The sequence below is a fragment of the Gymnoscopelus braueri genome (genome assembly GCF_963280865.1).
Source record: "Gymnoscopelus braueri genome assembly, chromosome: 1".
Classification (NCBI taxonomy): domain Eukaryota; kingdom Metazoa; phylum Chordata; class Actinopteri; order Myctophiformes; family Myctophidae; genus Gymnoscopelus; species Gymnoscopelus braueri.
This window is the reverse complement of record NC_137603.1, coordinates 10,001,242-10,132,957: the sequence shown is the minus strand read 5'-3', so window position 1 is coordinate 10,132,957 and position 131,716 is coordinate 10,001,242. Positions and strand designations below refer to the sequence as shown.

Here is a 131,716-nt window from a genome sequence, read left to right as displayed (position 1 = left end):
AAAGGATCGTAATCGTGAGCAAAAGGAAATGTGAAAAGAAAGGGAAATAGTAATAATAATCGACTTACACACCTACCCTACCGTACTGTCTCATATGAGGGTGATTCCCTGTATAGCTGCAAAGAGACACTGGCTTCACACCATTAAAGCCACGGTGTATAATTTAGGTAACATATCCTTGTCGCGAAATGCTGATATAGCTACAATTCCAAGACATTCTCCCTTCAAACGAGCACATTTAGCGGCCACCAGAACTTACAAAATTTTGCAGTGGTTTAAAATTAAAACACTAAAAACGAAAGGAGCCCTTATATTGTAGCAAACAGGTCCAGTTATAATACTACGGCAGGGTATTGATTCACAACTCACCATTGTAGCAACGGATGCTCCTGTTAAAAACCCACAGAAAGTACCTACCACCCAAACATACAATACAAATAAATGAAAATGTAAAAAAAGGCATAATATATCTTGCTCCAACACAAAACACAGCTCAGGCGGTTTGCTTCCACTGTACTCTTGAATGGAAGAGCCTTTTATAGGAGAGATGCCCCCGCTATCTATTTCTGGATCACGATCCAACCCACGTTTCTATTTTTAACTCGCAGCGTGATAAAAAAAAAAAAAAAAAAAAAAAAAAAACTCCCAGAGGTTCCTCGGGAGGAATGTCGAGCGTACGTGCACGAGCATACCGCATGCGCAAGCACGTCTCTCTCTCTCTCTCTCTCTCTGCACGGTAGGTAGGTAGGTAGGCAATGGTGTAAAGTAACTAAGTACATTTACTCAAGTACTATACTTAAGTACAATTTTGAGGTGTTTTTTACTCTACTGGAATATTTCATTTTTCAGTACTTTTACTTCTACTCCATTACATCTCAGAGGCAAATATTGTACTTTTTACTCCACTACAATTATTTGAAAACTTTAGTTACTTTGTAGATTTGAATTATTATTAGAAAACATAGGCCTACATTAAGCACTTCAGCCCTATACAGCCTACATTTCGGCCATTTGAAAATAGCAGATCTAAAAGCTCACAATGCGTTGGGATGCGACCCATTGTGAGCTTGTAGATATGCTATTTTCAAAAGATTTTTATACAATTTATTCATTTGAAAACTTGTGAAATGGGACATTCTGCACACTACTAATACTTTAAGTATATTTTGATGCAGATACTGTTGTACTTTTACTCAAGTACATTCTGAATACAGGAATACATGTGAGTACTTTTTCCACACCACTGCTTGCTCTCTCCCAAAGAAGGTTTATTATTGAAGCCCCCTTTATTCTCTCTTTATATGCATGTGTTCAGGCTGCTGTTCCATTCTGTAACAAATATATATATACACACATATATATATATATATATTTATAATATATATATATATATATATATATATATATATATATATATATATATATATATATATATATATATATATATATGCATGTTCAGGCTGCTGTTCTATTCTGTAACACACACACATATACATACATACATACATACATACATACATACATACATACATACATACATACATACATACATACATACATACATACATACATACATACATACATATATACATATATGCTACTGTTCTATTCTGTAAACATATTGAACATAATAAAAGCCTCAGACGCCATTTCATTCAGTCTATAGTGTGTTTTGTGTGGATTCATATTCAGGAGGAAAAAAAACATGGGAGAAATCTAGGATCTCTGCAGCTTCTCCTCCTGAGGGGCGGGGCTGCCTCGCATTGACGTCATGGGAAGAATCTCCCACTTTAAAGCTGCAGTCCGCAAGTTCTAAGCTGCCTATGTACAGAGAGAGGGAGAGAGGGAGAGGGAGAGGAGAGAGATAGAGATAGAGATAGAGATAGAGATAGAGATAGAGATAGAGAGAGAGGGACAGAGAGGGAGAGAGAGGCAGAGAGAGAGAGAGAGAGAGAGAGAGAGAGAGAGAGAGAGAGAGAGAGAGAGAGAGAGAGAGAGAGAGAGAGAGAGAGAGAGAGAGAGAGGGATAGGGATAGAGATAGAGACAGAGATAGAGAGAGATAGAATTAGAGATAGAGATAGCGAGGCAGAGAGAGATAGAGAGGCAGAGAGAGAGAGAGAGAGAGAGAGAGAGAGAGAGAGAGAGAGAGAGAGAGAGAGAGAGAGAGGAGAGAGAGAGAGAGAGAGAGAGAGAGAGAGAGAGAGAGAGAATAATTGCATAGGTCGCATCAAGTGTCCAATCCGCTTCAAATAACTTTATTGACACGGCAGTCAGTGTGAACTGCAGTGAGGTGAACATTGAGGTGCTGCTATTGAAAGAACCAGTTTACACCCAAATACATAACCTGTTTGAAAATAGCAGCCACTATATTTATTTGAAAACTTCAGTTACTTTGTAGATTTGGATTATTATTACAAAACATGCATTCAGCCTATATACATTTCGGCCATTTGAAAATAGCCGATCTACAAGCTCAACATGATACGACGCATTGTGAGCTTGTAGATTTTATTTCCAGCATGCAACCAAGTGTAAAATCAGCCATTACGACGCCATCAAGGCCCCGCAAAAAATACATTTTAGTCGACAAAATCATATATATATTTTTTTTAATCTTATGATATTCTGTCGACTAAAACTAGACAAAAACTAAAACATTTCAGATGACTAAAATATAATCAAAACTTGCTGTCAAATCAACACTGGTTTGCTTGTTGGAGCATAGTACGCCATCAACTTGTTTTTCTTAATGACAAAGAAGCCACTCCCAGCTGAGCTTCACTTCAATTGCTTAATCCTTGCAGGATTATGCAAAGGCTAAAATGTAACTTAGATAGCATGTTATGTAGACAGATGCCAGGGCATTGTTGACCTGGCATCCTATAGTGTGTATAATTTCAATGTACTGGCTGATGATAGGTTCTTGGTTTACGGATGTATTAGTTATGATTCGATTATTGGTTTACTTATGTTTTACTTTATTATTAGATACTATTTCTATGCATTTGATGCATTATTGATGTATTATGATGTATTATCTTGTGTCTTTGCTTCCTGTAAATCGCTCTGGATTAAGAGCGTCTGCTAAATGCTTAAACTTTAAACTGTAATGTCATGAATGATCACATATTTGATGAAGAGATATTGTTATTGTAGGTAATTTAGAACCAGTGGTTCTGAAAGTTTTCATGTCAAGGACCCCCATATTGATTTGTATTTGGCCGCGGACCACCCATCTAAAAAACAAAAACAAACAGTGGTGTAAAGTAACTAAGCTATGTTTACTCATGTACAGTGCTTGACCCATTTAGACCTGAGGCCAATTTAAAAAGAACATTTGTTTTAATCGTTCATTCAAATCATTTTTTATTAGTATTTTAAAAACGATTTAAATATTGAAAATAGCCGATCTGCAAGCGCTGGCTGAGAGGGGGGCAGATAGCTATAATCAAGGGGTCATCGCCATGCTGGCTTGTAGTTGACATTTTTGTCAAATTCATTGCCATGGACATACAAAATGAGTAGACAAACATAGGGCCACATTTTTGCCGGTGCCTTACCCATTATTCCTTAACTTCTTTGCCATTTTTTACTATTTTTAAAAACATTTTCAAAGGGTCAAGGAGGGAGGAGGGGGACTGAACTTTCCTTTTCTACCCCGGATTTGAACGTGGTTTCCAGTGCAAGTGCTGAAATGTTACCATTGTGATGATAGAGTCTGCCTGCTTGATCAGGGGATGCATTGAATGTGTGTCAGATCCTGTGTCTAGGTGAGACATGGCCTTTGACACTTCTATGTACTGTTTCTCATGTCTTACTAAATAAAGTACATCAATCAATAAATAGAAGAGCAGAGAGACAAAATACAATCGGCCCGATTGTATAAGTCAGGGATCCCAAAGTTGGGTGCGTGCCGTGCACCCCTTGGGCTGCTTGAGCTGCCTCTATGGGGTGCACGAGGAGAAAACAGGTGGTTTAATGGATGTAACAATAATTACACCATTAAACCACCAAATGGGATTTTTAATTATGTAAAAGCATGCAATTAAAACATTTCCTTTGTAAACTTTGGTTAAAGTTTAATAATAAAAAACTTGCATTTAATTAATGTACCCAAAATGCACTTCAGCTGCTATTTCAGTCATTTTTATAATTTAATTTAATGGGGCTTAATTATGGCAGCATTTATATTTTAATAAATGCAAATTGTGAAAAAATGCTCATTACATCTTTACATATCATTAATTAGAGTTATGACTTGTTTGGGACTCGAAACAAAAGGTTTATGACTTGTTTGGGACTCAAAACAAAAAGCTTAGGACTTGGACTTGACCTGGGACTTGAGAGCAAAGACTTGAGACTCGACCTGGACTTGCAACATATAGGGACTTTGTCCCACCTCTGTTATAAGATGGTAAAACTACAAATCTACTGGGTCTGTGTCTCATAGGTCTGTGTGGACACTTCAGAAACCCACCTAGTGCAGTGGTTTTCAACCCTATTCATATCAAGGCCCTTATTTATTCAGCATTTGAGCCACGGAACCACCATTTGTTGAGATTTAGCCTCTCAGACCCAAGACTTAGAATAGTTTGTTATCGCTGGATACAATTTTGTCCACAATTCCATCCATGCTGTATTGACGTTGGTACCAATAGGAGAGATAACAGGTAAACGTTCTTCAAAATAACAATTATTTAATTAAGTAATGATGATGTTTAACAATAATTTAACTCTTGAGAGCGTAAAATGAAACCAAATGGACCCGTAAGGGTCCATTTGGTTTCATTTTACGCTCTCAAGAGTTAAAGATCTATATAAGGGTCCATTTGGTTTACCAACTCTCCATCATTTAGCTGGGGACCACCTGGAACCTCCTCGAGGACCACTGGTGGTCCCCGGACCACTGGTTGAGAACCACTGACCTAGTGACATCAGAGTTGAGCAGGTTTTTTTTTCTCCAAAAGCGATTAAAGTTTTTTTATATAGACTTGTATTAACGCGAGAACAATGGCTTCCATTATAGCATGCTAACTTTCCAGGAATAGAAAGCCTGCAGTTTCTATTAGCCTGGATTCCCCATCGATGATGTCACTGGTAGGCAGGTTTCTGAACTGTCCACAGTCCTCCTCTGAGACACAGACCAAGTAGACAAAAAAATGCACCATTATATATCATGAGCATTAGTGAGGACCAATTATATGAGGATAGGTTGAAAATGGATGAAGTTGTCCTTTAAGTAAAATGTTTTGGTACATTTACTTTACTTGATCAAATGGACCCTTCCATTTCACTGAGAGTGTAAAATGGACACTTCCATTTCACTGAGAGTGTAAAATGGACCCTTACATTTAACTGAGAGTGTAAAATGGACCCTTCCATTTCACTGAGAGTGTAAAATGGACCCTTCCATTTCACTGAGTGTAAAATGGACCCTTCCATTTCACTGAGAGTGTAAAATGGACCCTTCCATTTCACTGAGAGAGTGTAAACTGGACCCTTCCATTTCACTGAGAGAGTGTAAACTGGACCCTTCCATTGAGGATTTCCAAACCTACTCAATGAATGCTAAACCTCTCTCACGCGCGCACGCACGCGCACGCACGCACGCACGCACGCACGCACGCACGCACGCACGCACGCACATCACACAAGTTTGTATTACTACACTTGTGAGGACATTCACATTTTAGGACAACAATTTTTACGAGTGCCATTATTCTTTTTTTTGGGGGCATTTTTAAGTTTTGGGGCATTTTTAACTGTAAGCCAAGAGCCGAAAAATAGAAGATCTATGCATCACAACGCATCGATCGGCTATCGGCTATTTTTCGGTGCATGACAGTAGCACACAACTATATGTATAAATCATGTTTACTCTAATTCCAACCCCTTAAACCTAAAATAACCATTTCTCTTGTGAGGAGCAGGAAAACTGTCCTCACAATGTTGTTTTCTTAAATTCTACTATATACTTGTGGGAGCATTTGACACACACACACACACACACACACACACACACACACACACACACAACACACAACACACAACACACAACACACACACACACACACACACACACACACACACACACACACACACACACACACACACACACACACACACACACACACACAATGCAGTGGTGTGCTCACTCACATGTCTATTACATAACAGCTCTCTCTCTCTCTCTCTCTCTCTCTCTCTCACACACACACACACACACTCCTAGCGCCTCTGACAAATCCATGCACGCTTTGCTGCACATGATCTATTTATACACACACACTGTACCCAAGACATCATGGCTGCATGCTCAGAAATACCACCGGAGTCAATTATTCATTGAGAAACATTCCCAAACAGAGTGGCTGCAGTCAGAGCCAGTACAGCCAGGAATAGACTGAATGTCTAAGAATGATCACTGAGTCCATTAACCATGCAGCAGCAGCACTATAGCCTTCTGCTCAATGGAACACAATGTGGAACTATATAGCAGGCTAAACGCAGTGGTGGAAAGTAACTAAGTAGATTTACTGTATTTAAGTACAATTTGGAGGTATTTGTACTTTACTTGAGTATTTCCAATTTCCAATACTTTTACTCCCACTACACCTCAGAGGCAAATATTGTACTTTTGCTCTATTACATTTATTTGAACACTTTAGTTTCTAGTCACTTTGTGGATTTTGATTATTATTACAACTTCAGCTTCAACTTCAGCCCTATATACATTCCGGCCATTTGAAAATAGCCGATCTACATTGTGAGCTATTCTACTATTTTTAAAAGATTTTTGTACATTTGAAAACTTGAAATGAGACATTCTGCATAATGAGTACTTTTACTTTTGGTACTTTAAGGACATTTTGATGCCAATACTTTTGTACTTTTACTCAAGTACATTTTGAATTCCCGGACTTTTACTTGTAACAGAGTATTTCTATATTGCAGTATTGCTACTTTTACTTAAGTAAAAAAAGTGAGTACTTTTTCCACCACTGCCTTTGTGCTAGGGATGGAACGATTATCGTTATTATCGTTTATCGTGATTAAAACATTTATCGTGGAATTGTCCTCCGTCATACGCTATATGGATGAATTAGCTTTAGTTGAGCTGCAAATTTGAGCTTGTATATCGGCTATTTTTGGAAAACGTTCCCCCAAGAATAGGGGGTCTAAAGTGGTTTAACTAAAGTGCCATTTTAAGTTTTAAGCATATTTTGATTATCGCGATAATAGCGTTAATCGCAATTATTTTTGCCACAATAATCGTGACTTTTCATTTTCATCGTCCCATCTCTACTTTGTGCAAATATGCAAACTTGTGCAAACTTCTCTCTCGTAGGGGAGCAGCGGTTAATCCAACTAATCCATTTTAATCAATAAACCATTTCATCAAACAATAAATGTGTAAGATCCAAAAATAGCTCAAATAGCAGATCTACAAGCTCGCGATGTGATACACTGCGAGCTTGTAGATCGACATTTAAAACGACACCGGCAAAAGTATATAATAAGGATTAAGTGGTTTCAATCAGACTAATTGATTTAGTTGATTATTAAAAAAAGAAATCTAAGGTTTTACACGTCACGTTTTGTCTCGTCAATTTGTCGACATATTAAAATTAGATCTTTTAAAAACGTGCTTCTCAATTACGCAAATAGTTTAATCGATAGAATGAACTGCTAAGAACATACTGTAATTGATGCGGTGGTTTGCAGCCCTGATGCGTGAGCTGGTATTTATAGAAAGCCATGCATGCATGCACAGCAGCCCTCTCTGCAGCTGCGCTGTTGCCTTGCAGGATTCTATAAATAGCACAGCTGCTGCACTGTGTGCTCGCACGGCGCCTCAGATACGTGGTGGATGCATTTCTTTTTCTTTTTTTTCAATGCTCTATCCCAGTGGTGTGTTCTATAGGAAGCCTTACAATAATCATTCTCTGCACGAGCGGCGGTCAATGGATGAAATGGTTAGCACTAGCATTGGCGGTAAAAGTACTCAAGTTTTTTACTTGAGTAAAAGAATCAAAATGCTGCAATGTAGAAATACTCTGTTTGGAGTAAAAGTCCAGAATAAAAAAATGTACTTGAGTAATAAAGTACAAAAGTATTGGTATCAAAATGTTCTTAAAGTCAAAGTACCAAAAGTAAGAGAACTCATTGTGCAGAATGGCCGATCTACGAGCTCGTAGATCTGCTATATTCAAATAGCGAAATATGTAATAGGGCTGAGGTGATTTGTGTGTTTTGTAATAATAATCAAAATCTACAAAGTAACTAGTAACTGAAGTTTTCAAATAATTGTAGTGGAGTACAAAAAGTGTAATATTTGCCTCTGAGATGTAGTGGAGTAGAGGTAAAAGTATTGCAAATTGGAAATACTCCAATAAAGTAAAAAAATACCTCAAAATTGTACTTAAGTACAGTACTTGAGTACATTTACTTTACACCACTAATGGTTAGTAGAGGGCTATGTTTTTTTTCTAAAACAATCTGCACGTCATGCTATGTATATAGCGTAAACTGTAGAACACACCACTCTACCCGTTTTTAATTAACGCTGGCCGATGTTTATCTTATTTGATTGATTGTGTACCGTTGTTGGCGAAACATTGTTGTGAATGTGTTGCGCTTCATTGTGTCACTCAGTGGTGGTAAGTACATTTACTCAAGTACTGTACTTAAGTACAATTTTGAGGTATTTTTTACTTATTTACGTATTTCCAATTTTCAATTGTATTGATACTTTTACTTAAGTAAAAAAAATTAGTGCTTTTTCCACCAGTGGTGTCACTGTAGATTCTCGCTCCCTTGCCAACGCTGTGCCTCCAACCATTTCATTCATGTAGAATGATCCAAGATTCATTTATCAACCATTTCATTCATGTAGAATGATCCAAGATTCATTTATCAAGTAGCTTTTTCTTTCTTGAGACTGTGTGTTTACTGTTTACACAGTCAAAAATGCAGATCTACAAGCTCAAGACGAGTCTAAAACTATGCCTAAACCTAACCTTATTCCTAAATGTAATCTCAGTAAAACTATGACTAAACCTAACCTTATACCTAAACGTAAACTCATTAAAACTATGACTAAACCTAACCTTATACCTAAACGTAAACTCATTAAAACTATGACTAAACCTAACCTTATACCTAAACGTAAACTCATTAAAACTATGCCTAAACCTAACCTTATTCCTAAATGTAATCTCAGTAAAACTATGCCTAAACCTAACCTTATTCCTAAATGTAATCTCAGTAAAACTATGCCTAAACCTAACCTTATACCTAAACTCATTCAAACTATGCCTAAACCTAGCCTTAATTATTCCTAAATGTAACCTCAGTAAAACTATGACTAAACCTAACCTTATCCTCAGTAAAACGAATACAAGAACCGCTGGGGGCAAGCGGTCTGCGGAAAAAAAATGGGGGCGAGTGTTCCGGTTACCTGTGTGTGTGGGGCGAGTGTTCCGGTTACCTGTGTGTGTGTGTGTGTGTGTGTGTGGGGCGAGTGTTCCGGTTACGTGTGTGTGGGGCGAGTGTTCCGGTTACGTGTGTGTGGGGCGAGTGTTCCGGTTACGTGTGTGTGGGGCGAGTGTTCCGGTTACGTGTGTGTGTGTGTGTGTGAGTTAATTTAGCCGTCACATATTCTCAGACCAGATATATTTTCCTGAGATATGAGCCAAATCTGAACTTCTGATCAAATTATATATTTTAGATATATTCCGTCTCGTGACAATTCACCGTATGACAGTTTTGCACCGACAAAATAGACAATCTACAAGCATGAAAACATGTCACATCTGCGATGCATTGTGAGCTTGTATGTCTGCTTTTTACGGCACGCACCACCAAGCATAAATTAGGCATAACTGTCTGGATCACAACGTTCTTAGCAGAATTCTATTCAGAAATCTATTCTACTGAATGTTGAAAGCCATGCTCACGGAGAATATCAGGAAGATATGTTTTCACCTCCTGTTCCTTAATTCAAGGTATATGAAACATTTGTTGAACTAAATAAAATGTTTTGTTTGCATTTAGATGTATTGGGTGATCTATGCATTACGACCCATGTATTGCTTTTGATAAAAAGCTGTAGCTAAAACAATAGAAAGCAAGACACTGACACCTGCAGGCCATGTTTGAAAAATGCAAGGCTGAGATGAGTTTTTGTCTCATATGTTCAAAACTTTTCAGGATTCAAATTAAACAGTAGCAGATCCACAAGCTCAAAGCCAAGCGTTTCGAGCGTGTGGACCTGCTACTTTTGATGCTTTTGTGTGACACTGTAGTAGGAAAGGGAGTTAATTTACGAAAACACAAACAAAGTTTAAATATGGAGATACAAGGATACTCCCCCCCGACAGATAGTCGGGGGGGAGTTTTCGATTAAGGTCGATTCATCATGTGTTATTGTACATTTCTAAGTAAAAGAAAAGAAGATATGGGCAACGTTTATTACTCAACTTAAGCATCAAAGGAGCCAAAAAAAAAGCCCCTTGGTTTTATTTCCCAAAGAGACAATGAATGGATGCATTGTAATGAGATTAGACAGATGAAATAATATTCACACGCTGCCTTTGAACACTTCTGTACACTGAATTACTTAAGATCTCACTTTAGACATTTCTTTTCTTTTTTAAAGATGGTCCAATGATAATAAACGATATCCTCGGCCAGATTACTTACATAAAGTAGCAAAAACGCAGTACTTAAAACTCAATTCACCACTTTCTTTTCGCTCTTTTCTTTTTTTTAAATGTAATCAAATTTGCTTGGAGCAAAAAAATCAAAAAGGTTTATTATTAGGTCCCACATAAATAGGAATGATGTAAAATTAGGACAAAGTGCAAATAAAACTGAGAAGCGATTCCTTTTTATGAACCAGACATACTGTGGGCATACAGTATATAAATTATATCATTCAACACAACCAGACAATTAACCTTCGAATTACTGAATGTAGCAACACTTACATTTACACCCGATTCATACTCGGCTGCGCGCCGCGTCTCGGGCCGAAAATTGCAGATCTACAAGCTCACAACGCGACGCGTTGCGAGCTTGTAGATCTGCAATTTTCGGTGCAAGACACGATGCACCACCAGGCATATCAATAGGCTTTCCTACCTCCTCAAGGCAGAAAGAAAAAACCCCTCAACATAACATTACGTCTCGATTAAAAATAAAGTCTGTTTTTAAGTTAAATTAAAATATGGCGCCATCTCCAGGCCACATTTGAGCATAACCACGGCAGTATCCATCCTAGAGAAGTATAACGTTATAATATCATAACAAGTATTTCCTTTGGTGCGGATGTGAGATCCCAAAAACAAAAAAATCGTAAAAACGCGAATAAGACTGGAGTATAATCCTTCCAACTATTTAGCTTGAATTAAAACAGGTTCTCTTTAACTAGGCCGTTATGGGTAAACTGCTTGTTTGCAGGGGGGGGGGGGGGGAAGCACAATAAATAAAATGAGGGGGTGGTGGGGGGAGGGGGGATTAATTACAATCTTTTACCAAGTTATTCCCTTATGTTTTTTTGTTCTCATCAACTGAACTCTAAGTAAAACTAGGATTTTCTTCTGAGTTATAACTTTTTTTGCATTGCATGACAAAAGACATCCGATATAACAAAATGGGGGGGGGGGGGGGGGTGACATTGTCTACAGCTTTTACTTTGCAGCGACTTTTGAAGCCAATTTTTTTTTTAGGAGTTTCGGGTCTTCATGAAAGTGTAAATAATTAAAAAAAATTGGAAATTCGTATTTCTTTACCAGATTCAGTCGGATATTAAACATATGAATTCCCATCTGAAACCGTTTCTTTACACTCATTTTTGTGCACGAGTAAATTGTTGTCTACACATCCGTGTGTGTGTGAGGAGTCTGTGTGTGTGTGTGTGTGCGCACATGTATGGGGGGGCTACAACCGCCTATTCTCTACTCTGTCTCTGTCGCACGGTGGCGTTGCGCACCGAAAACAATCCATTTCCAGTTTGAGCGACAGACACTACTGTCGCGCGGGTGGGCTGTGGGAGGAGCACACAGCTGCAGCGTTGTGATTGGGTGGATCAGGGCTGCTGCTGCTGCTGCGTGCGGCGCTCCCGCTTGGTGAGCAGGTAACACTGGATGGTGCGGAGGCGGTCCTTGGCGGGGGCGAACTCCGGCTGCAGCTTCAGGGTGGACTCGTACCAGCGCATGGCCTTCTCAAACTCCTCCTGGAACACAAGACATAAAACACACTGATCACTAACTGGACTTAAAGAACTCATTTGGACCGTCTGCCGGGAACGCATCTGTGTCATTTTAGATTTCTTTGGCTATTCAAAAATATAACGAAAAAAATATAACCATTTTAACAGCGATACGATACACATTACGATACGATACATGGACGATATTGGTTCATTCATGGCGATACTGTATCGATTTTAAATCATTGAATCGTAACTATTTAGCAAAGACATTAAATCTGTGTGAAACGTATGGATAGTGCAGGTTTTTTAAGGGAAACATTTATTATTATGGATATAAATAAGTAAACACAGTGATTCTCTGGCAAATACATGGACATTTTATTTTTGAACACCAAGTGTAGCGATATGTAATGGAAAAGTAATTAAACCCCTCTTTTTCGTTTTTTCTTCTTAACCCATTAACTGCCAGAGGTATTTTCATATTTTTTTAGCCAGTGCCAGAGTTTTTCATTGAAAAAAAAAAAAGTACTCAGGAGCCGAGATACAGAATTTTTAAGTTTTAAGTTAACTCATTCACTGCCACAATTATTGCTGGCCGCGTTTGCCCACTGCCAGAGATTTTTCATCGAAAAAAAAAGTACTCAGGAGCCGAGATACAGAATTTTTAAGTTTTAAGTTAACAAGGAAGTGGATGGGAGTCTAGATCTTTAAACAATCATATCTCCTTGGTCTTTGGGTCAAATTTGAAAGAAAAACTAAAAAAAAAAAAAAGAAAACGTCAGTGGCAGGATTGGTAAACGGGAGAAATTACGTTTTTTACGTCAGTGGCAGTGAATGAGTTAACAAGGAAGTGGATAGGAGTCTAGATTATTATTATTTTTTTTTTTTTTCACATAGATCTACGCGATTGGCACGTGGCGGCTTTAAATAGGTTCGCGTAGATCTACGTGATTGGCAGTGAATCAGTTAAAATTCCTAAATACAACACACAAGTACTTAGTATCAATACAATGGATTATTTGCATTGCAAAACAATAACGATACAAAGTCAACCGATACGATATGTTGCCGTTTACATATCGATACACTTCCATTGTTGAAATTAAAATCTGTATGGTTACACCCCTGTGTCTTTACCATGGCGATGTAGACGTTGGCCAGGGTGAAGTGGTTGACCACAAAGTGAGGAGCGATCTCCACGGCCATGCGGGCCACGGTCAGAGCGTCCTCCCACAGCCGGGCGTTCTGGAAGATGTTGGCCAGGCTGATCAGTGGCACGTCCTGCATGGTGAACCAAAGGATATGACAATTATTAAAGATTATCATTAAAAAGATACACCAGAGACGATGTACTCTTCCAGTAGGCCACTCCCATGTACCTCCAACCAATTATTTTCCCACATAGCGTTTCTTTAAAGAATATATTTAATTTAAATTTAAATGGAATTGAACGAATGCAAAACATTAACAAGAGCTTGTGACTAAATAATAACTACATTGGATCACAAATCATTTCTTCCCCACTTCCTGCAAAAGAACAATTTTAGACATCCTCTCTGTCGGGTGGAAAACCTCATATGTCCAAAACTGTTACTTTTCAGGATTCAAATTCAAAAACTAGCAAAAGTAGCAGATCTACAAGATCAAAACACGCCACTTCGCGCCGCGTTTCGAGCTTGCAGATCTGCTACTTTTGAGTGACGCTGTAGTGTGATCAAGTAGGGTGTTAATTTACCAAAAAATATCACAAAAAGTTAGAATGTGGAGATAAAAGCTTTCCGCCCCGACGGTGATGATATGCTGTAGGAACACTAGATGACATCAAATGAAAAGGTGAAGGTTTCCATCTAGTGGCTGGAGTGAAGTGTGTGTGACTTGCCTTCATGTGATGAGGAGCATAATTTAAACCCTGGTGAGAGTGTGTGTGTGTGTGTGTGACTTGCCTTCATGTGATGAGGAGCATAATTTAAACTCTGGAGTGAGTGAGTGAGTGAGTGAGTGAGTGAGTGAGTGAGTGAGTGAGTGTGTGTGTGACTTGCCTTCATGTGATGAGGAGCATAATTTAAACTCTGGAGTGAGTGAGTGAGTGAGTGAGTGTGTGTGTGTGTGTGTGTGTGTGTGTGTGTGTGACTTGCCTTCATGTGATGAGGAGCATAATTTAAACCCTGACGCAGGCAGTCGATGGCTCTCTTGCCCTGACCTTTGACCCTCCAGTACAGTGCAGCCATGCTGGACAGAACCCACGACGTCTGGTTCTGAAACCGGTCCAAGATTGGGGGGAAAAACTCAGGTCATTTTGTGGTATCAATTTAATAAACCACAGAGCAGCAATAGAACTGGTGTTTAGTGCTTTATAAACCTTTATAAAACGACCATTTATTGTGTGATTATTGTGTGATTAATTTGCATTAATTCAAACCACTTGTGTCACGAGTGTGAATATAGAAAGTGTGTAAGGGCCTTTATAAACTGCCCACAAAAAGTTCGGAAACTTAACTTTGGTCAATTATTTCTCCCCTTCAATAAAACCAATTGGGTTTTATATCATTTTTTATCATTGATTAGTCACCTTCACAACGAGGTATAACTTGCTAGGATGAGCAACACAGCTAAACGTGTGGGTAGCGCCTCCAAAACCTTTGCCAAAATCCCCCAGAAATCCCTTCTGTTGGTAATCGCCCTTGTTTTGAGCGACCTGCCAGCACACACCTGCTGAGAGGTGTGTGTGTGTGTGCCAGTCACAGGTGTGCAAGTGGCACCTGAGCATGGGGTCTTGCAACTTTGTTGAGTTTGTGTATGCTCCAAGCAGCAACACCGCCCCCATGGAAAGATGCCATGTTTGTCCCTTCAGGATCAGGCCCAGGTGCAACAGGGCAAGTGAAGCTGGTGTTCCGTTAAGCAGATTGAGCATATTTGGTGTCAGCCCTGGTACCATTTGCAGGCAAGGTGTGTGACTGGCACCTCAGCATGGGTCCTGCAACTTTGACATCCGTCTTTGGGTGCAAATCTTGCCTGTATATCTCTGGAAGAAAACATATGGTTTCTCAGTGAAGCGAGGGTGAGGAACCGGTCTTCTTGGGTTGTTGTCTTCCTTCACCAGTCTCACAGAACTTGGTAAATGAGTTTGGAAATGGTACCAGGGCTGACACCAAATAATGCTGCCACTCTGCATAACGGAACACCAGCTTCCACTTGCCCTGTTGCACCACAGGCCTTATCCTGAAGGGACAAACGTGGCATCTTTCCATGGGGGCGGTGTTGCTGCTTGGAGCATATACACAAACTCAACAAAGTTGCAGAACCCATGCTCAGGTGCCAGTCACACACCTGTGATTGGCACACACCTGTGACACTGGCGGCAGGCCGCTCAAAACGAGAGCGATTACCAACAGAAGCATATTGGGAGATTTTGGCAGATTTTGGGGGGCGCTACCCACACGTTTAGCTGTGTTGCTCATTCCACGAATGCCCGATTCTTAAAAGCTGTACCTCGTTGTAAAGGTGACTAATCTATGATAAAAATGATATAAAACACAATACCAATTGATATTATTTAAGGGGAGAAATAATCGACCGAAGTTAAGTTTCCGAACTTTTAGTGGGCAGTTTAGTTCATCACAGGCCGGGCAACATTTTTCATTGCAAAGCAGGGCATTAATACCCACCATAAGCAGGTAAATTTCAATTGTGGAAATTGAATTCAATGTCTTTATCCACTAGCCTGGTAAATCCTGGGTTGTGTGAATTCACATCGGCAATGTGTCTTCTGCAGACCGGTCTGTCTGTCCCCCCCCCCCCCAAGCGCTGGGTGGGCATCGGGTGAGCCAGACTGGTCTGCAGAAGACGCACGACAATGTGAATTCACGTGACCAGGGATGGTTTACCTGGCTATTTATCCACCATATTAGTTAGGCCAGATATTTGATATTTCTAAAAGAGCCAGTACACGATTTCAAGATGTCCAACAACACAGCCGTTAAGATGGATGTCATTACCTTTTCTAAGACCTTGGCGATGCGCGTCCCCACCTGCTCAAAGGACTGAGGAGGGAACTTATCTTTACCGAGGTTCTGCAGCACCTGTGGGTGGAAGAGCAGAGGAGACCACAGGGATTAAGACCAGAAGGACACATACTGGATTATCGGATGAGCCGTTTGGTTTGGTGGTTAAACTTAACCCATTCAATCCGGGAACGCAGCCGTGTCATTTTAGATTTCTTTGGCTATTCAAAAACAGATAAATAGATATAGATAAACAAGCTCAGTATATATATTTTGGTTCCGGGGACATAGAGCGGCACTCGGTGCCACACTATGTCCCTGGAACAAAATATTTTGATATGGGGGTCTGTGGCCAAATACATGTCTAAAAATGTTTTCTTAAATCCTAACCGTATGTTGCTATATCAGTGGTGCTCCAACTTTTCCATGTCAAGGACCCCCAAAATCATATGTCTGGTCTCGACCCCCAGTTTGGGAACCACTGTCTTAACTCATTCAGTGCCAATGACATAAAAAAATAAATTTATACAGTGCCATTAATTTTTCAATTTTCTTACCTTTTTCAAGTAGTCACAGAATATTTATCTCCAGTATAATCGATCCCCTGATGGGTGCTAATCACTGAGGGTTGCACTGTGTGGTTTCACAAATGTCAACGAGGTCATCGCGACCTTGTTGACATCAATTGTCTGCCTTTGAAAATAACATGTCTGGGCCAAAAATACATAGTAAAAAAAATGCGCTCAGGAGCCGAGATACAGCCTTTTTCAGTAATAAGTTAAACAAGAAGTGAATGGAGAAGCAAATCAGATAATGATATCTTGGGTTCTGAACGTAAAGAAAAAAAATAAACGTGAAACCAGTCAATGGCACTCAATGAGTTAAGACCACTGTACGATATGAACTGATTTGTGTGAGGAAACTGAAATTAAATATTGGTCTTTCTAGAGTTACACTTCACATCTAATTGATTGTACTTCAGCCTATAGTAGTGTATATATCCTGTGTGGAGTGTGCCTACCTCCCGGAGTTGGCTCTCTCCAGTGTAGTGGATGGCAGCACGGTTGGCCACCCCTGCCAGGTGGTCTAAGGTGTGCATGCTGGCGGCCAGGTTGGCGTTGCATAAAGGCTCCACCGCCGGCTCCTGGAGCGGAGTGGCAAAGTCTATGTGTTCAGTGATACTGGAACACAAGAGGGGGGGGGTTGGGACAGTCGAGCACAAATCAATTAATAGAACATAATTCTTCATGATTAATCCATTAAGACCGGCGAAAGCATCTGTGTCCCTTTTAGATTTCTTTGGCTATTCAAAAATAGCAGATCTACAAGCTCATAGCGCGGCACCGAGTGCCGCGCTATGAGCTTGTAGATCTGCTATTTTGGAGAAATCGTGATATGTTATTTTTTTTTAAGCGAACATTTTTAACTCAAATCTTTGCTTCTGGAGATTCTAAAGAATGTCTTATAAATCCTTTAAAAATAAAAAAATAAACGTATGTTGCTATACTATCAGTGGTTCTCAAACTTTTTTCATGTCAAAGACCCCCCAAATTGATATGCATTTGTCCACAGACTTCACTTTCTATTAACATAATGACATGAGGATCTTATGAGAAATCCAGCCGAGCAATTTTGCACATTGTAATTTGAATTTTATCACAGTAATGTAATACGTATATGACACAGTAAATCATACACGCGTCAACTATAATGAATGGTGGATAGAACTTACTCTATATTTTTGGCAGACACAGCCAGCCAGGTGCTGGCAACGGTGGTGAGGTCTACCCTTCGAGTCCGTTGGCACTCCTCTGGTCCTGGCCATCCCAGGCTGGTGTAGTCCCTCCACCGGCCTGCTCACAGGACAAACACATCAGTCAGTGCTGATGCATAGAAATACAAATATACAGTAGCTGTGTGCAGGGTTCCACTCAGTGTTGATTTCGTCGACTAAAACTATGACGAAAAATGTTCGTCGACTACCTTTTTCCACTGACAAAAAACTAAATAAAAACTAAGCTATGATGACTAAAACTAAGACTAAATATATTGACAATTTCGTCAACAAATAAAAACTAGACTAAAATGTTAGTGAGGGACTAGTGGAGAAGAGATCCAGTAGAACTTAAAGACAAGTTATTTTATGTTTGGTGGGCTCGGGTGTTGCGCTCTGAAATTATTAGATCTAAAAGCTCAGAACGCGTCACGACGCGTTGTTCGCTTGTAGATGCATGCAACCAAGTGTAAAATCAGCCATTACGACGCCATCAAGGCACCGCCAAAATACATTTTAGTCGACTAAATCAACTGTAGATTTAGTTGACTATAATCTTATGATATTTAGTCAACTAAAACTAGACAAAAACTAAGACATTACAGATGTCTAAAATATGACTAAAACTAAATGGAATTTTATTCAAAAGACTGACTAAAACTAAATCAAAATATGCTGTCAAAATCAACACTGGTTTGCTGGGGGGGGGATTTGTGACGGGACCCGTCGCATTTCAAGGCGCTGTGAGCTTGTATATCAGCTATTTTTGCCGTTTGTCATAGGAAGTACATATACAGGGATAAGTGGTTAAGAAAATGTCCCACCCCCTCCTCTATTTTTACTAATCTAATCTCTCAGCAGCACTGCCTTAAACAGTGTTGTTGTTTGTAGGAATAAACACAGAAGCACCCAGGAGGAAGTGGACTAAGATTAGTGTGTGTGTGCGTGTGCGTGTGCGTGTGCGTGTGCGTGTGTGTGTGTGTGTGTGTGTGTGCGCGCGAGCGACCGAGCGAGCGTGTGAGTGTGAACTTGTGTTACCTGAAGGGCCAGGGGAGGGGATGGTAGGCCCACTGATCTCCAGGATGGAGTGTCCTCCTCCAGACAGAGGCTGCTGGGTCTCGTCAGAGCCGATACCCTCGCCTCCATCCACCTTGTTCTTCCTGACCCTCTTCACTTGGAATGTTATCTAATGGCCAACGACACAGAGCACCGTTTCCTGGCATTTCATGCAACACGACAACAACCATCGGGGATGAGACGATCGAATGATACATTAGTCCAATGGACAGAAAACTGTGCTATATACAACTATTTGTTATGAAAGGAAAAGTTTTAATCTCCATTTAGACCTGGAACGCATCTGTGTCATTTTAAGATTTCTTTGGCTATTCAAAAATAGCAGATCTACAAGCTCATAGCGCCACTATGAGCTTGTAGATTGCAATTTTTTGAAAAATCTTGGAAAATGTGTGCAAATCTTTGAATATATATGTGTTTTAAAGCGAACATTTTTAACTACGATCTGTGCTTCTGGGGGTCCCTGGAACAACATATTTTGAGATGGGGGTCCCCGGCCAAATACATATCATTTTGGGGGTCCTCGAGATGGAAAAGATATGTTTTTACATATTACATTACTTTTCTTAGATATGTATCTGGCCGCGGACCCCCTTCTCAAAATGTTTTGTTCCAGGGACCACCCCGAGAAGCAAAGCTTTGAGCTACAAATGTTCGCTTTAAAAATATAAATATTCAAAGATTTGCAAAAATGTCAAGCTCACTCAGTGCCGTGCTATGAGCTTGTAGATCTTCTATTTTTGAATAGCCAAAGAAATCTTAAAATGACACAGATGCGTTCCCGGTCTTAATGGGTTTCTAACAGATACATACCCATTCTGCCCCTTCGTCGTCTTCACAGTTACCAAAGCAGGGCCCCCCGCCGCCCGCCCGGGCCCCCATGACGCGGTCGTTCTTCAGCACGCGGATGCCCCGCAGGTCCCCCCGCTTGCCGCCGACGTCCAGCGCCCCCTCGAAGGCCCCCATCAGGTCCTCCTTCAGCTGCCACTCCTCCTCCCCCCCGTCCGCCGCCGCCGCCCGCTCCCCCACCACGGCGCCGTAGGTTTTGGCAGCCCCGCCCCCCTGGGCAGAGGGAGGGTCCCGCTGCTGTCCGGCCGCCTCCCCTGAACCGTTGCTGTCCAGGACCACCTCTGTGAGGGGGCAGACAGACACATTATAAGACTGATATCCATTTAATTATAATTTAAAAAATATATAAGTCATAGGTTTTTATTGGGTTTTTTTAACACATTGACCGCCAGAGGTTAATCTCATAATGTACTCACCAGTGCCAACGTTTTATTGTTGTTTTGTTTTTTTCACGTCGCCATAGATCTTGTTAAAATCCTTAAGATTGAGCTCTGCACTGTCTGTTTACATCGGCGACATCTCCCTGCGTGTACCAGTCCAAATCACGTGTCAAACGGAGCCGCCATGTTTGAGTTCTGACCGTTTAAGTTAACATGGGAAATGCGAGGATGAAAAACTACATTTCATGGTTTCAGGTTTACAGGGGTTTTTGTGTACGACTTAGAATGGAGGCAGATGGGAAACAAAAAACGAGATCGCACTTCCGGTCGACATCGGTCGAAAATGGTCCCCCTAGAAAATTGAAAAAAAAAAAAAATTCGAAAAAAAGGAAAAAGCACCACAGCCCGTAGGCTACGGGATCGGCGCTTAACCGTTGGATTTAACGGCCCGTAGAACTACGGGCCCGGCGGTCAATGTGTTAACAGCCAATTTATTACTTATTTTTTTGGGCCCTAAATGCCCAAATTAGTGATTTTGCCAGGTTGAACATGCTTTTTAAAAAAAGTGTGAACGCCGCATCGAAATAATAGAGAATATGACACTTATTCTGTTAATTTCATCAAGCAGGTTTTATACACATTAACTCTTTGACTGCCAACTATGGAACAGATCGATCATACTGGAGTTAAATATTCTATGATTTTTCAAAGGGAGTAAAAACCCTTGAAAATCGTCATTGTCATAATGACTCATAATGAGCTTCCTTCCTATCGGCTTGATAACCGTCTCTGCCAGGACTTCCCATTCAGCCTTATTCATAACAATGACTCCTGCATAGCATTCACTTGAGAATGCTTAATAGCTCAAAACACTGCATTGGGACCATTTGGCATACGGCTGTAGTTATGAAATAATTGTGACAGTCCTGTGAGGTATTGGTATTCTTACTCTCAAAGAGGAGGGACTCTTCCAGGGTGGAGACGGAAGGTGTGTTAGCCCCGCCCCCTACAGAGTCCTGTTTGGTATCACCGTTCGGCTCCCATTCCTCCAACTGGATGCCCAGCTCATCTTCTGCCACGCAGGCGCCCCCTTCTGGACAAACGCACACAGTGCACTCAGTCACTAAAGGTCTGATAGTTATTCCACACACACCACTGGTTCTCAATGTGGGGACCCCCAGAGGTCCTTGAGGGGGTGACAGTTAGGAACCAAATGGGCACTTACAGGTGGTCTATAACTCAAGAGTGTGTATAATTATTTTGAGGTATAAAATATGTGAAAAACTAAAACAAATGTGCCGTTACTACTGGCAGTATGCCGGACACACACACACACACACACCCTCAAATAGATGGCTAACCCAGTGTTGATTTCGTCGACTAAAACTATGACAAAAAATGTTTGTCGACTAAGCTATGATGACTAAAACTAAGACTAAATATATTGACAATTTCGTCAACAAATAAAAGCTAAACTAAAAAGGTCAGGGAGGGACGAGTGGAGAAGAGATCCAGTAGAACTAAAAGACAAGTCATTTTATGTTCGGTTGCGCTCAGGTGTTGCGCTCTGAAAATAGCAGATCTACAAGCTCACAACGTGTCGTTGTGAGCTTGTAGATCGGCTATTTTCAGCATGAGACCAAGAGTAAAATCAGCCATTACGACGTCATCAAGCCACCGCCAAAACACATTTTAGCCGACTAAATCAACTGTAGATTTAGTCGACTAAAATCTTATGATATTTAGTCGACTAAAACTAGACAAAAACTAAAACATTTCAGATGTCTAAAATATGACTAAAACTAAATGGAATTGGATTCAAAAGACTATGACTAAAACTATATCGAAATTACTCTAGTAAAGTAAAAATACCTCAATATTGTACTTAAGAACAGTACTTCAGTAAATGTACTTAGTTACTGGTAGACATGGTGACTCACGTGGGCACGTCTGCCTGTGTGACAGGTTGTAGAGGAAGGGGTAGAACTGGATGCAGCGCATCAGCGGGAGGAGGGCGCGGCATTGAGTGCAGGCCGCCAGCACCGAGGCGGCGGAGGGGGAGGACAGCGCCGCCTGCAGGACGTCACGGAACACGGCCACCGCGCCCGACACGTTGCCCTGGGACAGCTCCACGCTGACCAGGCTGAACAGAGAGTGGGGCTGAAACACACACACACACACACATACCACAAAGAGAGACACATTGGTTAAACGATTAAGACCTGAGGCTGATTAAATATTTTTTTCTTGTAATTCCTAACGCTTAAAAAAAATATATATTCAATGATTTGCACACATTTTCACAATTTTTCAAAAAGAGTGCCGCGCTACGAGCTTGTAGATCTGCTATTTTTGAATAGCCTAAAGAAATCTAAAAATGACACAGACGCGTTCCCAATGGGTTAAGACCAAACACATTGACTGCCAGAATTATTTCATATTTTTTTAGCCAGTGCCAGAGTTTTTCATTGGAAAAGAAAAGGTACTCAGGAGCCGAAATACAGCATTTTTAAGTTTTAAGTTAACAAGGAAGTGGATAGGAGTCTAGATCTTCAACTAATCATATCTTTTTTTTTTTTTTTTTTCACTTCACGTAGATCTACGCGATTGGCACGTGGCGGCTTTTAAGCGGTTCGCGTAGATCTACGTGATTGGCAGTCAATGTGTTAAGACCGGGAAAGCATCTGTGTAATCACTTTGACCATTATTTTATATACTTTGACTATTCAAGAATAGCAGATATACAAGTTAATATGAGCTTGTAGATCTGCTATTTTTGAAAAGAAATTGTGAAAACGTGTGCAAATCTTTGAATATACATTTTTAACTCTAATCTTTGCTTCTGGGGGTCCCTGGAACAAAATATTTTGAGGTGTGTGTGGGGGGGGGGGGGGGCGGGGGGTCCGTGGACAAAATACGTATCGTTTTGGGGAGTCCTTGACATGAAAAAGGTTTGAGAAACACTGACTTAATAGCAACATAAGTTAAAAAAAATTAAAAAAGCTGTTAGGATTTAGAAGACATTTGTAGAATCCCCCAGAAGCAACGATTTGAGTTACAAAATGTTCGCTTTAAAAAAAGATTTGCACACATTTTCCAGCGTTCCAATTCTGGGCATGTCATGATAGGCGAACATTCTGTGTGAAATTAGGCAAACATTTGATGAAAATGAGTCAAAGTATGTAGTAGAGAAGTGCAGTGGTTCTCAAACTTTTTTTTGTGTCAAAGACCCCCAAATTAGCTCAAAAGCTTATGTGCCAAGGACCCCCAGAAGAGAAGTAATATATATCAAGAAAAAAATCTAAATTATTCAATATTCTTCCAAAAATGTCAAAACTCTCAATCTACCAGCTTGTAGATCTGCTATTTTTGAATAGCCAATGCAAAGAAAATATGGTCTAAGTCAGTGGTTTTCAACCAGTGGTCCTTGAGGGAGTACCAGGGGGTCCCCAGCAAAATTAGTTAATAGCGTCACAATCATTTTTAACCACTTAGCTTTGGCTATTCAAAAATAGCAGATATACAAGCTCATAGCGCGGCACCGAGTGCCGCGCTATGAGCTTGTATATCTGCTATTTTTGAAAAACCTTGAAAAAGTGTGCATATCTTTGAATATTTATATATATTTTTAAAGCGAAAATGAACTGATTATCTTTGCTTCTGGGGGTCCCTGGCACAAAACATTTTCAAACGGTGGTCCGCGGCCAAATGTATATCAATTTAGGGGTCCTTGGCATGAAAAAAGGTTGAAAACCACTGGTCTAAGTGGTTAAAAACGATTGTGATAACTTATTTCGCAAGGGACCCCCCAGGAACTCCCTCGAGGACCCCCTGTGCAGATGATTTACCTCGGAGGCGTTCAGTGCCAGAGCGTGCTCCAGCAGGGTGTGAGCGTGTTTGGCGGCGCCGTGATGCAACAGCAGGTTGGCGGCGTTGCAGAGGACCAGGTGGTGCTGGGGGGGCGGGGCTAAGGCCAGCGCTGGGCGCAGGCACTGCAGGGCGCGGCTAGCGTTGCCTTTGGCCCGCCAGAACAGAGCCGCCTCGTTCTGCAACAGCCAGAGGGGGGCGATGTTGTCCTACAGGCACAAATGTGTTTTTTTTTTTAGGCACGGTATGTTTATTTGTACTGCACAATTCATAATAAACAGGGGGGGGGGGAGGGGGTAAGAGCGGCCGCTTGGGAAACGGGAAGGTTCCTAGTTCGATCCCGGGCTCCCCCCACAGTCGTGTCCTTGAGCAAGACTGTCTCACGTAGCCAGACAACTATATTACCATTACTAACATTTTAACAAGGCAATTCAAAGTGCTTTACATTTAAAAAAAGCATTTTTAGACATTAACCCATTAAGACCTGAGACCATTCTTAAAAATGTTTTCTAAATCCTAACAGTTTTTTGAAAAAAAATCTAAAAATATTTTTTTCAAGATTTTTCAAAAATAGCAGATCTACAAGCTCATAGCGCGGCACTCGGTGCCGCGCTATGAGCTTGTATATCTGCTATTTTTGAATAGCCTAAATAAATCTAAAAGTGACACAGATGCGTTCCAGGTATTAATGGGTTAAGACAGTAAAACAGAAAAATACGAGAAAAAACACGTCCTAAACAGACGCGTTGTGAGCTTGTAAATCGGCTATTTTGGAAAAGGTTCAACAAAATTGTGAGAACTCTTTAAGCATTTAAAAATCTGGACACATCGGATGCATAATTACCGATACTGAGGTAGTCGAAAAAATTTACACATGAAACCAAAACGTCAAGAGACTCATTGACAGGGCTAAGAGAATTAAAGGTTGTGGAGAGTCTCTCTCTCTCTTACTTGTTTCAAAGCTTCCGCTATTCTGGAGCCAATCTGCTCCATGGGCAGACCCCCACTGCGGGACTGAAGCACCTGGAAACAACACAGGTCACGTATGTACACTTTTGATCAGCACCTTGAAATGAAAAAGGTCTGAGAACCACTGATGTAAAGGAAAGAACCGACAGATTAACCCATTAACTCTTAGACTGCGAACGACGCGATAACGCGTCAAGTGCTACTTTGTCCAGTTGGCCGTCGACGCGTTCGACGCGCGTTCATTGTTTAATCTCTGATTGCGCTATGCTGCTTAATATTCAATGTTATTTTCGAGTTCCACTTACTTCACCCACATCTGCATCCGGTTTCATGACCTGGATTCCGTTTCCGGTTTTTGATTTTTTTCCCCGGTCATTTTCGTCCAAAATAGGTAAACAAACGGTTTTTCACACGGTATAACAGACAAACGGACAGGTTCTCTTCTATAATCTATGGTCTGGGTGACGATCAGTCATCGCCGTCGTGTATCACATCGTAATTTTGGCCGATCAAACAGTCTGGGACTACGTCACATCCGTTTTCATGTTTTTCCCTGTCTAATCTCCCAAGAAGGGTGACAGTGACCCAACGACCTGATCAAGCTGTCATGTGCTGCTCTCTAGTGGCGGATTTGTGCTGCGCCTTTAAATTATGTGTCTTTAAATTATTTTCATGAAAAAAATTCAAAAAATAAAAAAACACGAAAATTGCTGGCACTGGGGGAGTACTTTATGAAAATACTCTGGCAGTCAAAGAGTTAAGACCTAACAGTTTTTTGAAAAAAAATCTAAAGTTTTTTTTTTTTCAAGATTTTTCAAAAATAGCAGATCTACAAGCTCATAGCTATGAGCTTGTATATCTGCTATTTTTGAATAGCCAAAGAAATCTAAAGTGACACAGATGCATTCCAGGTCTTAAAGGGTTAATACATTATGAAAATCCTTTGTTAGTTGCATCCGTTGTACCTGATTAGCCATTATGTCTGGTATGTCTGGCATGCCCTCCAGAAGCCAGTCCAGCGAGGCAGGCAGGAGGGCTGGGGGTGGTTCTGCCGTCGGGCCGCAGTCTGGCACCGAGACGGACTGGGGAGGGCTGCTGCTGCTGCTGCTGCTCCTCCCATACAGGACAGATGCAACCGGGCTGAAAACACACACACACACAAACACAAATAATATACTTCAGCACAATGCCACATGTTCAAGTAAATTAACCCATTAACACATCCACCGCCAGAGGTTAATCTCATAATGTACTCACCAGTGCCAAGGTGTTTTTGTTGTTTTTTTGTTTTTTTCATGTCGCCATAGATCTTGTTAAAATCCTTAAGATTGAGCCGTACACGGTCTGTTTACATCCGCGACATCCCACTGTATCTCCCAGTGAAAACCACGTGTCAAACGGAGCCGCCATGTTTGAGTTCTGACCGTTTATGTTAACATGGGAAATGCGAGGATGAAAAACTACATAGGTTTACAGGGCTTTTTGTGTACGACTTAGAATGGAGGCCGACGGGAAACAAAAAACGGGATTGCACTTCCGGTCGACTTCGGGTGGTGTTACACTGAAAATGGTCCCCCTAGAAAATTGAAAAAAAAAAAAGAATTCGAAAAAAAGGAAAAAACACCCGGACCGTAGGACTACGGTTTCGGCGCTTAACAGTTGGATTTAACGGACCGTAGGACTACGTTCTTGGCGGTGGATGTGTTAAGACCCGAAGCCATTTCTACAAATGTCTTCTAATTCCCGACAGTATTCTGAAAAAAAAACGTAAGTTTCTATATCAGTGGTACTCAAACTTTTTCATGTCAAGGACCCCCAAAATGATATGCGTTTGGTCGCGGACCCCCATCTTGTTCCAGGGACCCCCCAGAAGCAAAGATTTGAGTTAAAAATGTTTGCTTTAAAACAATATATATTCAAAGATTTTCACACATTTTCACGATTTTTCTGAAATAGCAGATCTACAAGCTCGTAGCGCGGCACCGAGTGCCGCGTTACGAGCTTGTGTGACATGGTACGTGTGACATGGTTTTCATGGTGTGTTGACATGGCGTGACATGGTTTTCATTTGATAATTAGTGAGTATACGTTTAGGTGAAGCAGTGAGGCTGACCTGAGGCCCTGGGTTTCAGGCGGGATGTAAAAAGTTGGCAGCAGGTGGACAGCGGGCACGCTGGCATACACCATGGCACAGTCCGTCCTCTGAGGCCACATCCAGCTCTGAATGGCCTGGCACAAATAAAAAAATATATACATATATATATATCAATACATGCTTTCTTTGTGATACCAATAAATAGGAAGTATATATTGTTCGCCAACGGAATCGAAGCCATGGCTGAAGATGTGTTAATCTGACAAATTAACCTTTCAGGAAGAAATAACAGAGAAATACAGTATAATAATAATAATAATAATAATGAAATTAAGTGTGAGGTAGGGCTGTGACAATTAAAAAAAATCTGTTGACGATTAATTACCATACGAAATAATAATTTAATTGTGTTGGCATTGAACATTGGAACATATGAATATTTGTTTCTGTTTGGTCTTTTAGGCTTCGTAATCAAAAATTGCACAGGGCTAGATATGACAAATAACTTAAATATACAAAGAAATGAATTGTATACTTCTGTCCCAGAGGATGTCAGCAGTGTAACCTCACCTCTGTGTGCACTGTGTGTCTGTCCCAGAGGATGTCAGCAGTGTAACCTCTCACCTCTGTGTGCACTGTGTGTCTGTCCCAGAGGATGTCAGCAGTGTAACCTCACCTCTGTGTGCACTGTGTGTCTGTCCCAGAGAATGTCAGCAGTGTAACCTCACCTCTGTGTGCACTGTGTGTCTGTCCCAGAGAATGTCAGCAGGGTCCAGGTCTCCAGACACAGAGCGGTGGAGCAGGGGGCTGTCTGCTGATTGGTTGGAGCTGTGCTCTGACACCAGAGCCACGCTAGACGCCACGGACACCTCCTCACCAAACTGACACACACACACACACACACACGACAGGCAGGGAGGACAGGAAAAAGACAGATTAGCTGTCATCACAACTGTACAATACTTGAGTGAATGTACTTTAGATAAAGGGACCTTCTATAATTGGACCTGTAAAGAACGTACTTGATACGTCTTTTTTTCACTCTCTACCAAAATCTCTTTGCCAAAAATTGCAGATCTACAAGGTCACAACACGTCGAGCTTGTAGATCGGCAATGTTTGGCAAACTTTCCCCCCCAGAACATGGATGCTGGGGTTCAAGTTATTAACAAAAGTGGCACATTTTGATTATCACGATAATATCGTAAATTGCTAATTATTTTGGTCACAATAATTTATCGTAACATTGAAATTTTCATATGGTCCCATATCCCTATTTAGATACCTTCCACCACAGCTTGCCCACAGGCGGCTGGCTACTCATCTTCATCTAAATCATACATGGGCAACTGGCGTCCCGGGGGGCCACATGCGGCCCCCAACTTCACTTAACACATCCACCGCCAAGGGCTAATCTCATAATGTACTCACCAGTGCCAAGGTTTTATTGTTGTTTTTTTCAGGTCGCCATAGGCCCCGTTAAAATCCTTTAGATTGCGCGATCCACTGTTTGTAAACAACGTGCACATGTCCTGGTGTCTACTCGTCGAGACCGCGTGTCAAACGGAGCCGCCATGTTTGAGTTCTGACCGTTTATGTTAACATGGGAAATGCGAGGATGAAAAACTACATAGGTTTTACAGGGCTTTTTGTGTACGACTTAGAATGGAGGCCGACGGGAAAAAAAAAACGGGATCGCACTTCCGGTCGACTTCGGGTGGTGTTACACTGAAAATGGTCCCCCTAGAAAATTGAAAAAAAAAAAAAAAATCGAAAAAAAAGGAAAAAACACCCGGACCGTAGGACTACGGTTTCGGCGCTTAAAGGGTAAGACCACTTTGGTAGAGGTTTGGGTTGTGTAGTTACCTTGCGATGATGTAACTCCAAAGGTGGGCAAGAAATAAAAAAAAATTGCTCCATTGATTAGAAATTGATAATTCAAAAATATGCTCCTCATTGACTTACATTGTACGGTAAAACAGCTCTCAAAGTCACTCTTTTAGCACATAAATGAACACAAACAAAGCTGATTCAGACAATATAGAGCATCACCAAACCCAGTACTGTTTTTTTTTTTAATAAAAATGTCAAATTCCTGTTGATTTTACTATTTGAAGATCTGGATCCGGATCCGTGGATCCAGTCCAGGTTTTCTACTTATTAAAAATGGCACAAACAACAGGAAGTTGACATTTTTATAAATAAAAAAAACAGTACTGGGTTTGGTGATGTTCTATATTGTCTGAATCAACTTTGTTTGCGTTCGTTTACATGCTAAAATAGTGACTTTGAGAGCTGTTTTACCATACAATGTAAGTCAATGGGGAGCATATTTTGAATTATCAATTTCTAATCAATGGAGCAATTATTTTTTATTTCTTGCCCACCTTTGGAGTTACATCATGGCAAGGTAACTACACAACCCAAACCTCTACCAAAGTGGTCTTGCCCTTTAACAGTTGGATTTAACGGACCGTAGGACTACGTTCTTGGCGGTGGATGTGTTAATGCGGCCCACAGGTTAATATCAGAATACTGATATATTATTGATTTCAGCTGTTACAATTCCAAACATGCAAACATGACCCGCTTTAATTACTTCAGTCTATATTAGTAGCTTAATGACTAGTATTAAAATTATATTGTCTTTTTTATGTTCAATGTATTTGTATTTAAGTTAATAAAGTTAAGATAAGTATAACTAAATGCATTTGAAATTAAATAAAAAATGTTACTTTTCAGGATTCTAATTCAAAAATATTCTAAGCTATTTTCCCTACTTTGGTGTGACATAGAATGGCGAAGTATGGCATTAATTTACGAAAAAAAGTTAAAATACGGAGATAACAGTTGTCTGCCCGACAGTACCGTATATGCAATGTGGCCCTCTGGAGTGAGTGTGGAAATATAGTGGCCCTCTCCATCATCAAAGTTTCATCACCCCTGATCTAAATGAATGACTCATGTGTGTGTCAGACTGACCTGGACATAGTGCACGTGTTCAAACAGGTCACCACGGTGATAGCGCACAGGCAGGTCGAAGGGACAGAAGAGGCTGCGCTGCTGTTGTCCCAGACGACACATCTGGTGGTTACCTGGACAGACACACACACGTTTGCGTTACTATACTTGTGAGGTCAACATTTTCGGACGGTGATTTTATGGATTGCCATAATTCAAATTTTAGGCAACTCTCCTACCGGATTATTTTTTGCCTTTGCTGCCCCAACCCTGTGGAATAGACTCTCCAATACTCTCATAGGAGCCCCCAACCTCCAAAACTCCTCTCAAAACCCACCTCTTCGATATGGCTTTCCACAGTTTATACTGATTATATTCCTTAGTCTTAACTCATTCAGTGCCAGACTTATTTCTGTCTGTGTTTGCCCAGTGCCAGAGTTTCTTCGATTTTTCTTACCTTTTTCAAGTAGTCACAGAATATTTATCTCCAGTATGATCGATCCCCTGATGGTTGCTAATCACTGAGGGCTTCACTGTGTGGTTTCACGAATGTCAACGAGGTCATCGCGATTCGCGACCTCCTTGACATTATTTGTCTGCCTTTGAAAATAACATGTCTGGGCCAAACTTTATTTTTTTTTCAAAAACACGTCAAACACGTCATTGGCACGTTGCGCCATTGCGGTAAAACACGCCAATGGCACCATTTGAGTTAAGGTGACTCTCCACCAAACAGACTGCTTCAGACTGGCAGTCTGTTGGCAAAAGTTGGCATTTAGTTCAGCACAAACTGTACGCCGATGCGCACATTGTTGTGCTAATGTCTTAAGAGATGGCAGCACTGGCCTGCAAGATCTTGCCAGTGTTGCCAGGTCTGCTTATTATAACCGACTTTGGGCTTGTTTTCCTGTAAAGTCGCTTGTAAATATTCATAGTTGCAGGTTGCTTTTGTTTGGGCTGGTTTCTGAAGTGTAGATGCTTATTTTGGCTTGCTTTTTGAAGATTCTTTTTGAAAATAGCTGATATAATAGTGCTCAAGTGGCGAAACCGGTCGCTTCTTTTGGGCTCGTTTTCATAGACCTGGTCGCTTGTTTCACTCACGGAATCTGGCAACACTAGAGCCAGCTCGGACTGCAACTCGGAGCAAACCTTTACCCCCCCTCTCTCTCCCCCCCTATTCACTACCCCATGGCTATCGACGGCTCTACCGGGCGGCCCAAAGACTGAACCTGCTCGGTTTCATCATCGGCGATGATAATGTGAACGGCGCGCGGTTGAACTCTCTCTCTCTCTCTCTCACCCAGCTGCGCCTCCTTGGCCATCTGTGTCTCGTGGATGATGTTGCGTAGGATCTGCTCCTCCTGGAGCAGCTTGTGTTTGTCCAGCGCCTCCTGCTGCCGTAGGTAGTGGTCATGTTGCTTCTGGTACTCCTTCAGCTCGTTTAGCGTGCGCTGCAGTGACCTGTGTGAGCCAGGAGCGGACGAGAAGAAGAAGGGAAAAGCAACAGTTCATTTGTCAATCTATTTTTTTTAAATTCACCAGCGCTGTGAGGAGCAAACACCTGACACAGGTTCAAATCAACACTTACTTTTATACAGAAAGCCTCTGCCGCCAAAATGTGGAATGCCCCGACACCATCCACTAAATCCATTCAATCCAGGAACGCATCCGTGTCATTTTAAGATTTCTTTGGCTATTCAAAAATAGCAGATCTACAAGCTCATAGCACTCGGTGCCACGCTATGAGCCTCTATATCTGCTATTTTTTTTAAATTGTGAAAATGTGTGCAAATCTTTGAATATATATATATATTTTTTTAAAGCGATTTTTTTTAACTCAAATCTTTGCTTCTGGGGGTCCCTGGAACTAAATATTTTGAGATGGGGGTCCGTGACCAGATGCATATAATTTTGGGGGTCCTTGACATGAAAACGTTTGAGAACCACTGATATTATAGCAACTATTATAGGGGAAAAATAGGATTTAGAAGACATTTGTGTAGATGCGTTCCCGGATTGAATGGGTTAAAGGATGTGCATCACTGATTTCTTTCAAAATTGCCCTCAACAAACACAGGTAAATGTAAATTCCCAAACATTTCGGAAATTGCAGAAATAGCAGATCGACAAGCGTGTAGATGTGTCCATTTCAACAATTTATTAGATTTTTTGAAGTATAATATTATTAACTACATTTATTGTGATTATTGGTATCAGACAGTCATTTCTTTGCATATTTAAGCTATTTGTCATATCCGCCCTGTGTGCATGTTTAGTTTACAGAGCCTAAAAGGCAACAGAAACTTCAAAAATAAAAATCGTTGCGGTCGGGCAGAAACCTCTCAGCTCCATATTTTAACTTTGTGTTTTTTCGTGCGTTTTCCCCGACAGACAATTTATATTTTCCAATGTTCAATGCCAAAAATACAATAAAGTCACTAAACCACAATTGCTCGTATGTCAATTAATCGATGATTAAAATGCCATGATCGTGACAGCACTCTAGTCACGCCGCTGTCCCTCTCTCCCGCCCAGCGGGTGTCTGTCTGTCTGTCTGTCTGTCCTCTTTTACACAGACGACGTCAATTGGTCTGGGCGCTGACGACTTAACATGGTTACAACAATGAGTCAAAGAGCGCCCGCCCCTCCGTTCCATGTCCGTAGCTTCTAACGCAGAGCAACCAGCGTGACGACCAGGCTGTGTGTAAAAGGCCTTATGACTCACTGTCACTTTGTCGTGATAGAACATGGGAAGTGAGATTAGAAAAGCGTGTCACGTCCCTGTGTGCCTCCCCCCCCTCCCTTCCTCCCTCCCCTAGGGCCAATAGGGAAGACCTCTCTCAGACTCTAAACTGACCTTGACTACTGTGTTGTACTATGGACTATGTGTCGCTGTCGGGTGGAAACCTTGTATCTTGCATGTCCAAAAAATTGGTTACTTTTAAAGGAAATGGATCCAATATAGTTATTTGGTCACAAGCTTGTTATAATGTCCCTGGTACAAATCTACGTACTATGGGTGACCGGGCCTTCTGCTCGGCAGCGCCGCGCCTGTGGAACAGCCTTCCTATTGACCTGAGAGCACCACAGACCCTGGACTCTTTTAAAATAGGCCTGAAAACGTTTTTGTTTCAGAGGGCATTTTCGTGTTGAATTGTTGTTTAGTCACATCTGTTTTTAAATCCTGCTTTTTAACTTTATATGATTGATGATGTTTTACCATGTGGCACTCTGAGATTCCTTGTGAATGAAAAGTGCATTACAAATAAAATGTATTATTATTATTATTATTATAATTACTTAATTGGATACATATCGTCTGTCAAAACTGTTACCTCTTCAGGATTCAAATTCAAAAATAGCAAAAGTAGCAGATCTACAAGTTCAAAAGCTTGTAGATCTGCTACTTCTGACGCTTTTGTGTGACGCTGTAGGGTGATCGAGTAGGGCGTTAATTTACGAAGAAACGCACAAAAGTTAGAACATGGAGATAAGAGGTTCCTGCCGGTCACAATCTACTTTTGCACGCCACTCTTATACGACGTTAAGCATGAAATGTGGAGATACAAGGTTTCCGTCTCCGACATTAACCATTATATTGACTGTCTCAGGGATATTGATTGGGATATTTGGCATGTTTTCATGCTCAGTGATTTCTTTCAATCGTTTTAATCAATAAATGTAGCCCTTTGAATGGCTGTGCCTAATAAAGTACAACAGTCATCTGAACTCAAAACAGGCATATAGAAATATCTTAAAATATTTGTCCAGCTGTCAAAAACGTAACTTTTTATTTTTGAAAAATCGTGAACATGAGTGCAAATCTCTGAATATATACTGTATAATATATATTTTTAACTCAAATCTTTGCTTTTGCATTTTTGAGGTGATGGGGGTCCGCAGCCAAATTCATATCAGCTTGGGGGTCCTTGACATGAATTAAGTTTGAGAACCACCGTCTCCCTACGGTACCTGTGCTGGGCCTCCAGGCGTTGCTCCAGCTTCTGCTGACAGAGCACAGCGTGCTTCCTCCTGAGGGCCTGCTCCAAGCCTGGCTGGGCCTGCAGCGCCTGCTCATAGCACAGCACCGAGTGGTTGTACTCACCCAGCATCTGCAGGAAGGAGCACACACAACCCAGTTGTTAAGACACTTTAACCCATTAAGACCTGAGGCGATTCTTAAAAACATTCTAAATCCTAACAGTTTTTGAAAAAAATCTAAAAAATGTTTTTTCAAGATTTTTCATAAATAGCAGATCTACAAGCTTGATCTATGAGCTTGTATATCTGCTACTTTTGAATAGCCAAAGAAATCTAAAGTGACACAGATGCGTTCCAGGTCTTTTAAGACACACAGAAACGCAGCACGTGGTACAGTAGAACTTGTTTATTTTTTAACCCCTTCAACCCAGGAACGCATCTGTCCTTTTAGATTTCTTTGGCTATTAAAAAATGGCAGATATACATACAAGCTCATAGCGTGCTATGAGCACAGAGTGCCGCGCTATGGGCTTGTAGATCTGCTATTTCTTTTGAAAATGTGTGCAAATCTTTGAATAGATATTCTGCAAGCTCAAGTGCCGCGCTATGAGCTTGTATATCTGTGGGGTTGGCGAAAGGGCCTTTCTGTGTGGAGTTTGCATGTTCTCCCTGTGTCTCCTAGGGTAGGTAGTAGGTACCCTCACAAAAAACATGCAGTAATCCTGGTCTCTATACTGCCTCCCCCTGGTCAGCCGGGGCGTCTGATGGAGGGTAAAGGAACTGGTTGGAATAACGTGTTCCTTCCACACGCTACGTCCTACCGGGGCCACTCCCCCGTCAGGTGAGAAACGGGCCTGCTCACTCCTCATGCGTTGAATGAAGCATGAGCTCAGTTCGGGGCTCTCCCCAGGCTGGCAGAGGGAGAGTAGCACCCAGGATTACAGCTTAGGCAATTGGCACCGAGTGAAAAATGGGTTACAAAAATCGTGGGATAAAAATGTATAAGGCAGCTTGTATATCTGCCATTTTTAAATAGCCAAAGAAATCTAAAGAGACACAGATGCTTTCCCTGATTTGAATGGGTTAAGCCTGGGGGGGAAATAATATTATCACTGTTTGACAGACACAAGTCACAGGACCTTGCTGACGCGAAACCGGAAGAACCTAGCGCTGTGCAAAGGTTTGAGCCCCGAGCGATATTTGTGGCGAGTCTGGAGGCAACTTAACTGGTTTGCAGTCCAAACACACATACAAACAGTAGCTTCACCATTATATAGGATAGGACGGCAGACAATTGAAACCATGTATAGTATACCAGAAACGTGTCTAATGCTAGTCAGAGAAACGCAAGGTCAGCAAGTTGAGATGGTGAAATGACAGTAAGTAAATGTGGAAAAGTGCTGAATTATTTAAACTGAATGTGTCAATGCGACTGATGGATGAGGATGTATTAAAAATAGGAACAGTCCAGAACACTGCAGGCCACGTGGACACACACCGTCACTATAGCAGAAAGACATGTGACGCTCTGGGGCTGTGTAGTCTATAGCCCGTGGCACCCTAGGGTGCTGTGACGCAAGTCCAGGGGTGCCACAGAAAACTTTGCTAATATTACAATTCATTCATATCACTTCAGTTTAACCACTTAGACCCTCTACACTTGAACTCACAAGCTTGTAGATCAGCTATTTTTGGCGAGTGTGTTTAAATGTCACATATAACGTTATTTTCTATAATAATATACATAAATAATATTTTGTGACGATTTTAACGATTAAAAAAATCGTTACAAACGCTGCCACTGGCTGTACCCTGTTTTAAAAAACCTCTGGCACTCAACGTGTTAAGTCTACTTACAGCATAAATGTTATCCAGAGTGTGATAGAACCAATTTCCCTCTATGGTTGTGAGATCTGGGGACCATTAGCAAACCATGACCTTGAAAAATGGGATAAACACCAAACCGAGACCCTACACACAGAATTCTGCAAATCCATTCTCCGTACCCAGCGAAAAACACCAAATAATGCATGCAGGGCAGAATTAGGACGATACCCACTCATAATCAAAATAAAAAAGAGAGCACTTAAGTTCTACAACCACCTAAAAGAAAGCGACCTAGATGCACTCCATAACAAGGCACTCACACACAGCGAAACTCTAGAGAGATGCCCCCTCAGCCAGCTGGCCCTGGAACTCCGGGCACAAACACAAACAGAGCCACGTGATAGAAAACCCATTGGACTAAACCAAATTATAAAACAGCAAAAGGAAAACTACCTGACACACTGGAAAGAAGCAACACAAAAGCAGAGTAAACTAGAATGCTATCTGGCCCTAAACAGAGAATACGCAGTGGCAGAATACCTGAGCACCGTGACCGACCCAAAACAAAGAAAAATCTTAACCAGGTACAGACTCGTCGTCACAGGCAGACCTGTATCCCGAGAGAAGACAGACTATGCACCCACTGCACACAAAATGAAGTGGAAACCGAGCTACACTTCCTAACCGTCTGTCCATTGTACCAAGACATCAGAGACACAGATTACTTCCCACAGATTACAACCACACACGGAGATTTTGAAAACATGACCAATGACAAAAAACTCCCATATCTGCTGGGCGAAGTACAACAATGTGCAAACACAGCAGCAAGATTCGTGAGTTGCTGTGATAGGAGAAGGATATCAAACGTAACACAACCACCCTAAAGACTAATCATTGTGTATATTCCCGCACTATACCTGCACCCAGTGATCTTGGTACATAGAAATTGATCTATTGAAGATTCTGACTTTCAAATGTACATATTTTTTGTTTTGATTGTATTTCTGTATTGTTGTATTGTGCTTTCTGCTTTGGCAATGTAAACGTATGTTTTCTCATGCCAATAAGGCCCTTTGAATTGAATTGAATTGACTAGTTAAACAGATCTGAGGCCTGTTAAGTCTACTTACAGCATAAATGTTAGCCAGTGTGTAGTGGCTGGTGAACAGATCTGAGGTCAGGTCCAAGGCAGCGTGGGCCAGGATGGCGGCGTCCGCCGAGAAGTGGGCGCGGTGCAGGATGTTGGCCATGTTGACCAGGGCCACGTCCTTGTGCTGTCTGCGTTGGACACACACACACACACACACACAGGTTTGTATTACTAAACTTGTGAGGACATCAACATTTTAGGACAGTGATTTCATGAATGCCATTTCATATACATTTTTCCATATTAACCATAAGCCGAAAAGCAGCCGATCTACAAGCCCACAACAGCTATTTTTCGAAGCACCATAAGCGTGCAACTAAGTGTAAATCAGGCATAACTATCTATAATCCCTAAAGCTAATTTCTAAATGTCTAATCTTAAACTGAATCTTTTTCCAATTATAAACATCTAAAAAAAAAAGATTTTTAAGCATAAATTTTTTTTTCTATCCAATTCTCAAATTCTGCTATATGGATGGATTTTGGATGTCCCCACACATATAGTCACATACACGTTAACCACTTTCAACCTGGCACCCCCATTTTGAGCATGACACACACACACACACACTTTGGGCATGGCATTATAGGCATTATAGGTACGCGTATATGAGGGGTTAAAGCTGCAATCAGCCGATTAAACGTTTAACTAAATGTATTGCACAATGGGGATATTTGATATTGTTGTCCTGTTATTTCCTACATTGATTTAATTCAGGCCTTGCATATGATAATTCATTTTCTGTAGCCAGTGCATGCTGAACTTAAAGTTCCATTTCAAATTCACACGTCCCATGGTTTTGCACTATGGCTTGCAATTCGCTGTCAACAGCTTTTTGTAGTTTGTTTTAGGAATGGGTACATTTCCACCATCGAATGGTGGCCAGGTGTAAGTGTGGCAACCTCTGCTTCACATAAATATGACGTTTTATTGACCAAAATATGTTATGTATTGCAGGTTGTTAAGTGGTTAAAGACACTAGGGAACACAAAGTGTGGTCTGGTCTCACAGCAAGACAAAGTATTCCAGTGCATTGTGGTACCTGGGGGAGAAATGCAGGGCTCGAACCACACAGTCCACCGCCTTGCGTGGCTCATTCTTCATCCGCCAGTAGAACGAGGCCAGGTTGTAGAGAACCCAGGACGTAGAGTTCTGGAACACACACACAGTCACACACACACACTAACTATTACGATTTGTTAAGAAGACTAATCAGGCTGTCACTGAGCATTGAGCAAATAGCCTTGTTTTCCAAATGTATCCTGGATTCGAGTCGCTACATTTTCTGTACAGTTTTATATTTTTTATCAGTAATCTCAACACCAGTATAATAATCATGTACACTAAAAGGGAGAACAGATGCAAGGTTTGTATAAATTGTTAGATATAGTGAATACAGACACATTTGTATCATAAATGTGTCAAAAGTTTTCTAGCTTGCCAAAAGAAATGACCCCAGTTTTTTTTTCCTGTAAATATACTTTTACCGCTTCTAGATAGGGCTGTGAATCTTCTGACTTCTCACGATTCGATTCCGATTCTTGGGGTCCCGATTCTGATTCTTTCAAACAAACGATTCTCGATTCAATTCCCCCCCCCCGATTCCTTTTTTTTTTTTTCGATTCAAAACGATTGTCCATTCAAAACAATTGTCCATTCAAAACGATTCTCCATTCAAAACGATTCTCCATTCAAAACGATTCTCCATTCAAAACATCCATTTCAGGATCTACTCCAGTCTGCTGGCATGAGAGCAGAGTACATTTACGTAGCTTTTATAATTATTAAAGGTTTTATCAACTAAACACACAAAGGTAAATCCAAGATAAAAAATATATAATTTGAAAACAAAAGATTTTTTGAAAACGAGAATCGATTCTGAATTGTCCAACAGTAGAATCGCGATTCGTATCGTTTTTTTCTGACACCCCTACTTCTAGTATTGATGATCCCTTGTATGTCTTTATATGGCTTGATGAATTGAATACACAGGATCACGAGGGAAACAAACCTTTTTGTGTTATCCTACTATTAAAACAATGTCATCAAATACCGCCGTCTCAGAAATGTATGTTGGAAAGGGACAGGACTGAATGAGCTGTCCATCCTTTGAAAATAATAAAGTGCTCTTAGCCCAGTTCTAAAGTGCAAAATGCAATAATCAGTCTAATGCTCAATGTTATCAACGTTTCAGTTCAGCCAGGACAACTCACATACCGCTGCTGTCAAACAGAAAGCTCTTATCTACTTGATCATACTACAGTGTCACCAAAAAGTAGCAGAAATAGCCAATCTACAAGCTAAAAACGCGTCGCCTTGCGGTGCGTTTTGAGCTTGTAGATCGGCTATTTTTACATTTGAATTCTGAAAAGTTTTGGACAGAAGGTTTCCAGGACAGCAACGATATATGTCCAAAACTGTTACCTTTCAGGATTCAAATTCAAAAATAGCAAAAGCAGCAGATCTACAAGCTTGAAACGCGTCGCTTCGCGCCGCGTTTCGAGCTTGTAGATCTGCTACTTTTACTGCTTGTGTGTGACGCTGTAGTGTGATCAAGTAGGGCGTTCATTTACAAAAAAACACAAAAAGTTTCAATATGGAGATAAGAGGTTTCTGCCCGACAGCGACGATATACTATAATAGGTATATTGATGGTTATGACGTGGCAACCATCTAGACTCTAGAATCTTTAGATCTGCATTTATGGCTCGATGCCGCATAGACCTTTGGTCAGGAGATCATTGTTCCGCAATACCAGAACGTCTGGTTTCTTTTTCAGTGTGCAGATTCAAGTTCCACTTCTCAGAGGAAGTAGCCTCACATCCACTTCTGGTTTTCAGGAAAACATATCGATGACGGGGGATTTTCTCTCAGGAGCACAATTCTATTCAACAACTTTATCATTCCCACTAGGTGCAATTAAGTGCCCAACAGCGTTTACAGATAAACATAAAACACACATTTAAACAAACAAGTACTCAAGGAGACAATATGGAGTAACGTACTTGTAGATCTGTTATTTTTGGCAAGCGACAAAAGTCACGTTTCAGTCACACGATGGGAGTATAAATTAAGCTTTTGTTTGTTTATACCAGTGGTTCTCAAAGTGGGGTTCCAGGGGGTGTTCTTAGCAAAAATGTGTTAATACAGCATCACAATCACACTATCCATTTTGAAGTTGGCTATTCAAAAATAGCAGATCTACAAGCTCGAACTTGCACATCTGCTATTTTTGAACATTTTCAAAACACCTTGGAAGAAATAATTTCTATTTCTTTTAACACAAATCCTCTCAGATGGGGGTCTGCGGCCAAATATATATCAATTTGGGGGTCCTCGGCACGAAAAGGTTTGAGAACTACCGATTTATACAACTCTGGGAAGCCATTAAGCGTAAAAGGAGGAGTCCAAAAAGTCCAAAAGCAGAAATGGACCCCATTATGTCTACAAATATGAACACAAAGATGTTTTTTAGGTGAAAACCTGTGGATGCTTGTAGAAGACAGTTTCTCCTTACCCTGAGTAGCGCCTGGTGTATGCGGTGGCCCACCTCGTCCATGCTGCGGCCCAGCTTGTGTGACAGCGAGCTGAAGATGGGGTCCTCTTTAGAGAGCAGTGGGGAGGTAAGGTTCACCCTCTCCTGCACACCCTGCACAACACAGCACAGGGGACCCATCACACACAGGCCTGGCACAGTACAGTCATCTCCTGATCACAATTATTTGAGATGATTGCAGTTATTTTTTGCATATTCGTCAGAGCGTTTCCATTCGTCCGTGTAAGTCGTAAACTTGCTAAAATGATTAAATGCATGGCCTATTTTTGCCATAGTACATTATTTTCATAATTGGTACCGGGCACTAGTGTCCGTGATTTCTGTGTATAGTATATGCAAGTTATTTGTCATAATATCTGCCCTGTTCTATTTAAAAAGGGATAGTTCACCCCCAAAAGATTAGTCACCCCATGGAGACTTGAATTCATGGATATGTTTTTGTTTTTGTCACATTCCTAAGCCTATAATTTGATGACCAGCAGTGGTTCCGGTAGGAGACAAAAAGCAGACAAGTCATCAACTTATGGGCTTAGGAATGCGACAAAAACAAAACAATATCCATGAATTCAAGTCTCCATGAGGTGACTAATAGATAGAAAAATAGTGTTTTTTTGGGTGAACCATCCCTTTAAAGGAGTAGTTCACTCAAAAAATTACTTATTTTCTATCAATTACACACCCCATGAAGTCTTGAATTCAGGGAAATGTTTTTTTTATTTTTGACGCATTCCTAAGCCAATAATTTGATGACCGGGTGTATTCTTTGAGTCTCCTACCGGATACATTAGCATCTTTCCGCCGGTAATGAAATTATTGGCTCAGGAATGCGACAAAAACAAAAAAAAACTCCATGAATTCAATAATAATGAATTGCATTTTTATAGCGCTTTTCCAAGTGCTCAAAGCGCTTTACAATGGTTCATTCATTCATACATTCAATGCCTCATGGGGTGTGTAATTGATAGAAAATAAGGGTGAAATACTCCTTTAAGTTCACTAAGCCTTTGAGATGCCTGAAGAAGGTCTATTGACCAAACGATGTTGCCTGAATAAAGTTGTCCTTATTGTGCAAGTGAAGACGGTGTGTGGGTTACTTTATTCTATACGTCTGATCCCTGCCTACGCACCAGTCTTTTGAGCTAAACAGGTGTGCATAAGACCTTGCTTTTGCCAGGTTCACAAAAGCCCAAAAGATGACCATAAATCTTGATTCATAATATGTTCCATATAACGTTCAATGCCAAAAACACAAGTACACAGTACAAAGTTTCATGATCATGACAACCCTAATCACAGACACAAACAAGCGGAAAGAAAATGGAGTAAGACAAGACGACTATAACCTCTCCTTTGAAATTAATGACGGTTAAACTAACTGCAATACTGGGTGACTCACCAACCACAATGTGTGTATTAAACAGCTCATTAGCTACTGGATGAGCCACACCTGGGAGAATTATTATACCCTATGAAATGTCTTCTTTCCAGCATTTGACTGAACTTGCTCGACAGGTCGATCTGTCCACATTATTTAGCAAATATTAGTATATCATTGTGTATCTGTGTGTGTGGGGGGGGGACAGTTGCCTGAGGCAACTAATTTCTAAAAAACTAATTCTAACCTCCGCCCTACTCAGAAAATAGCAGCAATCTGGCTCCCCCTACCTCTTCGACCTCCTCAACCTCCTTGGGGTCCCCAGGACCAAGTACCGTACCTGGGGCGACTGCCCCAACCCTGTGGAATGCACTCCCCCAATACTCTCAGAGGACCCCCCACCCTTCAAACCTTCAAAAAACGCTCTCAAAACCCACCTCTTCAACATGGCATTCCCCAGCTAACTGCACATTTTTCTCACCATTCATCAGTTTTTATTTACTTTATTTTATGCCTTAGTCTTACTTTTTTCTTAATGTTTTTTACTAATAAAGTTGATTTTCTTTTGTCATTTTCTTCTCGCCTCCATGTAAAGCGTCTTTAGGTACTTAGAAAAGTGCTGTATACATTTGAGATATTATTATTTGTATCCAACAACAACAACAACAACATATACATGAGGCTAGAGGCTGTCCTCTACTCACCCGGAGATGCTGGAAGGCGTGGATGCTGTAGGGCAGTTCCAACACTTTGGAACAGTCAGGACGTTCCAGATCTGGGGGGAGGGGCGACCGGAAATCCACGTACTCTTCAGGACTACAGTAAAAAAAACAATGACATACCGTAAATTAACGCCCTACTTGATCATACTACAGTGTCACACAATAGCATCAAAAGTAGCAGATCTGCAAGCTCGAGGTCAGAGCTTGTAGATCTGCTACTTTTGCCATTTTTTTTTTCTGGACATGGGCATATTTCCACCCGACAGAGACGATTTGCTTTCATGAAGGTCACCACCATAGCAGTAAAACAATCCGAAAACCAATCGGGAGTATCCGAGTCAGAAGAAAAACTGAATTACAAAGTTCTACGTTGTTGTATAGAATCATAGCCGTACGAAGTCAGTATTCACTCAGTACTTGAAACGGTCGTTCATGTTTATCCAATTAATTTGTTAAAATGATTGCATGACTGATATAATATCATCATTTTTTTTTTGAGCTAAAAAGCATTATTTTACACTTTGGCCATTCAAAAATAGCAGATCTACAAGCTCATAGCGCGGCACCGAGTGCCGCGCTACGAGCTTGTAGATCTGCTATTTTTGAAAAATCGTGAAAATGTGTCTAAATCTTTGAATGTATATTCTTTTAAAGCGAACATTTTTTACTGAAATCTTTGCTTCTGGGGGTCCATGGAGCAACATATTTCAAGATGGGGGTCGGCGGCCAAAAGCATATCATTTCAGGGGTCCTTGACATGAAAAAGTTTGAGAACCGCTGACATAGAAACATACGTTTTTTTCCGAATATTTTTGGGATTTAGAAGACATTTGTAGAATCGGTTTCAGGTCTTAATGGGTTAAGGTCTGTTATGGAATTTGTTCACCCATCAAACTTTACTGGCATATCAAATCGCCCGATTACTACAAACACGAAGGTCTTGCGGGTGAAGAGGACTTTGAAGTCAAGGAAATGGAGAGATAGAAAGAGAGATAACAGTCAGACAGATTTGGTAGGCCAGCTAGGTGTGATGCTGACCTGATGTCTTTGCTCTCCAGGGAGATGTAGGTGCCATCGTACAGGTCCAGGTCCCCCAGGGGGACCTTGGCCATGATGCAGTCGGCATCCTCTTTGTAGTGTCTCTGCTCCAGTCCGGTGTCCCTGTCCTCGTTCTCCTCGATGTGGATCTTCTGAGCCACCAGCTGCTTCTACACAACGGGCACACGGCAACATACTTTTACTCTCAGAGACGGAACCAGAAATGGACCTGTAATTCTGAGCGTGTACTAAAGCAGTGTTTCCCAACATTTTTTGGTACCAAGGCACACCTGGCATAGCCATAAGATCCCAGGGCACACCTAGATATACGGTGTGTGTGTGTATGTATGTATGTTCTAAATTTTAACACCTAGGGCTGTCATGATTAGAAATTTAAGTTGACGATTAATTATCACTCAAATAATTGCGTTTAACGATTTAATTACGATTCTGTCGTTGAAAATGTATGGAATATTATGAATAAAAATTACATTTCTGTTTGGCTTTTAGCTTTCGTAAACAAAAGTTGCACAGGTCAGATATGACAAATAACACATTTAATTACTTTATGCTTAAAATTTTCAAAAATAGCCAATCTATAAGCTCAAAACGCGTCGATGCGACGCGTTTTGAGCTTATAGATCGGCTATTTCGACTATTTTTGACATAAAATATATTTTTTTACACGGAATTGATTATGACGATTATGCAAAAATAATTGCGATTATATAAAATAATTGTGATTAGACGATTATGTAATAATTGTGACAGGCCTAGGAACACCAAGGCATCTCGGACTGCATGCTAAAAGGGCCGCGGAACGGCGTTGGGAAACGCTATACTAAAGGACGTCCATTTAGTTCCATTTGTACATGCTCAAGAGATAAATTAACACTTCGGTTTTTAGAGTAGCCAGAGATAAAGAATCAGAGTAGATTGATTTGTAACAAATCCATACATTAAATGTGTGTAACATTTGTGTCAATTTGTCAAAAATGTGTTACAGAGACCGGTCTGACTGTCTATCATGTAGCTTACATTGTTAGTTTTTTAGTATTGTTTTATTTAATTTAAATATCACTTAAAAGCAGTCTTCTCCAACCTGAAAAAGCATCATGATTCATACTGTTATGCAATGAATCTGATGTTTTCCAACAAGTCTTTGAATCTTGAATAAGTACAAATTGTGATATTGGTGAAAGGAGGAAATGTTGATGCCATGAAACATACGTACAAAAACTCATTGTGCGAGAGGAATATTTCGCTCTTTTCAACATAATAGTTATGTGCAATATTTGAACTCAAAGTGTTTGGCATTCAAGGTCAAAACGACCTCGTGGTGAATGACATCTGTGTGGTATGATGCAAGAAGTCAAATTAACATTTCTCTGGTTCCTACCCCCCAAACACTGCAGTAATGCTCTGCATAGTTCATGTGATAACACACACATAATGGAACTAAGTTCCTAGTCCAATGGCTCCCAAAACGTTTTAGCTCAAGACCCAAAAGTGAAATCAGATGTTGGCCCGCGACCCACACTAATGAAAATAGCAGATCTACAAGCTCAAAACGCGTTGTGAGCTTGCAGATCTGATATTTTCACTACTTCTTAAAACATTCGTTTTCTAATTTAGGGAGTTCCTTTGTTTATTTTACTTCTTTCGAAGAATGCTATCATTTTGTTTTCGCCTTTTGGGAATGTGTGTGGAAATCTTTAGACAATCTTTTTAAAATAATAATTAATGACAAAATTTAGGAAACCAAAAATAAAAGGGATATTCACTCGCGACCCATGGATACGGATCTGCGACCCACAAATGGGTCCCGAACAACTGTTTGGGGAAACAGTGTCCTAGAGTCCATTTATTGATAGTTGTGACAGACACACACACCTCTAGTTTCTTGAGGTAGTTGACACGTGTCTCCTGTCTCATGAAAATGACGACATCATGAGGGTGTTTGAGGTTCAAAGGAGAGTCCACCTGCAACCAACCACAAACAACACGTCATCATCATCAGAGATCAGAGCACAAGCTTCCAAAAATAAACTACTTGTTCCGTTCCCTTGCTGATGCAGATGAGTGCCAAGGACATTTACACAACCACACATAAAATGCACATTGCTTAATATCATATCATGCTTTTCCAGACAGAAATAACTGACACGTTTAGTTGTGTGGTGTGCTTTTTCGTTTCGACTAGGACTGAGGCGATATCATGCACAAAATATGATATGTTTTTTTTACATTGTTTCACTTTGAAACAGTAATGAGTCATCAATCTCTCTCAAGTGTGTCCAACAGAATTGTATCTGGTACAATTGAGGTATTTATCAGAGCAAGTCGTAGCTGTGAGGCAGAAACCTCTTGTTTCAACTTTTCTCTCTCTTTTAACCCTTTAAGACCTGAAGCCAATTCTACTTATATCCCAACAGTTCTCTGAAAAACGTATGTTTCTATATCAGTGGTTCTCAAACTTTTTCATGTCAAGGACCCCCAAAATGATATGTATTTTGCCGCGGACCCCCATCTCAAAATATTTTGTTCCAGGGACCCCCATGAAGCAACGATTTGAGTTACAAATGTTTGCTTTAAAAGAATATAAATATTAATTTTCACAAATTTTCTCGATTTTTCAAAACTAGCAGATCTACAAGCTCGTAGCGCGGCTCGTAGCGCGGCACCCGCGCTAAGAGCTTGTATATCTGCTATTTTTGAATAGTCAAAGTGTAAAATAATGCGTCCCAGGTCTTAATGGGTTAAAAAAAGCCCTACTTTGTCATACTACAGTCACAGAATAGCAAATACGAGCTCAAAACGCTCTGAAAAGTCACAGTTTTGGACACAGCAACGACGTGTGTGAGATCAGAGTAGTGTCATGAACCCTTGTCCTTGTCAACAAACAGGGTAAATGGACACGTAGAATGTAAAGAACGGGGGAAAAAATCAATTAGGTCTAGGTCAGGTCAGTCAACGTTTTCAGGCCAAGAAACCCCTAGCTGAGAGAGATATGAAGCAGGGACCCCCTCTATATTGTATACAATTATGTTGCAGGTGACACTATTTTTCTTTTTACTTGGTTTGCTCTTTTTTTCCCATCTACACCAAACCTCTTTACCAAGGTCTACAAGCTCACAACGCTGCGAGGCGTTGTGAGCTTGTAGAGCTGCTATTTTTGAGTAAAGTTCTCCTCGGGAAAAAAGGATGCTAGGGTTCAGAAATATCATACAGTATCACACAAATATTGACCACCTAGGGATCCCGGACCCCCTGTTGAAGACCCCTGGCCTAGGTGCTACAAAGTAACTAGGATACCTGGTACACATCAGACCTAGCGTCTGTCTACACAGCCTGATATCTAATTTAGATACCAGACAGACAGGTACATACTATTTACATCATCTGGTTCTCAAACATTATCATGTGATGTCACAGACCCCCAAATGAAAAGGCATTTAGCGGGGACCCCAATCTGACCGGCAGGAACTCTCATAAGAGAAGATTTGTGTTTAACCCTTGAAGACCTGAGGCGATTCTTTAAAATGTTTTCTGAAAACAGTTTTTAGAAAAAAAATTAACTTTTTTTTTTCAAGATTTTTCAAAAATAGCAGATCTACAAGCTCATAGCGTGGCACCGAGTGCCGCGCTATGAGCTTGTATATCTGCTATTTTTGAATAGTCAAAGAAATCTAAAGTGACACAGGTGCGTTCCAGGTCTAAATGGGTTAAAACAAATCTAAATTATTTCAAATTTGTCGCAAGATATGTCAACAATTTTCAAAAATAGAAGATTGAGCTTAAGGTTGACGTGGTAAAAATGTTTTTTTTTACTGCTATATTAACACATTTTGCTGGGAAGCCCCTGGGGGGTCCTCCTCGGACCCCCTTTGAGAACCACTGGTCTTAATAACATGCTTAGCATCTGTGGTCAAACAAACACTATTATATAACAAGTGACCTAATTGGGACGCTTATTTATTTTAGTTTTGTCATATCAATTCAAAAGTGCTGATTGTCACTTCATTCTAGTTTAAACTTGTATTATGTAATATTTTGGTATATTTATACGCATCTTTGCTTTTGCCTTGCCACCATGAATATTTATATAATAAGAATTCAATAAAGTGGAAGCATGTTATACGTTTAGAGTAGTTATCCTCGGTATAGATAGATGACAGACTCAGACAGAGATTGATAAATAGATAGACAGACAGACAGATAGACAGATAATACACAGATAGACAGATAATAGATAGATAATAGATAGACAGATAGATAATAGATAGACTGTGATAGACAGACAGATAATAGATAGACAGATTATATAGATAGACAGACAGACAGACAGACAGAGAGATAATAGATCTATAATAGATGGACAGACAGAAAGATATATAATAGATAGAAAGATAATAAGATAGACAGATACAGATAATAAGTAGACAGACAGACACTGTAGATAGATAATAGATAGATATATAATAGATAGATAATAGACAGACAGACAGATAAGACAGAATATTTGTCCTATGTATTTTACTAGAATAAATGTTCATCAAAAGGGAGTCAATGAATCCTCTCTACCTAGAGATAAACATAACATATGTTACCCTACTTACTAATATATATAATAAGCTGCTGGCGTTCTATTGACTGCTTTAATTATCTTATTATGGGTTTAATAACTAAACACCAACACGAAGACACATCACGTGACACTGACAAACAATTCACATGTACGTTAATTAATCAATAACATAAAATAATCAATAATAATCAGCCAGGTAGGCTAGCCTTTAGCCTAGCTCCACCGTTAGCTGCTAACAGGCTAGCGAGGCTAAGGCTAGCATAAGTTATACATTCCGTAGTACTGCGGTGTCGAAGGGAAAAATAACAGATCTACAAGCCGTCGACGCGTCGTCGAAGCGAGGCGTTGACGGCTTGTAGGTCTGGTCTTTTTTTCTGCACGCGCGACGCCTAATCTCGCGAGATGATGTCGAAACCGAAGCCTTTAAATAATCTCGCGAGAGGTGGGGGAAAAAAGACCAGATCTTACAATCTATCAACGCCTCGCTTCGCGACGCGTTGATAGCTTGTAGATCTGGTCTTTTGCTGCACGCGCGATGGCGACTCTCGCGAGATGATGTCGAGACGAATGCCTTATTAGCATTACAGGTACATTACGGCTAACAGGTTAGCATGTGTGTGTGTTGTTTCTCTGTACTTGTTGTTGTATCTTGCCGTCCTCCGTCACCACCCAGTGCGTGGTGCATCCTCCGGGCCGGGGCTCCTGGGCCAGGAGGACCAGGAGCAGGAGGAACACCTTGTTGTTGTTGGGGTTAGAGGAGGAGAGGGAGAGGCCTCCTCCTCCTCCTGGAGGAGACCCAGCAGCAGAGTCCTGAGGACAGCTTCTCCTCCTGAGCTCCGCCATGTTTTACTTTACACTGTCTGACTGTCTCTGCGATGTGTTGCCATGTTTTGTGAGAGGAATAAGCGGCCAGGTCTACGAAAACAAGCCCAAAAGAAGCCACATCAAAAATCTATATTCTATTCTATAATCTATATTATATATAATATGTAATCTATATTATGTATTATTAAAATATATATTCTATATTATATGATTTATATTATATATATAATATGTAATCTATATTCTATATATTTTTTAAATATATATTCTATATTCTATAATCTATATTATGTAATCTATATTATATATTCTATAATCTATATTCTATTAAGCTATTAATCAGCTATTTGAAAATAGCAGATCTACAAGCTCGTTGTGAGCTTGTAGATCTGCTATTTAAGAAAAAGAAAAGATCTTTAAGAAATGTTTTAAACATGTTTAACAACGCAAATCTTGTATGGACTGGAGGTCCCTCCTGCTGGCATAACATATTTTCAGATGGGGGTCCTTGGACAAAATAGATATTCATGTGGGGGTTCCTGACTTGAAAATGTTTGTGAAACATTGGTTTAAAAACAACACTAGAAACAAGCCCAAACACGCAAACCGCAACTACAAGCAACTTTACAGAAAAACAAGCCCAAAGTCGCTTATAATATGAGGACATGGCAACTCTGGTCTCTACCTTTTTTTTCTTTTTTAACTCTTCTTCTGCTGCTTCCTCTCTGATCCTCTTACTGGTTCTTCTTTGGGGGATTTGTTATTGAACCGGGGTTAGAGGGGCATTACTGCAACCTACTGGATTGGAGCGAGGACTAGGAAATAAATATGATTTATAATAATAATAATAATAATAATAATAATAATGTATTTTCATAATAGTCAATAACAATTTTTCTTCTTTTTTTCCCTCCTTTATCTGAAGTACTGAAGTACATGGTATACATAAATGTATACCGCCAGGGGTCCTTGAGGGAGTTCCAGGGGGTCCCCAGCTAAATGATGGATAGTTAGGAACCAAATGGACCCTTATGGGTCTGTAACTTTGAGAGTTAAATTAACATTGATTTTACAATATAAATTGGGGTCCCAGAGATAGTAATGCCATTAAATGGGGGTCCGTAGCCGCCTAATGTATGTCAAACTGGGGGTCCTTGAAATTAAAATGGTTGAGAATTACTGTAAAAATCTTCTCTTATTATGGGGGTCACTGGCATATCTTTTCAGATGGGGTCTGCGGGCTAATAAGTGTCAATTTGGGGGTCCTTGACATGAAAAAGTTTGAGAACCACTGCCCTAGTGCACTAGACTAGAGTATATGAAGATATAATGATTGATTGATTGTACTTTATTTAGTAAGACATGAGAACATCAGTACATGGAAGTACAAATTCACAATACAAGCCGGTCTACTAAACTGGAAGACTCATTAAAGGGGTAGTTCACCCCCAAAATAACTTTTTTTCTATTGATTACTGACCATCTGGAGCCTTGAATTCATAGATATTTTTTTGTTTTTGTCACATTCCTAAGCCAATAATTTGATTATAATAAATGTGTCCCCATTGATTCCGGTAGGAGACACAAATGCATTTGTGTCTCCTACCGGAATCAATGGGGCTAAATTTATTATAATCAAATAATAAAGGAAGGAATGCGACAAAAACAAAAAAATATCCATGAATTCAAGGCTCCATGGGGTGAGTAATCAATAGAAAAAAAGTTATTTGGGGGGTGAACTACCCCTTTAAGCACTGAGCTTGTTTAAGATGAGATCATGCACGTGCACACATAGACATGAAAGGGGGCTTCAGCCCCTGCCCTTTTACCCGTCGGCAAAAAAGTGCCCTCTCCAGCAGACAATTCTTTTTTTTTTTTTTTTTTTTACCCAAAAATATATTTCAACTGCCCCTTGCGGCACATCTGTCAGTGGATGTGTTGGATGCAGCTCAAAGTGAACTTTCCTCAGGTATCTAGTTTGTCGCCGTACGACCTTCCTAGCCTGTGTTATTAAAGAAAAACGGGCGACAAATGACCAAAACTCAATCGAAAATCGCGATCGAAAACCGGCGAAAGTGGCAGTTTTCAAGTTGTTTTGGCCATTATCTCTGGAACATAAGGTCCAATCTGCTCAGTTCAAAGCTTGTTGAGTGCGTGACTTTGAGGACATTAAGCACGTTATGATACTGTTTCGGGTTTTTGGGCCTACAAGTATGGTAATTGTTCGTAAAGTCCAATAGGTGCCCTTGAGAAATTCCAGCCCCTGCCTCTCCAAATCCTTCTGCACGTCCCTGGATGAGATCCTCATGCACACAAATCATGATGACATATAAGAGACAGACATACACTAAAAGTTCATCGTCCCTGGGTGGGCTTGAACCACCAACCTTTCGGTTAACAGCCGAACGCGCTAACCAATTGCGCCACAGAGACTGTGTCCATGCACCAGTGTCCATAAGTCAAGTAGCCCTGAAACATGACTGTCATATCATAGCTTGTGACAGACGAGCGTCACGTGAACCATCGATACTATTAGTGCACTCGAGCATAGATAGTTATATGCACTAGGGTCCCCAGTGCAATAGTCCCCATGTGACAGGTTTCCACTTTCGGACAGGTCTCCGACCAGAAGAGGGCGCAAACGGCTGAACATTAATCCAAACCTAAAAGAAAAAGTTACCGGTGACGTCACGGCTGACGTATTGAAAGTGTTCCGTCAACAAAAAAAAAACACACATTGGTCAAGTTGGATTTTTAAATATTTGAGTTCCGGTACATTGATTTCAGAATAAGAGTAATTTTACTATCATAAAAAAAAGAAGCACTACTTATTGGCATTATTTCATAAACAATAATAATAATAATAATGTATTATTTTGTATTTTTTTTGTATCACGTATGTCATTTTGACGTCCACCTCCTTGAATTGAGTAGGCCTACGTGAAGAATAGCAAATACAATACAAATACAAATACAATATTTGCCTCTGAGATGTAGTGGAGACTGTGGAGTAGAAGTTAAAGTATAAGTATAAGGAGTGTAGTGCCCAGGATCACTTAGCAAATTGGCACCAGGTGAAAAAAAAGGGTTACAAAATCGAGGGATAAAAATTTTAAAAAATAAAAAAAGAAGTAAAAGTATTGGAAATTGGAAATACTCAAAAATTGAAATACTACAAATACCTCAAAATTGTACTTAAGTACAGTACTTAAGTAAATGTACTTAGTTACTTTCCACCACTGCCCATTTGAAACAAGCCATTGCGGCTTTTCTGGGCTTTTTAAATCCTAATTTAGTTGACCTTGTAATGTGAACTGTACTTCCATGTGCTTTTTTCTCTGCAAACTTCTAAATAAAGTATTCAGTCAATCAATCAATCAATCAATCAATCAATCAATCAATCAATCAAAACCTACAGGAAGTTACGTACGTATGAAGGAGCCCCTTGACGAGCCTGTTGAGACCTGACGGACTGAACACTGCGTTGCCATGTCTGCTTATTATAAGCGACTTTTGGCTTGTTTTCCTGTAAAGTTGTTATATTGGTAGTTGCGGGTTGCGTTTTTTTTGGGGGGGGGGCTTGTTTCTAGGTCTGTAACTTACGATTATGACATTTTGACATAATCTCACACTTGTCATCTACAAGCTCACAACGCGTCGCATCACGACGCGTTGTGAGCTTGTAGATCGGCTATTTTCAAATAGCCTGTGTATAAAATAGGGCTAAATTTGTTAAGGTATGTTTTATAATATCATAATTTATATCTGAAAACTAGTGACTAAAGTTTTCAAATAATTGTAGTGGAGTAATAGTATAATATGTGCCTCTGAGATGTAGTGGAGTAGAAGTAAAAGTATTGGAAACTGGAAATACTCAAGTAAAGTACAAATACCTCAAAATTGTACTTAAGTACAGTACTTGAGTAAATGTACTTAGTTACTTTCCACCACTGAAAAAGTGTGAGAACCACTGATCACAGAGCTTGCAGATCGTCTATTTTCAATATTAGTCGATAGTCGGTTTGATTGAAGACGAGTGAAAAAACGGTCGCTTCGTTTGGCCTTGATAATTATACTGTAATAATATCTGATTGATTGATTGAATAGTTTATTAACAGCTTGCAAAGACAAGCACAGACTTGATTGCATTGGAGTCCTTTGTACTCAATTCATCGAAAAAAATCTCAAATGTATGAAGCATTTTTCTAAATACCCAAACACGCTTTACACGGGGGGGAGGAGAAAACAACAAAAGAACAGCTTTATTCGAAAAAAAACATGAAAGGTTAGGACTAAGGGATAAAATCAATTAAAACAGTGGAATGGTATCTGGGAACCTCAATGTAAAATTGGCTATTTTGTCCAAAAAGTAAAAAAAAGTGGTCTTAAGTAATGTTAAGAATACATGATGTGAACATGCACGGTACATCATTATCAGACTTAATTTAATCCTTCAACTTCTTGTTTATGCCCCAAAATGACAGGACATACAGGTTTTGTAACAATTTGTAGCACTTGTAGAAATATTAGACCTTATTTTTCTAATGTTTAAACATATACTAATACTTTACATTACTTAAGACCATTTTCCAAATACTTAAAGGTAGGGTAAGTGATATTTCTGGGTTAAAACAAAAAGTATTTTGTTAAAAGGTTAAAGGCTTTAACCTTTTAACAAACTTTAACTTAAAGCACTATATTCTGATAGTAATCATTGCTATAGAGTGTTTGTTCAGTAACAGGAGTCTCCCTGTCTCTCCAGTTCTTTAATAAACAGAAAATACATTTTCCGGTAGGTGTCAAAATCTCAGCCAATCAGGAGAAAGTACCCTTTTTTAAGCTTCATTTTTATAGTGTTCCAGTTCCAATTTTACCTGCTCATTTCTTAGTGTCATCACTTCCAATTGCACATGTTTAATCTATATCCTGATTGAGTTCTCTATCCTGATTGGATAAAATTGGAAATGAAACTGAAACTGAAACCAAAATGCATTTTCTGTTTTATAAAGAGCTGGAGAGACAAGGAGACTCCTTTTACTGAACAAACACTCTATAGCAATGAGTACTATCAGAATATAGAGCTATTTAACACTTATTTTAACCAAAGAAAATCACTTACCCTACCTATATATTTTTAAAAACATCTTGGACAAAATAGCCAATTTTACATCGAGGTGCCCAGATGTCCCTACAGTGCCCACCTATTACCGTTCATAGAGCAGACCGCTTGATTCTCTCGCAAAACCTGGCAACCCTGACGGAACTACCGTAAGGGGGGGGGAATCCAGGAAATCCACCAGAAAAACTTCACGACATTTTTTTTTCAAGGCAAAAAAAGGTAAATGTTTATGAATAAATAAATAAACAAACACACGTTATTCACAGAACAAACTAACTGATAGAATGTCTGCAAGTTTCCGACACTGTCTGTGTGTCGCTGCTGTCGCGTTTCTTTACGTTAGTGTGTGTTAGTTAGTCATGATGAAGTGTTACTGTAGTGTAACTGTGTTTGTTACAGTTCCGCATGAGACGTTCACATGAGTGACCACACACACACACACACACACACACACACACACACACACACACACACACACACACACACACACACACACACACACACTGGGGGGACTTTTGGCTGAATGAGCTTACATCTGACGGCTGATCAGTTTATAGATGTGTTGTTGTTTATTATTAGTCACTGAATGAATGTGAGATCAATAATCAATATATATGTTGAGAGCTGCTGTGATTGGCTGTTCTGTCCTGTTGTGCTTGGGACAGATTTGAGGGTCTCTACAGCATGGGGTCTTCAACGTTTTCAGGCCAAGGACCCCCTAGCTGAGAGAGAGATGAAGCAGGGACCCCCTCTATATTGTATAAAAATTGTGTTTCAGATTCAGCTTTTTTTGTTTACTTGGTCTGCTCTTTTTCCCCCTCTACACCAAACACCTCTTTGCCAAAAAATAGCCGATCTACAAGCTCACAACGCCTCGCAGCGCGAGGCGTTGTGGGCTTGTAGATCGGCTATTTTTGGCTAAAGTTCTCCTCAGAAAAGGGATGCTAGGGTTCAAGTGGTTAAGGTAAAAAAAAACATCATATCACACAAAGATTTGGCGGACCCCCTGTAGTAACTGTGAGGACCCCCTAGGGGTCCCGGACCCCCTGTTGAAGACCCCTGCTCTACACAGTATGTAATGTTAACTGTAGGACTAAGTAGGTAGGTACCTACTAAGTACTTAACCTACCTGTACCTGCTACCTACCGCAGCCTTCAAAACTAGTCCTATGTTGCGCTGATAAGAGCAATGGTCACTAAAGTATGGCCATTTGAAGTGTTAAACACTGTGCTATAATAACACTGCTGGCAAGTGATGCACTTTGCAGCACCCAGGTCCACTGTCCTATACCTTTTTTTCTCCTAAAAAGGTATACAGGGTTCCGAAAGGGGCTGTGTCTTTGCTCAAGGACACTTCAACACTAAGCCAGGAGGAGCTGTGAATCGAACCATGAAGCTTTCGGTTCCCAAACCGCCACTCCCCCCCCCCCCCCCCCTTTTTTTTAAATTTAGAGTAGCCTATTATCTTTTACCGCCTTTTCCTCCCCAATGTAGTTGTTATGCCAATGAATTCCTCCCCACACACATGTCTGTGTTTACACTTAGTCCAGGGGCCAAGCCAGATTTTGGTACCACCTAAGGTGACCGTAAAGTTTTTGTATTTTTGTCTTCCTACATGTCTCTAGTTTATATTTTGGTATGATAACCCTTCCAATCTTGTAGCTTAATGGCAGTTATCACTACCTACGGCGCTACCCCTATAGGAAAATGTGATGTATGTGAATCATTTATATGACTTCTCTAGACAATACTTTTTGGAAAGCAATGATCTTATAAACAGTTGGCCCTAAGGTGATTGTATCAGTAGAATCCATTTCTCCTGAGAAAATTTTGGTATTGTGCATATTTAATGAGATAATTTGCATATTTGAACACATTTGTGGAAATAATTACATGTTAAATACAATTACAGCTAGACATTTAAAAAAGTGTGATATATATGTGAGAAAAAATAGTGGAGATACGTCTGTGACCTACTGGCAATGTGCAGCACAAGCAATTAGGTGCGGATCGGCCCAATGGTTTGCGAGATTAGCTAGGACAAACTGCTACAAGCTATAGTTGTAATAGCTGTGAGGGAATATGTAAAACATCATAAAGATTGTGCAATTAGTGACAAGTTTGAGATTTTTGGCATGGTGTTAGGTGAGGGTGTAAGGTTTTCAAAAAACACTGCATACAAGTTGGGCTGGCCCACTAGTGGCCGGTATGCAGAAACTTCAGTATTAGATGGGTCAGTATGGTTGAACCCCCAAATAATTGATACAAGCATCTTTTTTTCAATTGATTATGTTACTATTGGGCATGCTAAATAGCATACTAACAATCTAGGAAAATGTAAATTCCAGAAAGGCGTCATTTTCAGGATGCCGTCCACGATGGAGCTTATAATGGTTATATTACTATTCGAGGGAAGTAAGATAAGATATATCTATGACTTACTTACAAAATTACTTAAATAACCACACTGTTGTCAAGTAATCCAGTAAGCAGGTACAAGCCCATTATAGGAACTTGTTGGGTTATACAGACTACAATCACTATTCATCATCATCCTCTGACTCCTTTTTTATGTGGAATTGAGACATTCCTCAAGTTGACACAGTCCACAGATAGTAGTAGGCATACATGGTTGTCCATATCTTCTACAAAAGCAACAGAGTGTCTTGTAAGCAATGCATAAGTTACAATGAATGATCTTGAATGAATGCTTCTGGAGCAGCATTCATTATTGATTTCAGCTTCACCCAGCCGATGGCTGCCGGGACTGGTTCTGGGGAGCAGTTAGGGGTTAAGTGTCTTGCTCATGGACAACTCAACACATAGCTCGGGCCAGGAATCAAACCTGGGACCTTAAGTTTCCCAGGTGGACTCTCTACCCATTCAGCTATGACCACCCTAGACCGAAGGAGGGTCAACTTTTACCCATTCAGCTATGACCACCCTAGACCGAAGGAGGGTCAACTTTTACAAGCTTATGGAAAGCAGTCTTTTTGCAAACACCAAAAATCTGAGAAGTTGTGTCACAACCAGTCACAGCATGATATGTCTGAGGATTTATTTTAAATGGTCCATGTTATGCACTTTAAAACTGCCATCAGCTGGTCTTTGGACACAACATCTCTGAATTGCACAACTTGTCTGTGAACTGTGTCAACTTTAGGAATGTGACGATTCCACAATAGTTTCTTCCAGAGGAGTCAGAGAATGATGATAAAAAGTGACTGCATAACACGTGCTTACAGCATAATGGGCTGGTTAACCTGGTTTACTGGATTACTTGACGACTTTGTGGTTAGTAAATATGCTTCCAAAAATATTTACCTTTACTTGACTATATTAAATTTGAGTTATAATGTTCATTTTCAATAACAAAATAAAAATAAGAAAGGTTAATTTGTTGTTTTTGAGTAATTTAGTAGAATGGGACACCACCTTGGATTTGGCTATAAATAATTAACTGTTGGTACTTTCACAAATTCAGTTGCATTCCTTGAGTCCTAAACCCTAGGGTTAGACATCAAAAACACCTTTTTAAGTTGAATAGTAATTGAGATATAGCCATTTTAATTCAATTATTTGGGGTTCAATCATACTGACCCGTCTAATATTGAAGTTTCTGCATGCATACCGGCCACTAGTGGGCCAGCCCAACTTGTATGCAGTGTTTTTTGAAAACCTTGCACCCTCACCTAACACCATGCCAAAAATCTCAAACTTGTCACTAATTGCACAATCTTTATGATGTTTTACATATTCCCTCATAGCTATTACAACTACAGCTTGTAGCAGTTTGTCCTAGCTAATCTCGCAAACCATTGGGCCGATCCGCACCAAATTGCTTGTGCACATTGCCAGTAGGTCACAGACGTATCTCCACTATTTTTTCTCTCACATACATTTCACACTTTTTGAAATATCCAGCTGTAATTGTATTTATCATGTAATTATTTCCACAAATGTGTTCAAATATGCAAATTATCTCATTAAATATGCACAATACCAACATTTCCTCAGCAGAAATGGATTCTACTGGTAAAATCACCTTAGGGCCAACTGTTTAAAAAAGTATTGTCTAGAAGTCATATAAATGATTCACATACATCACATTTTCCTATAGGGGTAGGTAGTGATAACTGCCATTAAGCTACAAGATTGGAAGGGTTATCATACCAAAATATAAACTAGAGACATGTAGGAAGACAAAAATACAAAAACTTTACGGTCACCTTAGGTGGTACCAATTTGTGAAAATATCAGTGTTGGCCCCTGGACTATATGGCCATTTGAAGTGTTAAACACTGCTATAATAACACTGCTGCTGGCAAGTGATGCACTTTGCAGCACCCAGGTCCACTGTGTCCTATACCTTTTTTTTCCTAAAAAAGGTATACAGGGTTCCGAAAGGGGCCGTGTCTTGCTCAAGGACACTTCAACACTAAGCCAGGAGGAGCTGGGAATCGAACCATGAAGCTTTTGGTTCCCCCCCTTTTTTTATTTAGATTAGCCAATTATCTTTTACCGCCTTTTCCTCCCCAATTTAGTCGTTATGACAATTGATTCCTCCCCCACACACACATGTCTGTGTTGACACTGCTGTTGTTATCCTACTGACTCACCTGCCAGTGAGGAGCCCCCACCGGGAGGACGTACCCTACGTCTCTGAACTGCTGGGCCTCCCGGACAGCACCCGGCGGCCATTGAGATCCTCTGACCAGAGGCTTCTCAGGGTTCCGAACGCCCGGTTGAGGCAAAAAGGCGACCGAGCCCTTTTCCGTGGCTCTGGCCCAAATCTGTGGAACAGCCTTCCATCCACTGCTAGGTTCGCCCCGCCCCCTCCCTGGACACTTTCAAATCCCGACTCAAAACACACCTCTTCTCCCTAGCGTTTGATCCACCCTCGATTTTTCTCCATCCAGCCTGCACCCCCCCCCCCCATGCTCTTATCTTGTGGTCTGTCATTGTTTTAACTTTTGCTTTTTTCGAAATGTTTTTGCAATGATGTTTATTTTTATGTTGTTTTTTTATATCATGCTTTACAGCACTTTGGTCAACCTGGTTGTTTTTAAACGTGCTTTATAGATAAAATTGACTTGACTTGACGTAGAGCCTTCGTCCTACTCCTCCCACCCAACACTCCCTGCTGACAAGTGCCGCCCCCCCCCCCCCCCCCAGCTCATATAGGAGTACATGCAATGACTGATATCGCCCTCCTCCCCGCCCCGGCTTTCCTCCCCCAAACACGGGTCGTATAGACGCCCGACAAAGCCGGGTTGCACCACGGTGGATTTGAACTCACAACCTCCGTGGTGGTGATTTTTGAAAAATAGCAGATCTACAAGCTCATAGCGCGGCACTCGGTGCCGTGCTATGAGCTTGTATATCTGCTATTTTTTGAATAGCCCAAAGTATAAAATATGGATAAGGGGTTCAAATGATTGTGAAGCTTTATTAACTAATTTTGCTGGGGACCCCCTGGTACCCCCCCCAAGGACCGACCCCTGGGGGTCCCCGGACCCCACTTTGAGAACCAATGCTGTAGATCAGCTAACATGTTCTCATGTTTTGTTTCTTAGATTTGGGCATTCTTTTCGACCACAGAATGTACATCATGATTTGATTTAGGCAGCATCTTGTTTCACATTATTCTAACGTGCTTTGTTTAGTTTGGTGTGCTTCGATGCACTGCAGTTCTTGCTTCTCCCTGCAATCTATTTATGTGTCTATTTACCTTGTTACTATTAGCCTCGGAAACCCATGTCTTTTTTTTTGTTACAAAGAAAAATGTTACTATTGAGTATTGACTAGAGCTCACGCTTAGTCTGCTTATTCCGATTTCACACCTGTTGCAAGTCGCTCTGAATGAGAGCTGTCTGCTAAAATGCTTTCATCCATCAAGACCGGGAAAGCATCGGTGTTATTTTAAGATTTCTTTGGGCTATTCAAAAATAGCAGATCTACAAGCTCATAGCGCGGCACCGAGTGCCGCGCTATGAGCTTGTAGATCTGCTATTTTTTGAAAAATCTTGAAAATGTGTGCAAATCTTTGAATATTTTTTAAGCGAACATTTGTAACTCAAATCTTTGTTTCTGGGGATTCTACAAATGTCTTCTAGATCCTAACAGTTGGTTAATATCAGTGGTGCTCAAACCTTTTCATATCAAGGACCCCCAAAATGATATGTATTTGGCCGCGGACCCCCATCTCAAAATATTTAGCTCCCCCCAGAAGCAAATATTTGAGTTGAAGATGTGCAAAAAAAAATACGATTTTTCAAAAATAGCAGATCTACAAGCTCATAGCACGGCACTCTCTGCCGCGCTATGAGCTTGTATATCTGCTATTTTTGAATAGCCAAAGTATAAAATAATGGTTATAGCTAAAAATCTAAAATGACACAGATGCGTTCCTCGGATTGAATGGCTTAACTGAGTATTGTACCAAGATCTTTATATGGACGACCCTGAGCTATCACTGCCTTTCATACAGTTTTCTTTATGGTGCCTATAGGTAGATGTAGGCCCTGCACAGATAACACATTATATGACATTGCAAACAAAGGCGCATTGCTCCTGTCATCAGCTCACCAATGCACAGTTGTTATGTTTTAACTTAGTTTGAACTGGTAGCTTCCATTCAACATGCCGGAAAAAGGTGTTTAACTTTAACACTGAAACCAACAATATTGTTGCTGTCGGGCAGAAGCCTCTCATGTCCATATTCTAACTTTTGTGTGTTCTTTTTTTTTAGCTTGTAGATCTGCTACTTTTTTATTTGAATTCTGAAAAGTAACAGTTTTGGACATCTCCTCGCCAAAAATAGCCTATCTACAAGCTCACACAACTACGTATATGTTGTGTTGCGACGCGTCGTCTGACCTTGTTTGGCCGTGAGCTGGTTTGTCTGGCTCTTTTCTCCACATGTTCACCTATTTCTTGCTGAGTGTTCATTCTCCTATTGTTATGTCATACATTTCCCAGAATAGGGACTTTATATAGGATTATTATGTAAGTCCCAACAATGTCTTTTCCCCCAATATCGACCAAATGGAAAGAAAGAAAGAACACTGACGGAACACAAATAACATAGAGTTTAGTGTTAACAAAGGCTAGTGTGATGGCCTGAGGGGAAAAGGCTCTGTCTGTGTCTGTGTGTCTGTGTCGTGGCTTTGTGGCGGTGCAGGTGTTTGCCTGACCGCAGCAGGTGTGGCCCCCAGCGGTCCATTGGCTGGGGTGATGATGGGGGTCCTTCAAAATCCTTTCAGTCCTGGAATAATATATGAATCGTGCAGCAGGGACTCGTGAGGGGAGTGACGTCCCCCCAGTGTCCTCAGTACATGTTTTTAACTTTTACTCAAGTAAAAAAGGTATTCCCGGACTTTTACTTGTAACAGAGTATTTCTAAATGGCAGTATTGATACTTTTACTTTAAAGGACGACTTCACCCTTTTTCAACCTGTCTTCATATAATTGGTCCTCACTAATGCTCATTATGATATGGTACCATTTGTTTCTATACTCACTCTGTGTCTCAGAGGAGGGCTGTGGACAGTTCAGAAAGTGTCCACAGCCTTCCTAAGACACACAGATTGAGTAGATATCATGACCATTAGTGAGGATCTATTATATGAAGATAGGTTGAAAATGGGTGAAGTCGTCTTTTAAAGAGGTGGTGCCATGGTTTTGCACTTTTTATGTTTTTCATGTGTCTATGAGGTTGATAGAACTTCATTAAGCCCCCTGGTGGTGTTTTTATGGTGTTTTATGTCTTCTCTGACTACTTTGAGTTTCTTCCTGGAGGCTGAAACCTTGAGGGTCAAACGTGCCAATAGAAAAACAGCGCTTTAATGACGCAGTAGAAATATACCCTCCCCCTCATTATCATAACACAACAGGTGTGGGCATGAGGAGGAGGAGGGACTAGGACAGGTGGGTGGTCTTGTAGGAGGAGGCGGAGGGACTGGTTCAGGTGGGAGGTGCTAAGGTGGTGGAGGAGGTGCTAAGGTGAGAACCAGGTATACTTAATGAACTGGAGGCGTGTCCACATAAAAACATAATTTTAACACTTTCTGTACACTTTTTTGAAAAAAAATCTTCCTCCTAGTAAAACCATAATACCTGATGATCAGGTTTTAGGGGGGGGGGAAATCACTGAAAATCACGGCACCCCGTCTTTAAGTGAAAAATGTGAGTACTTTTCCCACCACTGTCTAGGACTGTCGTCGGTCGGGGCTCTTAATTCAAAGTCTTAATTTTTTTCTTCTATTCTTTACAGATGGCTTCTTGCTTTGAAAGCAACAAGGGCAGCCTGGAAGACTTGGACGGACGCTGTGACGGCGGCGGCGCGGCGGCAGCGGGCGGCGGCGGCTGTGGGGAGCTGTCCAGCTGCGCCCTGGCCATGATGGAGAAGGAGCGCGAGCCCCTCCTCCTCAGCCCCTCGGAGTGCCCCGGGACGCTGGGCAGCACCACGCCCACCAGCCTCCTCCAGGGCCAGGCCGACGTCCCCATGCAGGGCTACGACGTGGAGTTTGACCCGCCGCTGGAGAGCAAGTACGAGTGTCCCATCTGTCTCATGGCCCTGAGGAACGCCATCCAGACGCCGTGCGGACACCGCTTCTGCAAGAACTGCATTGAGAAGTCCATCCGGTAATAATTATGTTATGTTAACGTACTGGCTTTTTGCACTTTGGAGCAGTGGTTTCTCAAAGTGGGGTTCTAGAGAGCTCCAGGGGTCCTTAAAGAGGTTCCAGGGGGGTCCCCCAGTTAAAGGATTGATGGTTAGTAGGGGTGTTGGAAAAAATCGATTCGAATACGAATCGCGATTCTACTGTTGGACGATTCAGAATCGATTCTCATTTTCTCAAAATCGATTTTCAAAAACAAAAAAAAAACTTTTTTTTTTTTTTTTTTTGGATCTTGGATTTACCTTTGTGTGTTTACATTATTATCAGTTGATAAAACCTTTACAATTATAAAAGCTGCATAAATGTACTCTGTTCTCATGCCAGCAGATTGGAGTAGATCCTGAAATCCTATGTTTTGAATCAAGAATCGTTTTGAATCGAGAATCGTTTTGAATCGAAAATCGTTTGAATCGGAAAAAATCACTTTTGAATCGGAAAAAAACGATTTTGAATCGAGAATCGTTTGTTTTGAAAAAATCTATAAAAATCGGAATCGTGACCCCAAGAATCGGAATCGAATCGATTTGTGAGATAGCAGACGATTCACAGCCCTAATGGTTAGTGTGTAGAGCCTTTACCTTTAAGTCTGCTGCGAGGGGCAACTGGGTTGAGTTTAGTTAGATGCGTGCATGAATTCAATGTCTAGAGCTGTTGTATACTTTCGGATAAGTCAATCCATTTATTGACCATAAATCATATACACAATACACTCAAACAAAAGCATTGAATGCCGACCTACGTGGCAACATGAAAACACGGTCAAAAACTGTGTGGCTTTTCCCCATTGCGCACCTGGCCACAATCACCCACCACCAAGGTATAAATGAGGAACCACCCCCTGTGGTGGTTGCCATGGTGAGTAATAATGCCACACCTCTGCACCATGATGTAGATATTAGGGCCACCCACTGTGATTTAAGCACCGGCTTCGAATGCTGTCAATGCATTGAATGGGAGATTATCACGTTTTATCAGACCATTGAATGGGCGAGTAGGCGACGAGTAGGCGACATACTGACCTACCCGCGATTTATCAGACCATTCATTGGGCGTAATCAGGAGCTACTGACCTACTCAGTCCCCACAACATGATTTACGATTCTGTGCCTATCGGTACATAACTCCAACGGCGCTGAGTAGGCTCAAGCGAACGTCACAACGTTCGGGACGGCAACTCACTCGCTTTAGCTTCCAGTTCGCTTGAGACTGCGCGCCTCCGTCATGGTCCGAAACCAAAACCGAAACTGAACTTTTTAAGTCCTCTCCGTCGGTAGGTCAGTATGTCTTGATAACACCCAACGAATGGTCTGATAAATCGCGGGTAGGTCAGTATGTCGCCTACCTCGCCAATTCAATGGTCTGATAAAAGGTGACAATGTCCCATTCAATGCATTGATAGCATCCGAATGGGGTGATTTAAGATAACATCAGTGTCATTATCACCAAGGCCACATCATTCATTTACATATAACAAACAAAATAAATATACAGGCATTTTGGCTCCAACAGTGGATAATCATGTGTTTTATGTCCTTCCTATACGCTACAGAGACACGGGACAGAAGTGTCCAGTGGATATTAATGTGTTTTATGTCCTTCCTATACACTACAGAGACACGGGTCAGAAGTGTCCAGTGGATAATCATGTGTTTTATGTCCTTCCTATATGCTACAGAGACACGGGTCAGAAGTGTCCAGTGGATAATAATGTGTTTTATGTCCTTCCTATACGCTACAGAGACACGGGACAGAAGTGTCCAGTGGATAATCATGTGTTTTATGTCCTTCCTATACGCTACAGAGACACGGGTCAGAAGTGTCCAGTGGATAACGAGATGCTTCTAGAAGAGCAGCTGTTTCCTGATAACTTTGCCAAACGAGAGATCCTGTCGCTCAGGGTCCGCTGTCCCAACGCTGGCTGTGCTGACAAAATGGAGCTCCGAAGTTTAGACGTAAGACTTGTTTTGTCTGTTATGCTACGTCTTTCCAACATGTTGGTACGGCTCTCACTAACCTAAGTTTTGAACTAAGAGCTAGTTAACCAATTAACTCTCTCACTGCCAGACTTATTTCTGGCCACATTTGCCCACTGCCAGCGATTTTTCGATTTTCTTACCTTTTTCAAGTAGTCACAGAATATTTATCTCCATTATGATCGATCCCCTGATTATTGCTAATCACTGAGGGTTATGCTGTGTGGTTTCACAAATGTCAACGAGGTCATCGCGACCTCGTTGACATTAATTGTCTGCCTTTGAAAATAGCATGTCTGGGCCAAAAATACATAGTAAAAAAAAAGTGCTCAGGAGCCGAGATACAGCCCTTTTCAGTAATAAGTTAAACAAGAAGTGAATGGAGCAGCAAATCTTCGGCTCACTAACTAGAAAAGCCAAAGTATAAAATAATGGTTAAAGTGGTTATAAGTCCTTTATAATGAAGGGTGTGATACAGCAGGTGTGCTCTCTACAGTTCAAACTTGGCTGTGACGGTACAGAGATGCTGCAATAGTGGCATAAAGAATAGCTGTTGCTACTTTAGGTTTTTTATCACACCAACAAACCAAACCAAGCCGCCCAGGTGTGTGTTTTCACCTGGCATGTTGGCATTCCACAAATCAGAGGCGTGACGTGTAAGCATCACAGCATCAGCCTTTAATATTACACCATGCTGTCTAAGGTTGCCGGCTGTTATCAGTAGATTCTATGCATTTACAACTACAGTATCTATTTCACAATAATACCACACACACACACACACACACACACAGCGTAAGACCACAGGCATGTTCCTTCACCCAGCCACATACTGTAGAAGCTGTTCTTCTGAATAACTAGAGCATGCTAAAGTTGTGTAACTCAGTCTGTCAGAAGATCCTCCCAACAGATAAACATACAAGTCTTTATCGTTTACTCAATCTCTTTCTGTCTGTCTCTCTCTCTCTCTCTCGCTCACACACGCACATGCACACGCACGCACGCACGCACACACACACACACACACGCACACGCACGCACACGCACGCACTCACGCACGCACACACGCACGCATGCACACACAACTTGAGATAACAGCGGCTAATGTAATGCATTTGTTTCACAAAATACCAACTCAAAAGATTCATGTATTGTTTATTTGGACTAGGATTATTCATTTTAGGGTAAATTGGTGGTTGTTGCCACAGTGTAAGGTCAGAACTGACTCTCCCATTACTGTCGTTGTGTGTGTGTGTGTGTGTGTGTGTGTGTGTGTGTGTGTGTGTGTGTGTGTGTGTGTGTGTGTGTGTGTGTGTGTGTGTGTGTGTGTGTGTGTGTGTGTGCATCATCATCATCACTTTAAACTCGGAGTGCAGTTTACAGATTGACAAGAAATGTGAATCGGAGTACAATCACAAAAATAAGAGTACCGTACTTAAAACAGTACCTAAAGTAAGTAAACTAAAACTAAATAAACCAATTAAAAACGGGTACAATCACAGTTGATAGTGTTAAGGACCATAGCTCTGAACTGACCAAATGATGCGTTTGTGGATCAGACATACAGTACATTGGAGAAATGGAGAAATTGAAAATCAGGGAACACATCTCTGTCATTTTTAGATTTCTTTGGCTATTAAAAAATAGCAGATATACAAGCTCATAGCGCGGCACCGAGTGCCGCGCTATGAGCTTGTATATCTGCTATTTCTTTTTGAATCATGAAAATGTCTGCAAATCTTTGAATATATATATTTTTTAAAGCAAACATTTGTAACTCAAATCTTTGCTTCTGGGGGGTCCCTGGAACAAAATATTTTACATGTTCGCTTTAAAAAGAAGGTTATGCACACATTTTCACGATTTTATGTTGTCTTTTAAAAATAGCAGATCTACAAGCTCATATGATGGGTTAAGGCAGACCTCAGACGTCACAGGTGGGACAGGGCGCCCCGACCCGCTCTGCCAGCCACACAGACATCAATTTGTCTCTGTGTGATTACCTCTCCACCGCTTAACAGTGGAACAACATGTCCTCTCCCTTCCATGTCTGTACCTCCTAAACAGAACAAACCAGGCACAATAATAAGGACACGACGACATTCCTGCCGTTTTTGAGCAGGCTGTGTCAAGAGGGGTTAGTGATTGTGGACATTTTGCTCTCATATCAGTTGGTTGTGTAACTCAACCAATTATCTAGTGCAGAGGTTCTCAAACTATGGGTGGGGAACCCCGATTGGGGACACACAGGGAGGTGACAATTGAAAGAAGTATTTTTTGTGTTTTTTTCTTATTAAATTATTAAAGTAAAAAATGTTTGCTTTAACCCATTAAAGGTAGGGTAAGTGATATTTTTTGGTTAAAACAAAAAGTATTTTGTTAAAAGGTTAAAATACTATATTCTGATAGTAATCATTGCTATAGAGTGTTTTTTCAGTAACAGATGTCTCCCTGTCTCTCCAACTCTTTAATAAACAGAAAATACATTTTTCGGTAGGTGTCAAACTCTCAGCCAATCAGGAGAAAGTACCCATTTTTAAGCTTAATTTGTATAGTGTTCCAGTTCCAATTCTGTCTGCTCATTTCTTAGTGTCATCACTTCCAATTTCACTTGTTTAATCTGTATCCTGATTGAGTTCTCTGTCCTGGTTGGATAAAATTGGAAATGAAACTGAAACTGAAACGAAAATGCATTTTCTGTTTTATAAAGAGCTGGAGAGACAAGGAGACTCCTAATACTGAACAAACACTCTATAGCAATGAGTACTATCAGAATATAGAGCTATTTAACACTTATTTTAACCATTGCAAATCACTTACCGACCTGGAACGCATCTGTGTCATTTTTTTATTTTAGCTAAAAAAGCATTATTTTACACTTTGGCTATTCAAAAATAGCAGCTATACAAGCTCGTAGGGCGGCACTCGCCGCCCTACGAGCTTGTAGATCTGCTATTTTTGAAAAACCTTAAAAATGTGTGAAAATCTTTGAATAAATATTAACACTTTTAACTAAAATCTTGCTTCTGGGGGTCCCTGGAGAAAAAAAAATTGAGACGGGGGTCCGCGGCCAAATACATATCATTTTGGGGGTCCTTGACATGAAAAAGTTTGAGAACCACTGATATAGAAACATACCTTTTTCAGAAAACTGTTGGGATTTAGAAGACATTTGTAGAATCGGCTTCAGGTCTTAATGGGTTAAAACAGGAATCACAGTGTTGTAAGTGTATTTTCTAATCCCGATTTGGAAGAATCCTAGACCACCGATTTGTCACTTTTGACCATTATTTTGTCAAAAATATCGGCTCAGGCTCTAATACTATTAGGTTGGAGTCCCTGTTGTTTTTGTTGCAGTAGTGGAGATGTTTTTCCATGTTTGCCAGGGTAGAAAAGCAGCTTGGGGAAATATTAATATAGAAAAATAAATGTTTGATGATGCTGTATGCAACGTGAGGGAGTTGTGTTTTTTTTTTTACTGTATATTAAACTGTTATCATGTTTTCTTTTTCCGTCTCCAGAATCACGTGTCACAGTGCCAGTTTGCCACACTGGTTTGCCCCCAGTGCCACCAGTCTGTCAGGAAGAGCCAGCTGGAGGAACACCAGAGCCACCAGTGTCTACGGAGACCTGTGGAGTGCCAGGAATGTATGGCCTCCTTCGTTTATGAGGATAAACAGGTGAACTGACCCAAAGTCTGACACTGGAGAAAAATAGTGTTTAACCCGGGAATGCATTTGTGTCATTTTTTTATTTCTTTGGCCATTAAAAAATAATAAGTGAACATTTGTAACTCAAATCTTTGCTTCTGGGGGTCACTGGAACTAAACATTTTGAGATGGGGGTCTGCGGCCAAATGCAAATTAATTTTTTTTTCTTCTGAATCCTAACATATATGTTGCTATATCAGTGGTGCTCCAACTTTTCCGTGTCAAGAACCACCCAAAATTATATGTATTTGGCCGCGGACCCCCATCTCAAAATATGTTGTTCCAGGGACCCCCAGAAGCAAAGATTGGAGTTAAAAGTGTTCGATTTAAAAAAAAATATATATATTATATTCAAAGATTTGCACAAACTTTAACGATTTTTCTAAAATACCAGATCTACAAGCTCATAGCGCTATGAGCTTGTAGATCTGCTATTTTTGAATAGCCAAAAGAAATGTTAAAATGTCACAGATGCTTTCCCGGTCTTACTGGATTAATTTGGATACATACAACATGTAGCCGTATTTCTTTTTTCAAATAAACTTCATGGACAGCTTCCTGAAACGTCTCTCTGGTTTTTGCTCCCGTAGCTTCATGAGCGGCAGTGTCCCTTCGCCAACGTGGAGTGTGAATACTGTGGGATGGAGCTCATCAGAGACCAGGTGAGTGAATCCACATGTTGTTGACTGCTGCTGCAGGACCATGGTTCCTATAACCACATGAACCCCAACATCCCTATTCTGGGCATGCCATAATAGCTGAACATTCAGCAAAAATGTGCCCAGATATTTGGTGTAGAGGGGGGGGGGAAGAGGGGACCAAGTACAGGCCCCTGAGGACCCTGGTCAATGAAGTATTTAGGGTTTGAGTGGTTAATTGTTTCTGCAATATACCTCTCACACTGCAATGTGCACACATCAGGCACATTTTCAACTGCCAGTCATCAGTGCTGGTTTCTATACTTTGTATTGAATTCTTCTATCTGTAATCATATAGCTTGGACACAGCATACTTGGAATAGCTCACCCTAAAGGTGACTCTCCACCAAACTGTTGGCAAAAGCTGGCATTTAATTCAGCACAAACCGGGCTGAATTATGAGGACTCTTGTTTACAGGCAGTGTTGCCATATTTTGTGAGAGAAATAAGGAACCCAGGTCTAGGAAAACTAGCCCAAAAGAAGCAACTTAGGCCACATGAGCACTTATAGGCATCGGCTATTTGAAAATAAGAGATCTACAAGCTCGGGTATTTTCAAAAATTCTTGCAATAAAATGTGGAATATTTGGAATATTTTGAGGGTTAGTGTTAATGTTTGAGAGCCTCTGGTTTAAATAATTAAAACATTTGGAAACAAGCCTAAATAAGCAACTACACTTTAGAAACAAGCCCAAAAAACCACAACCCGCAACTACCATTTTTTACAAGCAACTTTACAGAAGAAGAAGCCCAAAGTCGCTTATAATAAGCCGACATGGCAACACTGATTACAGGGGCTAGGGAAGAGGCAACAACCGTTTCTCTACAACAACACAGCTCTACAACAGGTTGTCGGCAGGAGACGCTTTCCAACGCCTTCCCGCGACCGCGTCGGGCCGATATCGGTGCGGTGGGGAAGCTGGCTTTACTTATGCACTACAATGCATCAAATATTAAATGAATTAAACTATGAATGTTGCTTCTGTTTCAGATGGAGTCCCACTGTGATACAGATTGTCCGAAAGCACCCATCGCATGCACTTTCAGCACATTTGGATGTCGGGAAAGGGTAGGTGATCAGGAGAGCTGAGGGCGGCCTTATAGTCTAGAGCATTGGTTCTCAAAGTGGGGTCCGGGGACCCCCAGGTGTCCAGGGGGTCCCCAGCAAAATGTGTTAATATAGCATCACAATCATTTTAAGCTTTTATGCTTTGGCTATTCAAAAATAGCAGATCTACAAGCTCATCGGTGCCGCGCTATGAGCTTGTAGATCTGCTATTTTTGAAAAATCTTGACAATTTTTGCAAAAACATACATTTTAAAGCGAACATTTGTAACTCAAATCTTTGCTTCTGGGGGGGGTCCCTGGAACAAAATATTTTGAGATGGGGGTGCGCGGCCCAAATACATATCATTTAGGGGGTCCTTGGCATGAAAAAGTTTGAGAACCACTGGTCTAGAGCAGTGATTCTCAAATGGGGTACTTGTACCCTTAGGGGTACAGTAATTAGTTTGGGGGTAGTCCAAGGGGTACTCCGAAAACAAATAAATACAAATAAAAGTGCCTTGCATTGCCTGCCGTGGACTGTGTGTTCCCAACATAACATTAAAAAAATCGTATTTTCTATCAATTTCACACTCCATGGAGACTTGAATTTATGGAGATTGTTTAGTTTTTGTCACATTCCTAAGCCAATAATTTGATGACCGGCAGAAAGATGCTTAATGTCTCCGATGGGAGACTCAAAGTTGACTCTTTGTGGCTCCTTACCGGAGCCGCCCGCCGCGGTCATCAAATTATTGGCTTAGGAATGCGACAAAAAAAACTGAACTATCTCCATGAATTCAAGTCTCTGTGGGGTGTGTAATCGATAGAAATAAAGTAATTTTGGGGGTTAACTATCCCTTTAACCCATTAAAGCTGGGAACGCATCTGTGTGTCATTTTAAGATTTCTTTAGGCTATTCAAAAATAGCAGATATACAAGCTCATACGCGCTATGAGCTTGTAGGTCTGCTATTTTTTTGAAAAATCATGAAAGATGTGTGCAAATCTTTGGATATATGTGTTTTTAAAGCAAACATTTGTAACTCAAATCTTTGCTTCTGGGGATTCTACAAATGTCTGCTAATTCCTAACAGTTTTTTGAAAAAACATATTTGCTATAATATCAGTGGTTCTCAAAAATGATTTGGCCGTGGACCCCCATCTCAAAATATTTTGTTCCAGGGACCCCCAGAAGTTGTAAGAGAGTAAAAAATGTTCGCTTTAAAAATATATATTCAAAGATTTGCACACGTTTTCACTATTCTTAAAAAATAGCAGATCTACAAGCTTATAGCGCGGATGAGCTTGTAGATCTGCTATTTTTGAATAGCCAAAGTGTAAAATAATGATTTTTTTAGCGCAAATCAAAAAGTTACACAGATGCGTCCCCGGTCTCAATGGGTTAAGTATATCATCTCCAATACCTTCCTCAGATGCAGCGTCATGACCTGGCCCAGCACATGCAGGAGTTCACTCAGATGCACATGCGCTACATGGCCGAGTTCGTGCGCACCCTCAGCCTCAACACCGCCAGCCTCTCCCACCAGCAGTCCTATGGTCTCTGGCCTCCAGGGGGAGCTGCAGCGTCCTCCTCCTCCTCCTCCTCTGTCCTCTTCCCCGGAGAGGAGCACGGAGGAGGAGCAACGGCATGCGGCGGGGGAGGAGCAGCAGCGGCGGCCTGCGGTGGAGCGGCGGCGGCAGCGGCAGGAGGAGCAGCAGTGGCCTCCTGCAGCGGAGCAGCAGGAGGAGGAGGTGCGTCAGCGGCCGGTCAGCCCAGCGAGGAGGCTCAGAGGCTGGGGGAGATGGACAGGAGGCTGGTGAAGCAGGACCACCAGCTCCGTGAGCTCATCATCCTGAAGGAGACGCAGGTATGGAATAATAGAGTTCTCAGATTCTGCCCAAACCCGACCCTACCCGACCCTAGGTTTTCGGCCCAGGCCCAAAGCATATGCTAATAATAATTAGTCGGGCCGGGCCAAGCCTCGGATTCCGTAAAAAAAAAAAAAAAAAGAATCTATTACCCCCAGAAAATCTATTTCAACTGCTCCTAGCGGCCTAACGGGGAGGGAATGGCAGTGGATGTGTTGGATGCAGCTCAAAGTGAACTTTACTCTGGTATCTAGTTGGTCGCAGTCCGACCTTCCCAGCCCGTGTTACTAAAGAAAAACGAGCGACAATGGCCAAAACTCAATCGAAAATCGGGAAAGTAGTCGTTTTCAAGATGTTTTGGCCATTATCCAACGGAAGGTCCAATCTGCTCAGTTCAAAGCTTGTTGGATGTGTGACTTTGAGGACATTAAGCACACAATGACACCTTTTCGGGTTTGTGGGCCTAAAAGTATGGTAATTGTTCGCACAGTAGGGCCCAGTTATGGCCGGGCCTTAAAGGTTTAATGACATTCACTTTTACACCACATTCAAAGTCTTTGTCCTGGTCCTTCAAAAGTGTACAAAAAGTTTTAAGTGAAAATTCCATTCCAGTGATCAATGGCAGGTGTTTTTCTCTCACATTTCTAAAGCCTTTTCAACTGCAATGAAAAAAGAAATCTTTGCCTGCGGGTGTCGCTGGTGAGGGATTTTGCCTGTCAATCATCGCCTCTGCTCCGCCCCCCCCCAAAGGAAAGGATAGGGGAGGGGAGGGGCGAGGAGGAGAGTGGGCGGGATTATTCGACAGTGACCTCACTGTCGAAGGGCCAAGCTCAGATTACTTTTCAGCCTAATTATTCAGAAAACCCCAGACCACAGAAAATCCACTGAATGTTTTAAGTTCAGGTTTTTTGGGTGTAATTGAGGTCATAAAACCCCAAATAAAACATTGAAAATAAAAAAAGTGAAAATGAATGTCATGATACCTTTAATTTTCAGGCCCGTTGAGAACTATAGTATGGAACCACACTGTGGCGGCGGCTAGGGCCCGACCGATGCCACATTCTTGGGTTCAGTGCCGATCCCGATTTTGGAGAGTCCTACACATGTTTTGGACCCGTATTTTGTCAAAAAAAGTGCAGCATTTTCTAATCGATTTGAAAAACTTTGATTTGATTATGTTTTTAATTTTGGTATTTTAAGTATATTTTGATGCCAATACTTTTGTACTTTTACTCAAGTAAATTTTGATTACTGGACTTTTACTTGTAACACAGTATTTCTACGTTGCAATATTTACACTTTTACTTAAGTAAAAAATATGAGTACTTTTTCCACCACTGGTTAGGTAAGATACATGTGAAACACTTACAAAATTAAATGAAATACCTGGGTTTTATCTTGGAGGGTAACTTAGATGGCCGAAACATGGCCAGTAAGATACTGAGCAAGGTCTCCCGACTGACGTTTTTGGCAAGGACAGCAAGGTACTTAGATAGGGAGACTAAACAGGTGGTGGCCAACTCCCTTATTATGTGCCATTTTGATTTTGCGTGTACATCTTGGTTCGAGGGCTTAATTGAAATCCCTCAAAACCAAGCTACTGTCAGCTCAGAATAGACTGATCAGGGTCATTCTAGGGTTGGGACCCAGTTAGGAACCAGTTTAGAGAACTCAACTGGCTCCCAATAGAATCCAGGGTAACCATGGCCAGATTGACCATGGTTCATAAGATCATATATGGCGAGGTCCCCATATTTTTAAAGACATGTTTTACTCAGAGAAACGAAGTACACCATTTTTTCACCAGAGCCAGTGTAGCAGATGTGAGCCATCCGGCTTTTAAAAGTAACGTGGGTAAGGGATCATTTCCTTACATAGGAGCCACACAGTGGAACAACCTCCAAACCAGTGTCAAACTGACAATCAATCTGAGGTCTTTTAAGCAGCTACACAAGCGTGTCTATTAGAAAAGGTTCCCCTATATAGAGGGTCATTAGACTAGGAAAGATAAGGGAGCACTTGTTCGTATGTATGTACTGTATTTGTTAATGTCATGTGTTTTGTACTGTAATGTATTGTAACTTATTGACTGTTAAATGTGAGAGGACCTCAACGGAAATAAGTCTCAGGACTTTCTTGTGTAATCCTCAAACTGCTATAACCATGTGGTTTTGCTTTTCAAATGAATCAAATCAAATAAAAATTGACCGTATCCCTCTCCACGTCTGCAGGTCGGCCAGCTGGCGGAGCTCAAGCGGCGGGTGGCCACGCTGGAAGACACGGTGCGCGAGCTGGAGGCCCAGCAGTGCCAGGGCATCTTCGTCTGGCGCCTCAAAGGGTTCGCCGCGCACCTCCGCAACCAGGAGGCCGGCCTGCCCGTGGTGGAGCACAGCCCCGGCTTCTACACGGGCCGGCCGGGCTACAAGCTCTGCCTCCGCCTCCACCTGCAGTCGCCCAACGCGCCGCGCTGCTCCAACTACATCTCGCTGTTCGTGCACACCATGCAGGGCGCCTTCGACGGCCAGCTGAGCTGGCCCTTCCAGGGCACCATACGGCTGGCCGTGCTGGACCAAGGCGCCGAGGGCCAGCATCACATGGAGGTGATGGAGACTAAGCCGGACCTCCAGGCCTTCCAGAAGCCCACCATCATGCGCAACCCGAAAGGCTTCGGCTACGTCACCTTCCTGCACCTGCAGCAGCTGAGCCAGCGCGGGTTCGTCAAGGACGACACGCTGCTGGTGCGCTGCGAGGTGACGCCGCGGTTCGGCGACTCCTCCTCGCCGGCGGGGTCGCTGCGGCGCGAGGGCGTCGCCGTGCAGCCCAGAGGACCCGAAGCCTCGGTCTTGACCACTTAAAAAAAAAACACCACCATTCGAATCCTGCGGATTCGCATCTGTGTGTGACCACTTTATCCATATTTTTATACTTTGGGGTATTTAAAAAAATAGGAGATATACAAGCTCATAGCGTGGCACCGAGTGCCGCGCTATGAGCTTGTAGATCTGCTATTTTTTTTAAAATCTTGACCATTTGTACAAATGTTTGTAACTCCAATCTTTGCTTCTGGGTCAAGGAAAATATGTTTTTTTCAGAAAACTGTTTTAGAAGACATTTGTAGAAACCCCAAGAAGCAAAGATTTGAGTTACAAAAGTTCGCTTTAAAAATATATAAATATATTCAAAGATTTTAACAAATCTTCAAGATTTTTCAAAAATAGCAGATCTACAAGTTCATAGCGCGGCACTACGAGCTTGTAGATCTGCAATTTTTGCCTTTGTCTTAACCACTTAAAACCCCCTATACAGTATATGGTTGAGCACTGGAGGCCATCAGGGTAGAGCTCTTCACGGGTCTAAAAAAAAACCCGAAATGGAACCTGTGAAATCTGATCCGATTCCGAGCCGTTCCGAGATTTTTTTTTCAAATGACAAAACCAAACCCGGGTGGACCTGTGACAATTTCATCCGATTCTGAGCCGTTTTTTTTACAGACCTGGACCCTAATTGGACCTTGTGAAATTTGTTTTCCGAAACCCGATTATTTCCGAGATTCCGAGACAGACCGGACCCAGACACCCCTTCAAAAAAAGTGCATATGAAACTACAAAAATAAATAAATGAATATGCGCAGAAGTATTCATTTAATATGCGTGACAAAAGGTTTTCTTTGTAAATAAATGTGGACTTTATAAATTAATAGCAGACCTGACCTGATTGATCAATGCCCATTCAAAAAAAATGAAGCTTTGCTTTCAACTCGTCAGAGGAATCCATGATTTGCACAGCGGTGTTTTCAAATCAGCCTTGCAGCTGGCTTGCCTTGCAGTATGGTGGTGTGCACCACCAACTTTTTTGTTGTTGCGCTGCAGTAGGCTAATCTGATCTTAAACCAGCCTAAAACATCACGCAAGATGCACAGCCATTAATGTCGCTGCTGCACTAGTCTCGCGTGGCCAGACTGTTGCCTCCCACAAGTTTCAAATGTTTCCGGTCATACAGTCTGGGACTCGGAAGCTCTGATCACGATCAGAATATAAACCGGACGTGAAGCCTCCTCCCCACTTCCGTTTCGTCTTTACAGTCGCGCAAATTTATCCTAATATAAATCAAAATCATCTAAGTATATTTAGCTTGCTGCTTAGCAGAAATGGAAATTAAAAAATAAAATGTAAAGATATTTTCGTGAACGGAAGTGCCAGTTTCCTCTCTCGGATTTTGGGAGGTGTAGTTCCAGACTCTATATATGGCTTTTCGGAGATTGTGGAATAGTTGTCTGGCTACGCGAGACTACTGCTGCACTAACCTGATCCTATAGGTCTGTCTAAAACATCACACACAAGTTAAACAGCACTTCATTGCGTTTCTCTATCTTAGTGCAGTCGTGCACACACACACACACACACAGTAGGCATACTACGGGTCTTCTCGGATCCACGCGGGTATAGGGCATAGCATTCTGGTTCCACTTCAAAATAGTCAATGCATTTTTCCCATTGACATTTCCAAAAATATTTGTATCAATTAATTTAAGCCTAGAATCAAGCCATCCAGGGTCCTGGTGAATCATGACCATAAACATTTTTTTCTGTGATTTTCTTTTATTTTATATTTAATTATATGATATACTATATTTAAAAGTACCCTTTGTTTTGCCGTTTTCAAAAAAGGTTTTTCACAGAATCAAACGTTTTATGGTCATGGTTTTCAGGCACATGGCTTGATTCTTGGCTTAAAATAATTGATATAAATATTTTTGAAAATGTCAATAGGAAAAATGCATTGACTATTTTGAAGTGGAACCAGAAAATGGCCGCCACTGCTATGCCCTATTACATTACAGTCATTTAGCAGACGCTTTTATCCAAAGCGACTTACAATAAGTGTATTCAACATAGGTAGGGAACGAAAACTACTAATCACCAGAAGTCTTTAGTGCATTATCTGCAAAAACAAGCAACCAAGAGTATACCTAGCGCCAAGGTAAAAGTGCAATATATCAGCTACCTATTTCCTTAAACAGATGAGACAAAATAGCTAAATCAAATGAGTGAATCGACTAAACAAGATCCAATAAACAATCCAATAATCCAATAAACAATACAGCAATAGAAAACAAGCGTTCGTACAACTAGTTAACAACAAGTAGGTCAGGCAGAGAGGAAGGGTAGTGTTTCCTGAAGAGGTGAGTTTTCAGCCTGCGGCGAAATATGGGCAGTGACTCTGCTGTCCTAACATCAGTGGGAAGTTCATTCCACCACTGTGGGGCCAGAACAGAAAAGAGTCGTGACCGTGTGGATCGGCCAGAAGGACCCTTGAGTGACGAGGCAATCAGTCGCCCCGAGGTGGCAGACCGAAGTGGTCGGGCAGGGGTGTAGGCATCGACCATAGCCCGGAGGTAGGAAGGAGCTGTTCCTTTCACTGCCCTATAGGCTAGCACCAGGGTTTTGAACTGGATGCGAGCCGCTACGGGGAGCCAGTGTAGAGAGCGGAGAAGGATGGTTGTGTGGGAGAACTTGGGGCGGTTGAACACCAGACGAGCCGCAGCTTTCTGAACAAGCTCCAGGGGTTTGATGGCAGATGCCGGAGCACCCGCAAGGAGGGAGTTGCAGTAGTCCAGGCGGGAGATGACGAGAGCCTGGATGAGCACCTGGGCTGCCTTCTCCGTGAGGAAGGGGCGAATCCTCCTGATGTTGTAGAGCAGGAATCTGCAGGACCTCGTCACTGATGCGATGTTTGCCGAGAACGTCAGTTGATCGTCCAGGGTCACACCCAGATTCTTCGCAGTCCGAGTTGAGGTCACCACAGCATTATCAATGGTGATGGCCATGTCTCGGTGCGGACAGCCCTTCCCCGGGAGGAACATCAGCTCGGTCTTGTCCAGGTTGAGCTTCAGGTGGTTTGTCGACATCCACTCCGAGATGTCAGCCAGACAAGCAGCAATGCGTGTCTCCACCTGGGTATCAGAGGGGGGGAATGAGAGGATTAGCTGGGTGTCATCGGCATAGCAGTGGTAGGAAAAGCCATGGGAGTGGATGACAGCACCCAGAGATGTAGTGTAGAGAGAGAAAAGAAGAGGACCCAGAACCGAGCCTTGGGGAACCCCAGTTGTGAGCCTGTGTGGTTCTGACACAGACCCTCTCAGCATCACCTGGTAGGAGCGACCCGTCAGGTAGGATGCAAACAGGGAGAGTGCAGAGCCTGAGACACCCATCCCCTCGAGGGTGGAGAGGAGGATCTGATGGTTCACCGTGTCGAACGCTGCAGACAGGTCCAGGAGTATCAGAACGGAGGAGAGAGAGTTCGCTCTAGCGGCATGGAGCGACTCCGTCACTGCCAGGAGGGCAGTCTCTGTCGAGTGACCCACTTTGAACCCAGACTGGTTGGAGTCCAGGAGGTTGTTCTGGTGGAGATAGGAGGACAGGAGGACAGTTGTTTAAAGACAGCACGTTCGAGAGTTTTAGATACATAATGATGGACAGACCCGAGTTCAGAGGTAATGGCACCGATTCCGACCCATGAAGAGCTCTACCTCACTGCTCTATGCCTAGAATCTTTTTTCTTGTTTTCTGTTATTGTGGGGGAAAGCTTTCGCTGGAAAACAGCCGATCGACGAGCGCTTCGACGCGTTGTGAGCTTGTCGATCTGCTATTTTCCTTGCGATCCCCCCCCACATATACGGATACTGGGGGTTTATAGTGGTTAAAGGGAATGAAGTTGAAATGACTACAATCTATAGGATATCAGATTATTTAAAGGTGGAAGTCGGAAAGGGGGTGAGTTATGTTTTATTTTTGGATTTACGGATTTTGTCCCTCTGTGCGCCTGACGTTAACGTGTTCGGATTGGGGAATTGCAAAAAAAAAAAGAAGACATTCTCATCACTGGAGATGATGAGAAGGGTTTGGCCTGGTAGTGCAATGCATCTGAAATAATAAACCATACACTATTTGCATGAAAACAAACAGAATGAGGAAGGCCAACATCTATTTTCCGTGAAGAGATTTGGTGTAGAGGGAAACATGAGGGTAACATAACACAAATGAAACTGTGGTAACGTTACATACGTTAACGTTCGTTAATGTACCTAACGTACATTACCACTATATCATGTGGTAACATCCTAGTCATGCAACATTTGTGAGATGACAGTGAATATGGGATACAAATTCCAGTGCCATGGGTCCCATCTTTCTAAAGCAGGGTTTCTCAAAGTGGGTGCCTTGCCCTCAGAATACTTAAAAAACGGATCTGGGGCGAATGTTACCCCCAGAATAGGGATGCTGGGGTTTAAGTGGTTAAAAGTCAAGTATATACAGTACAGTAAATTTCAATCTGACCTATAACGGAAACTGATACGTTTTCCTTGTGACACATGCTGTATCTTAGGGGGAAAGATTTACACATTTACGTAACGTAAAATTACATAGATGTAAGGTGCTATAAAGTAACAATGTAATTCAGGGAAGGAATGGAGGAGTTAGAGAACCATCACTGTTCTAAAGGATCTGATGTAATGTGAGGAAACTGATTTCAAATGGTACGTCGCCAAGCTTTTAACTCTTTGACTGCCAATGACGAGATTTCTCGTCATATTTTGCTAAGGCTCAGACTGCCAACGACGAGATGTTGTGTTTTCAGTGGTTTTAAGCTAGATGGCGATGTTCGCTAACACATGAGTCACCATTTGACTCCCAGTGAAGCAAAGAAGCAGCAACTCATGTCATTGCAAAAAAAACATCCACATTCACTTCCATGTTAATGGATTTGGGAAAATTGCTTTTTCTGTTGTTGCTTTTTGGCAAAAACAACCTACATTCAACTGCCAATAACTATGGAATGGATGATCGCGACGGCACGCTTTTCCCCCTCAGATACTATGAGACTCGGATACATCTTTTAAAGCGATCGGGGGATCGATCATACTGGAGATAAATATTCTATGATTTTTCAAAGGTTTAGTGAAAACACTCGAAAATCTCTGGCAGTGACTCAGCAAACGATGTTTTATTTCTGGCAGTTAAAGAGTTAAGTTCAGATAATAAGGTATTAATGTATATCTAATGCTGTAATGTTGACACGGTCCATGTGGGAGAAGCATGTTAACGTCACGTGTATTTAAGAGGGCAATCCATTCATATGTTCAACATATGGACATTCCAGTTCTCATGCTGTATAGTTTATCTATTGACAGAGACTCACACAGGAGGTTGTTTGGGCTGTACAGGAGCTTTAGTATATTTTATTATTGTAATATTGCTTCTTTACAGTATAAATAGGTTTTCAATTGTTTGGAGATGGGAGAAGAAAACGTAATGTTTAAAATGGTCTGAACAGCTACAGCAGGGGTCTTCAATGTGTTCAGGCCAAGGACCCCTTGGCTGAGAGAGATGAAGCAGGGACCCCCACTATTATGTGTAAAATTGTGTTGCAGATTATTTCTTATTTGTTTTACTTGGTCTGCTCTTTTCCCCCTTATTACACCAAACCTCTTTGTCCAAAAAATAGCCGATCTACAAGCTCACAACGCCTCGCAGCGCGAGGCGTTGTGAGCTTGTAGATCGGCTATTTTTTGGCTAAAGTTCTCCTCAGAAAAGGGATGCTAGGGTTCAAAAAATAATCATATCACACAAAGATTTGGTGGCCCCCCCTGTAGTAACTCTGAGGACCCCCTAGGGGTCCTGGACCCCCTGTTGAAGACCCCTGATCCACAGTACTGTCTTTTCCTGTGTGTAAAACTGGACATATGCTAGTAGGCGATGTGTTTGTTGCTTATTTCACTTTTTCTCCGAATGTCATTTTCAAATGTTTTCATTACACATGATTTATATAAATTATATCACACTTCATATTGGTGTCTTTGGCAGCTGATTGCTGACCAGCAGACTGAAACTCTACTGTAGAGCAAAGCATCATAGCTTTACCTGGAAGAATGCTAACGGTACGGAAGCAGCCACTTCCTAATTTATTTGTGAAACATTAAACCAGAGACAACTCAGGGTGAATGTATATACTTTGTCGTATATACGGCAGTATGGCTTTGCCAGAAATAGCGGATCTACAAGCTCACAATGCGTCACGTCGCGACGCATGGTGAGCTTGTAGATCTGCAATTCCTGGGCGCACACGACACTGTTATACAACAACGTATATACATATATACCCATTCAATCCGGGAACACACCGTGTCATTTTAGATTTCTTTTGGCTATTCAAAAATAGCAGATATACAAGCTCATAGCGTGGCACTCGGAGCTTGTATATCTGATATTTTAGAAAAATCGTGAAAATTTGTGCAAATCTTTGAAAAAACATATTTTTTTAAAGCAAACATTTATACAATATTTTGTTCATATATTTTGTTCATATATTTTGTTCATATATTTTGTTCATATATTTTGTTCATATATTTTGTCCAGAAGCAGAGATTCAAGTTAAAAATGTTGTTTCAAAAAAATATATGTATTCAAAGATTTGCACAAATGTTAAAAAAAAAATTCCTTCAAAAATAGCAGATCTACAAGCTCGTACGAGCTTGTAGATCTGCTATTTTTGAATAGCCCAAAGTATAAAATAATGGTTATAGCTAAAAATCTAAATTGACACATACTATATGCGTTCCCGGAATGTTTGAAGCGTGTTTTTGTGTTGCAGCAGCAGCTTCAATGACATTGGACGGCTGACTTGAGCCTGGGTTTTGTTTTTGTGTGTCTTTTCATGAGGTCTTCTAGATTATAGTCGTTGAGCTGTGGAAATTAAAATCATTTTTAGAACACACCCTCTGGTAGGGATGGCACCGATTTATTGGCCGTACAACGGTGGTATCAGCAGATACACACACACGCCTCGTTGACTCACACCGCCATCAGTCAGTGTGTGTGTCGGCAAAATAAGACGCCAGACAAGTGGCCGATGATTGATGTTGTGTCATAAATATGTATGATTGGATTTGAAATCTGTATGATTGGATTTGTGTTCATTAAAAGATAGTGTGCTGAAGGGCTGAAATACTTTTAAACTGTTATTTTTCTTTCATATATTGAAGATTTATTTGTTTTCCTCCTTTCGGTACAAAAGGGGGGATGAATATAACGACAAAAAGTAAACAAACGACCAAACATCGGTTTTGGGTGCAGAATGTCCCAATGGGTGCATCTCTGTTCCCGTGGTGTGAGTGTGAAAGTATTACTTCTGCAGAACGATAAGATTTTGTCGACAATTCCATCCATACTGTATTTATGTTGGTTCCATAGGAGAGATAACAGGGAAACGTTGATCAAAATAACAATTCTTCTACATTCTCTAATTGTGTAACTTCTTGTAAATTAAGCAATGCAGATGTTTAACAATAATTTAACTCTTGAGAGCGTAAAATAAAACCAAATGGACCCTTACGGGTCCATTTGGTTTTATTTTACGCTCTCAAGAGTTAAAGATCTATAAGGGTCCATTTGGTTACCAATACCAGCTCTCCATCATTTAGCTGGGGACCACCTGGAATCCCTTCAAGGGCCACTGGTGGTCCCCGGACCACTTGTTGAGAACCAATGATAGATAGATGAACCTTGCCTCTGTTCTGCCTTTTCGTCACAACAACAAACCACAATGAGACAAAATCTACCCGTAAACTTTAATGATGGAATGTTTAGCATAGTTATGACTCTTCCTTTATGACCATGGACATGGCCTATAGAACATGAAGGAAATATAGCGTATCATCTCTGTCGGGTGGAAAGCTCACATGTCCAAAACTGTTACTTTTCAGGATTTCAGAAAAATAGCAAAAGTAGCAGATCTACAAGCTCAAAACGTGTCGCTTCGCAGCGGTTTCGAGCTTGTAGATCTGCTACTTTTGATGCTTTTGTGTGACGCTGTAGTATGTATGATCAAGCAGGGCGTTCATTTACGGAAAAAAACACAACAAGTTAGAATATGGAGATAAGAGGTTTCTGCCTGAATAGCATATTGTTGCTGTCAGGCAGACATCTTGTATCTCCATTTTTCAACTTTTGAGTATTTTTTTTCATAAATGAATGCTCTACTTCATCATACAAGAGTGTCGTGCAAAAGTAGTAAAAACTACAGATCTATGACGTGTTGTGAGCTTCTAGATCTGCTATTTTTCTATTTATAAAAAAAAAAAAAAAAAAAAGTTAAAGCGGCACTATGTAACTTTTTTAACATGAATTAAATGTAATGTTGTCCAATTTGTATGGTAGAGCATGTTAATACAATATAAATGATACAATTGGGGTGGTATTTTGTCTCCCACAAACTTTGTAGCCTGGTAAACCCTCCCTCCGGAAATCTCATTTCCATTTCACTCCTGGAATCAAATGGAAATGAGATTTCCGGAGGGAGGGTTTACCAGGCTACAAACTTTGACCCGATGGTCAAGATTACATTTATCCCCTGAGCAAGCAGGCAAGGCTCTATTAGCTAGACCCTCCAGAAAAATGCGATTATGCGATCGCAGAATTGACCACATAATCAGCAAAATGGCGCATAATTATGCGGGGGGTAACGTTTTTTCAAAAAGGCCGCATCGCATCGCATAATAATGCGCATCGCATCGCATAGTATGCGCATCGCATCGCATAGTATGCGCATCGCATATTTCCGCATATTTCACAACTTTTCACATATTTCGCATTTTTCGCAACTTTTCGCATATCGCATATTTCGCACATTGCTGCATATTTCACAACTTTCCGCATATTTTGCAACTTCCTGCAATTTCACCGCATATTTCATCGCAAAATCAAGGATTTTTGCCCGCATAATCAAGGATTTTTGCCCGCATAATCAAGGATTTTTGCCCACGTTTTTCTGGAGGGTCTAATTAGCTCAATGGTAAAGATGGCAGCACTTGCGCAAGAAACCAGGTTCAAATCCTTGGTAGAAGAGGAAAGTTACAGTATAGTGCAGCTTTAAGTCTGTCTGTGGATCCCATAAATATTGAACTAATGAAAAATAAAAGAGCCTGTGACCAACAAAAATTATAACTAAATTGGATCCATTGGAACACAGGTTAATTTCCACCCGACAACAAACGATTGCTCGAGATAGATAAAGGTGGTCTATTTCACGTTCATTCATCGATGTAAGGGAATCGTTTGTGTGCTCCGTATCCTTGGTGACCAGGTCTAGCATCCCTGTTGTCGTCTGGCTTCAGTTCCTGGTCTGGTTGAGTTGGAGGCGGGTCCTTCATGCTGGCCTTGCTGCTGCCTGTCAAAGACACTGTGGGCCGTTTTATGGCACATTTCAGTCAGTTTTAATCTGATTATTATTACATTAAATCCATTTTAATTTGCAACAATTCTTATGAAAGTGATTTCCGTTGTTCTCATCAGTAGGCTATATTAAGACTAGGAAAGCATCTGTGTCATTTTAGATGTCTTTTGGCTATTAAAAAATAGCAGATATACAAGTTCATAGCGCGGCACCGAGTGCCACGCTTTGAACTTGTATATCTGCTATTTTTGTTTTAATCTTGACAATTTGTGCTTGACATGGGAAAAGTTGGAGCACCACTGATATAGCAACCAAATAACAACAATTATATGTATTTAGCCACAGACCCCCATCTCAAAATATTATGTTCAAGATTTGCAAAAAATTTCACAATTAAAGAAAAAGATAATTGGCAAATCTACAAGCTCGTAGCGCGGCACTCGGTGCTGCGCTACGAGCTTGTAGATATGCTATTTATTTTATATCCCAAAGTATAAAATAATGGTTATGGCAAAAAATTAATCTAAAATGACACGGTATGCGTTCCCGGACTGAATGCATGGGTCTAATGGTTTGGGTTTAAGCGTTTAGTGTAACTCACGTGGCGCTCGCGGAGCCTCTCTGTCACACTTCAGCGTGCTCAGAGAGAAGCACTCTGCAACCCAGGACAACACCTCTCCACAGTACTTGATCTAGAAGGAGGAGGAAAGTAACTAAGTACTTTACTTAAGTACTTTACTTAAGTACACTTTTGATTTAAAAAAAAAACTTTACTGGAGTATTTCCAATTTTCAATACTTTTACTTCTACTCCACTACATCTCAGAGGCAAATATTGTACTTTTACTCTACTACAATTATTTGAAAACTTTAGTTACTAGTTACTTGAAACAGATATAAACGATTATATTATAAAACATACATTAACCACTTTAGCCCTATTTTATACATAGGCTATTTGAAAATACCCAATCTACAAGCTCACAACGCGTCGCATCGCGACGCGTTGTGAGCTTGTAGATCGGGTATTTCGGGTATTTTTGTAGATCGGGTATTTTCCTTGTAGATCGGGTATTTTTTAGTACTTTTACTTTTGGTACTTTAAATCTATTTTGATACCAATACTTTTGTACTTTTACTCAAGTACATTTTGAATTCCAGACGTTTTACTTGAAACAGAGCATTTCTACATAGCAGTATTTTACTCAAGTAAAAAATATTAGTACTTTTTCCAGGTTGTGATGTCAAATAAGCGTATAGATAAATGCAGTGAGTTTGTAAAGCCACTCAGGGGCCACTTTACAAAAGCATTTGAGATGCTTTATAGTTATTGCATAATAAAACACCATGGAACTTAGTTTGGCAGCAATCCCCCCTGCACGTATCGTCATAAAAGCAAAACGTAAGTAATACGAAGAGGGAAATGTGTATCCAAATATACGGTATATCAAAATATAGGTCTAATAAAAGTCATCATAATAGTAGGCAGTCAGAAACAATATAAAGCAAATAAAATACCAGAAATACCTGGCAGCAATTTTAAATTACACCTGGGGGAACTCAGTCAAATGTAATCAAATACCTTCAACATTTCATTAAAGCAGGTAGCAGGAGTTTTATGTTAAACATAGAGAGGGTGGGTGAGGATGAGAGAGAGAGAGAGAGAGAGAGAGAGAGAGAGAGAGAGAGAGAGAGAGAGAGAGAGAGAGAGAGAGAGAGAGAGAGAGAGAGAGAGAGAGAGAGAAAGAGAGAGAGGGGGAAACAGAGAGAGAGAGAGAGAGAAAGAGAGAGAAGGAGGGAGAGAGAGAGAGAGAGAGAGGAAGAGAAAGAAAGAGGGGGGCAAACAGAGAGAGAGATAGAAAGAGAGAGGGGGGTGAAAGGGGGGTGAGAGGGAGAAAAAGAGGGAGAGAGAGAACTAGAAAAAGCACAGGTCTCCATCAGGTAGGTTATTGTGGGCCAGCAATGTTCGGAATCCGCCAATCAGGATGGAATATGAAAAATCGGATGAAACCGTCTTCATCACATGGCTATAGAGATCATTTGTACCGATTTGCGTGATGTTTGGACATAGTGTGTAGGAGTAATATATATATATTTTTTTGCATAAATCTGCCTCCTGGTGGCGCTATAACAGGACAATGTGAAAGGGGTGGCTTTTTCCTCCTTGACCTATAGTGGGAATGTACGTGCAAAGTTTCAGGGCAATTGCGCGCTGCGTTCATGATTTGGGGTATTTTGTTCAAAACGGACCACTCCTGCAAACGTAAGCCAATGGAAGCCAATCTTAGCGTCACTTACCTGAGCTTCCATGGACAGGAGCCGTTTCTCTTGGTCCTTGAACCCACTGACGATCCTCAACAAGCTCTGGACCCTGTAGGCATCAACAAACTGCAGTTAAACATGCTCCACGTTTCTTACGGTTCAGTAAGCGCTCTACATTTCTTTTTTTTCCCCCCACGATTTTTGTAACCCTATTTTTTCACCCAGTGCCAGTTGCCTATGTAATACTACTCTCTCTTTGCCAGCCTAGGGAGAGCCCTGAACAGGGGGGAGTTTCCCCAGTAGGACGTAGCGCGTGGAAAGGAACACGTTATTCCAACCAGTTTCTTTCCTCTCCATCAGGCGCCCCGTCTGACCAGGGGGAGGCAGTATAGAGACCAGATTACTGCATGTTTTATGTGAGGGTATTCACCCTAGGGGACACAGGGAGAACATGCAAACTCTACACAGAAAGGCCCTTTCGCCAACCCCACCTAGGGTTGATACAGTACCTACATTTCTTAAAGGTACAGTAAGCGCTAGAGATGCGCGGATCGCGGTTTTAGCCGCGGTTGCTGCAGTTAACTGCAGTTTGGGCCCACAACCTTGTTGGGCTGGCTTATAACTTGGCTTATAACTTATAATAAGCAGACATGGCAACACAGACTGCAGCTAGAGTGAGAGAGAAACTAAATGGAGATTTTAAAACAAAATAAAAAAAGAAGGGAGGAATAAAAGTTTGGCATGGGAGTGATTTAGTGAAGTACTTAAACTCTGCCGATGACTGGATATGTCTTATGAAAAGTTGTGATGTGAGAAAGTGAATGAAGACGAGACGGAGGGTTTTTTGTTACCATGAATATGGATTGTATAGTGAGTAACATCGTTTATAAGAAAACTAACGTCACAGAAAATAATCATTATTTGACATGCGGTCGGTGCGGATCTATAGGAGGATATAATTAATGCGGTTGGATGGCGGGTGGATAATGCATGTGTACATGCGGATTTGGGTGACGGAAAAGCCCATCCGCGCATCTCTAGTAAGCGCTTTACATTTCCGTTGACACGGTGCAGCTGGTGTTTACTTGGAGGAGGTGCTCTTGAGCCGCTCCTCGCTGCTCTCCCAGCGCTGACGTTCCAGTTTGGCCAGATAGTTCTCCTTCTGAACCGTCTCCCAGGTCATCAACCTCTGGTCCAGACCTGCTGGAAGATCCCTCTCTGCACGCACAGACACACAGACACACACACACACACACACACACACAGACACAGACACACACACACACACACACACACACACACACACACACACACACACACACACACACACACACACACACACACACACACACACACACACACACACACACACACACACGCGCGCGCGCACGCCGCACACACACGCGCACACACACGCACACACACGCGTGCGCACACACACACACGCACACACGCACGTGCGCACACATACGCACGCACACACACGCGCACACACACACACACAATTAATTTACAGACAATTAACATTCATTAAATGAGGTGACTTTAATCTGTTGGATAATCCCTGCAGGGAATTGATCTTTCACACAGACAATATAGTAAAAACTAAAAACACACACACACACACACACACACACACACACACACACACACACACACACACACACACACACACACACACGCAAATTGTAATTAACAGATCATTAACATTCATTAAATGAGTTGAATTTAATTTGTGTGAATAAGCTCAGTGGGGAAATACTTATTAACTTATTAAATATTCTCACACAGACAGCATGTGTAATAGTGAAACACACACACGCACGCACGCACACACACACTGAATTAATTTACAGACAATTAACCTTCATTAAATGAGGTGACTTTAATGTGTTGAATAAGTGTCTGCAGGGAAGTGCTCTTTCACACACAGAAAACATGTGTAACAGTGAAACAAGAAGAATACATGAATCCACACACCAGTGCAAAAGCCTGTTTGGGTTTCTTTGGTCTCGCACTCACACACACACACACACACACACACACATGCATGCATGCACACACACACGTACGTGTACACACACACAGAATGTATTTCCCTATTCACTGTAACAGTAGGCTACAAACTGACAGGTTTCACTATTACACACATAGTGTCTGTGTCAGAGAGCACTTCCCTGCTGGGGTTTAATCACACTGATTAAAGTCACCTCATTTCAGTGTGTGTGTGTGTGTGTGTGTGTGTGTGTGTGTGTGTGTGTGTGTGTGTGTGTGTGTGTGTGTGTGTGTGTGTGTGTGTGTGTGTGTGTGTGTGTTGGGTTTTAAAAAAAACATTTTAAAACTTGTGAAATAGGACATTTTGATGCCAATACCTTTATACTTTTACATTCCGGTACATTTTGAATTCCGGACTTTCACTTGTAACAGAGTATTTCGACATTGCAGCATTTATGCTTTTACTAAAGTAAGAAATGTGAGTACTTTAGCCAGCTATAATAAGGGTGTTTTCGGTACCTAGGTGCTCCTGTTTGGGCTCGGGTCGTCTGAGCAGGCTGAAGAGGATCTGGGACAGGTGACTGATGATGATGAAGGGCGGAGCCAGGGCGGGGCGGCTGTGGTACTCCACGATCAGGTTGTACCTCTGGAACTTCCAGAAGATGTCCGCGTTCTCCTGCACCACCTGGAAGGTGTAGCTGCAAAGAGCAGGAGGAGAGGACACCATTTAGACCAGTGGCTCCCAAATGGGACACATTTTTGGGTTGTGGACCCATTTGTATGGGTCACAAGAAAATCCCCCCCCCCTTTTTTTTTATGTTCTACAATTTTTTTTATTTTATTATTTGAAGAAAAAAAATATATATATATGTTTCCGAAAACATAAATAAATCTAGCACTGTTCAAAAGAATTTAAGAAAAAAAAAAATCAAAGAAATCCCATTAAAGTTCAAAGTTCTGAGAAATGTCTATGAGTTGAGTCATACAGGGGTTTTTAAAGTGAGATTTCTCCTATTTGGAACAGTAAAATATTATTATATGTTTTCCAGTGTTAGATCATTGAAGATTGGTTGAGTCACTGCCCTACAGTACCTGAACATGGCGATGAGGAGGTTGAGCAGCAGGACGTTGGTGACCAGGAGGAAGATGACCAGCAGCAGGATGACCAGCCAGTTGGCGTAGACGTTGGGACACGGTGGGAGGACCCCCATGATGATCTCTGACGAGTCGTCGGTGCAGTTCATCTCCGGGAAGTGAGCCGCTGCGTCACGATGGTGATGATGATGGACACGTGGAAACATTTCAGTTTAGATTAGATTTAGATTAGATGATACGGCGTAAGATCTGGAGCATTTAAGGTAGGGTAAGTGATATTTGTTGGTTAAAACATTTTCTTTTTGTTAAAAGCTATATTCTGATAGTAATCATTGCTATAGAGTGTTTGTTCAGTAACAGGAGTCTCCCTGTCTCTCCAGCTCTTCAGTAAACAAAATAGATTTTCAGGTGGGTGGCAAGATTTCAGCTTTTCTGACAGGGAGAGACACGTAGCAAAAGGCCGTCGGGAAAGGGACTCAAACCCGTGACACGATGTCAGGCTACATTAGAGCCTAAGGGCCCTATTCTGGGCGGGCCTTACCCATTATCCCTAAACTTCTTTGCCATTTTTTACTATTTTGAAAAACCTTTTCAGATAGTTCAACTAGCCGATCTACATCGACACGTTGAGAGCTTGTAGATCGGCTTTTTGAACGGTTTGAAAATGTTTTTCAAAATAGTAAACAATGGCAAAGAAGTTTAGGGATAATGGGTAAGGCGTCGTTCAGAATAGGGCCCCAAGTGCCCCAGCCCCCGGACCGCTAGGCCAGCGATCCGGGCCTAACGTCAGACCTCTTAATGCCAATACTTTTGTATGTGTATTAGTAGTACAGTAAGTTACATTTTGAATACAGACCTTTTACTTGTAACAGAGTATTTTCATATTGCGGTATGGCTACTTTGACTTAAAGGGATACTTCACTTTCGGGCCGGGGACACATTTAAAAAAAATATTAAAAATAAATGAAAAAAGTTATGGAAAATTCATGGCCCCCTCACGACACGCAGTGTCCTACTAATGTGTGAGGGGGCCATGAATTTTCCATAACTTTTTTCATTTATTTTTAATATTTTTTTTAAATGTGTCCCCCGGCGGAAAGTGAAGTATCCCTTTAAGTCAAAAAAAGAAAGGAAAAAAAGTACTTCTTCCAAATACTACTCACCGTCGATCTCTTCCAGGGGGATCTGTCCAAAGATGTGCAGGTAGGGCCGGTACAGAGCCCTGCGGAACACCCAGTCCATCCTGGGGTCGTTGGGGTGGAGCAGCGCCTGCGTGGCCACGCCGTACGCAACCAGCCACACCCCCAGGAAGAACAGGAAGAAGAACACATCCTTCATCTGTCCATTAAGAACACACAAACACGTTCGCTGTTTATCCCATTAAAACTGGGAACGCATATCTGTGTAACCACTTAAACCATTGTTTTATACTTTGGCTATACAAAAAATAGCAGATATATAAGCTCATAGTGCGGCACCGAGTGCCGCGCTATGAGCTTGTAGATCTGCTATTTTTTGGTGTAAAATGTAAAATGTGTAAAATGTAAAATGTTTTACACAAGGTGTAAAAATGTGTAACTCAAATCTTTGCTTCTGGAGGTCCCTGGAACAACATATTTTACAAATGTTCGCTTTAAAAAATGTATATTGAAAGATTTGCACACATTTTCACGATTTTTCAAAAATAGCAGATCTACAAGCTCATAGTGCTGCACTCGGTGCCGTGTTATGAGCTTGTATATCCGCTATTTTTGAATAGCCAAAGAAATCTTAAAATGACACAGATACAGTTCCCGGTCTGAATGGATTAAAATCCATGTAGGTTTAACCCTTTAAAATATCTTATCTTCATTTATACAGTATTTTACACAGGCATGAAAGAATTATTCTAGCCAAAAGATGGCGGTGCAAGCTAGGCTATTAGCATAGACACCTGGGCAGAAGACTGGCGTAGTAAGGAATTATGCCATCAATGACGCTGATGATATCACTGAAACTCACCTGAGCGTGTCATCGGGTGAGGTGTTTAGCCCCGCCCAGAAAAACTGCTCTCATCAGGAAATGCCCAAAACAGGGCATTTCCCGTTTACAGGGCTCTTTAAAGCGTCCGTGGCCCACCCAGCTGACCACTTAGATGGGTGGGCCGTGTGCATTTTCAGAGCATGATTGTTTTAACGACCAATCAATCGATTGATCGTGTTCCGGCTTGTATCAATGGAACTGACATAGTATGTGTCATAGTATCTATTATACAATATTGATATTGTATTATCATTCAAATCTTAGGGTTTTGCCAATTATTTGGGGGCCCACTTGCAATACCCTCGGCCCACAGGTTGAGAAACAGTGCTATGTGGTTTCGGTCACCATTCTCTCCACGATGATGATCTTTGGACCCAGCTGCTTGTGAATGGCAAAGATGTGTATGAGTCTGAGGGTGAACACCATGGAGTCTATGGCCAGCACGGTCCTCCCCGCCTCGTATGTGCTCTGAGCCATCCTGCAACGGTATTATAATAATAATCATAATCATAATAATACGTGCTCTGAGCCATCCTGCAACGGTATAATAATAATAATCACAATCATAATCATAATAATAAACTAAAACTATGACGAAACATTTTCGTCGGCTACCTTTTTTCACAGACAAAAACGAAATAAAAACTAAGCTATGATGGCTAAAACTAATATATTGACAATTTCGTCAACTACAATATTAGTGAGGGACTAGTGGAGAAGAGATCCAGTAGAACTAAAAGACAAGACATTTTTATGTTTGGTTGCGCTCGGGTGTTGCGCTCTGAAAATAGCAGATCTACAAGCTCACAACGCGTTGCAGCGCAACGCGTTGTGAGCTTGTAGATCTGCTATTTTCTGCACGCAACCAAGCGTAAAATCAGCCATTACAATGCCATTAAGGCACCGCCAAAATACATTTTAGTCGACTAAATCAACTGTAGATTTAGTCTACAATAATCTTATGAAATTTAGTCGACGAAACCAGACAAAAACTAAAACATTTCAGATGACTAAAATATGACTAAAAATAAACGAAATTTTATTCAAAAGAGTAAAACTAAATCAAAAATTGCTGTCAAAATCAACACTGCTTCACCCTGTCATTCAATCACTTCTAACTAGGGATGGCTCAGAATAGCTGACTAGTCAAATAGTGGCTGTATGTCTGCTGCACATACATACAGCAGTGGTTCTCAAACCTTTTAGAGTCAAGTTGATGTATTGGTGTATTTGGCCGGGGCGGATTAAAAAAAATGCCTCTGGTGATAAACCCGCCCCACATTTGCATACTGGGCCCTGATTGGTGCCCCACAACTTCGGGGGCAGCGAAATCCAATCACAGCCGAGCAGGGCCATTCTAATCTGTTGAGGGCCATTTAATTTTTTGCACATTTTGCACCCCTTTTGGGGTTCCTGTTGCTATGTACAGTATATAGCAACATACATTTGTTGTAATTTTTGTTTTTTTTCAGAAAACTTTTAGAAGGCGTTTTTAGAATCGGCCTCAGGTCTAAATGGCTTAAAGGGTTCTACTCGCCTGCACGACACGCTCACAACAAAGAGGGACATGGCGATCATGTCACACTTGTTCCAGTTGTCCTCCAAGTACAGCTTGAACTTCTTGAAGATATTCATCTCCTCATCCGTAAAGAAGCTCTGTGAAAAGAAAACAATGGAATAGACTGTTTTCTGAATAATATAAAATATCACAATGGTGCAATTTTCTTCCTCTATTTGCCTCATTAAGCAGATCTCATTCTACAATGTCCTTGTACAACTTTTGATAGGCGAAAACCCTGAACAAAAAATGGCAATCTATTATAGAACCATACTGTATCAAACCTACCCAACTGTATCAAACAATTTATCTTTTTTATATGCTAAAACAAATTTATAATCTCAATTTTTTTAGTTTTTGATTTGTAAAAAGGTATGTGGTATTCAGGGGCGTGATTCAAAAAGCTAAGCGAAAATTGCCAATCTACAAGCTCACTAATGCGACACATTGTGAGCTTATAGATCTGCTATTCCCGCTACATAATATTGGACACTGGCAGAGACTAAACCTAAGGGCATTTTCTCTATGATTGTAACTTGTTTTAGTTTCGTAAAAAAACACAATACAGTTTCATTTAGTTATTGTTTTTGTGTAAAACCTCATTTAGATTTGTATTTCAGTTAATAATGTTTTATTTTTTCCCCCAATTTGAGTATTTGTTATATCGCTAGTTTTAGTGAACTATAATATCGCCTCTGTCGGGGTGGAAACCTCATTTGTCCAAAAATGTTACTTTTGAGGATTCAAATTCAAAATAAGCATCAAAAGTAGCAGATCTACAAGCTCAAAACGCAGCGCAGAGCTTGTTGATCTGCCACTTTTTATGCTCTTGTGTGACGCTGTAGTATGACCAAGTAGGGCTTTAATTTACAAAAACAAAAACACAAAAAGTTAGAACATGCAGATAGAGAGGTTTATTATTGTAAGCCTGGCCTGTCTGAGCTCCTCCAGCACCAGGATGATATTAGTATTGTAACTCCTGACCTGTCTGAGCTCCTCCACCACCAGGATGATATTAGTATTGTAAACCCTGACCTGTCGGAGCTCCTCCAGCACCAGGATGATAGTAGTATTGTAACCCCTGACCTGTCTGAGCTCCTCCAGCACCAGGATGATATCAGTATTGTAAGCCTGACCTGTCGGAGCTCCTCCAGCACAAGAATGATAGTAGTATTGTAAACCCTGACCTGTCTGAGCTCCTCCAGCACCAGGATGATATTAGTATTGTAACTCCTGACCTGTCTGAGCTCCTCCAGCACCAGGATGATATTAGTATTGTAACTCCTGACCTGTCTGAGCTCCTCCAGCACCAGGATGATATTAGTATTGTAACTCCTGACCTGTCTGAGCTCCTCCAGCACCAGGATGATATTAGTATTGTAACTCCTGACCTGTCTGAGCTCCTCCAGCACCAGGATGATATTAGTATTGTAACTCCTGACCTGTCTGAGCTCCTCCAGCACCAGGATGATATTAGTTTTGTAACTCCTAACCTGTCGGAGCTCTTCCAGCACCAGGATGATATTAGTATTGTAACTCCTGACCTGTCTGAGCTCTTCCAGCACCAGGGTGAACACCCAGAAGTAGAGCATGATCTCCGGGGGCCCGGGGCCCAGCGGGGGAGGCGGGCGGAAGTCCAGCAGCAGCACGTAGAAGAAGAGCAGCAGGAAGGCGAAGTACATGATGACGTTGCCCAGGAACACCGTGACGGGAGCGCTCCAGAAGCGCCGCCAGCGCCGCAGTAAGAAGCGCCACCACACGGCGGCGCAGCTCTGAGCCGCCGCCGGCCCTCCACCGGGCGTCCTGGAGTCTCTGGGAAAGGTTGAAAAAAGGAAGAGAAGAAGAAGAAAACCTTGAAGATTTCACCCATTCAATTCGGGAACAACGCATCTCTGTCATTTTAGATTTGAGCTATTTAGCCATTATTCTATACTTTGGCTATTCAAAAATATCAGCAGTATACGAAGAAAGAGAAAAGAAGGAGAACTAGAAAAAGTGCTCCTCGGAGCACATGTCTCCGCCAGGTCAGGTACGTTATTGTGGCCTCCTGGTGGCGCTATAATAGGCCAATGTGAAAAGGGTGTCATTTATTCTTAGGCCTTTCACGGCAATCGGACACTGCATTCATGATTTGAGGCATTTTGTTCAAAACGAACCAATCCTGCAAACTTAGCCAATCGAGATGGATTATGACAAATCGTACAGATCCGTGTTGATCACATGACTATAGAGATACTGTGTACCGATTTGCGTGATGTTTGGATAAAATCTATAGGAGCAGACAAAAAAATTGTTTTGCAAAAATATAGCTATGACAGGCCAATCTGTTTGACTTTGGCATCCAGGGGGTGTGTGTGCACACAAAGAAGACTAGGACAACAACAACTCAGTCACCCTGTCAGTCAGTCACAACAGGAGGGAGTAAGAAACTACACACACACACACACACACACACACACACACACACACACACACACACACACACACACACACACACACACACACACACACACACACACACACACACACACACACACACACACACACACACACACACACACACACACACACACACACAAGTGTACCTATGAGTCCTCTAGTGCAAAGGTTGGTCTTAAGCATGTTTTTAAAAGTCCCTAGGGGTGGGGGGCGCTTTGTTTCAGAGAGTTTGTTCCACAACTTCGGTGCCAATAACACAGCAAAGACACGGTCCCAACCCGTCCTCACTGTGATAGATATAGATTGACTGAGATATAAACTAGAATGTTTTTAATTATTTTTGTCCTTTACCTCATTTTGCCTCCAAAAAGCTGTAATTTTAATTCATGGGTGCTTAGATGACTTTCTTATTGAGGACTCGTTGTTTTTGTACACGTTTAATTTGTATCGACAGTTTGATCCACCGCCAGAGCGTGACTTGAAGGGTTCGTCCAATGAGGAAACGCTGACTAAAATGTGCTGCAAAGTCACAGGAACTTCTGAAAATGAAGTGTGAAAGTGACACCGGCGAATTAAGTGTATAACATTAAGGGGCTGAAATTTAAATTTAAGCCCCAGTTATAGTCTAATGCGATTATACGGCTTATATGGCTTATAATGGCTAACAATAGTCGACTTCAATTACGATGCCTTCAATCACAGTTCATTAGTAAACGGCTCCACAAAGTGGCCAGTGTGAAACTATTGTAATGAGAATGTCAAACGCTGGTTACGTTTTGAACCCTCATTTGGGGCGTTCTCATTATACAACAATACCGTCTCATTACAATATCGTCTCTGTCGGGTGGAAACCTCATATGTCTAAAACTGTTACTTTTCAGGATTCACATTCAAAAGCATCAAAAGCAGCAGATCCACAAGCTTGAAACGTGTCGCTTCGCGCCACGTTTCAAGCTTGTAGATCTACTGCTTTTGATGCTTTTGTGCCGCTGTATATGATCAAGTAGGAATCATTTACGAAAAAACGTTTTTACATTATGGAGACATTACAAGGTTTCTGCCTGACAACAACGATATACAATATGTCATGTTGCGTTGTCATTACGATATGCATATAGTGCATGCCTGCATTCATAGTCTATGCACACATCTTAGGTTGCCATGTTCCTAGAAGGGCCACAATGAAATTCATAAAAACAAAAACAAAACAAAAACGCAATGAATAAAAAAAATACCTGTATTTTTTATTTATATCATTGTGTTTTTTATTTATTTTATTGTGGATTGTATTTATTTCATTGTGGTATTTATTAAAAAAATGTTGGACTTATGGACTTCCATACACTTTAATCTGATTTACATTTTTATTGTGTATTGCAAAAGAATTGCAGATCTTCAAGCTCACAAACGCGTCGCATGCCGACACATTGTATGTTTGTTTGTTTGTTTAGTTTGTTTAGTTTATTTATTTCGGTCATGATTTAAATTAACAGTTGAACATTTAGACAATTGTTTGGGGATTTTTTTTGTCTATAATAACATGCCAAAAATAGTGATGCCATGTTAAGGTTCAAATGAAGTCAAATTTGATTTGCACTCACAGTGGGTCGTCGTCGTTGTCACTGAGCAGCAAGGCCTTCTCTGTGTCCATGCTGTCCAGCTCTGCAAACTGTTCTCCTCCTGCACGGTTATCCAACTCCTCCTCACTGACACACACACACACACACACATTTCAATTTCTTCCACATTTATAAAATACATTACAGGGGCACAAATATTTTTCAGTTGCTTTTGATGTCCCGCACACTCGAAACAACATGTGTCCCAGTGCTTCAATCCAAACAAGTTCAGAATATAAACAACAAATGCGCAAGAACTTATTCACAGTTAACATTGGTCACACACTTCAGTCTGCCATATTACCAACACCGGAGAAAAGTTATGGGTACATGAAGCACCTTCTCCTCCAAATAGATCGACTGCCTATAATGGAGGAGATTGAGCAATATTTTGCAAGCTGCTTTGCCTTACACCTGGACAACCCCATAATCCTCAAGCCCCTGACCACCAGCCTGTGGACATGGCCCAAGCTGCCAAATATAAAAACAGGACCCCACCATGAGATTCTGTATCTCTGGGACCTCAATCTACACTTCACTCTGAAAGTGTACAAATGGAACCAAATGGTCCATTGAATTCCACTTGGTCACTTTCAGAGTTATAGAACCTTAAGGGTCCATTTGGTTCAGGGACCCCCTGGACCGTGCAGTACAGTAGATTGAGATAGATAGTGTGTGAACTCACCTGAACTTGATGAGGTTGGTCCAGATGAGAGCTGGACAGAAGAAGGACACCACTAGTTTGGAGATGGCTGTGTCTGTGGTCATGGCCCCCCACCAGATCTTAGTGAGGAGAGCCTGCAACACAATGTGTTTGTAACTTATTGCAGCATATCGTTGCTGTCGTTATACAGAAACCTCCATATTTTAAATGAACGCCCTTAACCTTGAAAAACGTGCGTTTCTATATCAGTGGTTCTCAAACTTTTTCATGTCAAGGACCCCCAAAATTTTATGCATTTGGCCGCCGACCCCCATCTCAAAATATTTGTTCCAGGGACCCCCAGAAGCACAGATTTTAGTTTTAAAAAATTGCATTAAAAGAATATATATATTCAAAGATTTGCACACATTTTCACGATTTTTCTAAAATAGCAGATCTACAAGCTCATAGCGCGGCACTCGGTGCCGCGCTATGAGCTTGTATATCTGCTATTTTTGAATAGCCAAAGTGTAAAATAAAGCTTTTTAGCTCAAATCTAAAAATGATGCGTTCCAGGTCTTAAAGGGTTAAGTAGCAGATCCACAAGCTTTGAGTTTGTAGATCTGCTCCTTTTGCTATTTTTGAATTGGAATCCTACAAAAGTATCAGTTTTTGGACATGTGAGATTTCCACCCGACAGAGACGATATGTAGTTTAGTCTCTGTGGAAACAGGGAATAAGCCCTATAAGCCTATACTTTAAGCACACTTGCAACATAGCTGAATGGGTAGAGCGGCCGCCTGAGAAACAGAAGGTTCCAGGTTCGATTCCACGCCCTGACAATGTGCTGAGGACGGTGCAAGAGACTTGCTCATGACTGCTCATGACCACTTGAGCAATAACCAGCTGGGTGAAGCTGAAAATGTATTTCCTCCACAGGGTCAAATAGGAATAATTAATTATTTATTAGCCCAAGGATGTAGTTAAAATGCCTTTATTGTCTCTACGGCATAAAGTCAATTAACCCATTAAGGCCTGAGTCCGATTCTTAAAATGTTTTCTAAATCCTAACAGATTTTTGAAAAAATATATAAAATATTCTTTTTTTACGATTTTTCAAAAATAGCAGATCTACAAGCTCATAGCGCGGCACTCGGTGCCGCGCTATGAGCTTGTATATCTGCTATTTTTGAATAGCCAAAGAAATATAAAGTGACACAGATCTTAATGGGTTAAAGCCATATAAGGCCGCATATAGCCATAGCCTATTTCTTTTTTTCCTTTTATTTTTCTCCACATGTTTTAATTTGTCTCATTATGTCCTAGACTAGAGACAACAATGTTGTATTCTTTGGTTTAGTCTCATTTGACCATGAATAAAGCAGAATGCTCTGTGCTTTAATTAAAGCTTCATCAGTTTGTATGGAACATAGACACATAGAGTCTGTCTATGTGGATGTATACCACAAGGGGGCAGCATACGCCTGAGAATCTGATGTCAGACGCTGCAGTTGCAACCTGAACAGAGTTCTGTTGGCATTGGAAGGAGATTGATTGAATATTTTATTTTTTATTAGGCAGAAATGTAAAACAGCAGTCCCAAAAAAGTCCTTGCGGTCTTGTTTCCATTGGGGTCCTTGGTATTCAATTCATAAACATATAAAGTGGCACCAAACAGTTCAATATCAAATAGATGACACACTGTCCCATCCAGTTCACCTTTAAAGGGGTCATATTATTGCAACTGTGTTGGGACTGTCTCTACTACTAACATATTCTATGCAATATCACTATATAATGTTAAAAACAATACTTTAAATCCTGTCCATCCATCACAGCCAATCTACAAGCTTGACACATTGTGAGCTTGTAGAACGGTTATTTCCGCCAAATGTTTGCCCCAGAATAAGGGATGCAGGATTCACGTAAAAAAGAAAAGAAAAGAAAATCCATTAAAACGTTGTCTAAATGTTACCTGGACTCCATCGTGGGCGAAGAAGCTCTTGGCGTCGGCCTCGGTTGCCAGGTTGAGGACGGTGGATTTGCTCCAGCAGCAGGTCCGTCTCACCAGCAGAGCGTAGGCCCTGTCCTCACTGTTGGAGTAGCATTCTCCAAACAGATCTGGCAACACGTTTGTGACAAAGTTAAATGTATGTAGATAAGAGGTTTCAACGATATTCTAATATAGGCCAGTGGTTCCCAAACTGGGGGTCGGGACCTCCAAATAATTTTGGGGGGGTCCCCAGATGATTAGCTTAATGTGCAACATAGTTTTCTCACTCAACAGTAAACAGACCAACATACAGTATAAGTGTATACAGGGTATTTCTTAACTTACAATTTAATGACTTAAGACCGTTTTAATACCAAATTGACCAAATTGTCAAATATTACGTAAGAAAGAGGCAAACATTGCGAAACTAGCCGATCTACAAGCTCATAACGCCTCGTAAATATGATTATTTTGGGGGGTTGCGGTCTGAAAAGTGTTGGAACCCTTGATATATCTCTGCTGTCCGGCAGAAACCAAAATGCTCCAAAATGTTCATTTTTCAGGAAATAAAAAAAACTAAACAAAAATTAGTTAAGAGGTTTTGTTCATCATTGATAAGAACAGCTGAATGGACCTCCAAGCTCACAATGAGGTTGGAGGTCAAAAGAGGGTGGAGCCTGGAGTCAGCAGAACCAGCTAACTCCACCCCCCTTTGGTGGAGTTAGCTGGTTTAGCAGAAAGTTTGAGGATCCAATGGAGTTAGCTGCTTTTGTCAGAAGCGCTTTTTAATACGTTTCATTGGTTCAATTTTTTTTTTACCAACACACAGGGTGTTCAATGACCCTGATTTATGGAAAAAAAATGCAAACGTGTCAAAATGGAGTTAGCTGGTTTCTGCCGTACAGCAACGATTATATAACCAATAACCCATGAGGGTTGGGCACTTTGTGTGCAGGACATGAAAATAGTCAATAATCAATCACAAATCATAGTAATAGTTTAGTTGACTCACCCAGAGCAAACTGCTCATATTTGGCCTCCTTCATGCTCCGTGCCGACTCCGCCTCAGACTCCAGCCGAGCCATCTCTTTGAGGATCTTACAGCCCACTAGAGCCGCTGCTACAGCCTCAGGACCCTAAACATACATAACAGATCTTACAGCCCACCAGAGCCGCAGCTACAGCCTCAGGACCCTAAACATACATAACAGATCTTACAGCCCACTAGAGCCGCTGCTACAGCCTCAGGACCCTAAACATACATAACAGATCTTACAGCCCACTAGAGCCGCTGCTACAGCCTCAGGACCCTAAACATACATAACAGATCTTACAGCCCACTAGAGCCGCTGCTACAGCCTCAGGACCCTAAACATACATAACAGATCTTACAGCCCACCAGAGCCGCAGCTACAGCCTCAGGACCCTAAACATACATAACAGATCTTACAGCCCACCAGCGCCGCTGCTACAGCCTCAGGACCCTAAACATACATAACAGATCTTACAGCCCACTAGAGCCGCTGCTACAGCCTCAGGGCCCTACAGTAGGTTCAAACATACATACCAGATCTTACAGCCCACCAGAGCTGCAGCCACAGCCTCAGGACCCTGAGACTTCTAACGTTTTGTGTTTTTTTGTACATGAACACCCTACTTGATCATACTACAGCGTCACTCAAAAGTAGCAGATCTACAAGGTCAAAACGCGGCGCGAAGCGACGCGTTTTGAGCTTGTAGATCTGCTACTTTTGATGCTTTTGAATTTGAATCCTGAAAAGTAACAGTTATGCCGTGCTATGAGCTTGTAGATCTGCTATTTTTGAAAAATCGTGATTTTCTTTTTTGCTAATCTTTGAATATATATTCAACAAAAGTCTTCTAAATCTTAACCCTAAATCCCTAAATCCTAAAAATAAACTTATGTTGCTATAATATCAGTGGTTCTCGAACTTTTCCATGTCAAGGACCCCCAAAAAAACAAACAAATGTTTTATTTTTAAAATCAATACACAGTCAGCCGTCCTCTGAGACACAGACAAGAGTAGAAAGAAATGGTACCATATCATCATCAGCATTAGCGAGGACCAATTACACGAAGATAGGTTGAAAATGGTTGAAGTCGTCTTTCAACCCATTCAGACCGGGAACACATCTGTGTCATTTTGGATTTCTTTGGCTATTCAAAATTAGCAGATATACAAGCTCATAGCGTGGCACCGAGTGCCGCGCTATGAGCTTGTAGATCTGCTATTTTTTGAACAAAAAAAAAAAGAATCTGTCAAAATCTTTGAGTATATTTCAAAGCAAACATTTGTAACTCAAATCTTTGCTTCTGGGGGATTCTATAAATGTCTTCTAAATCCTTGAAAAAACGTATGTTGCTATAATCAGTGGTTCTCTAAACATGTTTTTGGCCACGGATCCCCCCATCTCAAAATGTGTTGTTCCAGGGACCCCCCAGAAGCAAATATTTGAGTTACAAATGTTCACTTAAAAAATACATGTATTCAAAGATTTGCACACATTTTCACGATAAAAAAAAAATTAGCAGATCTACAAGCTCATAGCGCGCGGCACCGAGTGCCACGCTATGAGCTATGATAGCCCAAAGAGATCTTAAAACGACACACAGATGCGTTCCCCGTCTTAAAGGCTTTAACATGGACATTCTGACAGCTACAATTACGCAAGCAATTCATTTAAAGCTGGAGATCGTTGTGATGAACTAATAGCGAACACAGATCCCTATATAAACAGATGCATAAACTAAGATGAAGTGAGTCCGTGAGAGAGGAGAGAGAGGAGAGTATATATACAGTACCATGGCCCAGAAGTAGTTCGCCATCTGTTGGCGGTTCTGAAGCACCGCCCACAGGAACAGGTCTCTCCAAGGATGGTCACAGCGCTCCTCCAGCTCCAGCTCCAGGTTCTTCTGGCTGTGGAACAGACGACCCTTAGCAGGCTTCTCCTGGAAGAGAGAGACGAAACAGAACACAGGACCATAAGGTAAATATTGTGCTATATTGTTGTGCATGAATACACACATTTTGTTTTATATAACTTTATTGTGTATCACAACATAAGTCTTGTTGTTGTCACCTGGATGTTGTGTTGAGCGGTGCCAAGGACACTGACAACAACAACAGGCCCTTTCAGCTTTTTACAGACACACAGAGAAACTTATAGCCTATCGTCTCTGTCTGGTGGAAACCTCATATGTCCAACTATTACTTTTCTGGATTCTAATTAAAAAATAGCTCGAAACGCGTCGCTTCGCCCCGCATTTCGAGCTTGTGGATCTGCTACTTTTGCTACTTTACTTGTATGATCAAGTAGGGCATTCATTTATGACAAAAAGTTATGATATAACATAATATGGAGATAAGAGGTTTCTGCCCGACAGCGACAAAATCGATGTTTATAACTCTAGCAGTATAGGAACCTTGCACACAGCACCTTTCAAGCACCTCAAGTGTGCTATAGCGAATTATGTGCGCGCTCCCGGGGCTAAGCCCGAATCAAGCGCGCAGGGGGGAAGTACTTTATTAATAGTTTATTAATAGTTTGCTAATAGTACAGTGGTGCGATTTTACAATGAATGTCCTATAGGGCTTTTTATGAAACACAGGACGTGGCTTGTTTCAGCATCTTGTTTCAACATTTCAGCACCATATCAACAAAGTAATTAATTAATACCATCGCACCGATATTATGCAAGAAGACATCTTCACACCAAGAAGACATCTTCACACCTACCAAAGGTTACAAAAGCTGCCGTGTGTCAACAGTGTATGCATATCAATGGTCCATCCATTGTGTGCCCTGCTGCTAAGTAGTATAGGTGTAGACACTGTGCGTGGATTGCTTTAACTTCAATGGGTGAGCTACTGTAATGTAAATCTGGCCCCACGCGACGGCGCATGAGGTGGGTGCTCAGCATTTCTCCCAGGTGCTCCTGCCAGGAAGTACTCGCAGGATCTGCGCCTACAGTATGTGCTATATAGGACCAATATACAGATTGTCTTAATATTGCTGCTATTCTGTGATAATAACGTTTTTTGTCTTTTTTCTGTTTATTATTATTACTAGACCATACCAGTCGGGGGATATGAGCACCCACGCTTGTTTGACGCACTTGATTTGGCAACCCGGGAGCCAGCGAACACAAAAACGCTAATAAACAGCTGACATTTGGGGAAAGAGAAAAACGGGCTTCGCTGTTCCGTGCACATGGTAATGGTCAATGGCTGTGTGCAAATGCAGAGCAATTGCTCCAGCCACTGAGGAGAACCGGGCAGAAGAGATATTGGGCTCACCGCACACACATACATATATTATATATTACTAGACCAGTGGTGTCAAGGTGGCGGCCCGCGGGCATTTGGCGGCCCGCGAAATACTTTTAAAAATAGTAAATTATGGTCTAGTAACTAGACCATACCTGTGGGGGGATATGCGCACATGATTTGGCAACCCGGGAGCCAGCGAACACAAAAGCGCCAATAAACAGCTGACATTTGGGGAAATCGAAAAAACGGGCTTCGCTGTTCCGTGCACACTTTTGGCGTTTGTATATCTCTCACCGTGGGGGTCTTCTAGCTCTATATCTCTCACTGTAGGGGTCTTATGGCTCTATAGTGTGTATATCTCACCGTGGGGGTCTTCTGGTAGAAGCCTTTGCAGGAGTCATGGAGGAAGTCCTTCAGCACCTTGGAGACCTCGTGCAGCGTGAAGCGGGGGGCCTTGCGGTGGTCCCCGCCGCCCTGGTGGTCCCCCCCCTGGTGGTGGGGGTGGTGGTGGTGGTGCAGGCCAGGGGGCCCTGGGAGGGAGCGGAGCTGCTTCTCCTGCTTCTCCTGCTCCTTCTTGAGGAGCAGGTTGTGGAGCAGGCTCTTCTCCGACACGGCCCAGTAGAGCTCCTGCAGGCGGCCGTAGGTGAGGAACTCGCTGAGGTTGACGCCGTTGTCCACGAAGAGACGCACGAAGTCGGGCTTGTCGTTGATCAGGGCGTCCATCATCACCTCCTCCAGGTCACACGCCTGTAGAGAAGAACACACACGTCCACCCGGTGTTGATTTTGTCCAGTAAAACTATGACGAAAAATGTTCGTCGACTAGCTTTTTTCCACTGACGAAAACTAAATAAAAACTAAGCTATGATAACTAAAACTAAGACTAAAGATATTGACAATTTCGTCAACAGATACAAAAATGACTAAAATGTTAGTGAGGGACGAGTGGAGAAGAGATCCAGTAGAACTAAAAGACAAGTCATTTTATGCTTGGTTGCGCTCGGGTGTCTTGCTCTGAAAATAGCAGATCTACAAGCTCACAACGCGTCGCAGTTGTAGATCGGCTATTTTCAGCATGCAACCTAAATCAGGCATTACGACGCCATCAAGGCCCGCCAAAATACATTTTATTATATATATTTATTATAATCTTATGGTATTTAGTCGACGAAACTAGACAAAAAATTAAACATTTCAGGTGACTAAAATATGACAAAAACTAAATGGAATTTTATTCAAAAGACTATGACTAAAACTAAATCAAACTTTGCTGTCAAAACAACACTGCATCCACCTTATAATAATTTTTAAACCCATAGAACTGTAGTTCTCAAACTTTTTTGCGCCAAGGACCCCCACATTGATACAGTATGTATTTGGCCGCGGACCCTCATCTGAAAGCGTGTTATGCCAGGGACCCCCAGAGGAGAAGATTTATGTACCAAAAAAAGAAAATTATTTAAAAGTTTCCAAACATTTTCGATATTTTTCCAAAAGATTTATCAAAAACAGAAAATGTCAAAACTAGAGGAGATCTATTGGCTATTTTCGTTATTCGTTGTACGACGATGATGATCACATAGGACTTTAAGTCGTTAAATATACATAATTGAATATTCTCTCACCCTCCACTCCACATCACCGTTGAAGATGTCGCTCTTGGCGATGTCTGCTCTGTTCCAGGCCACCGCCAGCTTCAGTTCATCCAGGAAGTCCTGGGCCTCCTGGCTTTGGCTTTTACAGGCTGACACACACACGCACACGCACACGCACACACACACACACACACACACACACACACACGCACACGCACACACACAGAACATCATCCAGAATTTAAATCTCTGAGCTTCTGAAAATGTCAAGGCTTCGTCTCTCAACACATAATAAGTTTGACAGCCGCTGTAATGCATAATATTATACAGCTTGTTGACAAGGACTGATCTTGCTTGCCAGCTACACCGTGGTACCATGGAGAATAACGTTGCTGTCGTGGAGAAACCTCTTATCTCCATATTCTACGTTTTTGTGTTTTGTTTTTTGTAACGCCCCCCTACTGGCCTACTTGATCACAGTACAGCGTCACACAAAAGCATCAAAAGTAGCAGATCTACAAGCTCAAAACGCGGCGCATTGCGCCGCGTTTTGAGCTTGTAGATCTGCTACTTTTGATGCTTTTGAATTTGAATCCTGAAAAGTAACAGTTTTGGACACCCGACAGAAACGAAAAGTAACAGTTTTGGACACCCGACAGAAACGATAAACTGAGCCATACTGACGATATAGATCCATGTTAGAATGATAATGATAATGACATGATTTGTATGGCGCTTTTCCAAACAAGGTTACAAAGTGCTTTTCCAGAACAAGATAAAAGAGCAGCATGTGAAAACCATAAGAATGAAAACAGCAAATACAAATCAATGGGTGAATGACGTTAAATAAAAACCACGAAACAGAAAATAAACACAAATCTAATCAAATAAAACGATAGATCAGACAAAGCACTAAGAAAAGGACTTTAACAGTATGTTTAGCATGTTGCTCTGTGTAGGACATGCTGTATACGGCATTGGTTCTCAAAGTGGGGTCCTTGGAGAGGTTCCAGGGGGTCTCCAGCATTAGCTAATCATTTTAACCACTTTATCCATATTTTACACTTTGGCTACTCAAAAAAAATAAAATATCAGATGTACAAGCTCACAGCGCGTCACTTCGTGCCGCACTGTGAGCTTGTACATCTGCTATTTATCATTTTTTGATTCTTCAAAACATTATCAGATGGTGGTCTGCGGCCAAATGAAAAGGTTTGAGAACCACTGCTGTCTGCTGTACCTTTGACCAGAGCTTTGAGGATGACCGTGTCCAGCTCTGAGCTCTCCTGTTCAGGGTCGTGAACCGTCAGAAGGTGTCCGTTATCCAAGATCTTCTTGATCTGAAATGCAGTTAAAAAAAAATAACCTATAATAATCAATATCTGCTTAAAACTTGTGGAAATGCGGGACGGTTAGCGTCCGGTTCCGTGAAAGTACCACGGTTCCAAGAATCTGGAACGGAACCAGTTCTAAGAACCAAAGTTCTTTTTGTCTCTGTCTCTCTCTCACCAGTTTGACCCAGCCAGTGAGGTCAGCGGTGTGGTGAGCGCTGGGGAAGGTCTCCAGCAGCAGCTCCTGAACGCTGTCCGCCTCCCAGCAGCCCTGGTTCATCAGGGTGACCAGGATGTCCGCTATGCCCCCGGACCGGGCCAGGATCAGCCAGGGAGTGGAGTTCACTATGCCCTTATACATCCTCTGAGGACACACACACAACATGTTATGTACTTATACATCCTCTGAGGACACACACACAACATGTTATGTACTTATACATCCTCTGAGGACATACACACAACATGTTATGTACTTATACATCCTCTGAGGACATACACACAACATGTTATGCAGTGGTGGAAAGTAACTAAGTACATTTACTTAAGTACTCTACTTAAGTAAAATTTTGAGGTATTTGTACTTTACTTGAGTATTTCCAATTTCCAGTACTTTCACTTCTACTCACTTCACACTACATCTCAGAGGCAAATATTGTACTTTTACTCCACTACAATTATTTGAAAACTTTAGTTACTAGTTACTTTTCAGATATGAATTATATTATGAAACATACATTAACCACTTTAGCCCCGTTTTATACATAGGCTATTTGAAAATAGCCGATCTACAAGCTCACAACGCGTCGCGATGCGACGCGTTGTGAGCTTGTAGATCTGCTATTTTCAAATATTTAGTACTTTTACTTTTGGTACTTTAAGTACATTTTGATGCCAATACTTTTGTACTTTTACTCAAGTACATTTTGAATTCTGGACTTTTACTTGTAACAGAGTATTTTTATATTGCAGTATTGATACTTTTACTTAAGTAAAGAATTTGAGTACTTTTTCCACCACTGATGTTATGTACTTATACATCCTCTGAGGACTCACACACAACATGTTATCAGTGTTAATTGTTTTTTCTGTATTCTAAGATTAATTATTTGGCTTTTATGCCTTTTTATTGATAGGACAGTAGTCTGACAGGAAATGGGGAGGGGGAGATGGGGAGTGACACGCAACAAAGGCCGTCGGGCTCGGGACTCGAACCCACGACGCGTTGTCAGGCTACTTTGAGCCTTGGTGCCTGGACCGCTACGCCAGCCGTCCAAGGCCATCAGTGTTAATTTTGACAGCAAATGTTTATTTAGTTTAATCGTCTTTTGAATAGAATTGAATTTCCTTTTAGTCATGTTTTAGTCATCTGAAAAGTTTTAGTTTTAGTCTAGTTTTAGTCGACTAAATATCAATATCATAAGATTTTAGTCCACTAAATCTATTTGATTTAGTCGACTAAAATGTATTTTTGCGGGCCTTGATGGCGTAGTAATGCCTGATTTTACACTTGGTTGCATGGAGCAGATCTGCTACGTCTATAAATACATTTACGTACTATACTTTAAAATTTAAAACACTTCTGGGGTCATTTTAACATTTATCAGGCTTTTTTTTTTGCACCCCAGACAGTTCTGAAGTTGCTTCGTTCAATATTTATATATTTGATATTAACTTACATTTTTATGTTGCATCTAAAGTGACCCCTATAGGCTGGGTTGTAACAATCACTGAATGGAACCCACCTTTAGAATCCTGGGTTCTCCGTGGACCAACAGACACAGAACAGGGATCTCAAAGCTACCCGTGCCTGCAGAAAAACACACAGAGGAACTAAAAATTATAACCTGGCTCCGCCAGATGCAAAAAGCTTGCTTCACACACATTTTGTTTGCTGTCTTGGGGAAATCTGGTTAAGGCAGGTACAGACTGCAAGACCTTAAAGTGGTCGGGGGGTCATCTGATCGTTAAGCATTACACACTGCAGGAGTTTATTTCTTGAAATCGGCTGTCATAATATCGTTGTGGTCTTCACAACAGGATTGATCCCCGACAAGGGCTGACACACTGTAGGATAGTTCACTAGGATGCTATCTCCAGAGTCAGACCCAATACATACATTTGAGTTTATTCCAATTCATCCCGTGATATCCCGTGATATGCCTCTCTCCCTCTCCCTCTCCCCCCTCTCTCGCTCTTTCTCTCTCTCTCTCTCTCTCTCTCTCTCTCTCTCTCTCTCTCTCTCTCTCTCTCGCACGCCAAGTGCGCAGAAGCCGTCAGTGACAGCGTTGCCATGTCCGCTTATTATAAGCGACTTTGGGCTTGTTTTTCTGTAGAGTTGCTTGTAAATATTGGTTGTTGCGGGGTGCATTTTTTGGGCTTATTTGTGTAGTTGCTTATTTGGCCTTGTTTCCTAATGTTGTTTAAACCAGTGGTTTAAACAACACATAATATGTATTTGTCCGCAGACCCCCCTTCTGTAAATATGTTGTGCCATCATAGACCCCCATACAAGATTTGTGTGGATTTGGAAAATATTCCATACATTTTCTCAAGATTTTTATTTGAAAATAGCTGCGACGCGTTGTGAGCTTGTAGATCGGCTATTTTCAAATATCCAATGTATTTGTAAATAGGTTTAAAGTGCTCAAGTGGCCTTTTCTTGGGCTTGTTTTCATAGACCTGGTTGCTTATTTCTCTCGCAACATCTGGCAACGCTGTTCATAACACCGTGCACATGCTGCACACACACACACACACACACACACACACACACACACACACACACACACACACACACACACACACACACACACACACACACACACACACACACACACACACACACACACACACACACACACACACACACACACACACACACACAGAGCTCGCTCTTGCTCTCACTCTCTGTCTGTCTGTCTCTCTCTCTCTCTCTCTCTGTACAATTCCTCTAAAATAAACAGCCCACCAGGCTCGCTCACTCTCTCATTTTGTTTTATAATGTTAACTTAATACAGGACTGGACGGTAATATTGCGGTAGGGACTGTTTGTTGTGGTCAGATCCAGCGACGCTCCCCTGGCCACGGTGGCTGTAATGTGCTCTCATTGGCTGTAGCGTGGATCTCCTCGCAGACCCTTTCATAATGTATGATACTGTCCGATCTCCTGTCTGGGACAGAGCTGAATATCTAACATGGTAGTTATCTGAAAACGGTCGGAAAGCCGTCGCAGAGCGGATAATCGCGGCCACATCGTCTCGCGGAACCTTTCACACAGAGCGAGCATTATCTCGCAGATCAAAGGCCGATCTGCGTCAGATCGGGAGGTTTTGTCGGCGAGCGCCAAAAAATTTCGGCGACAGCAATCTCGGACCAAATCTCCTGCAGTGTGTACGAGCCCTTACTCTATACCGCCCTTATCCAGTGTTGCCAGATTCTGTGAGAGAAACAAGCAACCAGGTCTAGGAAAACCAGCCCAAAAGAAGCGACTATGGGCCACATGATCACTTTAACATATACATCAGCTATTTGAAAATAGCAGATCTACAAGCTCACAACGCGTCACGATGCGACGCGTTGTGAGCTTGTAGATCGGCTATTTTCAAATAAAATATTGCAGGGAAATTATAATAAGCAGATCTGGCAACACTGCCCCCATCTGGCGGAGTCAGGTTTTAAAAATGATGCACAACACACATTCACTCAACACACTGTCACTCAATGTGGGGAACGGTGGTCCAGTCCCAGGGGTCCTTGAGGGGGCTCCAAGGGGTCCTCAGGTACAGTTAGGAACCAAATGGACCCTTTTAGAGGTCTATTTGGTTCTATTTGGTTACACTGTCAGAGTTAAATTAACACTGAGGAGTTTACAGTTAGATAAGATAATTCCTTTTAACAGGTCGTTCATGAAAGTCCTTGCGGTCTTGTTTCCAATGAGAACCTGTGAGCAATTGGGGTTAAGAGTCTTGCTCAGGGACAAATTTCATATCATCGGCACATATGCTGGGATAGCCTGGAATCGAACCTGGGGCAACCAGGACCAGCTGGTTCCCTAGGCGGGCTCACTAACCACTCAGCTATGGCCGCCCCGACAGTGCATATTGGGGGTCCCCGAGATAAAAGTTGAGGGGAGCGTGGTCAAAGCCCGGGGCCCTGACAGATCTTAAAGGAGTAGTTCACCCCAAAAAGTAATTGGTCACCCCATGAAGCCTTGAAATCATGGAGAGTTTTTAGTTTTTGTCGGGTTCCTAAGCCAATAATTTGATGACCAGCGGTTCCGGTAGGAGACACAAAGAGTCTCCTTTGTGTCTCCTACCGCAACCGCTGCCTACCAGTCCGCTGGTCATCAAATTATTGGCTTAGGAATGCGACCAAAACAAAAACATATCCATGAATTCAAGTCTCCACTAACTCCACTGACTAATCGATAGATTTCTTTTTTTTTTTGGGTGAACTACTCCTTTAATCTGACCCTGCTGACATAGTGTGAGACCTGGGTGTCTTATGTCTGACAGATAGCTCCGGATTTCAAAACAAAAAGTGAAAGAGGGATTACTTCTCAAATGGCATCACTTTGCTCAGCTATGCAGAGCCATTTTTAGGGTTTAACCACTTAAACCCAGTATGAAGTACTCGACCCCAGTACTTGAGTAAAAGTACAGATACTCCTGGTCAAATTTACTCCACTACAAGTAAAAGTAGCTCAGTCAAAATGTACAACAGTCATTGCTCTTAAATACACTTAAGTATTCAAAAGTACATGATTTTAAAAATACTTAAAGTAAAGGTAAAAGTACATGCTTTTACAAAATACTTAAAATGAAGTAAAAGTACAAGTAGAAGTGCATTTCTTATTTTCTTTATATTTGCTGTAATGTTTTCACAATGAATTTATAGGACCGTGTAACTCTTGTTTCAGTGAACACCTGCACTGCATGCACTGGTGTGCTTGTATAAAGTATGTTATACAAAGCCTGCAGACACACCTATAAATACATAGACATGAGCTTTTTGGAGGTGTGCTCTATATGTGATTCTAATTTGGGGTTGATTGGCTGTTGTGTTCATGATTTCGTTTTTTTGGATAGGAAATAGGTTCCAGCCCGCCCGCCTACACATTTATGAATCAAATGACAGTCAAACAGTATGGAGTATCAGAACCCTGTTTGATGCTCATTGTCATATGACTCATGACACCATTTCTACCTAATTTGGTAAAAATAAAAGAAATAACTGATATTTGATGCAGTGTGTTTGTGAAGGGGTGTATCATGTCAGGAGGTGACGTGACCTTGACTGCTTTGTAGGTCGTCACCAGTGTAGAACTGGATGAAGCGTCCTTGAATAAGGCACTGAAGCCCTCTGCTGCAGATAAGCAGGTTTGTTACAATTATACTGTGTAATTTACACATTCTATTTCAATGTAAGGATTAATCCTGTCAATCAGTGTGATTGACAGGAGAGATGATCAGAGGAGCAGAGTTTCTACCACCCTCATGAAGACATGGACTGAAGTATGGATAGAGTTTCTCAGTGAAGGTGCAGCCAGTGAAAGAGTAGAGATGAACTCTGGTCTCCACATCATAAAAGGAGACCAGACCCTCCTCATAATCCACAAACACTCCCACTTTCTGGACCTCCTCTCTTACAGGAAGGACAGAAGGGCCAGCAGCAGCCTTGTACTCATTTCCATTCCTCAACGCTATAGTCCAGTAACCATCGTTGGGGCTCAGTTTGATGTGTCCCTTCCTGTTGATGGACTCTCTGGCCACTCCTACATCCCAGGAAGTCTTCCCTCCAACCTGAACCTCATAGTAAAACCTTCCTGAGGAGAAGCTTTGTTTTCCTAAGACACTGACACATGGAGAGAATCTATCTTTGTTCTCTGGGAGATTCTTCCTTACATGTCCATGACTCACTTGTTTTCCATCCTCAGACAGGATGAGGTAGGGATGTGCTGTATCAGGGTCCAGAGTTACATCCACCTCATATTGCTGGATACTCCTCATCTCAGCATCACTCTAATGGTTTCAATAGCAGGATGTACAGTCTGCTTCTCTTTCCCTAATGTCCTCACACTGTGTGGAATCAGCCTTTAAATCCAGCTCCTCAAATCTCCACTCGTCAAATATGACGTCATTCTCCCAAAAATGGAGTTCCACGTGACTCCAGACCGGCCTCAGCGTACTGTGATTGGACACGTCGGGTAACCATGGCAACATGGGGCGGCCATAGCTGAAATGTTAGAGAGCCCGCCTGGGAAGGCAAAGGTCCCAGGTTCGATTCCAAGCCTCAGCAATGTGTCAAAGCGTCAAACTCAGCAAGACACTTAAAGCCCTGACTGCTCCCGAACTGCTAGGATACAAATATAGTGAAACACACACACACACACACACTTACAAATAGTAAGTAGTGAGGGGGGGGAAAAAATATTAAATGAAGTATATCTTAGGATGGACATTGAAACACTGAACAATGACCTAAAAAATGTATGTCCTCAGATTACAATTGGACTTAGAATTCTATCTCCTACCAGCTTGACCCCAGAGAGTCAAACAACTCACTCCCTCAGCCAGCTCCATAGAAGGAGCCCGGTGGGCGTGGCCTCCTCTGCACCCCGCCCCACCCCTCTTTTGTCTGTAAATATAGTATATTTTCCTGCTATTGGTGTTGTTACTGATATGTTATGTTATGTAATGTATTGTATGTAGCATATGTTTCTAAAACATGCTAAATAATGTTACTCCTACCCATACTAGATGTAACAATACAGAAACCTAGAACCAGTATGATGACTAGATTAACATCATGTACATTTTTTTTGCATACTATGTGTAAAAGAAGGGGGTCGAGTACCATGCAGTAGCCATGTTCGACGCTGCTTCGATAACCTCTCGTCATCGAAAATAGCCGATCTGCAAGCTCACAACACATTACTTCTGCTACGGATTGAGCGCCTGTAAGTCAGACATTTTCAGCATGCGAGGATGTCGTACGACGAAGTATACATCCAGCTTAACCACCCCAGAGCTGCCTTCCCCTTGGATCTGGTCCTATTTTAACAGCATTTCTCAGTAATATGGTAATGGATTAACCAAGGACCTGTGTCAGTGTCCTAACAATGGATTAACTAACAAAGCAAGGGGGTCGACTGGAGAAGTGGTGACAAATATTTTGCTCAAATAACGTTATAAACAGTGTTGGCCAAGTCACAAAAAAAAAGTAACAATAATTAGCTATAGTTACTAGTTAGGCTACTGCTCTCAAAAGGTAACTAGTTATAGTTTAATAATAATAATTTAATAATAATAGTAAAAAAAAAACAGCCAACCTAAAAGTACTCAGTACTTTACAGCCTTCCTAGAAATGTACTCGAGTAACAGTCAAATATTTGTCTTGGAAAAGTATCAAAACAATCTAATACTCAAGTGAAGTACAGATCTTCAGAATCTGTACTTAAGTACAGTACTCAAGTACATTTACTCCGTCACTGTCCACCACTGCTTAAACCCTATACGGTTGACCAGAGTCACTCAGGGCTTTATACTAGTATCTTTTCCGTTTTCACGCTACATTGAATATTTTCGCAGAAAATAGCCGGTCTACCAGCTCTCAACGCGCTGAGAGCTTGCAGATCTGCTATTTTCCACAGGGAAAAGGTTTTTCCCCAAATACGGAAGCTGGGGTTAAATGACTTTGGCTAATGTTGCTAACACAAGGTAACAAACAGGTATTATTCCGTACCCCCGTATCCTGTGCGCTGCTCGGAGATGTGCTTCAGCAGCTTGACCCTCATCTCGCTGGTGGCTCCAGGCCTGTGAGGGTCCTCCTCCACCAGCACATGGTGGGAGTGGTGACAGTCCAGGGAGTAGACCGACCCGTGGGGAAGGTCCTGGGTCTCGTACACCACAGGCTCATCCGCCTGGGGGGGAGGGGCAACGTGAAAGCGTCAACAAACCTGAATTCCAGCAATCTCTGTACTGTATGTACGTCTGTGTGTCTAACATTTATTATAAGACGAAATCACAATTGGCTTAACACTGGTATTTAGGTACCATGCAGTGTTCATTATGTTGACTAAGACTAAAAGACTAAGACTAATGGACTAAGACTAGACTAAGACAATAAAAACAATTTCAAATGACTAAAATAGGACTAAAACTAAATCATTTGCTGTCAAAAGTAACACTGCTGAGAACCCAGGGAGGGAAGTGCGGGGTGGAGTGGGGAGTCCATCAGCGGGCCATGCCCTGAACAGGCATCACAGTGATTATACTACTTAATGGTGTTCTGGAGAACAGCTAATCGACTGCACACTGCACTTCGTCTGGTCCTCAGCAATAAATACACCCACCAAGCCTTTAGTCAATCGGATCAAAGGTTCTCCAGATATGTGAAGTTTGCATGCACGCACACACGCATGCACACACACGCACACACACACGCACACGCACACACATACACACGCACGCATGCACACAGTGGTGGAAAAAGTACTCAAATGTTTTACTTAAGTAAAAGTATCAATACTGCAATGTAGAAGTACTCTGTTACAAGTAATAGTCCGGAATTAAAAATGTACTTGAGTAAAAGTACAAAAGTATTGGCATCAAAATGTACTTAAAGTACCAAAAGTAAAAGTACTAAATATTTGAGAATAGCAGATCTACAAGCTCACAACGCGTCGCATCGCGACGCGTTGTGAGCTTGTAGATCGGCTATTTTCAAATAGCCTATGTATAAAATAGGGTTAAAGTGGTTAATGTATGTTTCATTATATCATGATTTATATCTGAAAAGTGACTAGTAACTAAGGTTTTCAAATAAATGTAGTGGAGTAAAAGTACAATATTTGCCTCTGAGATGTAGTGGAGTAGAAGTAAAAGTATTGGAAATTGGAAATACTCAAGTAAAGCACAAATACCTAAAAATCGTACTTAAGTACAGTACTTAAGTAAATGTACTTCGTTACTGCACGCATGCAGGCACACGAACACATTAAATTCCAGGAATCTCAGTACCTAGTATGTATCTAATACATACAGAGATTCCTGGAATTTATAGATAAGAGATCAATTATATGCTCAAGGACGGCAGACATTTCTTATTGTCTTATTGTGGAAACCTTGTATGTCCAATAATGTCTCGTTAATACGCTAAGCTAAGCTGTTTTTTCATGTTACGCTCTCATACGGCTAAGTATGAAATCACGGCATTACTTTATGAAGAAAAGAAAGACATTGAAAAAGATGAAATATGGAGTTAGGTTTCTGCCTGACAGTGACAATATATGTATTATCTCTGTCGGGGGGAAACCTCATATCAAAAATATCAAAAATAGCAGATCTCGAAACACGGTTCGAGCTTGTAGATCTGCTAATTTTGATGCTTTTGTGTCGTATGATCAAGTATAGGACGTTAACCTACGAACAAACACAAAACGTTAGATTATGGAGAATATAAGCGGTTTCAAGTGGTGTAAAGTAACTAAGTACATGTACTCAAGTACTGTACTTAAGTTCAATTTTGAGGTACTTTTACTTTACTGGAGTATTTCCAATTTGCAATACTTTTACTTCTACTCCACTACATCTCAGAGGCAAATATTGTACTTTTACTCCACTACAATTATTTGAAAACTTTAGTTCCTAGTTAGCCTACTTTGTAGATTTTGATTATTACTACAAAACCACTTCACTCCTATTTGAACTTTGGCAATTTGAAAATAGACGATCTACAAGCTCACAACGCGTCGCGAAGCGGCTATTTTCAAAGGATTTTTATACATTTGAAAACTTGTGAAATGGGACCTTCTGCATAACGAGTACTTTTACTTTTGGTACTTTAAGTACATTTTCATACCAATACTAAATGTACTTTTATACAAGTACATTTAGAATTCCGGACTTCTACTTGTAACAGAGTATTTCTACATTACGGTATTGGTACTTTTACTTATTTTAGTACTTTTTCCACCACTGGCGGTTTCTGCCCGACAACAACGATATATATTGACATGTCAGTATGCTCACCTTGGCGGTGAGCAGGGCGTCTCTGTCCTGGATCATGTTCCATGGAGCGATGCCGATGGCCACCACACGCACCTTGGAGGAGGTGCTGGCCAGAGAGTGGTCTCTCACCGCCTGACCCAGGTGTTTGGTGATGCCGAAGCGAAGGCCGTTGGTCAGGATCCATGCTCCTGGAAGACAAAGACACGGTGTGTGTGTTTATAACTCCATAATGTTGTGTGTGCGTGCATGTGTTTGCATGTAGGGTAGCCTACATTAACCTGTGCAATAGACTCTAGTGCTGTTAGTATAGATTATTTTCTTAACGATTATTCTATTACTAGAGGTTTGGGCCACTATGCGGCCCTCACACCAATATGTCTGAGTCATAGTGTCGGGGGCTTTTCAGAGTACCCATTGTCCCTTTTGTGCCCATATATGCAGATCTCTGTATCTGTCTATTCGGTGAATCCGGTCGGTCCCATATATGCATTTGACCATTTATGGGCATAGTGGTAGCATAATATGCCTGTGCATGGGCGTATCTGGTTTGTTTATGGTTATGTCTGAGTCATAGTGATATGCCTATATGGACATATCGGGTTTGTTTATGGTTATGTCTGAGTCATAGTGACGTGGCCGTGGTCCTGCCTATATATGGGCATATCGTCAGGGGCGTTTTTTGCTGGCCTCATGAGATTTACCCAAATTATAATTTTTAAAATATAAATAAACTGTTTTTCATTCCATTTGAGGCCCCTGGCGAGAACGTCACGTCACATTCTAGGAAATAAGTGCACTGCTGGTGTGTGTAGTTGTAGAATGGAGTGGGGGTGGAGGGGGCCAGGGGGGCTCGTTAGCTGTCCTTTTGTTATTATGCTCTTTCAACGTCTGACTCATCACAGGTGAATGGGCCATTCACCTGACAATGTGGTAGTGCATTCAGTCTTTGTATCAATGCATTCCGTCCAATCTCTATGTTAATAGGGCTGAAGGAGAAATGTGATGTATATTTCCAACAACCGCTTGAATAAAGTAAAAAAATAAAAAAGCAACCGTAGGCCTATCATATCATCTATAATATTAACCAGTTACCACCAGCGAGGTCAGTGACGCTGAGCCGCAGCCAGGGGCCTCATACTACGGTTTGCCTAGGGCCTCCAGATCCCTAAGTCCACCCCTGCGTATCGGGTTTGTTTATGTTATGTCTGAGTCAGAGTGACGTGGCTGTGACTTCCAGTCCGTCCGCCTGCCCACCGTCCGCCTGTAATATAAGATTACTTTTGATTTGCATGTTCTTATAATTATTGTTCTTATTATTTTCATGAATCGACATGGAAAGATATATAATTGTGTTTTTTTATGCTCAAGAGCTCTGGTCCATACTCAAAATTGATGCCTGTGCTCTTAATATAACCAAATCAAAAACTGTCTGAACTGAAGCACAGTATTTCTAGCTGAACATTAATCAACCTAGTTCATCCAAATGGGACGTGTGTGCGTATATATTGATATTATAAACCTGTCCTCTGTGCAGCCTTCACCAGTCCTTTCCTCACAGTGTATATGTACTGGTACATGTGTGTTTATATATATATTGATACTCTATATGTGTGTGTCTATAATATTCATATTATAAACCTGTGCTCTGTGCAGCCTTCACCAGTCCTTTCCTCACAGTGTCCCTCAGCCAGGGTTTCATCTGAAACAGCTCGTCTCCGCCCACCAGCGCCACCACCAGGTGAGGAGGAGCCAGTCCCCACTGCTCCGTCAGCATCTGGTAGATGAGCACCGGGTCTGTGTTGCTGTTCACCCTCACAAACTGGAGAACACACACCACAAACAATTGTATACTAATAGATGACTTGCATATAAGATGGTTATCCCTTCTCTAAGAATGATATGACGGAGTTGGCGGCCAAAGCTGAATGCGTAAACTGTTCTAAGCTTTATGCTTTGCGCCCTCACCTTCCCTCTTGTCCTGTCTGTACCAATGAAGTCGATGTCGCCCACTCTGCCAGCCGCCCAGGGGTTCTTCTCCCTGCCGCTGGCTCTTCCAGCAAAGCCTCTGGGGGGCGCCACACTCTCCATGGACTCACCCAACTCAGCAGAGCATGGGCAACCAAGCAGGATGCTGTATAATAATACATAACACAACACATTGAATGGATGAGAGGTTATCAGTGGTGGAAAGCGTAGAAATATATTCATTGTTCACACATTCTGTTACTATAGGTCCAGCGTCGGTATACGTGCGCATGCGCCAGAAAGACCGGTATAGTATTATTACTGTTGTTGTTAACAGAAGAAGTGTTACTGAATGAAGGAGTTCCTGAGAGTATTAATAAAACTCATGAAAGAAACCAATGACTCTTATTGAATACCCCATAAAACAGAAAGTATAACTAAAGTATATTTTAGTATATTGTTTTACTTTCATTTACCCATAATGCTTTACAGTATTACTACACAACACAAACCACACCTGTGTTTTTCTGACCACTCCAACATGGCTCCACATCTCACACACCTCCTCTGTGGACGCAGCAGCCCCTGTAAACACACCAACACATTATGTTAACTGACCACTGCACCCATCAGCACCCATCAGCACCCATTAGTACCCATCAGCACGACAGCACCCATCCCATCAGCACCCATCCCATCAGCACCCAGCAGGATGGAAGAATTCGAACTCAAGATGTTTTACAAATCAAAGTACAAATAGAAATACCACAATGTGGAAATACTCTGTTACAAGTAAAAGTCCTAAAAAGTTAAAGTACAAAGGTTTTTCAAAAATAGCTAAAGTATAAAAAGGGGCTTAAGCGGTTAATGTACGTTTTGTATTAATAATCTAAATTAGAAAAGTAACTAGTAACTAAAGCTGTCAAATAAATAGTAGTGGAGTAAAAAGTACAGAATTAGTATTTCAAGTATTGACAAATGTAAATAGGACTGAAGTGGTTTTGTAATAATAATTTTAAAAAAATCAAGTTTTCAAATAATTGTAGTGGAGTAAAAGTACAATATTTGCCTCTGAGATGTAGTGGAGTAGAAGCAAAAGTATTGCAAATTGGAAATACTCCGGCAAAGTAAAAGTACCTCAAAATGATACTTGAGCACAGTACTTGAGTAAATGTAATTAGTTACTTTCCACCACTGAAGCTGGTGGAGCCAGGTGGTGTTCTTGAAGAGAATGTTTGGTCAATGCAAAGTGAAAAGCATTTTCATTCTCGCTCCACATGCAAAGCACCTCCTCCATGATGGCCTAGACATATACCACCAGCATTAATGGTGCTGTAAGTGATATGTTTCTGTTCAAATAAGTGTTAAATAGTTCTATTTTCTGATAGTAATCACTGCTATAGCGTGTGTTCAGTAACATGGGTCACCCAGTCTCTCCAGCTCTTAAATCATAAAATACATTAGGTTGGGATACCAATATTATCCAATCAGGAGGGAGAACTCTCATTACGATTCTCATTAGGAGTGACAAGGATTGACAGGATCAGAAAGGACTACCTTAGAGCAGGGGGTTCTCAAACTACTTCATGTCAAGGACCCCCAAAATGATATGTATTTGGCCGCGGACCCCCATCTCAAAATATTTTGTTCCAGGGACCCCCCAGAAGCAAAGATTTCAGTTACAAATGTTCGCTTTAAAAAATATATATATATATTCAAATATTTGTTATCACGATTTTTCTGGACAACTGTTGGTGTGCCAATAGCCAATCTGGCCTCAATGTTAGCCTGACGGCGCGTCGCGGGTTTGAGTCCCGACGGCCTTTCCTGCGTGTCTCTCCCCATCTCTCTCCCCGTTTCCTGTCAGCCTACGCCAGGGGTGATGCAACTTTGATGATGGGGAGGGCCACTATATTTCCACACTCACTCCAGAGGGCCACATTGCATAATACTGTTGGGCCATTCTATGGCACACAAAAGTAGCAAAAATAGCCGATCTACAAGCTCAAAACGCGTCGCAGCGTGACGCGTTTTGAGCTTGTAGATCTGCTATTTTACCTATTTTTTAATTGGAATATTTTTTTTTTTGCAATTTTTTAATTGGAATCGGGAAAAGTTACATTTTTATTTAATTTCAAATGCATTTAGTTATACTTATGTTAACTTTATGAACTTAAATACAAATGCATTGGGGAAAAAAAAAGACATTAGAAATGTAATACTAGTCATTGAGCTACTAATAGACTGAAGTAATTCAAGCGGGTCATGTTTGCATGTTTGGAATTGTAACAGCTGAAATCAATAACATATCAGTATTCTGATATTAACCTGCAGGCTGCATTAAGTGAAGGTGGGGGCCACATGTGGCCCCCGGGCCGCGTTGCACCATGTATGGCCTACACTGTTCATTCCATAAAGGCGTAAAAAGCCGCAAAATAAATATTAAAAAAATACCAATCTACAAGCTCACGATGCGTCGCGATGCAAGGTATCGTGAGCTTGTAGATCTGCTATTTCAAAAGATTTTGTTGTACATTTTGAACTTGTGAAATGGGACATTCTGCACAATGAGTACTTTTACTTTTGGTACTTTTAAGAATATTTTGATGTAATACTTTTGTATTACATTGCAAGCATTTTGTATTACATACGCAAGCATTTTGAATACAGAACTTCTACTTGTAACAACATCTACATTGCAGTATTGATACTTTTACTTAAGTAAAACATAGTGAGTACATCTACCATTACTGGTAGTGGTTGGGGTTAAACGCTTTGTTTGTATGTAGTTATATTTATCTGTCATCATTATATTTGAGTAAAAGCAGCCAAAACCAAAACACGTCAATAGCTTTTTTTTCTTTTCTCTTTCTTTTCAAAATGAAATCTAGTTCATGAAAGTGCAGACAAAAAAACTGTTACGCTTGAGGAATACCATCGAGAGACAACTAAGGCTCCATCAGCATGCTAAACCGAACGTACCCATTATGTTCCACTAGAGATAAAAGAGCTTCTGCAGAAGTATATAACGCAACGAAACTAAACACAAATATTCTTCATTGATATCACCTCAATATTTGACTGCATTCATTTGCCTGAGTAGTCGAGGTGCTTGTCAAAGATTATAAAAGAATATGATGCAATGCAAAAGTACAATCCCTCTAACAATAAACAGTCTCTGCTTTGTGCTGTGCAGTGGTGTGGTGGAAGAAGTACTCAGATATTTTTACTTAAGTAAAAGTAGCAATACCACGATATAAAAATACTCTGTTACAAGTAAAAGGCATTTGTGTTCAAAATGTTACTTGAGTAAAAGTACAAAAGTATTGGCATCAAAATATGCTTAAAGTACCAAAAGTAAAAGTACTAAAATGCAGATCTACAAGCTCACAACGCGTCGCTTTGCGACGCGTTGTGAGCTTGTAGATCGGCTATTTTCAAATAGCCTATGTATAAAATAGGGCTGAAGTGGTTAATGTATGTTACATAATATAATGATTTATATCTGCAAAGTAACTAGTAACTAAAGTTTGAAAATAATTGTAGTGGAGTAAAAGTTCATTATGTGTCTCTGAGATGTAATGGGTTAGAAGTAAGAGTATTGAAAATTGGATATACTCCAGTAAAGTAAAAAAAAAAAAAACTAAAAATTGAACCGAAGTACAGTAGGCTACTGTACTTGAGTAAATGTACTTAGTTACTTTACACTACTGTTTGCCTGAGTAGTCGAGGTGCTTGTCAAAGATAATAAAAAAAGAACATGATGCAATGCAATCCCTCTAACAATAAACAGTGTGAGCTTTGTGCTGATGTGCATGGCTTTTCCTGTTCACTTTAATAGTCAAGTGGAACTGGGTTGTTGTGGAGTAATGGTGGTTGTTATAGCCAAATGGTTATAGGGAAATTACCATTTAAGACATAATTGTGTTTGTAGGTTTGAAGTCATATTTTAATGGTAAAAGGGAAAGGCTTTGGATTTGACTACAGGTGTGGGTGTGTGAGGTAATAAGCACATAATGGTCATGCAAACTGGAGCAATTTGCATGCAAGGGAGGAGAAAGGGTTCTGGAAAGCAGTGGTGTAAAGTAACTAAGTACGTCTACTCAAGTACTGTACTGTACTTAAGTACAATTTTGAGGTCTTTTTTTTACTTTACTGGAGTATTTCCAATTTTCTGTACTTTTACTTCTACTCCACAACATCTCAGAGGCAAATAGTCTACTTTTACTCCACTAAAATGTTTTCACAACTTTAGTTACTTACAAAACATATATTAACCACTTCAGCCCTATATACTTTTCGACCATTTGAAAATAGCAGATCTACAAGCTTTGTAGATCTGCTATATTTTTAAAGAAATGTATACATTTGACAACTTGTGAAATGGGACAGACAGGCAGGCAGGCAGGCAGGCAGGCAGACAGACAGACAGACAGACAGGCAGGCAGGCAGGCAGGCAGGCAGGCAGGCAGGCAGGCAGGCAGGCAGGCAGGCAGGCAGGCAGGCAGGCAGACAGGCAGACAGACAGACAGACAGACAGACAGACAGGCAGGCAGGCAGGCAGGCAGGCAGGCAGGCAGGCAGGCAGGCAGGCAGGCAGGCAGACAGACAGACAGACAGACAGACAGACAGACAGACAGACAGACAGGCAGGCAGGCAGGCAGGCAGGCAGGCAGGCAGGCAGGCAGGCAGACAGACAGACAGACAGACAGACAGACAGACAGACAGACAGGCAGGCAGGCAGGCAGGCAGGCAGGCAGGCAGGCAGGCAGGCAGACAGACAGACAGGCAGACAGACAGACAGACAGACACACACACACGCTATCCGTCTCAAAGGATTTACACCAAGTGAATAGAAAATTGTGAAATGTTGCTGCATTTTGTCTCGCTCTTTATTCCACACTTTTGATTGTTTTATTTCACATTTAATGTGAACGTATGTTTCCTCCATGCCAATGAAGGCCCTTTGAATGGAATTGAAAAGGAGTGAGAGACAGATTGTTATATAGACTCGGTCTGTTTATCAGTCTCTCGGTGTCTTTCTAAAACCTTGGCTTCGAGTGTGACAGCACCGCGGCATTGTGCTTCTCAAGGATATTTGAAGATAATAATGGTCCTTCAATATGATGTTTGTACACAACATGCATAATAACGGTTGCCTTGTAAACCGTTTTATATAAGCCCAGATTTTGAGGAAGATGCAGCTCCTGAAAAGAGCATGCCTTATGTTTACTTACAGCAGTTTCTGAACTCTAACGACATATTATGAATTTGTTTTGGATTTTGTAAGATTGTAATAACCAGTGGTGGAAAAAGTTATCAAATGTTTTACTTTTTTTATTTTTTAAATTATTTAGCCCATTAAGACCTGGGCCTGCAACGCATCTATGTCACTTTTTGATTTGAGCTAGAAAGGCATTATTTTACACTTTGGCTATTCAAAAATAGCAGATATACAAGCTCATAGCGCGGCACCGAGTGCCGCGCTACGAGCTTGTAGATCTGCTATTTTTGAAAAATCTTGAAAATGTGTGCAAATCTTTGAATATATTTTTAAAGCGAACATTTTAACTCTATTATTTGCTTCAGGGGGTCCCTGGAACAACATATTTTGAGATGGGGGTCCGTCCGTGGCCAAATACATATACATTTTGGGGTCCTTGACATGAAAAAGTTTGAGAACCACTGACATAGAAACATACGTTTTTCAGAAACCTGCTGGGATCTAGAAGACATTTTGTAGAATCAGCTTCAGGTCTTAAATGGGTTAGAGTAGCCAATTATTTTTTACCCCTTTTTCATGCCAGTTCAGTCATTATGCCAATTAATTCCTCCCCACACACATTTCTGTGTCGTCACTGCTGTCGTATCCTACGACTCACCTGCCAGTGAGGAGCCCCCGTCGGGAGGACGTAGAGCCTTCGTCCTACTCCTCCCGCCCAACACTCCCCGCTGACAGATGCCGCCCCCAGCCCGTAGGAGTACGTGCAACGACCGATATCACCCTCCTCCCCGCCCGGCTTCCCTCCCCCAAACACGGGCCAATTGTGTTCGTATAGACGCTCGACAAAGCCGGATGCACCACGATGGATTCGAACCCACAACCTCCTGGGCAGTGACTTTACCACTGCCCCATGCACCCGAGCGCCCATGTTTCACTTTTTATTCGCTTTTTAGTAAAAGCATCAACACATGTACAACTCAAGTACAACAACATGTACTTGAGTAAAAGCACAAAAGTATCGGTATCAAAATGTACTTAAAGTACCAAAAGTAGAAAGTACTCATCAGAATGTCCCATTTCATAAGTTTTCAAGTGTATAAAAACCTTTTGAAAACAACACAAACTTAGAGGACAAAATTCACATTAACCGTGAAATTTAAATTAAAAACAAAACAGGTTTGTCCGTCCGAAAATACCCAAAATAATAACCTAATCAAATCTAATTTCATTACTGATTATTTTCCTTTCTGATTATTGCTTCCTTAAGTTTCTTTTTGAAACCAAACCAAATTTCTTATTATAGAGTCAAATGTGGGGGGAGCACATTCCAGTATGCAATGGCTCTGTGCATTACTGTTTTCTTAAGTGGTAAATGGTGCATTTATATAGCGCTTTTATCCAAAGCGCTTTACATAGATTGTGCATTACATTCACCCATTCACACACACATTCATACACCGATGGCGGAGGAAACCATGCAAGGCACCAACCTGCTCATCGGGAGCAATTAGGGGTTCAGCGTCTTGCTCAAGGACACTTCGACACTAACTCTGGGGGAGCCCGCCAGCCCGGAATCGAACTGTTCACTCTACCCAGCCACTCTACCCCTGAGCCACTGCCGCCCCTGCATAACTGTATGCATGGTGCATTGGTTCTGCAGAGGTAAAGTAAAGTGACCACTTGATGCCTGTCTAGTATTATAAAACCATGTCTTTCATTTGCAGGTAATAGCTGTAAACACAAACTGAAGGGTTTCTATGAGGAATACATGCTTTGAAAACAGAATAAGGCTGCAAGTGCATGCCAATATGTGATCACATCTTAGAAAATTGGACACTTATACATACGCTAACATTTCTAGGGAGTAAAGTAGATCATAACAGTGCATATAAATAGAATCTTCTTATAGATTTTACGGCATAGAAGGCAAACCCCTGAGAGAAATATGTAAATATATCCCCAACTGAAATGGTCGAACACGACCACTGCAACGTATGCAGTGGTGTTAAGTAACTAAGTACATTTGCTCAAGTACTGTACATGTAAATGTTAAGGTATTTGTACTTTACTTGAGTATTTCCTTTTACTTCTACTCCACTGCATCTCAGAGTTACATTTTGTACTTTTACTTCACTACAATTATTTGAAAAATGTAGTTACTTTATAGATTTTGATTATTATTACAAAACATACATTAACCACTTCAACCCTATATACATTTCGGCCATTTGAAAATAGCCGATCTACTAGTAGAAAATAGTAGATCTGCTATTTTCAAAAGATTTTTAGTCATTTTATACATTTGAAAACTTGTGAAATGGGACATTCTGCATAATGATTACTTTTACTTTTGGTACTAAGTATATTTTGATGCCAATACTTTTATACTTTTACTCAAGTATATTTGTACCAGGCTTTTACTTGTAACAGAGTATTTCTATGTTGCAGTATTGACACTTTTACTTGAGTAAAAAATGAGAGTACTTATTCCACCACTGCATATATGTATATATGTATATCTGATACAACGATCACAGCCGTATATACTTACCAGAGGTGTGTCGCGTCTGTCTTGCATGGTTGTGATGTTTAGTGTCCAGCTGTGTCCATCCCTGTGGAGACTACAGGTGTGTCACTACAGCCACCAGGAAGTGGTGACAAGGTGAGTAACACCCCCCTTTAGCCTCCAGACCAATCGTAGCCTGTGTTGAGCACCGTCACTTTGCATAATCTTCCCAGCAGGTTGCACTGTGGTGGACAAAGTATATATACTCAAGTAAATACTCAAGTAGTCAAAAGTACAAAGTACATTTTCTTTTTGATATTGCATTGGTGTATTGGAAGAAAAAAAAGAAAAGTGAAAATAGCCGATCTACATGCGCGACATGTTGTGAGCTTGTAGATCGGCTATTTTCACTATATGTATTTGAAATAGGGCTGGTTTATAGGCTCTATGCACAGCAGCCGTATTGGAAAGAAACTGGTCCTCTTCCTTACTTCCTTTACGTGAAGCAATCACACCAATGAAGTCTCTGTTCCATTTAGTGTAGCACAGTGGTTCTCAAACCTTTTCATTTCCATAACTCTGAGAGTGTACAAATGGAACCAAATGGACCCTTACGGTTCCATTTGTACACTCTCAGAGTTACACACCTGACACCCCCTTCAAGGAACCATGAGGGTCCCTGGACCACACTTTGAGACCCACTGGTGTAGCAGAATGTTTCCAGTGAGCCAACATGCACAATATCAGCACCCTGACTCTGTTTGACCAGAGCCTCCATTAGTCAGTGGTGGAAAAAGTACAAAAATTCTTTACTTAAGTAAAAGTACCAATACTGCAATATAAAAATACTCTGTTACAAGTAAAAGTCCAGAATAAAACATTTACTTGAGTAAAAGTACAAAAGTATTGGCATCAAAATGCACTTAAAGTACCAAACGTAAAAGTACAAAAACAAGCTCACAACGCGTCGCATCACGACGCGTTGTGAGCTTGTAGATCGGCTATTTTCAAATAGCCTTGGTATAAAATAGGGCTAAAGTGGTTAATGTGTGTTTCATTATATCATAGTTTATATCTGAAAAGTAACTAGTAACTAAAGTTTTCAAATAATTGTAGTGGAGTAAAAGTACAATATTTGCCTCTGAGATGTAGTGGAGTAGAAGTAAAAGTATTGGAAATTGGAAATACTCAAGTAAAGTACAAATACCTCAAAATTGTACTTAAGTACAGTACTTAAGTAAATGTACTTAGTTACTTTCCAACACTGCCATTAGTATCATTGGAGCCTTCATTAGTATCATTGGTAACACCTGTGAAGGAAGTAAGGAAGAGGCCCAGTTTCTCTCCAAAATGGCTGCTGCGCATAGAGCCTATTCATAATGTATTTGTGTAAGTTGTAACATGTGACACAAAACAAGACTCAACAAGGACTGACTGGGGATCAAGACTGATATACACATGAGAACTGATTACTAATGAGATACAGCTGGGGCAAACACAAGCATAGAACCAGGTAAACTAGACCAGGGAACAATACATAGAGATACAAGACCTAGACCAGGGGTCTTCAACAAGGGTCCCGGGACCCCTAGGGGGTCTCCAGAGTTACTACAGGAGGGCCAACAAATCTGTGAAAAATTAGCTTTTTTTTTTTCGTTAACCACTTGAACCCAAGCATCCCAATTCTGAGGGGAACATTAGCCGAACGTAGCAGATCTACATGCTTATAGATCTGCCATTTGCAGCAAAGAGGTTTGGGCAGTGGTGGAAAAAGTACTCTAATGTTTTACTTAAGTGAAAGTATCAATACTGCAATGTAGAAGTAGCTCTGTTACAAGTAAAAGTCAAAATGTACTTGAGTAAAAGTACAAAAGTATTATGGTATCAAAATGTACTTGAGTAAAAGTACTAAGGTATTGTATCAAAATGAGCTTAAAGTACCAAATGTAGAAAGTACACCTTATGCAGAATGTCCAATTTCAAAGGTTTTCAAATGTATAAATATTTTGTAAATAGCATCTGCTACTTTCAAATGGTCGAAACGTGTGTAGGGCTGAAGTGGTTAATGTATGTTTTGTATTAATAATTAAAATCTACAAAGTAACTAGAAACTAAAGTTTTCAAATAATTGTAGTGGAGTAAAAGTTTAATATTTGCCTCTGAGATGTAGTGGAGTAGAACTAAAAGTACAGAAAATTGGAAATACTCCAGTCAAATAAAAATACCTCAAAATTGTTCTTAAGTACGGTACTTGAGTAAATGTACTTAGTTACTTTACACCACTGAGTGGGGGTCCCTGTTTCATCTCTCTCTCAGCTATAGGGGTCCTTGGCCTGAAAAACGTTGAAGACCCCTGACCCAGACACTACAATCAATGAGGCAAGTCATGTGACTGTGACAAATACTCCAAAAAAGTACAGTACTCAAGTAATGTACTTAGTTACTGTCCACTGCAGGTTCCACAGTGCACCTCCCTCCTCATAAGGACCATAATGCTGCTGATGAAAGATACATTTGCATTTATTTTTGCATTTTCATTGGTTTATTGGTACAGTGGTACAGTAGGCCTGGCTTATGGGAGGCTTGACATGCGGTGGTGGAAAGTAACTAAGTTCATTTACTCAAGTATACTGTGCACTTTATTACAAGTTTGAGGGACTTTTACTTTACTTGAAGGTAGGGTAAGTGATTTTTTTTTGTCTTGTTAACATAAGTGTTAAATATAAGCTCTATATTGTGATAGTAATCATAGAGTGTTTGTTCAGTAACAGGAGTCTCCATGTCTCTTCTGCTCTTTATTAAACAGAAATACATTTTCAGGTCGGGATAGCTAAATTCTATCCAATCAGGAGAGAGAACTTGCACAGAATAACAGGTGTAATTGGAAGTGAAGGCACTAAGAAATGTGCAGACAAAATTGGAACCGGAACACTGTCAAATTGAAGCTGATAAATATCACCTTTGAGTATTTTCATTTTCTTATTAGGCCTACATCTCAGAGGCAAACATTGTACTTTTTACCACCCTACTTATACCTTGGTTATTCAAAAGCAGCAGATAAGCTCATGAACATGTTTGAGAACCACTGCATACATCTCTCCAGCTCTTTAGTGAATACCAATGCTATGATCCAATCAGGAGAGAGAACCCCACAAAGGTTTTTTGTTTGTTTATTTGTTTTTGAGGGATACATTCCTCAGCTTCAATTTGACAGTGTTCCAGTTCCTGTTTGATTGATTGATTCAATACTTTATTTAGACATTTGCAGGAGAAAAAAAAGCACATGAAAGTACAGTTTTAAATACAAGGTCAACTAAATAGGATTGAAAAGCCCTTGAAAGCCTAATGGCTTGTTTCAAATGGGGTTCCGATGTACACAATTCATAGTGACATTAAATGACAGACAGATGCAGATTGTCCATGGTTGGTAATACCTGGCTGTGACCAATGGCCTGGCCTTGGGCCCTGTAAGCCTGGCTGCCACTGTCTCCTTCTCAGCATCTATCTCTGCTCCTGTAGTCTCCATCCGAACTATGCAGAACATCATCAGTTTACAAATTGAAAAATAACAAAAACAAAAAGTTTGAGGGAAAAAAAAGGCGGGGGGGAGGTGCTGGATTATGACTTTCACAGGGGCCAGTTTTGAATTGCAGCCTCCTGAAGGTACTCTTTTTGGACAAAGTAGGGTTTTACACTCCTTCACTACTTTTGGTAGGGCATTCCACATGTTTGTTGGATAGCAGGAGAACGAATTCAATCCCTTTGTTTGTGCCACATCTGGGTTGGACGTGATCAGTGGAGCTGCCTCTGGTGTTGTGATTGTGGACTTCATTTACGTTTTTGAAGTACTTTGACAGGTACATGGGTATCTTAACGTTGGTGTGTCTTGTAGACCAGGCCCATTGCAAGTTACCGTACTCTGTCCTCAACCCTGAGCCATCCCAACCTAGCAAAATGAGCAGGGGTTAGATGGGTTGCACGTTTAAAGGCCAAGAATTAGCCTTACCAGTTTGTTTTGGGATGTTTGGAGCCTTATTTTTAAGGCCTTAGTGGTGTTGTGGGATGTTTGTGTGTTTTTGTTTCTGCATTATTGTTGTTTTTGTTGTTTATCCTGTTTGTCCTGTGTGAGTTCTCTCTCTCCTGACTGGATGCAATTAGTATCATGACCTGAAAATATATCGTCTCTGTCGGGTGGAAACCTCATTTTGTCCAGAAATGTTACTTTTCAGCATTCAAATTGAAAAAACAGCAAAAGTAGCAGATCTACAAGCTCGAAACGCGTCGCTTCGCTTCCCCCTTTTGAGCTTGTAGATCTGCTACTTTTGATGCCTTTGGGTGACGCTGTAGCATGATCAAGTAGGGCATTACTCTATGAAAAGAACACAAAAAGTTAGAATATGGAGATAAGAGGTCTGTATACCCGACAACAACGATATGGATGGAGCAGGGTGGGACGAATTGATGTTGCAGGAGAACAGCAACATCCTGGCCCGGTCCAGGGCCCACCACGGTTCACCTGTGGGTCAGCGTTAAGGCCTTTTCACACTAGAAGCAGGCTGACCCGCCTGGTAATTCATTTTC

At 41.2% G+C, this 131,716-nt stretch overlaps 3 protein-coding genes across 5 annotated transcripts; 1 reads left to right on the top strand and 2 right to left on the bottom strand.

Annotated features, from left to right (window-relative positions):
- Positions 1-10,757: 10,757 nt before the first annotated feature.
- ttc17 (tetratricopeptide repeat domain 17) lies at positions 10,758-49,281 on the bottom strand. 2 transcript variants are annotated; one of them, XM_080439555.1, is made up of 25 exons: positions 49,067-49,281; positions 45,736-45,825; positions 43,843-44,012; positions 42,787-42,898; positions 40,669-40,800; positions 38,194-38,303; positions 37,132-37,279; positions 34,163-34,302; positions 31,491-31,651; positions 30,212-30,324; positions 27,959-28,111; positions 27,249-27,364; positions 26,101-26,275; positions 25,118-25,189; positions 24,148-24,375; positions 22,240-22,459; positions 21,249-21,392; positions 19,884-20,200; positions 19,032-19,179; positions 17,952-18,072; positions 17,241-17,400; positions 16,214-16,297; positions 14,354-14,473; positions 13,356-13,499; positions 10,758-12,239 (listed from the first exon to the last, which is right to left on the bottom strand). In XM_080439555.1, exons 1-25 carry the CDS (start codon positions 49,271-49,273, stop codon positions 12,093-12,095), a joined length of 3,732 nt encoding a protein of 1,243 aa, XP_080295681.1. In that variant the 5' UTR covers positions 49,274-49,281; the 3' UTR covers positions 10,758-12,092. The 2 variants fall into 2 exon arrangements, with proteins under 2 accessions (XP_080295681.1, XP_080295682.1); XM_080439556.1 differs by having other exon boundaries at positions 40,669-40,791.
- A 5,274-nt stretch (positions 49,282-54,555) lies between these two features.
- On the top strand, positions 54,556-75,294 carry traf6 (TNF receptor-associated factor 6). 2 transcript variants are annotated; one of them, XM_080429715.1, is made up of 9 exons: positions 54,556-54,593; positions 62,649-63,019; positions 64,859-65,009; positions 68,552-68,710; positions 69,331-69,402; positions 70,430-70,507; positions 71,919-72,168; positions 72,202-72,353; positions 74,586-75,294. In XM_080429715.1, the coding sequence occupies exons 2-9, from the start codon at positions 62,649-62,651 to the stop codon at positions 75,207-75,209; spliced, it is 1,857 nt and encodes a 618-aa protein (XP_080285841.1). In that variant the 5' UTR covers positions 54,556-54,593; the 3' UTR covers positions 75,210-75,294. The 2 variants fall into 2 exon arrangements, with proteins under 2 accessions (XP_080285841.1, XP_080285840.1); XM_080429714.1 differs by having other exon boundaries at positions 71,919-72,353.
- A 7,909-nt stretch (positions 75,295-83,203) lies between these two features.
- Positions 83,204-127,236, bottom strand: trpm5 (transient receptor potential cation channel, subfamily M, member 5). Its single transcript, XM_080430066.1, has 26 exons — positions 127,181-127,236; positions 119,923-119,990; positions 119,406-119,571; positions 119,079-119,259; positions 117,462-117,628; positions 115,174-115,351; positions 109,173-109,237; positions 107,606-107,791; positions 107,337-107,436; positions 106,127-106,245; positions 104,866-105,249; positions 103,035-103,181; positions 101,223-101,346; positions 100,193-100,338; positions 98,260-98,372; positions 97,557-97,661; positions 95,061-95,328; positions 93,496-93,614; positions 92,304-92,436; positions 91,100-91,274; positions 89,934-90,102; positions 89,361-89,539; positions 87,932-88,064; positions 86,883-86,955; positions 85,187-85,277; positions 83,204-84,591 (listed from the first exon to the last, which is right to left on the bottom strand). Exons 1-26 carry the CDS (start codon positions 127,205-127,207, stop codon positions 84,443-84,445), a joined length of 3,765 nt encoding a protein of 1,254 aa, XP_080286192.1. The 5' UTR covers positions 127,208-127,236; the 3' UTR covers positions 83,204-84,442.
- Between the last annotated feature and the right edge of the window lie 4,480 nt (positions 127,237-131,716).

Coding starts and splice junctions, on each gene's coding strand:
- ttc17 (XM_080439555.1), bottom strand. CDS start 49,273: ATGGCGGAGCTCAGGAGGAGAAGCTGTCCTCAGGACTCTGCTGCTGGG. Junction 34,303..37,131: donor CACTGGCTAACATTTATGCT/GTAAGTAGACTT, acceptor TCCTTCCTGCAG/ATGCTGGGTGAGTACAACCA. Junction 12,240..13,355: donor CCAACGTCTACATCGCCATG/GTAAAGACACAG, acceptor CTTGTGTTCCAG/GAGGAGTTTGAGAAGGCCAT.
- traf6 (XM_080429714.1), top strand. CDS start 62,649: ATGGCTTCTTGCTTTGAAAGCAACAAGGGCAGCCTGGAAGACTTGGAC. Junction 68,711..69,330: donor TCGTTTATGAGGATAAACAG/GTGAACTGACCC, acceptor TTGCTCCCGTAG/CTTCATGAGCGGCAGTGTCC. Junction 72,354..74,585: donor TCATCCTGAAGGAGACGCAG/GTATGGAATAAT, acceptor CCACGTCTGCAG/GTCGGCCAGCTGGCGGAGCT.
- trpm5 (XM_080430066.1), bottom strand. CDS start 127,207: ATGCAAGACAGACGCGACACACCTCTG. Junction 117,629..119,078: donor GAAGGCTGCACAGAGCACAG/GTTTATAATATG, acceptor TTTGTCTTCCAG/GAGCATGGATCCTGACCAAC. Junction 84,592..85,186: donor AGAGGCTCCGCGAGCGCCAC/GTGAGTTACACT, acceptor AACGGCCCACAG/TGTCTTTGACAGGCAGCAGC.